The sequence below is a fragment of the Capra hircus genome, chromosome 8 (genome assembly GCF_001704415.2).
Source record: "Capra hircus breed San Clemente chromosome 8, ASM170441v1, whole genome shotgun sequence".
Lineage (NCBI taxonomy): Eukaryota > Metazoa > Chordata > Mammalia > Artiodactyla > Bovidae > Capra > Capra hircus.
The window spans coordinates 2,158,327-2,302,505 of NC_030815.1; positions in this window are offsets into that span (position 1 = coordinate 2,158,327).

Here is a 144,179-nt window from a genome sequence, read left to right on the forward strand (position 1 = left end):
GGAACAGGTCGAATACAGAGTCAGATTTGTTCCTCCCTGTTACAGGCTAAAAGGCCTTGGGTGAGGGGAGCAAAGAGGGTGTGGATGGTGAGGATGAGCCCAGGAATTAGGGTGAGCCCCCTGGGCACAGTTCTAGTCACTCTCTAAAGAGGGCTTAAGTGGTTTTTATCTTCTAAAAACCAGGAGACTGAAAAGCTACATTTCAGTATTAGACGGATAAGCTTTGTAAGAGGTTATCCTAAATTCCTACTGGTCTCCAGCAGAGAAAGATCCTTGAACAGAGCTGACAGAGTAAGATGCGTAATGACAGCACTGATAATCTCAAACTGTGCTGTTTTTATCTTCCTATTTCTGGTTTAGAGCCATGAAGTCATTATATTTAACCCACTGCTCGTGCTCAGAAATAATGCTGTAACATAACTTAGGTTATAGAAGATTTCTTAGTCTTTATACTCTTTTATGACTGAAACTTGTATTTTCCTCGTGACTGCTAATTCCATATATCCCAACTTGGTCACTGTGCTCACTATTTTATTAAACCTGAAATTACAGGGAGCAAATGGGAACCGCTGGGAACCCCATTTGTTTCCAGGAAGAGGAGAAGACCGAGTTGCCCCATCTGCTCACTGGTTTATGGAATAAGACAGGGACTCCTCGTCCTAACACTGTCTTGCTCCTCAGGTCGTGGTTAGAAGAGGCACAGGAGGGAGGTTCAGGAGGGAGGGTACTTATGTCCACGCATGGCTAGTTTATGTTGATGTAAGGCAGGAATCAAACCAATATTGTAAAGCAAATATCCATCAGTTAAAAATAAATGAATGAAAAGAAAATGCTGAATGGGTTTTTAGTGGCTGGGAACCCTCTCTACTAGCTGTTTAGGAGAGACCTAGCACCAGGTGCCCCCTCAGTACCCTGGATGGGACAGGACACCCAAATCAGCAGGTCCTTCATGACACAGGGTCTCCAAGACCACAGTACTGTGCCCTGAGGGGAAAGGACTTCTTTATGAACTGAAGCAAATGGGAGTCACACCAGCCCCAGAGGGACTGGTGCCCAGGCACTGCTTTAACCGGGCCTCAGAGTTCTGAGCACTGGCTTCCTTCCTAAATCTCACTCAAAAGTCTCAGTTGCTCCATTTCCCTCCAGTCTGTGAACCCCTGAGGCTTGTGGGTGAGGGTGCAGAAGGCACTGGGGAGACCCCTAACATTGGCTCAGGCCTTACGTCGTGGAACATCACTCCTGAATCCCTCCTGGTTTCTGGGCTCACTAGAGCTTCCTTCTCTGCTCACCAACACCTTGCTCCTGAGAAAGTAGGAAATGAAGCAACAGAGTGTTCAAATCCTGCCCTACAGACGCCATCCTTCCTCCTGGGGCCTTGTGTGTTCCCCTACTGCCCTTTGTGTTGGGTCTTGTATCCCGCCTTGAAAATAAAGGGGAGGGTTTGGGTCAGAGCCTCATCTCCCAGCCGGCCCCCACCCCCAAAGCCTTGGGTGTAGCAGCGTTGTTCCCAGACGCCCCTCTGCTCTCCCAGGCTCCTCTTGCAGGTGGGGCCATTGTTCCTGGTTGGGGGAGGGCAGCTTGTAGTCAGAGCAGGGGACTCTGCAGTGAGAATACATATTGGGATGGCTGAGTGCAGGGCTGAACTCTTTCTCAGAGTGAACTCTGCACTCTGTGCAGTGCCTGGGACCTGGGGCTACAGGGGGCAGGGGGCATTTTGGAGAACTCTGTCCAGGGGTTCTGGAAACAAGATGGTGCTCCAGCTGGACAGACACTGAAGCCTGGTGGAGAGCCTCCCCTGGTGGGAGCCAATTGTATGTGTGTCCCGTCATCCTGAATTCCGGCTCCCTTGTCTCCCAAATGTTCTCCCAGGCCTGGGGAGTCTGCCTGGAGATCTCAACACTGGGGCTGAATGGTATAGCCCCTCACTGGCAGGGTGAAAAGAAGAAGTTCCCTCACCTCCTCACCCTTCTACCTTCTGAGGGGAAGGAATTTGGCCCCCAGCCCCTACAGAGCTGGGTGGAGGGCATTATGCTGGGAATTTAACACCTCAAGCCTGCTGCATTCAGAGGCTAAACTCATGTATTTTGTATTGCCCATAAAACTTTAAGGCAAAAATGTATTGTGTTTCACTAACTTTGTGATAGTTACTTTTTCCTTCCATTTTAACATCTGTAAAATCAAAATATATCCTTCTCTCAACAACTTACAGTCTAAGAAATATTGTAGTCTAAAATTTCCTGGCAGAAGCTAAAGCAAATTTTCTTTGGAGTAACCCAACTTCATGGTAGTCTCAAAAGATTCCCACAGATAATTTTTTCTTTGTGTGTGTGTGGAAAATGAGTAGCTTGCTGTGAAGAGTTCTTAGGCAGAGAAGTAACAGAGCACACATCTGTGAAGCCAGAACAAAGACACAGATAGTGGGAACACATCCTGTAAATGAGGTTATTAGAACTAGAGAGATTATTAAAGAAGAAAATGTTGACATAACTGTTCAAAGAAATGAGACAAGATTGAAAACACCTTTAGAGAACAGGAATTCTAAAACATATCTAACAGGTTTGAGAAAGAACCAAATAGATAATCAGTAAATTCTTTGCATTTGTTTGGTTTAATGCTATAGTGTTTTCTGTTTTTCTTCTCATAATGTCAAAGTTAGTTCATTATTAGGGTTCTCCAGAATATCAGGAGAGAGAGAGAGAGAGAGAGAGAGAGAGAGAGAGACAGAGAGAGAGAGAGAGAGAGAGAGACAGAGAGAGAGAGACAGAGAGAGACAGAGACAGAGAGACAGAGACAGAGAGAGAGACAGAGAGAGAGTAAAGAGATGGAGAGATTTGTTGTAAGAAGTGGCTAATGTGATTGTGAAGTTGACCAAATTAAAAATCGCAGGGCAGACGAAACGAGGAGAAGAGCTAATGTTGCTACTCAGGTTCAAAGAGAGACCCACAGGCAGAATTTTATCTCCCTTGGGGGAAGTCAGTCTTTTTTCTCTTAAGGCCTTCAACTGATTGGATGAGGCCCACCCACATTATGAACGGTAACTTGCTCTACTCAAAGTCTGCTGGTGGTGTTGTTCAATCACTAAGTCATGTCCAACTCATTGCTACTTCATGGACTGCAGCACAGCAGGTTCCTCTGTCCTTCACTATCTTCCAGAGTTTGCTCAAACTCATGTCCTTTGAGTCGGTGATGCCATCCAATCATCTCATTCTTTGTCACTCCCTTCTCCTCTTGCCCTCAGTCTTTCCCAGCATCAGGGTCTTTTCCAATGAGCTGGCTCTTTGCATCAGGTGGCCAAAGAATTAATCTCACCTTAAAACTAACTTCACAGCAACATCCAGAATAGTGTCTGACCAATCATCAGGATACCATGGCCTTGCCAAGTTGTATAAAATCAACCATCACAACTGTATTTCTCACTCTGTATATTTCTGACTTTCTAAAATTATTCTTCAGGCTGAGGATGTTTTCCTTTAGAAGACTAACTTTCTTGAACATTTACTTTATGTTAATCTTAGTAACACAGTTCCTCTTCTTAGAAGACTATATTGTTTCTTATTCTTGTGTGGAGAAAGCACTTTAGATATTTTAGAGCTGTATCTGCCATCTTTCTAGATTCCACGTATATGCATTAATATATGGTATTTGTCTTTCTCTTTCTGACTTACTTCACTCTGTATAATAGACTCTAGGTTCATCTACCTCATTAGAACTGATTCAAAAGTGCACATTTTTTTTTGCTGAATAATATTCCATTGTATATACGTACTATGTGTGGCTTCTTTATCCATTCATCTGTTGATGGACATCTAGGTTGCTTCCATGTTCTATCTATTGTAAATAGTGCTGCAATGAACAATTGGGTACATGTGTCTTTTTCAGGTATGGTTTCTGGAGGGAATATGCCCAGTAGTGAGATTGCTGAGTTCCACAATAGTTTTATTCCTAGTTTTTTAAGAAATCTCCATACTGTTTTCTCTAGTAGCTGTATCAATTTGCATTTCCACCAACAGTGCAGGAGGGTTCCCTTTTCTCCACACTCTCTCCAGCATTTATTGTTTGCAGATATTTTTGATGATGGCCATTCTAATTGGTGTGAGGTAATACCTGATTGTAGTTTTGATTTGCGTATAGAAAAGGCAGAGGAACCAGAGATCACATTGCCAACATCTGCTGGATCATCGAAAAAGCAAGAGAGTTCCAGAAAAACATCTATTTCTGCTTTATTGACTATGCCAAAGCCTTTGACTGTGTGAATCACAATAAACTGTGGAAGATTCTGAGAGAGATGGGAATACCAGACCACCTGACCTGTCTCTTGAGAAATCTGTATGCAGGTCAGGAAGCAACAGTTAGAACTGGACATGGAACAACAGACTGGTTTCAAATAGGAAAAGGAGTACATCAAGGCTGTATACTGTCACTCTGCTTATTTAACATCTATGCAGAGTACATCATGAGAAATGCTGGGCTGGAAGAAGCACAAACTGGAATCAAGATTGCTGGGAGAAATATCAATAACCTCAGATATGCAGATGACACCATCCTTACGGCAGAAAGTGAAGAGGAACTAAAGAGCCTCTTGATGAAAGTGAAACAGGAGAGTGCAAAAGTTGGCTTAAAGTTCAACATTCAGAGAACAAAGATCATGGCATCCGGTCCCATCACTTCATGAGATATAGATGGGGAAACAGCGGAAACAGTGTCAGACTTTATTTTTGGGGGCTCCAGAATCACTGCAGATGTTGACCGCAGCCATGAAATTAAAAGACGCTTACTCCTTGGAAGAAAAGTTATGATCAACCTAGATAGCATATTCAAAAGCAGAGACATTACTTTGCTGACTAAGGTCCGTCTAGTCAAGGCTATGGTTTTCCCTGTAGTCATGTATGGATGAGAGAGTTGGACTGTGAAGAAGGCTGACCGCCGAAAAATTGATGATTTTGAACTATGGTGTTGGAGAAGACTCTTGAGAGTCCCTTGGACTGCAAGGACATCCAACCAGTCCATTCTGAAGGAGATCAGCCCTGGGATTTCTTTGGAAGGAATGATGCTAAAGCTGAAACTCCAGTACTTTGGCCACCTCATGTGAGGAGTTGACTCATTGGAAAAGACTTTGATGCTGGGAGGGATTGGGGGCAGAAGGAGAAGGGGACGACCAAGGATGAGATGGCTGGATGGCATCACTGACTCGATGGACGTGAATCTGAGTGAATTCCGGGAGTTGGTGATGGACAGGGAGGCCTGGCGTGCTGCAATTCATGGGGTCACAAAGAGTCGGACACGACTGAGCAACTGAACTGAACTGAACTGAATAATGAGCAATGTTGAGCTTTTTTTCATGTGTCTATTAGCCATCTGTATATCTTTGGAGCAATGTCTGTTTAGTTCTTCTGCCCACTTTTTGATTGGATTGTTTGTTTTTCTGCTATTGAGCTGCATGAGCTGCTTATATATTTTGGAGATTAATCCTTTGTCAGTTGTTTCATTTGTTATTGTTTTCTTCCATTCCAAGGGTTGTCTTTTCACCTTGCTTATAGTTTCCTTCATTGTGCAGAAGCTTTTAAGTCTCAATTGTTTATGTTTTTTCTCTAGTAGGTGGATCATAGAAGAACTTGCTGTAATTTATATCTAAAACTGTTCTACTCAAGTTTCTTCTAAAAATTTTATAGTTTCTGGTCTTACCATATCTTCTTTATCCAGTCATCTGTTGATGGACATTTAAATTATTTCCATGTCTTGGTTGCCAAGCATATTTTTATGTGTAGTTTTTCAGTTTCATGTTGACTCATTAGCCTAGGAATAGCCATCTTCTTTCTGAAGTGAGCACATTACACAGAAGGTGAAGTTATGTTTGGAGGATGGTTCTGGCCAGCACCATCAGTTAAAACATAAAACTAAGGAGGAATTAAATTTGGCTTCTGTGGGTGTCAGTTTACTTCATTTGAAACTTCAGCCATAGAGAATGTGTGCCTTTGTACAAGAATGTGAGTTAGTGACATATTAGTTGTTATGGAAAAATGATGCAAAATCACCCATCATATAGTTGGTGTTTCAATAGCAGCATTTTGTATATGAATTATGACGCTTCAACAAGATTGTTTTGACTTACTCATTTTCATTTCCTTGACTCTGTTTGTACTTGAAAATAGTACCCCAAATGGGAAATCCCTAAGACATTTTTTTGTCATCAAGGACATTTATACATGTTAAATGCCCAGAAAGAATTTTTGCAGAATGATGTATTTCTGCAGAGGCAAATTTCTTTCAGCAAACTTCTTCGAGTTGATGGGTATAGTTTGTTTTCATACCTTCCCTGTTAGGAACTCTGCCAGCATCTGATGCTAATGGCATGGGTCATTAGCATTTCTTGTCACTTTTTCTTCTTATGAACAGCTAGGTGAAAAATGGCAGTTTTCATCTTTGCATACTGCTAAGTCTCTGTGCTTTTTGTTTTTCTGACAAAGAGTAAATGGAACTTGTTTTTCTCTTAATTTGATAGCTTCTCCTTGTCAAAGTGTTATTCTTAGATAATTCCATAATTATGTGATAATTACAGGAGATATTTTTAAAAAATTATCTTATTTACTTTACTTGTTTTTGACTGTGCTGGGTCTTCACTGCTGTGCACAGACTTTTCTTTAGTTGTCGTGAGCGAGGGGTCCTCTCTTGTGTCTCACTAACTTCTTGCTGCACTGGCTCTCTTGTTGCAGAACACGGGCTCTAGGCACACAGGTTCAGTAGTTGCAGCACGTGGGCTCACTAGTGGTGGCTCAGTAGCCCTAGAACAAGTGGGTTTCAGTAGCTGCAGCTCACAGACTCTAAAGCGTGGGCTCAGTGGTTGTGGCACACGAACTCAGCTGAACCTTGGCACGTGGAATCTTCCCAGAAACCAGGGATTGAACCTGCGTCTTCTGCACTGACAGGTGGATTTTTATCCACTGCACCACCAGGGCGGAGAAGGCGATGGCAACCCATTCCAGTGTTCTTGCCTGGAAACTCCCATGGACGGAGGAGCCTGGAGGGCTGCCATCTGTGGGGTTGCACACAGTTGGACACGACTGAAGTGACTTAGCAGCAGCAGCACCACCACCACCAGGGAAGTCCTACAGCAGATGTTTCTCCCAAGGAGTTCTCAATTTTTTAACCCCCAGTCATGTCAGTCACCACAGCCACATAAAGGAAGGTGAAATGACCAGGGGTGAGGAGTGGTTGAGATGCATCTCATTAGTGCAAGGTGCTCCCCCTCAGAGGAGCGACGACACCACGGTGGAGCTAGACGCCCGCACTGCTGTGCACGTCGGGATGGAATGCACTGTTGCACTGCTCTCTTTGCGCTTGATGTCTCTCTGTTTCCAGCTCTATCCTGTGTTTTGCGTGGTGTTTAGAAGTGTCCGTGACCTCTCTCCAGGAAATCCACTTGGTTGTGAAGATCAGGTTTCTGGTCACTGACAAGTGTTCTCAGGGGACAGGGTGGTGGGGGGAGGCTGGGGAAAAAATTCCCCTCTTTGAGAACCCCTGCCCTAAGTCACTGTCATCAGTCCTGGTCTCACTCAAGCCTGGAGAGATAACACACCTCAGGGTGACAGTCCATATGGCATTGGACTGAGTTAAGGTGGTTCAGAAGTGTCTCTCCAGCCTGTGTTGGGCCGTCTGTTGTGCTAACAGACTTCTCCTGTGGTTTGGTTTCCTGGGAAGAGAAGCAGGGTTTGCTTACAATAGAAAACCAAGTCACAAGACTATCCTGTTTGGAGAGTCATTCTGCATTTGAGGGTCAGTTAAAGAGACAGTGGGAGAGGATACGGCAGACAAGCCATACAGGAGTGGATCCTGGAGCTAGGCCGACTGGCATAACCCAGATCTCCAATGCCAGGCTGAGTGACCTTAGCACTTTACTACAGTTTCCTATGCTACAAACTTCTGCAAAAGCCTAGGGGTGATGGTAATGTCCAATTAAGGAGTTGCTGTGAGAATTAAATGAGATGCTATGTAAGAGAGTGCTCAGGATGATAGTGGGTGTGTGGTTCAGTTCAGTTCAGTTCAGTCATTCAGTCATGTCTGACAGACTGCAGCATGCCAGACCTCCCTGTCCAACACCAACTCCCAGAGTTTACCCAAACTCATGTCCATTGAGTTGGTGATGCCATCCGACCATCTCATCATCTGTTGTCCCCTTCTCCTCCCACCTTCAATCTTTCCCAGCATCAGGGTGTTTTCAAATGAGTCAGCTCTTCGCATGAGGTGGCCAAAGTATTGGAGTTTCAGCTTCAACATCAGTCCTGCCAATGAATATTCAGGACTAATCTCCTTTAGGATGGACTGGTTGCATCTCCTTGCATCCCAAGAGACTCTCAAGAGTCTTCTTCAATGCCACAGTTCAAAAGCATCGATTCTTCAGTGCTCAGCTTTCTTCACAGTCCAACTCTCACATCCATACATGACCACTGGAAAAACCATAGCCTTGACTAGATGGACCTTTGTTGGCAAAGTAATGTCTCTGCTTTTTAATGTCTAGGTTGGTCATAGTTTTTCTTCCAAGGAGTAAGTGTCTTTTAATTTCATGGCTGCAATCACCATCTGCAGTGATTTTGGAGCCCCCCAAAATAAAGTCAGCCACTGTTTCCACTGTTTCCCATCTATTTGCCATGAAGTGATGGGATTGGATGCCATAATCTTAGTTTCTGAATGTTGAGCTTTAAGCCAACTTTTTCACTCTCCTTTTTCACTTTCATCAAGAGGCTCTTTGGTTCTTCTTCACTTTCTGCCATAAGGGTGGTGTCATCTGCATATCTGAGGCTATTGATATTTTTCCAGGCCATCTTAATTCCATGCTTGTGCTTCTTCCCACTGCATGATGTACTCTGCATTTAAGTTAAATAATCAGGATGACAATATAGAGCCTTGATGTACTCCTTTCCGAATTTGGAAACTGTCTGTGGAAACTGTGATTCTTAGAGCATAAAAAGGAGTTATTTAATGTTTCCTGATATAAAAAGTTTGGCTCATAAATAGATGTCAGTTCTATCCTCAAGTGTTGTTAGAGACTTGACTACACCTTTGGCTTCAGTGCTATGACCACCAACCCTAAACCCATCCTAGTCTAATCTCAGACATGAGGAATATTTTCTAGGCCCCTCTCCTTTTGTTAATGTGATGTCCAGCCAGGACATCTAAGGAATCCAGGCAGAGCAGACAGATCTGAGAGCTCAAAGAAGGGCCTGGTGATGCTGAGTGGGACCCAAACATGGAGAAACAGCAAGACTCAAGTAAATGACTTGTGTTCTCCAAGTCTGCCTAAGTTGCCTTTCCATACACAGAGAAATTTAGCCCTAACCTGATATGCCATCTAACTGCAGCAATATAATGTTTTGTGGTTTACATGAAAAAAGAAAAAACAGGTTTTTACTGTAATCTACTATTGTGAGCACAGATACCTGGGCTTAACAGAAATGGCTACTGGCCCTGGACTTCTGTTTGAACCCTAGATTCATACTGGGTTCCAATCCTTGCAGTCTTAAAGACTTACAGAAAGCCCAAGTTAAGCCTGATTTGATGCAAATATGTAGAAATAATATTTTAGAATATCAGTTCAGTTCAGTCACTAGGTTGTGCCTGACTCCTTGCAATCCCACAGACTACAGCATGCCAGGCCTCCCTGCCCATCACCAACTCCTGGAGCGTACTCAAACTCGTGTCCATCGCATCAGTGATACCATCCAACCATATCATTCTCTGTTGTCCCCTTCTCCTCCTGCCTTCAATCTTTCCCAGCATCAGGGCCTTTTCCAATGAGTCGAGTCTTTGCGTCAGGTGGCCAAAGTATTGGAGTTTCAGCTTCAGCATCAGTCCTGTCAATGAATATTCAGACTTATTTCCTTTAGGATGGACTGGTTGGATCTCCTTGAAGTCCAAGGGACTCTCAAGAGTCTTCTCCAACACCACAGTTCAAAAGCATTGATTCTTTGGCACTCAACTTTCTTTATAATCCAACTCTTACATCTATACTTGACCACTGGAGAAACCATAGCCTTGACCAGATGGAACTTTGTTGGCAAAGTAATGTCTCTGCTTTTTAATATGCTGTCTAGGTTGGTCATAGCTTTTCTTCCAAGGAGCATACCTCTTTTAATTTCATGGCTGCAATCACCATCTGCAGTGATTTTGGAGCCCCCAGAAAATAAAATCAGCCACTGTTTCCACTGTTTCCCCATCTATTTGCCTTGAAGTGATGGGATTGGATGCTATGATCTTAGTTTCTGAATGTTGAGTTTTAAGCTAAGTTTTTCACTCTCCTCTTTCACTTTCATCAAGAGGCTCTTTAGTTCCTCTTCACTTTCTGCCATAAGGGTGGTGTCATCTGCATTTCTGAAGTTATTGATATTTCTCCCAGCAATCTTGATTCTAGCTTGTGCATCATCTAGCCCGGCATTTTGCATGATGTACTCTGCATACAAGTTAACTAAGCAGGGTGACAATATACTCCTTTTCCTATTTGGAACCAGTCTGTTGTTCCATGTCCAATTCTAGCTGTTGCTTCTTGTCCTGCATACAGATTTCTCAGAAGGCAAGTCAGGTGGTCTGGTATTCCCATCTCATGAAGAATTTTCAAGTTTATTGTGATCCATACAGTCAAAGGCTTTGGCATAGTTAATAAAGCAAAGTGGATTTTTTCTGGAACTCTCTTGCTTTTTCAATGATCCAGCGGATGTTGGCAATTTGATCTCTGGTTCCTCTGGCTTTTATAAATCCAGCTTGAGCATCTGGAATTTTATGGTTCACATACTGTTGAAGCCTGGCTTATATAATTTTCAGCATTACTTTCCTAGTATGTGAGATGAGTGCAATTGTGCAGTATATATTTTATAAGATAATAAATATTTATAAAATATTTATTATTATTACTATTTTATAGCAAGTACGGAGAAGGCAATGGCACCCCACTCCAGTACTCTTGCCTGGAAAATCCCATGGATGGAGGAGCCTGGTGGGCTGCAGTCCATGGGGTCGCTGAGAGTTGGACATGACTGAGCAACTTCCCTTTCACTTTTCACTTTCATGCTTTGGAGAAGGAAATGGCAACCCACTCCAGTGTTCTTGCCTAGAGAATCCTGGGGACGGGAGAGCCTGGTGGGTTTCCATCTATGGGGTTGCACAGAGTCAGACACGACTGAAGCGACTTAGCAGCAGCATAGCAAGTAACTTCCATTTTGAAGTCTTGTTAATAGTAAATTTTAATTTCGTAGCTTGCAGTCACTATCTGCAGTGATTTTGAAGCCCAAGAAAATAAAATCTGAATACTTTCTCTATCTGATGTGAAGAACTGACTCACTGGAAAATACCCTGATTCTCAGAAAGATTGAAGGCAGGAAGAGAAGGGGGCAACAGAGGATGCATGGTTGGATGGCACCATCAACTCAATGGACATCAGTTTGTGTAAGCTCCGGGAGTTGGTAATGGACAGGGAAGCCTGGCATGCTGCAGTCCATGGGGTCACAAAGTCCTACACAACTTAGCAGCTGAACAACAATAGTGGATTATTTTAAAGTCTAAACAAATATAAATTGTGTACAATATTCCAGATCTGAGGGATATAAGTCGATGGAAGTCAGTTGTGGTGGACACTGCCTCCACAAAGACCTGTCAGGTCTGCGCCCTTATGGGGAGGATTACACAGGCGTGGGTTGGCTTTGTGTCCTTCTCTGCTGCCAGCAGTTGTCTTTTTGGAGGTGTCTGCTCGGTTGGCTCTTGCTTCAGTTACACCAATGAAACTACCTCAAAGTGGTCTCCCTATTTATAAAAACAACAGAAAAGAGTTGTTTCAGTGCAATAAACTCATATCAACAGGAAAATATTAGAGACAATTTAGCTTACTAAATAAATAGCTATATTCATATTTGCTATGAATTTTAGTTCACAAATTTAATTGGACAAATTAAAACCCAGCATGTATCTTTTTTTTTTTTCTTCAAACCTAAGTGTCCTAGCCCTCTACCCAGTCCCTCCACCCGTTCCTGCTACCTTCGAATTAGGGAGAAATTGTTTATGAGCCATTTTTGGCACATTCTCTCTTTTATAAGACTTCCAAGGCAGCACTAGTTGTAAAGAACCCACTTGCCAATGCAGGAGAAGTAAGAGACTAGGGTTTGATCCCTGGGTCAGGAAGATCCCCTGGAGGAGGAAATGGCAACCCGCTCCAGTGTTCTTGCCTGGGAAATCCTATGGACAGAGGCGCCGGGTGGACTACAGTCCATGGGATCACAAAGAGCTGGACATGACTGAGCACACACTCATACAAGCCATTGTGGGGTACATTCTCTCTCTTACACCAATTGTATATGATTCCAGGAGTTTGAGTTTGTTGGAAAATGGGAGAAAGTGTATAATTGTCACTACATCATGGCTGTCCACAAAAAATTACAGTGGCTTGTTTCACTAGAGTGATATCTGGCAGGCCACAGGGTCCCTGAATCTGGGCTCTGGTGTGTACAATCCAGCATCAGAGTTGGATCTTGTTCACTCCTCTGTGTCCTATATTTTTCTATTAGGACATTTGTCCTGAGAGAAGAATGTATTTTTTTAAAGACACTGCTAATCTTTTAACATCAAGCATGATATCATCAATTTTATGTTCATAGTTTAAATCTGTTTCAGTGACAGGAAAAATGGTAAAAAATAATATATGCCAATTACACTTTGCCTTATGAATGTTGACATAGCCATGGCTGTTGGTATCGAAGTTATGCTGATATCGAAGTTATGCGTGTGTGTATGTGCACCATGTCTGACTCTTTCACGGCTGACTCTTTGCAGCTCCATGAACTGTACTGTAGCCTGCTAGGCTCCTGTGTCCATGGGATTTCCCAGGCTAGAGTACTGCACTGGGTAGCCATTCCCTTCTCCAGGATGAGCATTGCTCAAACTTGAAGGAGTCATTTCAAGACCTGGCATTGTTTCTACCAGGCATTGGCTGTAAGGTCTGTGCTGCCCTGCAGGCGGTGGACCTCCTCTTCTTTGTAGAGTCCTTCTATGACCCCTCTTCTCCGTCTTGCCTCTTCTCTTTCTGAATGTGCATGGAGATATCCTGGAGCTGTATGGGCACATCCGGTTGTCACCACCTGCTTCTCTTCCTGGTGTCATTATGCAGAGACCTCTGTGGGCCTTCAGTGGTCCTGAGTGCATCCAGGCACCAGTGACACATGGTGCCTTCTGTGCTCGTCCTTCCTGACTGCTGAGAATTGAACTGGCAGGTGATGGTGGTTTAGAAGGCTTTCTGGGTATGTGTTTTTCAAATTTCTCTTGTCTTGCACCAAAGCTTTTGAAATGAAAGAAAAAAAAAAAACACCCACAAATTAAAGACTGTTTTCAGATATTATGAAAATAGAACCTGAGTTCTATCACTAGAACTTCTAAACTCTTATTTAATTGTTGATTCTTGCAGTGAGTGATGGGTGAGGAGGACTTCAAAGGGGAATAGTTTTGTTCTCATTATAGTCAATGCCTTGTTGCTAATTATTATACAGACTTTATCAACCATGTTTATAGCTTCACTTGTGTTCCCAATTTGCTGCCCAAGTTTGTTTTCCTTCTCTGTTGGCACTGAAAGTGTCACTCCTGCTGCCCACTACCAGATACGGCTCTGCTCCTCTTTGTACCAGGGGTAGGAGATTGTTAGAGATAGTTATGGCTTTTTGGCAGTCACAGAGAAGCTTCCAGGTGAAGTCATACCTGAAAAAGTCTACCACTTTGCAGAAGTCGTTTCTTTCAGATGCTTTCAGTGTCAGGCCCTCCAGCACCTTTGTGGCTACAGGACCCCAGGGTTTAATTGCCCAGTGGGTTCTCTGGATAAAACAGAAGGAAGAAAAGTCAGGTTTTGAGCTCCCATTTAACAAAGGAGATTTGAATGACAGATGAACAGATGCCCACATTTTCCTAAAATTTTTTTGATAGTATTTTAGTCTCTCTCCTCTGAACACATTTCCCCCTGCCCCCTCCCCCGACTTTTAAATCTCTCATACATTTTCCCAAGGGGACAGCCTTGTCTATTTCCTTCACTTAAAAGAGTATGAAAAAGTTGTTTTTGTTTGATCTCTTGTGTGCCTGCCTTGCCATAGATGATGAAACAGACTGCTGTTTAAATCTTAATTCACACCCCTTGCAGGGGAGTGGATGAACTCACTGAATTAAAGTTTAAGAGATGATATAATTAACATGCATCAAGCTGCTGCAAAATCAAGACGTTTCACTTGCAGTGGGCTCATCTCTGTATTAAAATAACTTCATTTAAACACATTTATTATCATTCTGCTGATAATTGTCAGTAATTAAAGCAGACACTTTATTCCCTACTATAGTATTACACTTATTATTGTTAATAATTTTCTTTTTAAATTTTATTGTTTAAAATTTATGGTTTATTTACAATGTTGTGTTAATTTCTGCTGTACAGCAAAGTGACTCAGTTATATGTATACATTTTCTTTTTATTTTTTTATTATCATTATGACTTTATTAAAATTGTTTAATGTTATTACTAAAATCTAATGAAAATGATATCTGAGATTTTTAAAGATTTTTTTTTGTAATAGGGACCACTTTTTAAAGTCTTTATTGAATTTGTTGCAATATTGCCTCTGTTTCATGTTTTGATTTTTTGGCTGTGAGGCATGTGGGATCCTAGCTCCTTCATATTCTTCTCCATTATGGTTTATCACAGGATATTGAATATAGTTCCTTGAGCTGTACAGTAGGCCATTGTTTATCCATCTGATATATAGTATTTTTCATCTGCTAATCCCAAACTCCCAATCTTCACCACCTCCCTTCCCACCTTCCCCACCCTTAGTAAGCACAAATCTGTTCTCTGTGTCTTATTATGCCTATTATTGTAAGTAATCACTGATATAATTTCTATCATAGGTTTATTGAATCAAACCTATTTGGGTCTTCCTGTTTTAAAATAAAAGATGAAAAAATATTATGCCAATCATGGTCCTCAAATGTATATATTTTAAGTAAAGTTTATTGAATCTGAAAATGTCCCTTCATAAGGATTCAATATCATATAACTATAGAAACAGAAATTTTATTTTTGCCTATTGAATCAATCCCTTCAGAGCCTGAAAGAACATCTTTAGTTGGTACATCTTTTTCCATTTCTACTAATCTTGCTTTTACCCTCTTTGTCTAAAAGAGAAGGAAATATCATTGATGGGACATACATAAAACCAGCATCATTTAAAAAAGAAAGCTAATATTTTGTAGTTTCCATTTGAACCATTGAATGATAATAAAAATCTTCTTTTAAAGGCAACTCTGAATAATTAAGCATCAGAGTCTTGGTAGTTTGAGTTTTCTTAAATGATTTGGTTAATTTGGATTTAGATTTAGCACAAATTAAGAATCCTCTCACTGAACACCACCTGATTGGCTGGACCCTTTCTACTGCTCTCCAGCAAATCATCTTTAGAATGAGGATTGAATTTTGTCAGAAAGGGAACTGGAACAGTTTGGATTGTAAACCCCTTTTGAGAACACTGGAGGTCAATTAAATATAGCACCACTTTGGACGCTGCACTAAGGATTGTTCATGTTGCATGTTGAAACTCCCATTTGTGTGTTCTTGACTCCTTTAGATACCTTGAATTTATCATGTAAGATCATATACTTCTTTATCTAAAATGGGGACATTTGATGAGATTGCTGAATTTTTGGATGTACTTTTGTCTCTGGTGTCATTTTTAATCAACAAGAATTTAAAATATTGGAAGTGGAATCAGCAGGAATTATGCTGCTCATGTTTCAGTCACACCTCTGTTTGGCATGTTTTTGATTTTGTCCAATGTGGGTCATCAGCAGCATGTATAACTGAGTCCGGTTGGCACTCACCGTGGCCCCAAGAAAATGCTTTGGCTGATGAGACTACATCATCATAGAAACTGCAGACTGTGATGTCTGCGTATAACTAGATAGTCTGTATGTAAGGATTTCTTCATATCTCCTGGTGTTATTGAATGTGAGGTCCTGCTTCTCACCACTTATAAAATCAATTACATACTCACAAATGTTGGTAGAAAGTACCTTTCATCAGAATGCTGGCAATCTGGGAAGAGGTCAGACTGAGCATCTGCTAAACCACCTCTGAGATTCTGCTCAGCCATGAAAGTTTTAAAGAGAAGGAGGGGAGTCATTTCAGTGAGTCACTCAGATGAGGAGGGGTGGTCAGTCATTGCCATCCCTCACTGCATGCAGGCTTGAGGATGGCTCAAAAGCTTCCTCTGGTTGTTATCTTGTTCACATATCTTGGTCCCATGTTTGTTTGTGTGTTTACTGAAGGGGAAAGCCTGGGGCACCTGGTTAAAAGTTAGTGACAATATAGCTCTGCTGAAGCGACAAGAGGGACTTCCTGCTGAGAACAGTTTCCTACAAAGAGCTGATTACAAATCCCCACTTGTCAGAACATTATTTTACTTCTATGGGATTAGAGGCAGAGGTCCACCTTCTGTAACTGCTTCATGCTGGCATAGGATGCCACATTCTCAGAGTAGAAGATGTCAGTGTGCATCTGTAGCATCTCTTAGCTGACATTTTTAGTTGTCCATTTACATGCATAGGCAGAGCAAGCTACAATTATTTTAATGTCCACAAAGATATAGATTAATAAGAGCAATAATGTTAGTTCCACTCTGTTGAGGCCAGTTCTTAGAATTGTGCTAACCCATAGATTCGTTGCTGCTCAAGATGAAGGCACTTATGTAGTGGCTGCAATATGGTGATCACACAGTTAGCCTTCTCCCTCTGGTGGCAGTTACAGTATCTGTGAACCGACTCAGGAATCTGCATCGGTCACTGAGTCTGTGACTCGGTTGTCCTAATCATTAACTGCTGGGTTTTGCACTTGCTCATTGTTTCATAATTTCTTGTTCTTTTATGGATGTCATTCATTTATTTTTATGATCTTGAATTTTTAAAGTCATTATCAACTTTTTCTCTTTTTAAATCTTTATATCCTTATTGTTGATTGCATTAGCTATTTCCTTAATATTAGATCTTCTGAACCTTCTTAGCAGTTTGTATGCAGCTTCACTTGAGAGAGTGTTTCTTGTTTCCTGACTCTTCCTCCTCCCTCCTCCCTGCTTTCTTGTCTGGAGGTTTATAGCTGCCCTCACCAGGTTCCTCCCTGAAGTCCTGAACTGAGGATCATGCCTTATACTTGCAGAGCATAATATTTTTTCATCTTTTATTTTAAAACAGGAAGACCCAAATAGGTTTGATTCAATAAACCTATGATAGAAATTATATCTTCTATCCCATGGAATATGCAAATACTAGCAAGGCAGTTGACAATTTAGATCCATTTAGATTTGTCTGATATCCTTTCTTTCTCCCCTTGTATATATGCAGTTTTGTATGATCCACTGACCTATAACAGTGTGGTACCATTTTTTTCCAGCTTCCTTTTCTCAGCAAAGTCTGAAAGTTCCAGTTGCTTCACATCATAGTTTATACTTGACATTGTCAGTCTTTTCAGTTTTATCCATTCTAGTGTGTAAATTGGTATCTCATGATGATTTTATGTTTCTCTGATAACTTAAGATACTCAAAGTTTAATATATTATTGACCTATGTTGTCTTTTGTGATATGTCGCCAGTCTTTTGTTCATCTGTTAAAAATTAGGTCATTTGTTTTTATTATTTTTGTGCTATAAGAATTCCTCATATATTATGAATTCATATTATTTGTCAGATATATATATTGCAAATGTCTTCTCCTATTCTATAGTTCGCATATTCATTTTATCTATAGTATACCTTGAATTTTTATTTTCTTTGAGGTTCAATTTGTCAAATTTTAATTTTATGGTTTTTACTTTAATATATAGGCTGAGAATGCAAATATATTATGTCCTAGAGGGAATATATACAAATTCATAATTATGCCTTCATGTATGGACAAGAGGGCTCATTATAGAGACATAATGTTCATCAAAATATTCTTTTAATATTTATAAATGGGACTTTTAAAAATAGATTTTAATCATGCAAATAGAGACCAAAAGAAAGCAGGAGTGGCAATACTCATATCCGATAAAATAGACTTTAAAACAAAGGCTATGAAAAGAGACAAAGAAGGCCACTACATAATGATCAAAGGATCAATCCAAGAAGAAGATATAACAATTATAAATATATATGCACCCAACATAGGAGCACTGCAATATGTAAGACAAATGCTAACAAGTATGAAAGGGGAAATTAATAAAAACACAGTAATAGTGGGAGACTTTAATACCCCACTCAAACCTATGGACAGATCAACTAAACAGAAAATTAACAAAGAAACGCAAACTTTAAATGATACAATAGACCAGTTAGTCCTAATTGATATCTATAGGACATTTCACCCCAAAACAATCAATTTCACCTTTTTCTCAAGTGCTCACGGAACCTTCTCCAGGATAGATCACATCCTGGGCCATAAGTCTAACCCTGATAAATTCAAAAAAATTGAAATCATTCCAAGCATCTTTTCTGACCATAATGCAGTAAGATTAGATCTCAATTACAGGAGAAAAACTATTAAAAATTCCAACATATGGAGGCTGAACAACACACTTCTGAATAACCAAAAAATCACAGAAGAAATCAAAAAAGAAATCAAAATATGCATAGAAACTAATGAAAATGAAAACACAACAACCCAACATCTGTGGACATTGTAAAAGCAGTGCTAAGAGGAAAGTTCATAGCAATACAGGCATACCTCAAGAAACAAGAAAAAAGTCAAATAAATAACCTAACTCTACAACTAAAGCAACTAGAAAAGGAAGAGTTGGAGAACCCCAGAGTTAGTAGAAGGAAAGAAATCTTAAAAATTAGGGCAGAAATAAATGCAAAAGAAACAAAAGAGACCATAGCAAAAATCAACAAAGCCAAAAGCTGGTTCTTTGAAAGGATAAATAAAATTGACAAACCATTAGCCAGACTCATCAAGAAACAAAGAGAAAAAAAAATCAAATCAATAAAATTAGAAATGAAAATGGAGAGATCACAACAGACAACACAGAAATACAAAGGTTCATAAGAGACTACTATCAGCAAGTATATGCCAATAAAATGGACAACGTGGAAGAAATGGACAAATTCTTAGAAAAGTACAACTTTCCAAAACCTAACCAGGAAGAAATAGAAAATCTTAACAGACTCATCACAAGCACGGAAATTTAAACTGTAATCAGAAATCTTCCATCAAACAAAAGCCCAGGTCCAGACAGCTTCACAGCTGAATTCTACCAAAAATTTAGAGAAGAGCTAACACCTATCCTACTCAAACTCTTCCAGAAAATTGCAGAGGAAGGTAAACTTCCAAACTCATTCTATGAGGCCACCATCACCCTAATACCAAAACCTGACAAAGATGCTACAAAAAAAGAAAACTACAGGCCAATATCACTGATGAACATAGATGCAAAAATCCTTGACAAAATTCTAGCAATCAGAATCCAACAACACATTAAAAAAGATCATACACCATGACCAAGTGGACTTTATCCCAGGGATGCAAGGATTCTTCAATATCCACAAATCAGTCAATGTAATTCACCACATTAACAAATTGAAAAATAAAAGCCATATGATTATCTCAATAGATGCAGAAAAGGCCTTTGACAAAATTCAACATCCATTTATGATAAAAACTCTCCAGAAAGCAGGAATAGAAGGAACATACCTCAACATAATAAAAGCTATATATGGCAAACCCACAGCAAACATTATCCTCAATGGTGAAAAACTGAAAGCATTTCCCCTAAAGTCAGGAACAAGACGAGGGTGCCCACTTTCACCGCTACTATTCAACATAGTTCTGGAAGTTTTGGCCACAGCAATCAGAGCAGAAAAAGATATGAAAGGAATCCAAATTGGAAAAGAAGAAGTAAAACTTTCACTGTTTGCAGATGACATGATCTCTACATGGAAAACCCTAAAGACTCCACCAGAAAATTACTAGAGCTAATCAATGAATACAGTAAAGTTGAAGGATATAAAATCAACACACAGAAATCCCTTGCATTCCTATACACTAATAATGAGAAAGTAGAAAAAGAAATTAAGGAAACAATTCCATTCACCATTGCAACGAAAAGAATAAAATACATAGGAATATATCTACCTAAAGAAACTAAAGACCTATATATAGAAAACTATAAAACACTGATGAAAGAAATCAAAGAGAACACTAATAGATGGAGAAATATACCATGTTCATGGATTGGAAGAATCAACAGTGAAAATGAGAATACTACCGAAAGCAATCTACAGATTCAATGCAATCCCTATCAAGCTACCAGCGGTATTTTTCACAGAACTAGAATAAATAATTTCACAATTTGTATGGAAATACAAAAAACCTCGAATAGCCAAAGCAATCTTGAGAAAGAAGAATGGAACTGGAGGAATCAACCTGCCTGACTTCAGGTTCTACTACAAAGCCACAGTCATCAAGACAGTATGGTACTGGCACAAAGACAGAAATATAGATCAGTGGAACAAATAGAAAGCTCAGAGGTAAATCCACACACATATGGACACCTCATCTTTGACAAGGGAGGCAAGAATATGCAATGGAGTAAAGACAACCTCTTTAACAAGTGGTGCTAGGAAAACTGGTCAACCACTTGTAAAGAATGAAACTAGATCACTTTCCAACACCACACACAAGAATAAACTCAAAATGGATTAAAGATCTCAATGTAAGACCAGAAACTATAAAACTCCTAGAGGAGAACATAGGCAAAACACTCTCTGACATAAATCACAAGAGGATCCTCTATGATCCACCTCCCAGAATTCTGGAAATAGAGCAAAAATAAACAAATGGGATCTAATTAAAATTAAAAGCTTCTGCACAACAAAGGAAACTATAAGCAAGGTGAAAAGACAGCCTTCTGAATGGGAGAAAATATTAGAATATGAAGCAACTGACAAAGAACTAATCTCAAAAATATACAAACAACTCATGCAGCTCAAGTCCAGAGGAATAAACGACCCAATCAAAAACTGGGCCAAAGAACTAAATAGACATTTCTCCAAAGAAGACATACAGATGGCTAACAAACACATGAAAAGATGCTCAACATCACTCATTATTAGAGAAATGCAAATCAAGACCACAATGTGGTACCACTTCACACCAGTCAGAACGGCTGCAATCCAAAAGTCTGCAAGCATTAAATGCTGGAGAGGGTGTGGAGAAAAGGGAACCCTCTTACACTGTTGGTGGGAATGCAAACTAGTACAGCCACTATGGAGAACAGTGTGGAGATTCCTTAAAAAACTGGAAATAGAACTGCCTTATGACCCAGCAATCCCACTGCTGGGCATACGCACCGAGGAAACCAGAATAGAAAGAGACACATGTACCCCAATGTTCATTGCAGCACTGTTTATAATAGCCAGGATATGGAAGCAACCTAGATGTCCATCAGCAGACAAATGGATAAGAAAGCTGTGGTACATATACACAAAGGAGTATTACTTAGCCATTAAAAAGAATATATTTGAATCAGTTCTAATGAGGTGGATGAAACTGGAGCTGATTATACAGAGTGAAGTAAGCCAGAAAGAAAAACACCAATACAGTATACTAACACATATATATGGAATTTAGAAAGATGGTAATGATAAGCCTGTATGCAAGACAGCAAAAGAGACACAGATGTGTAGAGCAGAATTTTGGACTCTGAGAGAGGGAGAGGGTGGGATGATTTAGGAGAATGGCATTGAAACATGTATACTATCTTGTAAGAAAAGAATCGCCAGTCTGTGTTTGATGCAGGATACAGGATGCTTGGGGCTGGTGCACAGGGATGATCCAGAGAGATGATATGGGGTGGGAGGTGGGAGGGGGTTCATGTTTGGGAACTCATGTACACCCGTGGTGGATTCATGTCAATGTATGGCAAAACCAATACAGTATTGCAAAGTAAAATAAAGTAAAAATAAAAATTAAAAAATAATAGATTTCAATAATGTATCTGTAGGATTAAATGGAGGGATTCTCATTTTTACCAGTGTACTTCAGGATGAGAAAAATCTGATATTATGCCTTGTTATTTTTACATATGCATATTTAGGCCATACAAATAATAATATATATGTTACCAATTCCATCATATTTCTGTTCTTTCCAAGTGTAAATTTAAAAGTTTTCTTTTTGCTTTAATGTTGTATACTTTTCTGCAAAACATAAGATTTGAGACATGAGCTTTTATACGTTAACTACTTACTACAGAGCTTGCAAGAATGTGCGCTGAGTGTTAGTATGGTTATTGGGAAGGAATTTAGAAAGAATTGAACATTTCATTAATTTAAAACATTTGACAGTACCACTTGTATCTTGTTTTGATCAAATATATTTTCTTTCCAATATGGTGAAAATGCAATGGGGTCATAATCAAATCTCCCTCTTTTTTCTTTTTGTTCTTTCCAAAGCTGTAAAACAGTTAAGGGGAAAGGAGTGCCAAAGCTGTTCTTAATACTTACTCCAAAACGGCCAATGGGACTGTTGTCAAGCAGTTTCAGAGCTGACCGTCATTTTTGCTCTGGAACCAATGAGAGGGTGTATCTTTCTATTCACTTGCTTTGCTTTTGTTTATTTTTTAGCAGCTTTATTGAGTTATTTATTTTCATACCATTCAGCTCACCAATTTGAATTATGTAATTCAGCATTTTTCAGTATACTCATGAGTTGTGTAACCATCATCAGGATCAGTTTTAGAGCATTTTCATCACCCTTACAAAGACCTGGAACTCACTAGAAGTCACTCTTGACTGCCTCCCTGTCCTCTCCCACTCCCCAGTCCTGGGCAATGGGTAATCGTTCCGTCTTTATGGTTTTTTTTTTGTTCTATTGTGGACATTTCATGTAAGCACAGCCACACAATAAGTAACTTTTGTGACTTGCTCCTTTCATTTAGAGTAATGCTTTCACAGATCATCTGTGTTGGAGCCTGTATCAAGTTCCTCACTCCTTTTTGTGGCTGAATACACTTCGTTATACAGCCATGCCACCTTTGGTTTCTCTGTTCACCAGATGACAGAGATTTGGGTTGCTTACACTGTTTGCCTATTGTGACTTACACTGCTCTGAACATTCATGTGTGGGTTTTTGGTGTGGGCATTTGTTTTCATTCCTCTAGGATATCCACTTAGGAATGGGAATTAAGGGTCTTATGGTTACTCTGTGTCACATTTTTGAGGAACTGCCAAACTATTTTTCTAAAGTGACTGAATTTGATTTATTTTAAAATTTACCATGGTCCACCTTCAAAAAGAGTGAATCAACTTGTGATAGGTACTGGAGTTGGCTCTGCCTTTCTGTACGTCTTTGAGATAACACATTTCTTCAGCTCATGCTTTATTTTTTCTGAAAAAATACATGATTAAGATAGTTGGAGATTTTGTCTCATCTTAGGGTTATATGCCAGAACTTGACATTGGTGACTTTTAAAAAATGGACTCTGTGGGAGAGGGCAAGGGTGGGATGATATCAGAGAATGGCATTGAAACATGTAAATTATCATATGTGAAACAAATCACCAGTCCAGGTTCAATGCATGATACAGGATGCTCGTGGCTGGTGCACTGGGATAACCCAGAGGGATGGGATAGGGAGGGAGGTGGGAAGGGGGGTTCAGGATGGGGAACACATGTACACCCATGGTGGATTCATGTCAGTGTATGGGAAAACCAACACAATATTGTAAAGTTAAAAAACAAACAAACAAACAAAAAACCCTGAGATTAAAAAATTTAAAAAAAAGGCAAAACTTAAAAAAAAAGGAAATATAGGTGATTTATAATGTTATATTAGTTTCAGGTATACAACATGGCAAATAATATTTTTATAGGTTGTACTTTATTTAAAGTTACTATGAAATATTGGTTGTTTTCCATGTGCTGTACATTGCATCCTTTTATCTTATTTAATTAAGGCCTAGTAGCCTGTACCTCTTACTCCGTTCCCTTTCTGTGCCCCTCCCCCACCCTTCATGTGTTACTGACTTGTGTCAAGGGGGTGCCCTAGTTACTGAGATCTTGCCCAAATTTCAATATCTTGTTCTGTTTCCCCCAGTAGTAAGAGTTTGCTTAGCCCAAGCAAGGATTTCAGGCTGAAGAAATGGTTTTTTGCCACAGACTCAGACTTCTGATTCCTCCTTGCAGATTTAATATGAATATTATTTGCTGACAAAGTGTGGGTTATCCAGGGATATATTTATGGCCTGACTTGCAGGTGCGCTATTTTGCTCTTCAAGGAGATGTATGAGACTGGGGGTTCTGGATAAGTCTTTTGAAGTCCTGAGATGAGACAGACTGAGGCCCTGCACAGAGCTTTCCCTGGGCTGCACCCTGGAATTCCAGGAGCTGTCCTCCCAGGATGACTGTGGGATGTCAAGAAAGATCATTGAAAGGATTCAAAGCCCTCCAGATGGGGCAGGGCAGCTGGTCTCTGCAGCACATATAACTGCTGCTCAGCCTCTCACCTCCACACAGATTTCATTTTTGTAGTGGGGGTGTGACAGACTCCTCTCACTGCCGTCATCCAGGAAGCAGGAGAAACCCAGTGACAGCTGTCGCAGACAGCTGGTGAGGGCCCCTGGGGCTGCTGCAGGCAGAAATGGCTGACGGGACAAGTAGCATCTGGGGGGTTGTTTTCTGGAAACTCTGTCCAGAGCTACTGCCCTTGGCATCTTCTCCTGGGATGAGCAAATTAAGTATCAGTTTGGAGAGGATTCATTTTTTGCTAGTATCTCCCAGACTCTGCCAACTGACATGAATTATTGAAGGGAAAATGTGCTGGGGGTACACTTCACAATTGCCAAGCTACCCCTGGGTTTTTATTATTTACTGAGATGAAAGAGTTAACAATTTCTTTCTAGGAAACATGGAAGGATACTGAGCCTCCCAGAGACACCTGTTTTATGAACCAGTTCTCAGATTTCTGGTGATGAATGCACTGCAGAAGGAGAAGAGCACATAAAGAATAAAATACCTGTGTCAAGGCTCCAGAACTTGTTTAAGTGGTTTCAGAAAAGATAAAATAAAATTCTGAGCTCACAGAATAGAAACTTCACACTTCAAGTATATGTGTTCTGCATTGATTGGTTTGTCTACCACATGACCATTTCCTCCAACTTTTTGTCCAGCTGTGCTGCGGTTAGAATGTTTCTTGTTTGTTTGTTTACAATGAGGACAAAGCACAATATTGCTTCCTGTTATAGTTATCAGGAGGGGCATTAGGATTTGGAGTTAGAGCTGAGTTAGAACTCTACTCTAGTACACAATAATTTTAAATGTGGGACAGAACACTTGATTTTCTCTGAACCACACGTTCTTCAGATGTTGAATGTGGAGAATACGTGTAATAGGAACATTTTCATCTGAGCATGTATTCTTATGGTCATGAGCTTTTGTTTTTCACTCAGATCCCCAGCTGAGAGGCCTATTTTTGTGTCCAATGTGGGTTTAGAGCTGTAGTTCCCAGCGTGGGGAGATTCTGCCCCCAGGGTAGAGCGGGTGAGGCCTGGAGACACCTTTGGTTCTGGGCTTGACCTGGGTATGCTGGACTGTGCTTGTGGCATCCAGGGGTATGGGCCAGGGAGACGGCTCCATGTCCTGCACAGGATGACTCCCCTCCCCTCAATACAGATGTGTCCGGCCCAGATGTCAGCTGTGTGAGCTAGAGGAGCCCTGCTTAGGGGAGGGGAAGGGACAGAGCTTCTACGGGGCCAATTCCTGCCTAAAGGGAGACTGTAGGGATGTCTGTGGCAAAATATCCCTCTTCTAAAGGGATGATGGTGAGGAACTGAGAACACGGCATTGTCTCAGTATTGGGTTTTAAGTATCTGAGCTACTTGACCAGATGAAAATTGTTAATATCTAAGAAGAATATATTGAAAATCTATCAAAAGGAATGTCTTGAAATGTGGTTTTGTTTTCATCAAAGAAATTGAGCCTTGTAGATACTGTTATGAGTGGGAAAAACAAAACAAGAACTTAGAAGCCACTCATGACTGGGTTCCATTGCCACTTTTAATATTTTTTTCGGTGTGACCTTGAGGGAGTGGCTAAACCTCTCTGAGCCTTCCATTTCTTCACTGTAAAGTATAAATAATATTCATCTTAGAAGATCGTAAATTTTGGATTTTATTAGGATAAATGAAGTGATAAAATGTCTAGTATATCGTATAAGATGAACCAGTGTCAATTTCTTCTTTCCAATGATGAAGTTTGGGAATTAGAGTTGGTGGATTTAAAGATGTTTTTCATAATAGGAAAAGTTTTATTTGGGGAAGAAAATTGGCAAAGGGTACCAGAACGAGCCAGAAAGATCCAGGGTGGGATGCACAATGCAGTGACCAGTCTGCCTGGAGATGAGTGTGACGTCACTAGCTGGACAAAAGTGAGGAAACACATTTCATGGAAGAGTAATAACGTGGCACAGACACTATCTGGGTGCCCCAGATGGGTCTGGACAGTGTGCTAGAGGCAGGGACACCTATGGGGGGAGATGGAGATGGCTCAAGCCTGGATGTTGTTATGGGTTTGCCTCAGGAGATAGGAGCGTGATAGCGACGATGAATAAAAATATGTTATGAGTAAAGGATTAACACACATGAATCTGAAGCATGAAGAGGGATTGGGAAGCTAGAGGAGTGAAACAAACAAACAAACAAACACAGATTTCAAGCATGGATGGTGATGTGCCGGGAGCCAGTGTGAGGAATTCCACCCGTGACAAGGTCATGAGGCAAGAGCTCTGATGGCAAGGCGAATCAGACCTCAGGTTTCCCCCCTGGAATTTCCTGAGCATCCACCCCCCCCAAAAATAAGAATCTGCCTGCTTTTCCACTTTTCTAATATTCTCTGGAAAAAGTCAACTCAGGGCTTTAGTCTTCTGCATTTGAAAGGGATGTTTCAGTTAACCCCCTCTGATTGCTCTCTAGCTTGCCTAACAGGTTCCCCAGACCTCTTACAGCCTGTGAATTGCTTACAGCCCCCCAACTGTGAGAGGAGCAAAGCTTGAAAGCATCTCAAAGATACAGAGCCTTTTCTAAAGAGTTAAAAATTATATTGGTAGAGGGTTTTCACTGTTGACTCAATGACTGCTGCCAGACCTCCATATTCTTTATCTTTTAGGCACCTGGAAGGATGTTACTCAGTGTAAGCAGGATGTAGAAAAAGATACATAGTAGTTTTGATGTTAGCAACACTAGACTTTTGGGTTAATTGCTTCTCTTTTGCTGTAAATCACTGTACTCCCTCTACTTGTTACAAGTTGCTGTATCTTTACTGTGTAAGAATGTAACTTTATTTAGTGCTTTCTGAGAGTGGCACCAGACCTTGGGAAGATCAACACAAATAAGTCTTCTGGTTGACAAACCCTTATCAGAAAAAAGGCTGTAAAATGTTAATTGGCCCTTTCGGCTGGAAGATGATGTAAATTACCTAAGACTTGTGTATACAATTAGGTATGCAGAGAGAAAAGCCTGGTTTTGATAAGAGTCTGGACTGCTAATGCTGCATAACTTTGTGTTACCCATTGATCTCCATGTCTTATCAAGAGTATAAAGGGCCTTCTGAATAATAGAGGCTGGAGCCAGTCGCTGGACTGGTTTCCCCTGTGTCTCTCTCTCTCCTTTTTTCCGTTTCCCTCCCTCTGCTCTTTACTTTAATTTCAGGCTGAATTTCCATCTGGGGCGCGGAGGCTCACCAAGTCTACTTACTTGTCCTGGCTGTTAAGACCCACGCGAAAGGGAGCCTAAGATATTCAAGCGAGCGCTGGTGGCCCACCGTAGATGGTGCAAATTCCTTGTCTGGAATTTTATTGGTCTACTGCGTAATCCAAGCTATTCAGCCCTCTTCCTCCACTTAATTCTCCTACTACACTATTTCTTCCTAATCTTATATTTCTTATATCAATCAATAAATGAGTTTTCCTCGCCAACTCCGTCCACCCTTTGAATTCCCTGGATCCACCGGGGCTGGACCCCGGGAGTGACGGGGAAACACCCTTTGTCTAGAGAATACAGAGGCTGTCTAGACTAAGTTTATTTTGAAAGAGGTGTTTTATATACTTTACTTGAATGGCTTGTTTCCGCTGATGGGTGGTGAGGTTTCTACAATTAAATTGCATCATGTGTATATGTGTAAGACCTAGAGGTGTTCCTTATGTGGCATGACCTTTGTTTTTTATCTATTTCCTACACTAATAGGTGAGGTCCTTGAAGAAGAGGGCTGTGTATTTCCAACCTGGTCCCCAGGAACATGGCAAGGTGCATTGTGTATGCACATGATCAAAGGTTAAATGAACTCGGGTGTGAACAGCACACTCTTAAGTTCAATGATGACTCTTCACTTTTACATGACAGAGCTCTAATATTCATGCTCAGTCTAATCTAACTGATATAACACCATTTTCCCTGGATGTCAGGAAACTTTTTAAAACCAGCTTCTGAGATTTCAAGGGAAAAGGTTTCCTTTATTTAATACTCCTGGACTCTGACCCTGTGTCTCCTCCCTGGAGGGAAGAAGTGGATTCTGGTGGGAAGTGCTCAGCTTCTCTCTTGTCACCTGCTTTTGGGTGACATCTGGTCCTTTGTAAATGAAACCACACAACTCAGACTGGGACTTGAATCCCCAGTCTTATAATTGAGATCACACATCTGGTCTCAGGACTTAAGAAAGCTCAAGTTCTTGATGTCTCATCACAGAAAGAATTCAGTGAGAGACAAAGTGATAGGTGAGAAGTGGGTTTATTTAGAGAGAAACATCTCTACAGACAGAGTGTGGAGCATCTCTGATGAGAGGCCCCCAAATATGGGGTGGTTAGTTTTTGTGGACTGAATAATTTCATAGGCTAGTGGGTAGGAGGATTATTCCAACCATTAAAGGGATGGGGCAGAGTTTTCCAGGAACCCAGGCTACTGCCTGCATTTTGATCTTTGATGATCAGTCTTGAAACTGTCTTGGTGCCTGTGGGTGTGTCATTTAGCTCATTTATTACAATTGAGCTTATCATGAGACTGAAGGAAGTCATATTTTCTGCCATCTTGGGCCTAGTTGGTTCTAATCAGTCTTTGTCATGTCCTGTTACTTCTTTTAAAGGTTGTGCCTTGCCCGCTTCCCTCCTGTTTCAGAAACACGCTCTTGCTTACTGTTCATGCTATGTAAGCCGGCCGTGGTTGTTCAGTGCTGCCTTGGCTGGCTGGGTCAATTTGTCTAATTTTGGCATGTGGAATTTGTAGGCCCTTTAGAATGGTAGTTCCAGGCACTTTAAAATTTAAATATGTTTACCTATTTTCTGTCTGCATATATTTCCTTTCTCTATGAACAATGATGCTCTCCTAGTCCATCTGTGGGTTTACATTTAAATGTTTGAAAATTTGTGAAATAATTCTAATTACTTTCTTTAAGAATGAGTAAAACCTTTTTTTTTAAAAATTAATTTTTAAGTTTTGGTTAGAGGCTAAGTACTTTGCAATTGTGGTGGTTTTTGCCATACATTGGCATGAATCAGCCACGGGTGTACATGTGTTCCATATCCTGAAACCCCCCCCACCTCCCTCCCCATCCCATACCTCTGGGTTGTCCCAGTGCATTGGCTTTGAGTGCCCTGTTTCATGCCTCGAACTTGGACTGGAGATCACATATGGTAATATACATGTTTCAATGCTGTTCTCTCAAATCAACCCACCCTCACCTTCTCCCACTGAGTCCAAAAGTTTGTTCTTTATATCTGTGTCTCTTTTGCTGTCTTGCATATAGGGTCATCGTTACCATCTTTCTAAATTCCATATACATGTGTTAATATACTGTATTGGTGTTTTTCTTTCTGACTTACTTCACTGTGTACAATAGGCTCCAGTTTCATCCACCTCATTAGAACTGATTCAAATGCATTCTTTTTAATAGCTGAGTAATATTCCATTGTGTATATGTACCACAGCTTTCTTATCCATTCATCTGCTGATGTACATATAGATTCCTTCCATGTACCAGCTATTGTAAATAGTGCTGCAATGAACACTGTGGTACATGTGTCTTTCAATTCTGGTTTCCTTAGTGTGTATGCCCATTAGTGGGTTTGTTGGGTCATATGGCAGATCTGTTTTAACTTTTTTAAGGAATCTCCACACTGTTGTCCATAATGACTGTACTAGTTTGCATCTCCACCAACAGTGTAAGAGGGTTCCCTTTTCTTCACACCCTCTCCAGCATTTATTGCTTGTAGACTTTTTGATAGCAGCCATTCTGACTAGCGTGAGATGGTACCTCACTGTGGTTTTGATTTGCATTTCTCTGATAATGAGTGATGTTGAGCACTTTTTCATGTGTTTGTAGCCATCTATATGTCTTCTTTGAAGAAACGTCTGTTTAGTTCTTTGGCCTATTTTTAACTGGGATGTTTATTTTTCTGGTATTGAGTTGCATGAGCTGTTTGTATATTTTTGAGATTAATCTTTTGTCAGTTGCTTCATTTCATTTGCTATTATTTTCTCCCACTCTGAAGGATCTTATAGTTTCCTTTGTTGTGCAAAAGCTTTTAAGTTTAATTAAGTCCCATTTGTTTATTTTTTAAAATATAAATTTATTTTAATTGGAGGTTAATTATTTTACAATATTGTATTGGTTTTGCCATACATCAACATGAATCTGCCACAGGTATACAGTACACCATTTGTTTATTTTTGCTTTTATTTCCATTACTCTGGGAGGTGGGTCATAGAGGATCTTGCTGTGACTTACATCAGAGAATGTTTTGCCTATGTTTTCCTCTAGGAGTTTTATAGTTTCTGGTCTTACATTTAGATCTTTAATCCATTTTGAGTTTATTTTTGTGTATGATGTTAGAAAGTGTTCTTGTTTCATTCTTTTACAGGTGGTTGACCAGTTTTCCCAGCACCACTTGTTAAAGAGATTGTCTTTTCTCCATTGTATATTTTTGCCTCCTTTGTCAAAGATAAAGTGTCCATAGGCACGTGGATTTATTTCTGAGATTTCTATTTTGTTCCATTGATCTACAAAACCTTTAAAAAAAGTAGTTAATTACATCTACATGGTAGCCTCATCAACTTTTTATTAAACTAATTTTTGATTTATCTCTAACTTTGCTGACATGTATTATATTTTTCTTTCATGTTGTAGAACAGCCTAATGTACTACAAACTATTATGTGATATAGAATGTGAGAGACCCCAAGTGAGCTGTCAGGTACAATTATTTACATCATTTTGTTATTAAGATTGGAAGCTTTCAAAAGTAATTTATTTGACAATTATATAGCCTAATGTTTTCTACCCTATAGGGAAATCAGAAAGCTTTCAGATTTCATCCTTTTCTCTGTCTTGTTCTATTTTCTTCCCTTCATTCTAATAAGCCTTCAGTGAGGTCCCCATTTTCTCTCTTTAATGGATGTGTATTCTTACTAGTTAATCATCCACAGTCAGCTGTAGGGAGATTGCTGCTTTAAGGTTAAATTCATCAGCTTGGTGGTTGTGGTATTTTGGTGATTTATGGATGTTTATGACTCAAGTATGGATACAAATGAGGGCTGTCACAGCACCATTGTTTTCCTTTCAGTTCGCTGTAGTGCTTGACCATCCATGAACCAAACCAAATGGACAAAATCTATAATTGCAAAAGCAGTCACACCTCTAGCAGGAAAGATCCCAAGATAGATTGCTGTTGGCAGCCTTAGGTAAACCAGCAAGCGGGATGGCATAGATGGCTTTGAATTCTGTTGGTTATAGAAATAGGAATCAGAGAGCTAGTCAGTCACTCTCGTTACACACGTTTCCATTGTTTGGAGGCATGGTACCAACTTGGTTTTTCTGGTTTACCTTTTCCAGACTTGGCAAAAGGGGCTGCTCGAGGGAAAGAGAGAGGGAACACAAGCATCTCTATGGGTTGGATGTTTGGCATTAGTTAATGTATGTGTGTGTGTTAGTTGCTCAGTCATGTCTGACTCTTTGTGATTTCATGGGCTGTAGCCCACCAGGCTCATCTGTCCATGCGATTCTCCAGGCAAGAATAGTGGAGTGGGTTGCCGTTTCCTTCTCCAATTAGTTAATGAGGTCAACATTATTGATGGTGTGTGGGTGATGGTGATGTGGCTTGAGAATATCCAGAAAAAGAAATGTTCCCAACTCAGTTGGTGAAACTGTCCCATGGTGACAAGGACATATAAACAGGCTGGAGGGGATATGAAAGAAATTGTCCTTGGCCCATGAAGTGTGTACTGTACAGGGAGCATTTAATGATGAAAATTATTGGATGCCATCAGCCTGTTACCTAATCTATTATTTCAGCCCTATTATTTGGGAGGAGATAAAAATGACTGCTTCTAGATGAAAGAAAAGATGAAAGACAGATGGTAGTGTAGAGTAAATTAAAATATTTTTATGAAAAAATCAAATAAGCACCATGTTTTAGAGGAATTAAATACACTCTTAACTGCCAGACTTCTGTCAATCATGTTAAAAATATATAGGAAATGTACATATTTAGAAGACCCACGGGTGATTATTTAAATAACAAAAGTGATTATAGAATTTCACTCTTTAGAAAAATGTTATATTGAAATTAATTATTTGTGTTATAGCCTTATTAATATTATACTAAATAGTTTGCATTTATTTCTAAAATAACATAATAAAATATTACAGCAATTTTAATTTGTTTTATGTAAGAGATGGCCTTCCTTTGGCTGGTCCACATACTTAACTGGTTTAATATATAAGAAAGTCTTCTGTAAATTGTGATATGCAATTAAGCTGTAACCCTTTCTAAAAAATAGAATGAGAATGCTTCAAAAGCTGTAGAAGGCTTCACATACTCTAAAGGTTATCTGGCATTAAAAAAGGACTTGAGAGATACCACCTCCCTACCCGCAAAATAGCAAAGTAGAATGCACTTTTCCAAAATATTGACTCTTACATGTGAATATATATCCAAGACTTTTAATGCTTAAGAGCTTAATAAAATGATTACAAAATTCTGTGATTTCAAATACACACATGACTTTTTATTTCCAAATTTGCCTTATTGATCATTTCCTTTGGATTTTCCTACTTTCTCCCCTTGTCTTTGGAGATTATACTTTTAAATATGTCCCTCCAAACTTTGCTCATGTCTGTAAAGTGTGGTAATTTTGTATGAACTCAGAGGCAATGAAAAACATTTGACTTAACTAATGTCTGTGCTGTAATAGGACAGGGATGTATCTGGAGGATTCACCAACACACTTCAGGGATGTAGGGGTCCTTGGATGACAAAGAATACTAATGCTCACAAGACATCTAGGCATGTGGGAGACTGTGTAGTAGGGTTCAGATAGCAGGAAGGGGATCGCTGGCCCCATGCAGTGTGGAGAACCTCATCTGTCTATACTCACTTCTGCAGGAAGCACAGACCCAGGAGTTGCAGGAAGGTCCGACCTGATGCTCAGGACTTTGTCCTACTGCCCTGGCCTCTCAGGGGAGCTTTGCCAGAAGGAACAACCTGATGACATCCCCAGAGATGGGAGTTGGTCTAGATGTTTGAGGAGTGAGTATGGTTTCCTAAACTCCACAAAAATGTGCTACCAGCTGAGTGGCTTAGACAACAGAAATGAACTCTCATAGTTCCAAGGCCAGAAGCCCGAAATCAAGGTGTCTACAGATTGGTTTCTTCTAAGGCTCTGAGACTTTTTTCCCCCATGTGTCCTGTTTTTCTTGTCTTTCAGCAGAATGCCTAATATAGAACATAATTGCAGTATTTGGCTGTGCCAGAGAGGGTAGTGCTTAAGTACACATGGGAGACGTGACTTAAAAAATAAATATTTAAACACCACTTGAGTCCTATGAACACCTGGACCCCAGGTCTGAGGGGTGGAATTGCCTTGCCTGAGGCCCACACATCTGTCACAGGCTCTCCTCTGGCTTCTGGGGCCTTGTTAGCAGTGTCTGGGGTTCCTTTTCTGGAGACGTATCACTCAGTCTTTGCCTGTATGTTCACATGTGGTGTTTGCCCCTGTGCGTGTTTTTGTCCAAATTTCCCCCTTTTATAAAGACATACTGGATTAGGGGCCCACCCTGTCCCCAGCCTGATGTCCCCTGCATTTTAACTCACCATGTTTGCAATGATCATATTTCCAAACAAGGTTGCCATCTGAGACCCCATGAGTTAGGACTTGAGCATATGTATTTTTGGAAACATGCTTCCATCTGTCACAGAATACCTGGAAGGCCAATGGTTCTGGAAACCACGAATGGGTGCAGTGTGGAGGGTGTAGGGGAAGATGTTGGAGAAATATCAGCCACTAGGTTGTCTAAGGCCTTATGAGTCAGTGTAACATCTAAAGTTTTTACTTTGAGGTGTATAGGATTTTGAATGGCAGGTTGATATGACTAGTCTCAAAAAGACGATCCCACCTGATGGGCTGAGAGTGGACTGTAGGTTGGCAGGGTTAAAGGAGGGAGGCTCAGCAGCTGTCATGGGTGCCCAAGGGAGAGATGCCAGGGCAGAGAACTGTGATGGTGACTCAGCCAAAGATGGTGGTCAGGTTGCTGGTAGGTGCTTGTCAAGGCAGATGGGGCATGACTTGCTGAGGAGCTGCAAGATGGGGACAAGAACCAGAGAGTCAGGTGAGATGCCCCTGTTTTGGTCTGAGAAATGGGAAGGAAGGAGAGAGTTGCCATGGAGTGAGGTATGTGGGTGTACCAGGTGCAGAAGGAGTCAGGGGTGGTCTAGGACTCCCGTGTTTACATGTTAATTCTCCTGGACCTCATGGATTCTATTTCTTTCTGTTTTTCCTCTTTTTTGTTGTTGATTTTATTTTTTTCCAGTTTTGTTTGAGGTTTGACAAATGAAAATTGCATATACTTGGGTGTGCGCTGTGATGGTTTGATCTAAATAAGTGTTGTGGGACAGCCACAATGAAACCAAGCTGATGGACACACCCACTTTTCACATTGTTTCTGTCTGTTCTTTTATGGTGTATATACTTCAGATCAGCTGTTTGTATGCAACTCACATGACACACTATTATCTGATACAGCTTGCTGTATCTCCAATACTGGCTCATCTGGCGCCACTGAACCTTGTGCCTTTTGAGCAACATCTCCCTATTTTTTCCAATCCTCTCTGCAGTATTTCCTTCCTTAACATTTAAGGACAAAAACCCCAGTCTTGACAGGTTCTTTCTCATCTTTAATTCATTTTTACATCATGCTTTTTTTTGCTTTACAAGATTTTGTTATAGTAGGCACCCCTTTGCAAGAAAGTGATGATTACTTACTACCTTTCACAAAAATATACCTGTTTGATCTTCCGGGTTTTTAAGTCTCTGCTTTTGTCCTCTTTCTTGTCATGGTCCAGCAATAAAAGGAAAACAATACAGGGTGATATCATGCATTGAACACACACAAAAAACTTCTGTAGCTGTCTTATTAATATGCTTAGAGGCTTCCCTCTTCCATCTACTTGAATAGTCTTCTTTACAAACAACACACACAAGATGACTCTGCAGGGGATAAAGATAGCCTTCTTTTAAAGTGATTATACCTCTTTGCAGAAAGTAATATTTAGAAACATTCACATTGATAAGATTTTTAATAAGTATATGGATGTTTTTGTGTAGACACTTGAAGCCAGAGTTATTTGTTACATTAAACATCTAACTTATCTTGCATTAATTAGTTTATTGTTCCTTCAATTGAAATTTGTTTTTGAGTTTATACATGTTTCAGAGATTGGAGGATGAACACAAAAGTTATTTTGAGTTGTTTATTTCCCTTGGGAAGCCCTTAAAATGCCTTGGAGACAAGGCATTTTTAAACAAGACTTTTAAAACAGAAAAAGAACACACTAACTTACTGATGAGGCTCCATGGGGCATTTGGGTATTTAAGGTTGCTTTATCATTGGTATTTCAGAGCTTCTGGTCTTTGCCTTTTCTCTCAGCCATAGGTTTTCTGTCTTTCAGTTCTGGTATCTTCATCTGTCTGAGTTCCATCTTTGCTCCGCCCTCCTAGTGGACAAGTGGTGACATCCAGCTAGGAGAGCCTGGAGCCAAATCAAGTGGAGGGAGTATGGGAAGAGTAAATAGCTGCAGTGCGTCATGGATGGAGTTCCGGACAGAGAGGCAGGACCAGTGAATCACATAGAATTACTCATAATTTGGGAGACAACGATGTACCTAATGAGAGGATATACATGGGCAGCAGACTGAGAGCAGGAGAAAGAGTCGGTAGGCTAGTTTCCACTGAATTACGAGCTAGTTTCCAGTGATGCCTGCTGCTGCTGCTAAGTCTCTTCAGTCGTGTCCGACTCTGTGTGTTCCCATAGACGGCAGCCCACCAGGCTCCCCTGTCCCTGGGATTCTCCAGGCAAGAACAGAGTGGGTTGCCATTTGCTTCTCCAATGCATGAAAGTGAAAAGTGAAAGGGAAGTCGCTCGTGTCTGACTCTTAGCTACCCCATGGACTGCAGAGGAACTCAAAAATACTGTTATCTGTATCCCTGAGGGGGAACCAAGAACCCAGCCCCAAGGCTACACTATTGTTTCCTGACTGCTCCTTCCTTATTTCTGCCTCTCCTCCCTTCCTTGATCAGAAAGTGTTTGAACCTACCCTTTGAGACAAAGGGAAGATCGAGGAGGCTGAATGAAGCCTATTTCCTGCCAACAAGAAAATGGGAGCCATGGAAAGGCATTTTTCGCCAGGAGGGTCCCTGTTGAGTTACAATATTTTAAAATCAAATAGCAAGATAAAAAGTTTTGCTGAACCATGTGTCAATTTAAATTCGATGACAGTCAATAGTGTAAATACTGCAAATTTTTCAAACCACAATTTAAGAATACTTCCCCCTCTCCTTTTTTTCCCAGATGGGACAAGTGGGTTTTTCATTGAGTTTTGAAGTGAATCAGGACTCAGGCAGAACTGGGTGTCAGGCTACAGCAAATTCTGTGTGAATTTTTCTGCCTCCAATGAGGTGATAATGTCTTCACTGTGTTTCATGGTTTTACATAAAGAAGAAGTGTAGGGTGAAATTTATTTTTATTAATAGATTTTTATCTTTGTTGAGATCATATTTTCTTTGAAAACTCCCCCATTTTATACCTTTTTCAGTAAGAAATGTTCTCAACCTGATCGTGCCCCTGAAGATGAATATAGTGGGGTTGTGGAGAATCAAGAGGATATCAGGGAAGATTCAGTAGAGCTTATCCAAAGATTTAAGGCATTTAAAAATATTCTGAAACTATGTTAAACATACATCTTGGATACTGATATTTGGGGGTGATTAAGTAAAGTAATGCTCAAAATTCTCCAAGCCAGGCTTCAGCAATACGTGAACCGTGAACTTCCATATGCTCAAACTGGTTTTAGAAAAGTCAGAGGAACCAGAGTTCAAATTGCCAACATCCACTGGATCATCGAAAAAGCAAGGGAGTTCCAGAAAAACACCTATTTCTGCTTTATTGACTGTGCCAAAGCCTTTGTGTGGATCACAATAAACTGTGGAAAATTCTAAAAGAGGTGGGAATACCAGACCACCTGACCTGCCTCTTGAGAAACCTATATGCAGAAAAGAAAGCAACAGTTAGAACTCGACATGGAGCAATAGACTGGTTCCAAATAGGAAAAGGAGTACATCAAGGCTGTATATTGTCACCCTGCTTATTTAACTTATATGCAGAGTGCATCATGAGAAATGCTGGGCTGGAAGAAGCACAAGCTCGAATCAAGATTGCTGGGAGAAATATCAATCACCTCAGATATGCAGATGACACCACCCTTATGGCAGAAAGTGAAGAGGAACTACAAAGCCTCTTGATGAAAGTGAAAGAGGAGAGTGAAAAAGTTGGCTTGAGGTTCAACATTCAGAAGACAAAGATCATGGCATCTGGTCTCATCACTTCATGGGAAATAGATGGGGAAACAGTGGAAACAGTGTCAGACTTTTTTTTTCTGGGCTCCAAAATCACTGCAGATGGTGATTGCAGCCATGAAATTAAAAGACAATTACTCCTTGGAAGAAAAGTTATAACCAACCTAAATAGCATATTAAAAAGAAGAAGCATTAATTTGCTAACTAAGGTCCATCTAGTCAAAGCTATGGTTTTTCCTGTGGTCATGTATGGATGTGAGAGTTGGACTGTGAAGAAAGCTGAGCACTGAAGAATTGATGCTTTTGAACTGTGGTGTTGGAGAAGACTCTTGAGAGTCCCTTGGACTGCAAGGAGATCCAACCAGTCCATTCTGAAGGAGATCAGCCCTGGGATTTCTTTGGAGGGAACCATGCTGAAGCTGAAACTCCAGTACTTTGGCCACCTCATGTGAAGAGTTGACTCATTGGAAAAGACTCTGATGCTGGGAGGGATTGGGGGCAGGAGGAGAAGGGGATGACAGAGGATGAGATGGCTTCGTGGCATCACTGACTCAATGGACGTGAGTCTGAGTGAACTCCAGGCGTTGCTGATGGACAGGGAGGCCTGGCATGCTGCAATTCATGGGGTTGCAGAGTCAGACATGACTGAGTGACTGAACTGAACTGAAGGCATTTAAAAATATTCCAAAACTGTGTGAAACATGCATCATAGATATTGATATTTGGGGATGACTGCATTGTCAGTAGACAAAGGTTGTGTCAAAGGATGAGGTTGTAGTCAGCAGACTTTAGCCTGAGCTACTCAGTGTAGAAATCCCACACATTGGTAGCTACAGGGGGCTTATACTTCGCAGTATCTTTGTGGGTTGACCATTTCCTAGTGGAGAATGCCTGAAATTAGCCCCCATTTTTTTTTGTCTTTTATAGATTTTCAACTCTTCTTCCTTCTGATATATTCTTATCTCTTCCCATTCCTAGGCTTTTGAGGACACATACTAGCTTTACTTATGTTTTAAAAATGAGAATTGTAACTTAATACATTTTCTAAAGTGACTATGTAAGTTAACAGTTCAGAAACTTCACATGATGGGCTAATAGCTTCCTGCTGACAAAGGACAGGGTTCCAATGGTGCAGCACTATCGCCTTAGCTGCCCAGCAGAGCCCCTTAACAAATGGAAACTTGCAGGGGCTTCCTGACGCAAGGGGAGAAGTGTAGATTCTCCCCCAGCCCCTGGAGGGCAGGCTGTCTGTCCTCAACATCTTGTCTAGAGGTGCCAGTGGTCTTCCAGTGTCTTTCTCTCTCTCAGCCTGTGCAGGCTGCTGTTATCAAACACCATCAATTGGGTGACAACGCTTGTTCTCATAGCTCTGGAGGCTGGAAGACTAAGATCAAGGTGCTGGTAGATTCAGAGTCTGGTGAAGCCAGCTTCCTGGTTCATAGAAGGCTGTCTTCTCACTGTGTCCTCACTTGGCAGTGGGGGCTGGGAGCACTTTGGGGTTTCTTTCACAAGGGCATGAATCCTATTTATGAGGCCTCCACCCTTTTGACCCTCACCTCCCAAAGACCCATCTCCAAATACCATCACATGTGAGGGTTAGGTTCCAACCTCTGATTTTATATATAAATAGTCTTCCTTCCAGAAAACAGTTCTTGTGAGTAGGGTTGGTATGAAACACAACATTTCCATGGGCACAGTGACTTTCAGGAATTTCTAACCAAACCAAGCTAACCTTTTAAGACTGCAGTGTGAAGGGTTCCAGAATGCTCTGGCTCCAGGTAGGGTTCTTTTGGAAGCTCCTCTTTCTGTCCTAAAGGAAATACCATATCTTTTTTCCTAACTAAGGCCCGAGTCTCAGTAGGGTGCACAAAACCAATCATGGGACTGGAGGAATCCTTTGGAGGGAGTGAGTTTTGCAACTCAAGTCTTTGTTTCCAGATTTTATAGCCACCACATGATATCATTTTCATATACAGAATCTTTAGTGTGAAGTGTGTGAAGTCGCTCAGTCGAGTCTGACTCTTTGCCACCCCATGGGCTGTAGCCTACCAGGCTTCTCTGTCCATGCGATTCTCCAGGCAAGAATACTGGAGTGGATTACCATTTCCTTCTCCAGGGGATCATTTAAAGTTGTATATCTATTTCTATGACAAATCTGTTTCAGTGATGCAGGCTCTGCTTTTAGCACAGAAGTTCTGCTGTGCTGTTCAAAGGAAATCAAGCCATGTTCTTGCCCAGCTGTCTGTGGCTGCAGAGCCCAGAGCGGCTATTGCTACTCCCTGTCTTGCTGATATGAGTGCTTGTCCCTCAAGAACAGCACCAGAGGGGCCCACGTATATAGCAATCAGCAGAGATTCTCACAGAAAGACAGAAAATATAAATACTAGTCATTTGTTTGCACTCATAAAGGAAAAGAGTTCCTTTCAAAGCTTACAAGGCCCTTTAGAAAGAAAGGGAAATCATGGAATACAGTGAAAGTGTTAGTCACTCAATCATGTCCAACTCTTTGCAATCCCATGGACTGTAGCCCACCAGGCTCCTTTGTCCATGGGACTCTCCAGGCAAGAATACTGGAGTGGGTTGCTGTTCTATTCTCCAGGGGATCTTCAAACCCAGGACTCCTGCATTGCAGGCAGATTCTTTACCACTTAGCCACCAGGGAAGCCCACAGACAGTAAAATATTTGTATTACATTCAGAAATTTTGACAGGAAGGCAATGGACACCTCACACATGAAATTTTTATTCTATTTCCATCATAAAACAGGTGGAAAGAAGTCTACTGTGTTTATCATTCCAGGAAAGTGGGTTTTGTTCCAAGTCCAACAAAATAGAATCTGTGGGGTCCAGTCTACTCAGTAGATTAATTTAGCTTTTCGATTGTATTTTCTGGTGAGAGCTTCTACGTGAGAAGATGTGAAATTCACTCAACAGTTGCCTCTTCCTTCTATTCTGACCATGGAGGGGAGGGGAGGGAGTCCCAGGCCCTCTTGAGGGTGGTGGACGTAGACTCAGGGCCACTCCATCCCCATACCACAGTGGTCCTGGACATATGGAGGGTTTTGTTTGCTTGTTTGTTTGTTTCTGCCAAAGTTCCATGAGCGCTTGGGAAGTGCAGGAGATGCAGAAAATAAGACTGCCTGTCATCAGGGAGCTCTTAGGCAAGTGCTGAGATGATGCTCTGTTCCCAGCACCAAGCAGTGCTCTGATACTCAGCAGACATGGACTGAGTGTCTTACAAATGGGATTCGGTTCTAGCACCATCCATGAGGAACAGCCTCAGGTCTGCAGGGTAAGGGGGCTCAGGCCCATGCGACTGCCCCCCTTTCAGATGCCACTCACAAGTCCAGGCTGTCACCTGTGCTTTTGACCCCCTAGGGACAAATTGGAGATTTCCATGACCCCTTCCTGGGGTTTGATTAATTTGGTCCATTTTCATAGCAGAGAAACATTTACTTACATTATAATTTTTTTATTCTTTTTAATTTTATTTTAACCTTATTGAAGTATAGTTGATTTACGATTTTCTGTTAATTTATGCTGTACAAAAACATGATTCAGTTATACTTAAATATTCTTTTTCACATTTTTTCCCATTATGGTTTATCACAGGATACTGGATGTAGTTCCCTGTGCTATACAGTAGGACTTTGTTTATTTATTCTCTATGTAATAGTTTGAATCTGCTAACCCCAAACTCCTAATCCATCCTCCCCCAACCCCCACCCTCCTTGGCCACCACAAGTCTGTTCTCTGTATCTATGAGTCTGTTTCTGTTTCATAGATAAATTCACTTTGCTGTATTTTAGATTTCACATAAAAGTGATATCATATGGTACTTTAAATTGTGGAAAAATCAATAATTTTAAGTATATCAGGGAAATTATTGCTTAAATTTTCATCTAAATCTATGATAAAATAGATCACATAATATGTGAGAAAATACTCAGATTGAAAAATCTGCAATAGTAATAAATGACTTTTTCTGTATTTTAACTCTACTTTTAGTTATCAGGAGCAGAGTAACATAATAACCTATCAACAAAGTGTGTTGGTTTCCAGCATCCCTTTGTGTACCTTGCTGCCTTCACACACATGCACACACACATTGCTGATGATAATAGGGAGATGGTCATTCACAGGTGGGTTCTTACCTGCCTGAGAGGAGCAGTCACATAGAGGAGGGTGTGAGGATGGTCTGGGTGGACTGTTCTCAGTGACTGATAAGGCCCATCTAGGCATCCCCATTTTCACTGTCAGAGGCGGGTAAGAGTTCCTATCTTGAAAGCTGAAGCTTGCCTAGGTGACCTGGAACATAGCCAGGACTTCTGTTTCCTGCCAGCTCCCATGGAGCAGAGCACTGTGTGCTGATGGTTTGGACTGGGTGCGTCCTTGTTGTTGGGACTCATCCGCACTTCATAGTAACTTGAGCAGCATGTCTGACCTCTGCTCCCTATGTACCACTGGCACCCCGCCCCCAGCTACCTCCAGATGTGGCAAAATCACCTCTGGTTGCACACCACTGTTCTAGAGGGTACAACACACTTTACTATCAATACAGATTGTCTGGGACTGTGATGAAGAGAAGGGGTGCGTCCAGGGTTCTGCACATGTGACAGGTGACCCAAGGAGGGTGTGACCCAACAGTGTGATGAAGGGTGAGGGCAAAGTTGAAGGCACAGCAATGTGATAAAGGGTGAGGGCAAAGATGAAGGCACAACAGTGTGATGAGGGGTGTGGGCAAAGTTGAAGATACACTGATGTGTTAAAGGGTGTGGGCAAAATTGAAGGCACAACAGTGTGATGAAGGGTGTGGGCAAAGATGAAGACACAATAGTGCCATGAAGGATGCGTGCAAAGTAGAAGACACAACAGTGTGATGAGGTGTGTAGGCAAAGATGAAGGCGCAACAGTGTGATGAGGTGTGTAGGCAAAGTTGAAGGCACAACAGAGTGATGAAGGGTGAGGGCAAAGTTGAACATGGCAGATGAGTGAATTCTGGAGGATGGGCTGTTAGAACTTTCACTTAAATTTTCTTTTTGAATTAAACCTAAGTAAGTGCCTTTGAAATCCAACACCTTGCTCTTGAAAACTGCTCCTGAATCTATTCTGATAGCTTTCTATTTTATTCATCTCTCTTTATATATCCTATTTCCCAAGCACTTGATCACATTGATACTTATCTTTGGATGGTCTCCAGAGTCAGCATGTCTGGATAAAGTCTCAGGATGCTAAGAAAGGAAAGAAAAGGTTGAGGAAAAAAGAGGTCATCAGAGAAATTCCTGAGCTAAAGTAAGATATCAAGATATTTTGCTAATAAGTGCAATAAAAATGTGAGGAATTTGGAAGGAACAAGGATAAGACACTGACAGAGGGACCTTCTTATATCTCCTCTTGAATTTTAACAAGATGCAGTAGTGTGACATCATGACTCACAAGTTTTGAGAGTTAGTAAAGAAATAATCTATGAAATAGTATATAATTAACATGAGCCAGTGTAGTAAGTTAGGAAAAAAAATCAGTGTACTGGCATAGTTAAATTACTAATCTGATTTTTCTCTTAAGCAGAGTTTTCTTTAGGTTTTGGAGTGAAAGAATTTTATGATTCTTTCATTCTCAGGGAAATGCGGTTTCATGAAGGTGTGTGTTCTCTGCCCCCTGAAACTTGATTCAGCTGTTCTAACATGTTTCTACTCTTTGCAGTGGTGCCATTTTTATTAAACTTCTGTTATTTTCTTTTTAAAAAACATTTTACTGGAGTATAGATGATTAACAATGTTGTGTTAATTGTAGGTATACAGCAAAGTGATTCAGTTATACATGTACTCTGAATATACATATATTCAGTTATACATCTATGTATATATGCATATACATATATTCATTCTTTTTCATATTCTTTTCCTATGTAGGTCATTACAAAATATTGAGAGAGTTCTCTGTGATATATAGTAGGTCCCTGTTGATCATCTATTTTATCTATAGCAGTCTGTGTATGTTAACAGTTTGGGTAGTTTCCAGGTCTGGGTAAGAACATCTCAGTGTCATTGTGTTATCTGATTATCATATTTATCTTTTCCCTCTAAATTAGGATTTGTGCCTGTAATGAATTCAGCAACTTGTACTGCAAAATGTTTGCCCTCTAATGAGTTCTCAGATGACATGAAACCCTCATCTTCTGGGTCAGATAAAAATTGGTATGTCTCCACTAGGGAGCTAGTATAATAACAAGGTTCAATCTGTGGTGCCATCAAGGTAACTGGTCAAGTCCCAGAAGCGAGTATTGAGATGAGACTGGGCTTCTGCTGCTGCTGCCTCCTTCCAGCCAACACATGAGCAAATGGTCTGGGTCTTTTATTATCCGCTGTGTGCTGTTACCTGTCTCATCCAAGAGCAGTTTTATGGACTGGGGACTGGACCTGTCAAGCATTTCATTTGTCATAACTTATCTAAGCTTTCAGTTCCTGAAACTCTGCTCTGCTGGCCGAACAGGTACCCTTACACATCCCTTCAGCAGCTCCTCAGTGACTAAGGATTCTAGAAATGCAACATGGAGGGTTTCTTGCTTTCCTCTCCTTTTATTTTGTCCTGCTTTATTTTATTTATTTTTTTTAAGCAGAGGTCAACTGAAGTCATTTGCCTATCAGATATGTCTTCAACCATTTGTCATACAGCCTGTCTATTATTTTTCCTTGACTTTATTAAGAAAACGTTTGCTGTGAAGGTATTTTCTGGAAGTGATACTGAGGAAATGTGCGGTTAGTCAGCTGGTCCAGTTCTAAGGTTCATTACCTCAGCACCCCCATCATCCAATAATGGGCGTCCCAGAGTCACTGCTCCAGAAATGAACTCAGTGCTGCCTGCCTACTGCATTCATGGAGAACCGGTGTAAATTCAAGCCATGAGGGACTGTTCAAAATAGTATTCTTGTTTACCTGCCATTTGTATAATCCACAGCTTTTATAAATGCTCCATGCACTGAGTTGTTATGCATCCTATATCCATTACTCACCAAAATGTTTTTAGGAAAAGCTTAACTGTAAAACAGAACAGCTCACTTCACAGAGAGATCGGCTGACATTTTAGTGACTTGTCGTAAACAGTGCAGGGGACTAAGTAAACTGGGTTTAATGACAAGTTTTACAGGGCAGTTTGTTCCTCCTCCTTCATGGGCTCTGTGTCCTTTTCCCGAGGGACAGGGATTTTGGGAAATCTCCCTCTATTTTATATTCTTCTGAACCTTTGAATCTCTAACTAGAAGCAGAGGAGCCAAGATGGAATAAAAAAAAAATTTAAAGAAGAGAGAGAGAACGCTTTAGCCAAGTGAAAGGAACTGACAGTATCTAGAAGACAGGTTTTCTCTGGGTGGCGTGGGCTGGGGGGATTAGAATCAGAATGTTAGGGATGAGGGGAGTGATGAGCCAGTGGAAAAGGGAGTCTAGATCCACCCACAGCCCTGTGCTCACAGTAAATGGCTCCCCATCCTCACTGTTGCTCAGCCCAAAGCCTGTGGTCTCCCTCATCACCCTCTCCTTCACCGTCTCCCATCCCCACACTCCACCCCATCTCCCAGCTATATCACTGGCTGTTTCCAACCGATCAACTTTCATCGTCTATCCTATACCCTAGCCCTAACCACCAGCTCCTTTCACCTTTTTTTTTTTTTTCCTTGAACCATCAGAAACCACCTCCCAACTAGGCTCATTGATGCTACTGTGGTCCCCACAGATCATCCTCTGCAGGGCCGCTAGAGGGATCCTTGGGAAGCTAAGTTTTCAGTCACTCCCCCGCCAAAATAATAAATGGCTCAATTTACCTGGAATAAGAATCTCAAGTCAGTAAACATCAGGATTTATTCTATCACCTTATATGGGCATATACTGTATAAATTATATATATATATAATACACACACACACTGTCATGCATGTTATATACAGAATGTCTCATGAGTCCACTATTCATGGGACATCTGATTGTCTAGACATTTTCTATTTCCCAGACATTGCGTGGGAATGAGATCTTATTAAAATATCTTATTATACTTATGAACAGAAATGTTAAAATGCTTCTTGTAGCATAAGGAGAGACTTTCTTCCTGTCTTCTGATCTTGGCTTGTAAGTGCTTATTCATCTGGTCATTTGAATATTCATTTGAATTTGGAGAAAGCTGGCTACGTGGCAAGAATTTTGCTGGAAGTTGGAATAAAAAAGATAATCCTGGATGGCAAGGAATCTGGTGTTCAGTGTGGGCATAGCTACAAATAGCAAGTTCTTAGATTTCTATTCAGTCTTTTATTTTGATTCTTATTATGACATAGGATGACAAAAATAATAGTAGTTGTCACAGTGTCAGTTAACATATATTCATGGCTTTTTCATCTCTGGCATTGTATGAAGATCTTTATGTGCTCTGTATCATTGCATATTCATAGTCACCCACGAACTTATTATTATTGCCATTTTATATGTGGGGAACTGAGTTTTGACATGTGTGGCCAAAATGGCGTAGCTACAAGGTGCCAGAGAGCAATTTGTAGCACAGATTTTTGATAATCTGAAGCTTGACTGTAAACCATCACATAATGGCAAGTGAGAATTAGGAAGATGGGAAAAGAAATGATAACTTTTTACATCTGTACTTCTTATAATATTGCCACAATAGTATCTAAAATCACAATGGCCATACAAAATAAAATAGGATGTTTCTTTAAGAAAAAAACACACATTGAGATTATCTCAGGGAAGTTTTGCCTTGAGAAAGTTGAATCTCCTGTCAGTACATGTGAAAAACTTCACACTGTTCATCATAACCAAGAACTGCGCACATCCAACAACAGGGCATCATTTGGCTTGCTAGTAAGGTAGAAATGCTTGTAAGTAAGGTAGAAATACCTTGCTAATAAGGTAGAAAAACCTCTCGGGTTTTATCTTGTGGATTTCTCTTTAGCAAGCAGTAAATAAAGCAGCAAAATAGGAAGCTCTGTTGTAAGACTTTCATAAAGGTAGCTTTTGTGGGATGAGGTAGCAATATCCTTAACGTAAGTTACATTTCATGCCAAATTTAGCAGGAAAATCACCACTCCAACCATCTTGTTTAGTTGTGTGATAACAGGTGAGCCTCGTGCATGGGATGGAGAAGTACATAGTGCTCTTTCTTTGAGGAGCACTGGCTGCTGTCTATGGAAAGAATGCAGGAGGGTCTTTGAGAATTTACAACTGGGTTCATGAACCTTAACATTAGTAACCTTTGGGGTTGGATAATTCTTTGTTTCTTTTTGGACATATCCTGTGCATTGTCTATCACTACTTCTGGCCTCTGCCAACTAGATGTCCCTTCCCGTCCATCCACCCCAACCAGGTGACAGCCATATGTGTCTCCACATAGTGAGATCTGCTGATTTACAACTGATTTGTAGACCTGTTGCAGAAAAAGTCATAAATTTATTGCAAGCACATTTCCCATGGCCTCGTTTTCTGAAATTCGCTTTAAATGTCCTGAAGCAAAGTGCTCAAAGGCAACTGAATTGCACAAGCAAGAACAATGTGTTATTTGCATGACATTTTTATGATGAGACAGGAGACATCCACCATAAATAGGCTCAATGGCTCACAGGGAGAAAAATGAATTGGCTATTTTGCCATAAATTTACCTGTAAATGCATGGGACTTAAGCAAGGATTTGTTTTAGTCAATAGATTTACCCACAAATACCATTATCAGGTGTATATCTTATATTAATTTACATATCAGTACACCAGAACCTTGTTAATCTGACACCATTACATTTAAAACAATATGTAAATCAAAGTAATTATTGTTTCTCAGGTGACCCAATGTCAAATTATAATCTTGTAAAAGTACTAAGTAATCATAGGGCTGGGTGATGTCAATATCATAGCAGCATGGGATGCTCCTGCCCAACACACCAGGATGCCATAGAATTCCATAAGTGTGCATCTAAAGGTGGGTGGGCTGGACTCACAGAGAAGGTGGAGCCAGGGGGCATCAGAGGCTGTGCCCGTGGTTCTGGACCCTCTGCTGCAGCAGCTGAGCCCCCAGCTCCAGAGAACCTGGTAACATCAGGGGAGGGCATGCAAATGGCTCAGTCTCCTAGCCACAGTGGTGCCCATGGCCATAGGGCATTGGATAGCAGTGGTAGGAGGGTCCTGCAACTCAATACCTCCAGTTTCAAAGGTGCCAGCAACTCTGGCCTCCACCCCACTCACAGTGGCAACACCTGCAGACCTGACAACCTGAGTCACATAAGAGAGAATCCTGTGACCTGGTTCCCTACTCCATTCTTCTACCATGGTGACAGGAAAGAAGGCCCCAGGTGAACACTAGAGCAGCAAGGCCCCAGTGACCCTGGCAGCACAAGCAGTGACAATAAGGACGCCAGTGACACCACTGACAAAAGGGGAGGAGGGTGGAAATGTGCAGACTCTCAAATAACAACCAGCAGCAGCTCAGTTAAGGCAAGACAAAACCGTGTGCTATAGCATCACTACCAGAACACAAAAGAAAGGCCTCTAATGATCAGAATCAAGTTTTTAAAAAAGTTTTACCTGAAGAAGGAAGGTGTTCACTACTTTGAATGTAGCGAAGGAACAAAGTTTATCAAGCACCATGAAGAACCATGGCAACTGAGTATCACAAAAAAAAAAAAAAAAGGCAGTTCTCCAGAAAGCAAGCTCAAAGTCATGGAAATGGTGGTATAAATGGTAGATGATTCAAAATAGCTGTCATGAAGATGTCATAGTTATCAGTGGGCTACAAGAAAACTCAGAAAGACAGTTCCATGAGTTCAGGAACAGAATTAAGAAATAGAAGGAATACTTTACTGAAAAAATTGGTTCTTTTTTAGAGTTTAAAGTGAAAGTACTTGAGCTGAAATCAACAGAGGTGAAGAATGAGTTAGGATTTAAAACAGAATAGATCATATGAAGAGAGAGTTAGTGAGCTTGAAGATAGAGATCTAGAAATGATAGAAGAGAAGAGAGGGGATTAGAATCCAAAGTCAGTGAAAAAATCCTGCAACAGCTATTCTGTTCCATAGGAAGGGCAACATTGGGGCATTGGGTATCTCAGAGAGATAAGGGAGGGAAAAGGGGGGCATTTAGAGACATTTAAAGAAACAATAGCTGAGAACTTCCCAAACCTGGAAAAGGAACTGGGCATGCACATCCTTAAAGCTAAGAGAAATTCTAATTAACTCAGTGCAAAAGTGAGTAGAATAGCCAATTCTAATTGACTCAGTGTTCTTCAGGACAAAACTGTCAAAGGTCAATGACAAAATATTTTAAAGGCGGCTAGGGAAAAAAGAATGGTAACTTCCAAATAAACTTCCATTAGGCTATCAGCAGCTCTCTCAGAAACTCTGTAGGCCAGGAGAGAGTGGAATGACATCCTCGAAATATTGAAATATAAAAACTGTTGGCCAAGAATACTCTTAAGACATTCTACAAATAAACTGAAGAAGACACAAAGAAATGGAAGGTTACTCTGTATCCATGGATTGGATGAATTAACACTGTTAAAAAGTCCATGATGCATACAACAGCCCCACAGATCAATGCAAATCCCTATCAAAATCCCAACAATATTTTTCACTGAATTAGAGCAAAAAATTCTAGCATTTATATCAAACCACAGAAGACTCTGAATAACCACAGCAACCTTTGGAAAAAAGAACAAAACTATGGAGTGTATCACACTCTGTGATTTCAAACTAGATTACAAAGCTGTAATAATAAAAACTATATGATATTAAAAGCAAAAGAGATACATAGATCAATGGAACAGAGTTAAGAGCTCAGAAGTAAACTCATGCATATATAGACAATTAATTTATGATAAAGAAGCAAGTAACACCATGGACAGAAAATAGTCTCATCAATAAGTGGTGTCAGGAAAACTGAACACTACATACAAAGAATGAAACAAGACCACAGTCTCACACCATACAGAAAAACAAATCAAAGTGGATTAAAGACTTGAAACAATAAAATTCTAGAAGGAAACATAGACACTACACTCTTTGACATCAGTTTTAGCACTACTTTTCTGAATGTGTCTCCACAAAGGACACAAAAGCAAAAATAAAAAATGGAACTACATCAAGTAAAAAAGCTTCTGCACAGCAAAGGAAGCAAAATTTTTGAAAAGACAACTTACCAAGTGAGAGAAGATTTTATTTCAAATCATAGTTCTGATAAGGGATTAATATAATATATAAAACTCCTTTATCTCAACAGCAACAAAAAAACCCCAAACAACCTGATTAAAATATGTGGAGAAGAGCTAAATTGATTTTTTTTTCCAAAGAGAGTATATGGATAGCCACAGATATGTGAAAAGATATTCAAAGTTACTAATTGTTAGGAAAATGCATATAAAAGCCACAATGAGACATCATCTCATGGCCATTAGAATTAGTAAAAAAGGCAAAAAAAAAAAAAAAAGTGTTGCAGAGGATGTAGACATTGTAGAAATAAATGTCCTGTCCTATTGGTGGGGAAAAAAGTTGGTACATCCACTATGAAAAACATTATAGATATTTTTCAAATAGTTAAGAATAGAACTACTGTATGACCCAGATATTTCACTTCTGGGTGTTTATCTGAATATATGAAAATGCTAACTTGAAAAGACTTATGCACTTCTATGTTCATTGCAGTGTTAATTCACAATAAACAAGATATGGAACCAACCTAAGTATCCATCAATGGATGAATGGAAAAAGAAAATGTGGTGTGTGTATATACACACACAATGGCATACTACTCATAAAAAGAAAAATCTCACCATTTTTGACAGGGTAGGTGGACCTTGAGTGTATTATACTAAATGAAATGTGAGATGAATATAGACAAATACCATGTGACTTCACTCGTGTGTGGAATATAAAACCAATCCAAACAATAAATGAACAGACCAAACCAAAACAAACCAAAACAAACAGAGAACAGAGTAATAGTTACCAGAAGGGAAGTGGGGTAGGGGTATGGGGAGTAAAGGGGGTCAAGTGCGTGGTGATAGATGAAACTAAAGGTCTAGTGAGCACACTGCAGTGTACACAGAGGTCTGAATGTATGCTGTACATGTAAAAATTGTGTACTGTTGCAAACCCATAAAATAAATAAATTAAATGAGCAATTGCAAATTGAAATGCTTTTATCATGTTTATATATTAATTTTATAAGCTATAGTGTTATTTATTAGAATTTTACATTAGTCCATTTTTGGGTTTTAATGTCAGAGTCATTTCAGATGCCACTGAGATTTAGCATATGATGCGCATTTCATTTTTTAAAATTTAAATTTATTTATTTTAATTGGAGGCTAATTACTTTACAATATAGTATTGGTTTTGCCACACATCAACATGAACCTGCCACAGGTGTACACGTGTTCCCCATCCTGAACACCCCTCCCACCTCCCTCCCCGTACCATCCCTCCAGGTCATCCCAGTGCACCAGCCCCAAGGATCCTGTATGGAATCTGGATTGGCAATTCGTTTCTTATATGATATTATACATGTTTTCATGACATTCCCCCAAATCATCCCACCCTCTTCCTCTCCCACAGAGTCCAAAAGACTGTTCTATACATCTGTGTCTCTTTTGCTGTCTTGCATACAGGGTTATTGTTACCATCTTTCTAAATTCCATATATATGCATTAGTATACTGTATTGGTGTTTTTCTTTCTGGCTTACTTCACTCTGTATAATCGGCTCCAGTTTCATCCACCTCATTAGAACTGATTCAAATGTATTCTTTTTAATGGCTGAGTAATACTCTGTTGTGTATATGTATCACAGCTCTCTTATCCGTTCATTGGCTGATGGACATCTAGGTTGCTTCCATGTCCTGGCTGTTATAAACAGTGCTGTGATGAACATTTGGGTACACGTGTCTCTTTCAATTCTGGTTTCCTTGGCATGTATGCCCAGCAGTGGGATTACTTGGTCATAAGGCAGTTCTATTTCCAGTTTTTTAAGGAATCTCCACACTGTTCTCCATAGTGACTGTACTAGTTTGCATTCCCACCAACAGTGCAAGAGGGTTCCCTTTTCTCCACACCCTCTCCAGCATTTATTGCTTGTAGACTTTTGGATCACAGCCATTCTGACTGGTGTGAAATGGTACCTCATTGTGGTCTTGATTTGCATTTCTCTGATAATGAGCGATGTTGAGCATCTTTTCATGTGTTTGTTAGCCATCTGTATGTCTTCTTTGGAGAAATGTCTGTTTAGTTCTTCGGCCCGTTTTTTGATTGGGTCGTTTATTTTTCTGGAATTGAGCTGCATAAGTTGCTTGCATATTTTTGAGATTAGTTGAAGCTTATAAGTTGAAGCTTTTAAGTTTAATCAAATCCCATTTGTTTATTTTTGCTTTTATTTCCAATATTCTGGGAGGTGGGTCATAGAGGATCCTGCTGTGATTTATGTTGGAGAGTGTTTTGCCTATGTTCTCCTCTAAGAGTTTTATAGTTTCTGGAAACAATTCCATTCACCATTGCAATGAAAAGAATAAAATACTTAGGAATATATCTATCTGAAGAAACTAAAGACTATATAGAAAACTGTAAAACACTGGTGAAAGAAATCAAAGAGGACACTAATAGATGGAGAAATATACCATGTTAATGGATCAGAAGAATCAATACAGTGAAAATGAGCATATTACCCAAAGCAATCTACAGATTCAATGCAATCCCTATCAAGTTACCAACGGTATTTTTCACAGAGCTTGAACAATTATTTTCACAATTTGTATGGAAATACAAAAAACCTCAAATAGCCAAAGCAATCTTGAGAAAGAAGAAATGGAGGAATCAACCTGCCTGACTTCAGGTTCTACTACAAAGCTACAGTCATCAAGACAGTATGGTACTGGCACAAAGACAGAAATATAGATCAATGGAACAAAATAGAAAGCCCAGAGATAGATCCATGCACCTATGGATACCTTATCTTTGACAAAGGAGGCAAGAATATACAATGGAGAAAGGACAATCCCTTTAATAAGTGGTGCTGGGAAAACTGGTCAACCACTTGTAAAAGAATGAAACTAGAACACTTTCTAACACCATACACAAAAGCAAACTCAAAATGGATTAAATATCTAAACGTAAGACCAGAAACTATAAAACCCTTAGAAGAGAATATAGGCAAAACACTCTCCAACATAAATTACAGCAGGATCCTCTATGATGTGTATTTCAAATGCTTTATTTGCTATTTTGCCTCCTGAGAAGCTGTTGCATTTCAGATGGTGGTTTTTGATTAGTCTGGGTTGGGGAAGCTGACTATGCTTTCTGAAATTCTTGAGCATCTAATCATACTAGAAAGTCTTAAAAGTGTGGAACAAATATAGGAATTCTGGGAAAACAGCGTATGAGTATAGGTGGAGCACAACGAGTTTTTAGGTCAGTGAAACTTATGTGCAATACTGTAATGGTGTAAATGTGTTACCATAGATTTTATTCAAATCCATAGAATGTGCAGTGTTGAGCAAACAATGTAAATCGTGAGCTTTGGAAGATGAAGATGTGTCATTGTAGGTTCAGCAACTGTTTTACAACTGGATCTTTCTGTTGGCGATGTAGATACTGGGGGAAGCAATGCATTTGTGACAGCAGGGTGTGTATGTATGACGGAAGTCTCTGTAACTTCTGCTGATTCTGCTGTTAACCTAATATATCTGATCTAAGATATAAAGACTAGGGAGTTCGGTGGCAATGTAATGGTTAAGACTCCATGCTGTCACTGCCAAGGGCCCAGGTTCAATCCTTGGTCAAGGAACTAAGATCCCACAAGCCGAATGGACAGCTCTCCCCCACCAAAAATAAAAATGAGTCTATTAAAAAGTATACAGTTCTTTGATTTCAGATGGTATACATAGTGATTTTAATATGGCATCGGTGTCTCATCTTGGTTTATTATCACTGTAACCCTTAAAGACCTGTCTGGTAATCTCTCTGATTTCTAATCTTTACTATAGATAATGTAGACATTGAAGACTATATTTAATGAAACTGTGATCCTGAGGTCATATGTGCACTCTTTCCAGACAACACTGACCTTGTTAATGAAGACTTCTTCAATTACATAATTTATAAATGAGATATTTTTGGTGCTGAGGACTCAAACCATTTTAATCTGTCTTTCAAATCTCAGAATTAAATTTGTGTAGTAGGTAACTTGAATCCTTATTCTTTTCAGTCTAATTTTTTGATTCAAATACAGGCAAAAGGTGAATTTTTTCAGATTTCAAAATTCTTACCAGAGATTGTCAGGGAGTTGATTCATTTTTTACAGTATCCCACCTAATTTGGTCAATCCTATTGGCTATGGCTATTCTTAATGGCCATGGAAATAACTGTGGAGGTTGTAACGACCTGTCTTTATTGACTGTTTTGATCTTCAGAAGTCACTAAAATAAGCTCACAAAACTTCTGAAAAATTCTGTTCAGCCTGTGATATATTTTTGAAAAAGTATGATGAATCTTAAATTTTCAACTTAATTTTAGTTCTGCCACTGAAATCTAAGTACTTGTAAATAGATTTTTATATTCTTTAATCTATTATTCTCAGGGTTTTAGGAACTGCTTTCACGGATGTTTGAAATAGTTACTGTCACAGTGATGAGGTTATTGATGATAGTGACCCTTTGCTGAAAGCTTCTATAACATTTTATTCTTAACAGAACCTCCTTCTTCAAAATTGGATTCATCATTGACTTCCCCTCAAGGTAACTGTTTTTCAAGTCCCTTTTGTCTAGCATGAAATTAGTTTAAAACCTCTGAAACCTTAAGTCTGTTTATCGTTTTTGCGATGGGCTCTCCTTCATTACCTATACCCAATGTCACAGAGTCCTGCCAGCTTCACATTCAAGTGCCTCTCAAATAATTAAAACAGTAAGAATAATGTTTTCCCATAGGCCATATTCTAATTCGGGCACTCCTTCTAGCGCCTTTTAATTAATCTCCCTACTTGCATTCTTTGCCCAATTAGACTAATACTACATACAGTACACAGATTTCTCTAAATATCTGTGTTCATGTTATTCCTATGCTTCTAAAACCTTCAGTCATTCCCTGTCATACACAAGATAAAATCTAAATCCTTTAGTCTAAACTTCAAATAATCTGTCATAATCTGTCCTAGCTACTTTTTCACAAACATTTCCCAAAATATTGAACAGAACTGATTCCTCATTCTTACTGTGTGAAAATTTTAACTATGCATAAAACACATCATGCTGTCTACTCTCAAAACAATTGACTTCCCCTCTATGATCCTAGAAACTTCTTTTTCTTGTGAAAAATTAGAAAATATTATTGATCTCTTAACTATTTTGTGTTAATAAATTTGTTAAGCATTGCTATGTAGTGAGGCTGTAAAAATTTCAAAAGTACTTTGATATATGATTTTTCAAGGGTTTTTTTTTTTTCAAGTGATGTATAGCTGATTTACAATGTTATGTTAGCTTCAGGTATACAGAAAATATATATATATATATATATATATATATATATATATATATATATACATATATTCTTTTTCAGATTCTTTTCCCTTAAAAGGGAAAGTCACTCAGTTGTGTCCGACTCTGTGACACTACGGACTATACAGTTCCAGACCAGAATACTGGAGTGGGTAGCCATTCCTTCCTCCAGGGGATCTTCCTAACCCAAGGATCAAATCCAGGTCTTCCACATTGCAGGACGATTCTTTACCAGCTGAGCCACCAGGGAAGCCCAAGAATATTGGAGTGGGTAGCCTATCCTTTCTCCAGTGTGTCTTCCCGACCTGGGAATCGAGCCAGGGTCTCCTGCGTTGCAGGCAGATTCTTTACAAGCTGAGCTACTAGGGAAGCCCCTTTGCCTTATAGGTTATTATAAAACATTGAGTCTAGTTCCCTGTGCTCTACCATAGGACCATGTTGATTACCTATTTTATATACTGTAGTGTGTATATGTTAATCCCAAACATCTAGTTTATCCCTCTGCACCCATTCCCCTTTGGTAACTATAAATTTGCTTTCTATGTCTGTGGATCTGTTTCTCTTTTTGTAAATAAGTTCATTTGTATAATTTTTTTAGATTCCACATGTAAGTAATGTTATTTGGTATTTGTCTTTGTCTGGATTACTTAGTGTGATTATCCTTAGTGTAGTGGGGGTAGTAGGGGAAAATAGAATTGAGCGTTCAATGGTCTCCTTCAGTCTGTAAATTTTCAGTAGTTGTAAACATAACCGTCTAATATGTACTTATGTATAACATCTGTTCCTTTTCATTTGCTTGTTTTTTCTTTTAAATTATATTAAGCTCCTGAGAGGACAGGTGCTGTCTTCTAAGTGTGTGAATATGTGGTTTTGTATTTCTTCATAATGTTGAATTAGGTACTTGAGAAAGTGTGTTGCATGAGCTTGTAGAGTTGGGAAGGAGGTGTTTTTTCTTGCCTAATAGCTTAAGCAGATGACAAATCTTTGCTTCTCACAAACAGGCCTTGGAGCATGGCTGGTAACTACAAATGCCCCTGGAAACCAGGCAGTAAGACAAGAGGGTGGGCTTGTAGGTTGGAGAATAAAATTGGGAGGAGGTTGCTTTTTCTGAAGGGTCAGCTGCTGGTCAACAGGACCTGTTGTTGCCACAGTCAAGCCTAGCAGTGCCTGATCTACCTTTTTGAGAGGAGATGGAGATTTGAGTTTTTATGTGAAATAGCCAATTCCCTCCCCCCTCTGGAATTTAACAGGCCATATTTTGCACCAATATAAGTTGCATTTGTCCTGGAGGCCACTGGTTTGCAATATTGGTCCTAGAGAGATGTTCACTGTTCACAATGATGTGATTATAGTAGAATTCTCTCATCTGACATAATCAAGGCAGGTAGCTGCTCAGTTAGTTAGAAAAGGCAGTTAAAGCAGCAAATCATAGACAAATGACTGACCTGTATTATGAAAGCCATAGGATAATACACCATGGTACTTGTGCCAAACATTTTATGTTAACTTAGAACATAAATTCATCAATCTTTTCAAGTGGGCATAAGGCTTTTCTCTGGGTATCACCTTACTGATTGTATTATTAAACTTCTTTTCCTGTCCTCCATTTCTAGGTTCCATTTCCTTCAAGCAGAGGGAGGAATATTAATACTAGCCTGGCAGGCTGAGGGCAGAATCCTTCTAAATTTCTATGATGTTCTTCCAACTTTTACATTGTCTTTTATCCAAATGCTTCTGCTAAGTCCTTCAGTCGTGTTCGACTCTGTGCGACCCCATAGACGGCAGCCCACTAGGCTCCTCTGTCTCTGGGATTCTCCAGGCAAGAATACTGGAGTGGGTTGCCATTTCCTTCTCCAATGCATGAAAGTGAAAAGCAAAAGTAGAGTCGCTTAGTTGTGCCCGACTCTTGGCGACCCTATGGACTGCAGCCTACCAGGCTCCTCTGTCCCTGGGATTTTCCAGGCAAGAGTACTGGAGTGGGGTGCCATTGCCTTCTCTGTTTCCCCAAATAAGGCTGCTTTATTATTAGAGAAAGATCTTCATGACCCAGATAATCATGATGGTGTGATCACTCACTTAGAACCAGACATCCTGGAATGCAAAGTCAAATGGGCTTTAGGAAGCATCACTACGGACAAAACTATTGGAGGTGATAGAATTTCAGTTGAGCTATTTCAAATCCTAAAATATGGTGCTGTGAAAGTGCTGCACTCAATATGTTAGCAAATTTGGAAAACTAAGCAGTGGCCACAGGACTGGAAAAGATCAGTTTTCATTCCAATTCCAAAGAAAGGCAAAGCCAAAGAATGCTCAAACTACTACACAATTGCACTCATCTCAAACGTTAGCAAAATAATGCTCAAAATTCTCCAAGCCAAGCTTCAACAGTACATGAATGATGAACTTCCAGATATTTCAACTGGATTTAGAAAAGGTGGAGGAACCAGAGATCAAATTGCCAACATTCACTGGATCACCAAAAAAGCAAGAAAGTTCCAGAAAAAGATCTGCTGTTTTATTGACTACACCAAAGCCTTTGACTGTGTGGATCACAATAAATTGTGGAAAATTCTGAAAGAGATGAGCATACCAGACCACGTGACCTGCCTCTTGAGAAACCTGTATGCAGGTTAGGAGGCAACAATTAGAACTGGACATGGAACAACAGACTGGTTCCAAATAGGAAAAGTAGTATGTCAAGGCTGTATATTGTCACCCTGCTTATTTAACTTATATGCAGAGTACTTCATGAGAAATGCTGGGCTGGATAAAGCACAAGCTGGAATCAAGATTGTCAGGAGAAATATCAATAACCTCAGATATACAGATGACACTACCCTTATAATAGAAAGTGAAGAGGAACTAAAAAGCCTTTTGATGAATGTGAAAGAGGAGAGTGAAAAAGTTGGCTTAAAACTCAGCATTCAGAAAACGAAGATCATGGCATCTGGTCCCATCACTTCATGGCAAATAGATGGGGAAACAGTGGAAACAGCATCAGACTTTATTTTTCTGGTCTCCAAAATCACTGCAGATGGTGACTACAGCCATGAAATTAAAAGATGCTTGCTCCTTGGAAGGAAAGTTATAACCAACCTAGACAGCATATTAAAAAGCAGAAACATTACTTTGCCAACAAAGGTCCATCTACACAAAACTATGGGTTTTCCTGTGGTCATGTATGGATGTGAGAGTTGGACTATAAAGAAAGCTGAGCACCAAAGAATTGATGCTTTTGAACTGTGGTTTTGGAGAAGACTCTTGAGAGTCTCTTGGACAGCAAGGAAATCCAACCAATCCATCCTAAAGGAAATCAGTCCTGGGTGTTCATTGGAAGGACTGATGCTGAAGCTGAAACTCCAATACTTTGGCCACCTGATGTGAAGAAATGACTAATTTGAAAATACCCTCATGCTGGGAAAGATTGAAGGCAGGAGGAGAAGGGGACGACAGAGGATGAGATGGTTGGATGGCATCACTGACTCAATGGACGTGAGTTTGGGTAAACTCCAGGTGTTGGTGATGGACAGGGAGGCCTGGTGTTCCGCAGTCCATGGGGTCACAAAGAATCGGACACAACTGAGCGCCTGAACTGAACTGAACTGACTGATTATTAGTGACTTTATCGGAAGCATTTAAATTAGTTTTCTTAGAAGAAATTCTCTTTTCACATGCCTAGTTCATCAGTTTACACAGTATTTAGTTTATACAATTACAATGTGAAACAAGTCGAGAATGAACACGTTTGGGAACCAGTGAAATGAACTCCTGGAAACCATGCAGTTGAACACATGGCAGCAGGAGGAAACAGGAGAATAAGGATGAGCCTTCCGGTTATGTGATTCAGCAGGTTGTCCATGGAGATCGGTGAGTTTCCGGAGAAGAAGTGAATAAATCCAGTCACTTGATTACAGGAAGGTCTAAGTGAGCAACATGGTGTACATAGTGTTACAATTGATTGTGCTGGTCCCTACTGAAAAGCCCTTAGGCTGGCACAGCATCAGTGCCACCCATGAATCCAAGTGATGCTCCAGAGGTGGGTTACAAGGGCTTTGATACGCTTTTGGTGACACTCATGGGGGCAGGGGGTGTTGGTGTTAATTCTCAACTGGTGGCAATATATTTGCTTCTAAGGAGGTTGTCTTGAGTAGGAATCATTTTTCTACTATTATAACCAAAAGTAGGGTCCAGTGCTTGCCACTCAAAAGCCAGTAAAGAGGTGAGGTTGGTGGAAAGGAAATTTTGCTTTATAATGGATGCTAGTATTTGGGATGGGAGATGGTCTCCTATTTAAAGGATAGCTCCACTTTCCACAACCCCCACTGCCAACAATCATTCAGTTCAGTTTAGTTGATCAGTCATATCTGACTCTTTGCGACCCCATGACCACAGCACACCAGGCCTCCCTGTCCATCACCAACTTCCGGAGTTCACTCAGACTCACGTCCATCAAGTCAGTGATGCCATCCTCAGTCGTCCCCTTCTCCTCCTGCCCCCAATTCCTCCCAGTATCAGAGTCTTTTCCAATGAGTCAACTCTTTGCGTGAGGTGGCCAAAGTACTGGAGTTTCAGCTTCCGCATCATTCCCTCCAAAGAAATCCCAGGGTTGATCTCTTTCAGAATGGACTGGTTGGATCTCCTTGCAGTCCAAGGGACTCTCAAGAGTCTTCTCCAACACCACAGTTCAAAAGCATCCATTCTTCGGTGCTCAGCTTTCTTCACAGTCCAACTCTCACATCCAAACATAACTACTGGAAAAACCATAGCCTTGACTAGACAGACCTTCGTTTGCAAAGTAATGTCTCTGCTTTTCAATAGGCTTTCTGGTTGGTCATAACTTTTCTTCCAAGGAGTAAGTATCTTTTAATTTCATGGCTGCAATCACCATCTGCAGTGATTTTGGAGCCCAGAAAAATAAAGTCTGACACTGTTTCCATTGTTTTCCCATCTATTTCCCATGAAGTGATGGGACCGGATGCCATGATCTTCGTTTTCTGAATGTTGAGCTTTAAGCCAACTTTTTCACTCTCCACTTTCACTTTCATCAAGAGGCTTTTTCGTTCCTCTTCACTTTCTGCCATAAGGGTGGTATCATCTGCATATCTGAGGTTATTGATATTTCTCCTGGAAATCTTAATTCCAGCTTGTGCTTCTTCCAGTCCAGCGTTTCTCGTGATGTGCTCTGCATATAAGTTAAATAAGCAGGGTGACAATATACAGCCTTGATGTACTCCTTTCCCTATTTGCAACCAGTCTGTTGTTCCATGTCCAGTTCTAACTGTTGCTTCCTGACTAACATATAGGTTTCTCAAGAGGCAGGTCAGGTGGTCTGGTATTCCCATCTCTTTCAGAATTTTCCACAGTTTATTGTGATCCACACAGTCAAAGGCTTTGGCATAGTCAATAAAGCAGAAATAGATGTTTTTTCTGGAACTCTCTTGCTTTTTCCATGATCCAGCAGATGCTGGCAATTTGATCTCTGGTTCCTCTGTCTTTTCTAAAACCAGCTTGAACATCTGGAAGTTCATGGTTCACGTATTGCTGAAGCCTGGATTAGAGAATTTTGAGCATTACTTTACTAGTGTGTGAGATGAGTGCAACAATCATTAGGGTAGAGTTTTACAGGCCGAGGGAGGGGGCTACATGTAGAAACAGCACAGTCAACCTGACACTCATCTTGAAATCCGTCATCAGTGGATTGTATGTGTTATTTGCTCAGTCATGACTGACTCTGTAGGATCCTGTGCAGTAGCCCACCCGGCTTCTCTGTCTATAGCATTCTCCAGGCAAGAATACTGGAGTGAGTTGCCATTCCCTTCTCCAGAGGATCTTCCTGACCCAGGGACTGAACCCAGGTCTCCTGCATTACAGGCAGATTCTTTCCATCTGAGCCACCAGGAAAGCCCCAGCAGTGGATTGACCAGCATCAAATTGATTGTTTTAAGTAAAGTTAATCCTCAATTCCAGGGTCGGTTTGCTTCCATTTCCTGGAGGCCAGTTCTTGGAATTGTGACAGCTTATGTCATGGCTACATTCTGGTCATCATGTAGTTAACTTCTTCCACCTGGTGGGGGTTTCAGTATCTATAAGACAGCTCACAGGATATGGCTCAGAATATTCTATAGCTCTTGAGGAAGAACTAAAGATCCTCAACTATGCTTAATGACTAAACTATTATTGTTTGGTTTCCTTTGATAGTTTTCCTTTGTTTCTGCACTTTCTCCCTTCTTTGATTAAACTTATTCTTTGACTAAAGTTCTTCCACAGTCATGTGGCTAAGACATGTGGCGAAGGACCATAGGGTCCTGCTCCACTTCACTATGAGAATGAGAATATTTTAGTGCAACTTTGGTTTTTACAAGTGTAATGAACCATGCTTTGGAAAGAGTATGTAAATGTATTATAAGAGCAAGAGGGAGAATGTTCCAAAGTTTAAGTTGCTTCTCTTGGACAAAATATTCTGTTTTATCACCCAGAATTTTTATCCCATTTTTTTCCCCAGTTCTTCCAAAGAGCAATTATTTACGAGTACACACAAAAGATGGTTCACACTCAGATTAGGACTTAGATTTTCTTTGTCCTTGTAAAGCAGTTTGCGTTCCTTGAAGGAATCTAAAATTATACTGTGCACTTCTTCCTTTTTATGCTCATTATTTTTAACCTATTGTGGATGATTGTTTTGTACATAATGCTCTGCATACATTAAATCCTAGAGGGATTGTTTAGGCTTATAGACATTATGTGCATTTACTTTTAAATAAAGGATACTTTTGAATTGCAGAATTGCAAAAACCTTAACATTTAGCTAAAAGACTAATTTTTTAAAATTCTTGTGACAAACTGACTTTTGCCACAGGTTTAATAGTTTCTGATAGCCATGATGGATGGTTAGAGTAGACATTTTAACACTTACCAGCAAACATTTACAAAGCATCTATTAAGTGAGATGTCTTTCCTCAAGGAGATCCAGTGTTTCTCCAAATGATTTGCAAACTCATTTTGAAGTTTGTTCAGGCTTGAGTTTCCTGGAATCCATTCCAGACCCTCAGAGTTGAATCTTTAACTGTGAATTCTGGGATCTGCATGTTTATCAAAACTCAATGGTTTTGAGAACCAGTATTCATGGAATTTTCCATCTATAGAGAAAATAGAAATTTTCTCCTTCCAGGAGTAGGTCCAAAGCGGTGGCTAAAATCTGGCAAGAGGGCAAGTAGCCTTTCATAAGATGAGAATTCTCTTGGAAGTTTTGCTGCCTTGGCTTTTCTGCTTGTTGAACTTTGGAAGTTTGTAGCAGTCATACTGAGAAATGGCTTATAATCAAATAGAATATACCCAGAGTAAAACTAAGCAGGAGGTGGTGACGTGTGTTTAGAAACAAAAGAGATTCAACCCAGAGTGTTTGTTACCCAAGCCCTGAAGAAGCCAGGAAGCAGGCAGGCTCCCTTAGGGCAAGAACCCAATAAAACAGTCCAGAGTTGAGTGTTTCTCTGATACATCTCTTAGGGGCATGGAAGATCCTAGACCCACAGACATTGACTACAGCCTGTAAGAAATTCAGAAATCTGCAAATGAATCCTATTTGTGACTGACTGGCAACCTAGGGGCTGAGAGTGCCACACAGCCTGTCTTGAATCTCAAGATCTGATAGCTCAGCGGCCATCCCCACACTGGGGGACATTTAGAAGCTGAGTTTTATTGACAATTCATCGTAAGGAGTTTGTGGGCTGTATAAAAGCCATCAATGAAACAACAGTGTAAAGGAATCTTTATGTTTTGTTTATCATATTTTGCTTCAAAAGGAGACTCATGCTCTTTTTTGTCACAGAGAACCATTCTGGAATTGATTAGAGTCCATTAAAACCTTTCAGAGATCTGATATTTAACTTAAGAATGACTCATTAGTTATTTGTTCAATATTTGTGTGATAGGCAAACCTGTGACTCTGAAAGTTTTATTTGCTCTGAATACCATGAAGTGCTCAAAGACAATATTCTAATTTCTACCAATGTTCACAATACTCTTTTTAGTGAGTCATGCTTTGCTTCATTTCACCTTTTGAAAATGTCATGTGCAGCCTTTTAAAATTAAAGACCAAATGGCTGATAGGAACCTCACACAGCACAGCAGAGGTGAAGGGGTACAGTGTCTTCTGGCTGCCAAGAGAGGCTATGTGGAGTCATACCATAGGTCTTGGAGAGAAGAAAAGGGTGGGTGCTGTTTTCTTGAAATGCTGCCGCAGCAAATACTCTCAAAGGAAAAAGAAAACAGTAGTTTTACCTTTGGAATTGGAAGGAAGCAAGATGTTTACTGCATATGGTTTTACACTTTTGGTTTTCTAACCATACAAATATATTGTCTATTTTAAAAATTAAATATTTTTAAATATTTAGAGCAAGTGTCCCAGTGATACTCTATAACTTTGATATTTCAAGTGAAAGTGAAAGTCACTCAGTTGTGTTTGACTCTTTTCGACCCAGGCCAGAATTATTCAGGCCAGAATACTGGAGTAGTTAGCCTTTTCCCTTCTCCAGGTGATCTGCCCAACCCAGGGACTGAACCCAGGTCTCCTGCATTGCAGGTGTATTCATTACCATCTGAGCCACAAAGGAAGCCCAAGAATACTGGAGTGGGTAGCTTATCTCTTCTCCAGCAGATCTTCCTGACCCAGGAATCGAACCGGGGTCTCCTGCGCTGCAGGCAGATTCTTTACCAACTGAGCTATTAACAAACATTTAAATGCATAGAAGGAAAAAAGGAGAGAATCTATCAAAATGTTAAAGAGTGATTTTTATTACTTGATGTTGAGATTATGAGTAATAATTTATTTTCTTCTGAACTACTTCTTGGTATTTTCCAAATTTTCAGCAAATACACATGTATATATTGTTGTTGTTTAGGCACTAAGTCATGTCTGACTCTTTGTGACCCCATGCGCTGTAGCCCGCCAGCCTCCCCTGGTCCATGGAATTTTCCAGGCAAGAAATTGGAGTGGGTTGCCATCTCCGACTCCAGGGGATCTTCCCAACCCAGGGATCAAACCTAGGTCTCCTACATTGCAGGCAGTCTTTACCATATGAGTCACCAGGGAAGCCAGGTGGCTTAGTTTGTGTGTGTGTGTTTGTGTGTGTATATATATATATACACACACACACACACAACTGGCCCTACTGTCAGCTGTCAGGATTGTTCTTCTCCTCCCCATGGACTGCAGCCTTGTTTTGGGACTCCTGGCCACTTCTCCATCTTACCCTTCTCCCCCATTTAACTGCACAGACAATGATGCATTATATGTTTCATATTTTTGAGACATGGTATCTCAGGTTTTCCCAAGGCTGGATGAGTAGAATCTATATCCTTATATCGTCTGGTCCAGGGATTTTAATTTTCAGGAATTTGTTGATTCTTCAAGGTACTGACTTCTAAATTAACTTAATTTGGTCCTAAATTTGAGCACAGAGCTAAAATTAGGACCAAATTAAGATTAACTCAGGCCAAAGAAATCAATAACCTGAAGAACTAACAAATTCCTGATCATATTTATGTGTCAGGAAATAATATTTTAGTTATGTGCTTGACTCATTTGAAAATTTTGAAGATGTGAAGACTTTGAAAATACACTTTGGTACATCTGTAGTCTAGAAATTTCCCTTAGCTCAGATTATTCTACTTTTCCTTACTCAGTTAAATTTTTTTCCTATTCTTTAGTTGATGTACTTACTTGCATTAAAACAGCCTTAAAATATAGAATTTTCCTTTTGATAATATAAAGTTGCTTCTGGTTTAATATGAATTAAGTGCCAGTAAACTTAAAGCAAGAAGCTGATATTAGTATTCCTTGAGCATATGTGATATCATAGAGACTCAGGGGTCTTAATCCTTTAAGAAGGAGATTTCTTAAGAGAAAATGCATACTGGTTCTATTGTCTAGTCTCAACCCTTATGTAACCAACAGATTTTTGGTTGCTAAGGATTTACTGTACAGCACAGTGAAATATAGTCATTTTATAATAGCTTTAAATGGAGTATAATCTATTAAAAATGTTGAATCACTATGTTGTATACCTGGAATTAATATAATACGGTAAATCAACTATGCTTCAATTATAAAATAAAAATTGCATTTGTACCTGAAATTGATTGCCCATATTTTCAATAGGTGATAGTCCAGAATTTTAAAGGCATGTTTTATTTACTAAATGGTGACTTTGGATATTAGTTTTAGTTTTTATGTCCCCTCCCTAAAATATAAAAAACATGTACAAATAGTTATTGTAGCAATGAAAAAAAATAGTGGTAAGCTTATTTTTTTTCGAGCTGGAAATCTGTCCAGGAAAGCTTTAATATATTTGAAAGTTCTTTGCTTTCTATATTATCACTTTACCACAAATGCCATAGAGTCCAAAGAAAATTAATACCGATGGTATACTTTCACAATGGTGTGTACTTAAAAGTTTGGCATTGGTAGTTCCCTGGTTTCCTAGTGGTTAGTGTCCCAGGCTTCCACTGCCATGCCTGATTGGGAAACTGAGACCCCACAGGAGTATAGCTAACATCATAATGTCATAGTTAACGGTGAGAAATTAGACACTTTCCCCAAAGATCAGGAACAAGACAAAGATTTCCCCTCTTACCAATCCTACTCAAGGTCTTAGCAATGCAGTAACACAAGAAAAGAAAAGGAGCAGACTTGGAAGGGAGAAATACAATTGTGTTTGTTTGCAGATGACATGATATGTCTATTACTTAGTTGTAAACCTAACAACATATGTGGAGTCTACAGGTGGAAAATTACTCTGATGAACAAAATCAAGGAATACCTAAATAAAAGAAGAGTCATTTCCATGTTCATGGATTGGAAGATTCAGTACTGTCAAGTTTATATGGAGAGGTCAAACACCCCAAATAATCAAAACACATGACAGAAAGAAGAATAAAGTTGTTGGAGTGACATTACCTGACTTGAAGACTTATTATGAAGCTATAATCATCAAGGCTGCATGGTGTTTGTGAACAGACAGACACAAAGATCAAAGGGACAAAACAGAGGGCCCAGAAGTGGACCCAAACACACAGTCATTTAAACAGTGAAGCAAAGGCAGTTCTGTGGACAAAAGACAGTCTTTCAACAAAGCGTGGTGGAGCAATCAGGTTTTTAATGCAAGACAAAAGTCTAGACCCAGACTTTATTTTACTGAAGTCAACTTAAAATGGATCATAAATCTGAGTGTAAAATGAAAAATTATAAAACTTCTGGAAGAAAACATAGGAGAAAATTTAGATAGCCTGTGATTGGTGGTGAGTTCATAGATATAACACCAGAAGCACAATCCATGGAAGAAAATGGCTAAACTGAACTGCGGCAAAATTAAAAACTTTCCTCATAAAAAAGGATACTATTAAGAGAATGAAAAGATAAGCTGCAGTCTGGGAGAATTTATTTGCAAAACACATGCTTGATAAAGAAATAATCTAAAATATTCAAAGAACTCTTAAAGCCTAACAATAAGAAAACCTACAACCCAATGAATACATAGGGAAGAGGTTCAAAGCCACTTCAGCATAATGTATATAGATGGCAAGTAATCATATGAAAAAACTCTCAAAATCATTTGTTATGGAATTGCATATTGAAATACCATTATGTACTCATTAGAATAGCTCTGATCCAAAAGACTGACAGTACTCAAGGAATACAAGGATGTGGAGCAACAGGAACTCTCATTTGCTGCTGGTGGGGATGCATACTGGTACAGACACTTCAGAAGACAGTTGGCAGTTTCCCAAAAGGCAGTCTTTTCATTATTGTTGTTGTTCAGTCATCCTGTTGTGTCTGACTCTTTGCGACCCAATGGACTACAGCACCCCAGGCCTCCCTGTCTCTCACCATCTCCCAAAGTTTGCCCAGGTTCACATCCATTGCATCGGTGATGCTGTCCAGCTATCTCATCCTCTGACACTCTCTTCTCCTTCTGCTCCCTGTATCAAGGACTTTCCCAATGATATTTGAATCAGATAACCAAAATACTGGAATTTCAACTTCAGCATCAGTCCTTCCAGTGAGTATCTAGACTTGATTTCCCTTAAGATTGACTAGTCTGATCTCCTTGCTGTCCAAGGGACTCTCAGGAGTCTTCTCCAGCACCATGGTTGGAAGGCGTTAGCCTTATCATATGATCAAGCAGTTAGGCTTCTGGATACTTACCTGACTGAATTGAAAACTTGTGTAACACAAAAATGTGCATACAGATTTTTAGAGCAGCTTTATTCATAATTGACAGAAATTGGATGCATCTATTGTCCTTTAGCAGGTGAACTGATCAACCGTGGTCCAGTGGAAAGTTATCAGCAATAAAAAAAAATGAGCTATTAAGATCTAACAAGACATGGAGGATCCATAAATGCATATTGCCAAGTGGAAGAGATTAGTCTGAAAAGGTCCCTACTGTGAGATTCCAACTGCATCACTAAGTCGTGTCCAACTCCTGTGACCCCCATGGACTGTAGCCCACCAGACTCCTCTGTCCATGGGATTCTCCAGGCAAGAATACTGGAGTGGGTTGCCGTTTCCTCCTTAAGGGGATCTCTCTGACCCAGTGAGCACACCTGTGTCTCCTGCATTGCAGGTGAATTCTTTACTGTCTGAGCCACCAGGGAAGCAGTCTGATTTTATTACCTTCTGGAAAAGGAAAAGCTATAGAAACAACAAAAACAAAATAAATCAGTGGTAGCCAAGGGTTCAGAGGAGGGGGAGAGGGATGAATAGGTAAAAAGCAGGGGATTTTAAGGTACTGAGACTTCTATATGATATGCAGTGGTGATGACATGTTATTATGTGTTTGTCAAAAAGGCACAAGAGGAGGACTGAACCCTAATGTAAACTGAGAGCTTTAGATAATGTATTGACTTATCAATTGTAACAAATATACTAATGCAAGAGGTTAATAATAGGAGAAACTGTGGGGTGGTGGACAGGGAGTATGTGGGGACTTTGTGTACTTTATATACAATTTTTCTATAAAACAAAAACTATTCTAAAAGAAAAAGACTTCATGTAGCTGTTATCAAGCTTCAGTGTTTTTCACTATTTCCCAAATATTTTTACCCACAGACCTGTGCTAGACAGAAGTTGAGAGGGACTTTTAGCACTGGGGTGAGTTGTTGGAAAAATGCCAGAGGGCATCTGGGGAGAGGTTGACCCAAAAGATGTTTGCAGTGTCATCCTCTGTGAGGAGGCCATCAGTGTGAGCAGATTGGTGCCCATGAAGGTTAGACTCCTCCCCTCCCACAGAGCCCTGGGAGACAGGAAATATCTTCACAATCACATTTCAAAGAGATGGCTTCCAAGTTCCAGAGAAAGATGCTCCTAGGTTGCAAAACTAGCAAGAGGGTTTTAAAAAGATTTACACCTCAGAAGAATAGAAAAATAATTTATAACACAAGTGTTCTAAAGTCAGTGTTACAAGAGAAGGGAGGTCAGGAGCCTAGAGTTTGAAAGAAGCCTTTCTGAAGTTTAGTTCAGCTGAGGGAAAGGCTTAAGGCTGTCTTGATCACTTTCATCTCTTGCTCCTCTTATTCTTAGAAAAATTCCTCTTGTGATTTCTAAGGAACTCAGGTCCTGTTTGTGAATATCATTCTTTCACTGGCTAGCTTCTCACCCTGATTTATGGGTGACTTTTTTTAAAAAAAATTAGAAAACATTTCCACATCAAGACACGGAATGCAGATAAGTAAAAGCATGGATTGGAGAAGACCTTAGTTGCAGTTCAGTCTCTAAGTTATGCCTGACTCTTTGTGATCCCATGGACTGCAGCATGCCAGGGTTCCCTGTCCCTCATTATCTCCTAGAGTTTGCCCAAGTTCATGTCCACTGAATCAGTGATGCTATCCAACCATCTCATCCTTGCCGCTCTCTTCTTTTGTCTTCAGTTTCCCAGCATCAGGATCTTTTCCAGTGAGTTGGATGTTTGCATCTGGTGGCCTAAGTATTGGAGTTTCAGCTTTAGCATCAGTCTTTCCAATGAATATTAAAAAGTTAATATCCTTTAGGATTCACTGGTTTGATAAGACCTATTATGTTCTTAGCTTCCCTGGTGGCCCAGACAGTAAAGAGTCTGCCTGCCATGTGGGAGACTTGGGTTTGATCCCTGGGTTGGGAAGATCCCCTGGAGAGGGAAATGCCAATTCCTTGTGGAATACTGAAATTCTCCAGTATTCTGGCCTGGAGAATCCAATGGACAGAGGAGCCTGGCTGGTACAGTCCATGGGGTTGCACAGAGTCCAGACATGACTGAGTGACTAACACACACATTGGGTTCTTAAGTGAAAATGAAGTTGCTCAGTCATGTCCGACTCTTTGTGATCCCATAGACTGTAGCCCGCTGGGCTCCTCTGTCCATGGGGATTCTCCAGGCAAGAATACTAGAGTAGGTTGCCATTTCCTTCTACACACTGGGTTCTTAATAAATGTTAAAAATATTATGTAGCCTCAAACTCCTAATATGTAATTTATTTTAAAAATTCTTACTGTGCTGCACCCAGTCATAGATGTGGCATGTGGAATCTAATTCCTTGACCAGTGATTGAACCTGGGCCTCCTGCACTGGGAGCACAGAGTCTTAGTCATTGGACCACCAGGCAAGTCCTCCCTGTGATCTAATAAGAAACAAAAATTTAAAGTTAATCCATAAAATTCATAAGAAATTAGCAAAGTGTTCTGATTTTTCCAGTGATTTCTGTTTCAATGCTGTTTCTAAACTATTAAATTTCAAATTATTATAAAAAATTCACGTTGGCCCCTCTGATTAGTGGACACTTCAGGCCTTGCTGCCTGTGGTGTCTACACTGGAAACAGTGGACTGTGGTCTATGTGGGGCCAGCGACCTGGCTGCCTGTGGGTGTCTAACTGAGAAACAGTGTCTATGGTCTATGTGGGGACAATGACCGGCCGCCTGTGGGTGTCTACACTGAGAAACAGTGGGCTTGCTCTATGTGGGGACAATGACCTGGCAGCCTGTGGTGTATGTGAGGCCAGTAACCTGGCTGCCTGTGGGTGTCTAACTGAAAAACAGTATCTGTGGTCTACGTGGGGCCAGTGACCTGGCTGCCTATGGGTGTCTACCCTGAGAAACAGTGTCTGTGGTCTATGTGGGGACAACAATGGGCTGCCTGTGGGTGTCTACACTGAGCAAGAGTGGTCTGTGGTCTATGTGGGGCCAGTGACCTGGCTGCCGGTGGTGTCTACACTGAGAACAGTGACTGTGGTCTATGTGGGGACCATGACCTGGCTACCTGTGGGTGTCTACACTGGAATCAGTGGCCTTTGGTCTATATGGGGCAGTGACCTGGGTGCTTGTGGGTGTTTACAAGGAGAAACAGTGTCTGTGGTCTATGTGGGGACAAAGACCTTGCTGCCTGTGGTGTCTAAACTGAAAAACAGTGTCTATGGTCTATTTGGGGCAGTGACCTGGCTGCCTGTGGGTGTCTACACTGAGAAGTGTCTATGGTCTATGTGGGGACAATGACCTGGCTGCCTGTGGTGTCTACACTGGGAAACATGGTCTGTGGTCTATGTGGGTCAGTTAACTTGTTGCCTGTAGTGTCTATACTGAGAAACAGTGGCCTGTGGTCTATGTGGGACAGTGACCTGGCTGCCTTAGGCAGCTACTTATTCGGGTGACACGAATCAGTCACATTAAACCCTGTGTTTTATTTCCAGCCATTTGTACCAAAACTGTTTGCACAACGTTACCTTTTCTTTCCTTATAAGAAACTTAGAGTCATGAATGTATTTTCCCCTACTTTCTTTCTTGGGCTGCATACATTATCTTTCAAATGTGCTTTTAATCATCTCGTCTATAACATCCCCAGCAATCAGAACAGATTTGTAATTTGTGAGCCATGTGCAAAGACGAGATATCTTGCTTCACTGAGAAAATAGACATTTTTGTGAAATATTGGCCATTTATCTGTCAAAGTGGGCCATTATACATTGAACTACAGTAAGAAGTCACTGTGTACCTTCAATTCTTGTCATTTATGCTTTAATGAAGTTTTTTAAATCTGTTATAAGGCCGATCCAAATTCTGCTCTATTTGAAATTCACTTTTGACAAAATGAGGTATATAGAAATGTTAGTCAAGAGAATACAATTGAAGAATAAAATTAGAATGCAGAGTCAGGTGAAATGCACTTTTTTAAAATTAAAAAAAACTATCAGTCATCAAGAAAACAATGAGGGAGAAGAGAATAGAAAATAGTGTGGTTATCTGTTTCTCTCCACTGCCTCTGCTTCATAAACTGGGTGTTTTCTAAGGCCATAAGCCATGAGGCTGTCCTAGTGTCTGCCTTTCGGATTCATTATTCTGTGTGGAACATTCAAATATTATGTTGAAATAGGCATATAATCAATTGTCAAAAGACTTGTTTTTTAATTCTTGCTCTATCATCTGCAGCACATAAATCATATGACCCTGGATGAATTATTAAATCTTTCTGAGCCCTAATTTCTTCATTTGAAAAATGACAATAAAAAATATTTTCTATGTTACAAAGTTGTAACAAGCAGCAAATAATTTCATGTACATAAAAAAAATCATGGTGTAAACTTAAAAGCACCATGAAAGATTATTATTTATGCTTCAATGCATGCATTGTACATGGTCTGTGTAATCTGTATTTTCGGAAACTAACCCTCCATCATGTTGACATTTACTAATTTTAAATCATGCTGCAAATGAGTGATTCAGATTGGAACACCTGCTATCATCATTTTTAAAGAAAATGACTATCATTTGATTTACGAGAACATTTTATCTTAATAAGTTCAGTTCAGCACTTATTAGCATGTATTAGCCTGAAATTCCCTTAACAGAATATCATATCTAAGTCTTTTCTCAGATATCAGAGAGTAACCATATTATTCTTGAACACTATACTTGGTGGGAAATGCTGGCCTCGATAATTCCCATTATTTTCTCAGGAGTACTTTAAAAACTGTGAGTTTTGAAAATAAATAAAGGAAAAGATCACAGTGTAGCTTAAGAGGATGAAAACCTTTGGACATCATATTTCTGTATTGTGTTCTCTATTATGTACATAGTTTAATTGCATTCTATATCTGTTTAGAACAAGGAAAGTCTCTGTTTGGGGAAGACACCTGAATACGTGTGAGAGCTGGGTTGAAGGTGCACACAAATTGGAAAAGGGAAGAGAAGATAAGCTGCAGAATGGAAGAACCACATACAGCCATTTGGATCAGAAAGGAAGATTTATGAAGTTCTAGTCTTCAAAAACTGTATTGTGACTTGCTATTTACCAAGACTTTATGGTTTCTATCTCTGAAAATATGATTGTGTTAAATTAACACAGGGTTAATTTTTAAACCTCCCTGAAGAAGACCATCCAGCAGTTCATTTTATAGCAAAATGAGTATCATTGCTCCCACAAGCACTGGCATTGGACTACGTTGAGACATCCTGAACTGTGTATTTTGAAGCTGTTTGCTTTCTAAAATGGAAGCCTCAGAAATTCTGAATGCCTTCTAAAGTTGGTATTGGAATCATGCTATAGTTTGCAAGTTCTTTTGTTTTTTCAAAATAGGTTCTGCTAAAGAGTAGTTCTCAAAAGCTCTGCTGTACAAAAAGTTCAACAAAACCAGAGTCATTTTGGGTCCTTAAAACACTATCCTTTGCAGGGCTTGACACTCTGGAAGATTTTCTTTCTTAGCATCATTAAGCATTCTGAATAGCAGTATCCCTCAGAGGACGGAACCAGCTTCAAATCAGTGGCCCTTTAAGTGGTATCGATAGACTAATACTTCAAACTTTGTTCCATTTTGTCAAGAATACCCATGAATCTTTCTGTGCATAGAGTCATGGAGTCAATACATTTAGCAGCCTGAGGGCAGGGAGGGTAGGCTGTGTGTGGGACATCGTTGCTACTCCAGGACATATTGACATTCTACAAATAGTCTAGGCATGGAGAAGGAACCTTGAGCAATCAGGTTTCTACTCAACTTTTAAGGACATCCTGAAATATAGTGCTTTAGGAGTACATGCAGTTCAAGGATAAATAGAGGAGTAATTTGCCATTTGTACCAAATTAAATCAGACTTTCAGTTCAATCAAAACAGCTTGCAGCTGGATTCAATAATCTGATTTCCTGACACTCAGAGAAAAATTGAAGGTCTCCAAAAGACCCCTGCTGATCTTCCACATGAAATATAGTTTGCTGGCAATTTTACTCAACTTCTTAATGCCTTCACTATTTTCTTTTTTGCCTTCACTTTTAATAAGCTAAAAAATGCAAATAAAGCATAAGGTTACCCAGAGATAGCTCTCAGGTAGTCTTTTATTCCAGCTAAGTGAAACACACAGCACAGTGCCTCTAAAGGATCGTACCCTTGTTCTTCCTCAAAGCAGCTATTTTGTTAAATGTGCCATTAAATGAATCTTTGTATTAGTGTCCTGGGAGTACTGTTTTGACACTGGTTATGTGTTAAAACATAATAAAAGTCTTCAGAGAAGAAACACTAGAATTCGGTATGAATAACTTGATATTTTCTTGAGACAGTAATGAGACAAGTAAAGATAAATCCTCAAGTATCTATTAACTGTTCATTATTCAAGCTAACAAGGAGCCGAACTTACAGATGAATCTAGTCCTGCGTATTTAGTGCAATTCCTAAGAATGTGTATTTATTGAGTTTTGAGTATGTAAATTGGTAAATGTAGATCTTTCAGGATGTTGAATGGGCTTTTTCTGTTGCCCCGGAACTGAAAATTGCTGACAAAAGAACAAGGAGCCTTCTTGCATTTGAAGGCTGAAACTCCCTCTAGGGCTTATGATGAGGTCTCAGAACTGACCCTGATCCATTGTCACAAGTCTATCCCCCTCTTTTTCTAAAAAATGTATTTATTTTTTCCTTGGCTATGCTGGGTCTTTGTTATTGCTCTGGCCTCTCTACTGTCAGAGAGTGGGGGCTACTCTCCGGCTGCAGTGCATGGGTTTCTCAATGTGGTGGCTTCTTTTGTTGTAGAGCATGAGCTCTAATGCACAGGCTCAGTAGTTGTGGCTCATGGGCTTATTTGCTCTGCAGCATGTGGAATCTCCTGGAGCAGGGATCCAACCCATGTCTCCTGCATTGGCAGGTGGATTCTTTACCCCTGAGCCACCAGGGAAGCCCTGAAAGTGAAACTGTTAGTCACTCAGTTGTATCCGACTCTTTGCAGCCCTGTGGACTGTAGCCTGCCAGGATCCTCCGTCCATGGGATTCTCCAGGCGAGAGTACTGGAGTGGTATGTCATTCCCTTCTCCAGGGGATTTTCCCAACCCAGGGGCTGAACCCAGGTCTCCTGCATTGCAGGCGGATCCTTTACTGTCTGAGCCACTAGGAAGTCCCCTATCCTCTTCTTAATAAGTACACAGCTTAGGGGAGAGGCAGAGGTCAAAAGAAGGACATTGTTCAGATGATGAGTCCTTAGCATCAGGGGTGCCGGGGTTTTTCCTCCTTTCTCTTCAAGGCAGAAAAAGTGCTCATTCTCTTCCCAGTTTGCATCCTGACAGTTATCAGGCAGTTCACTGAGACAGGGCAACCGAGGAGAGGTTGATGAAGGGACCATGTACCAGGTGTGACTGAAGTTGAGCGAAGCCAGCAAGGCATAGGAGAGCGTACTGACCATGATAGAAGGGGAGGCTTGAACCAGCACAAACCCAAAGATGCAGGGAGAGGTCGTGGAACCCAGATCTGGAGATGGAGAGGCAGGCAGCTGGTTGGACAGATGGGCTTCTGAAGAACTTAGTCACTGATAATTTCCAGCCCTGCAAGGAAAGAATCTAGGAAGTAAATATCTCAGTATCTTTCTGCAGACTCTTGTCTCCCACCAGCACCTCTCTTTGCCCAATCTGAGCAGAAGCCAGTGAGCAAAAGAGCCCAGTTGAAATTTCATGTAGAAGTCAGCCTCCTGGGCACCCAGAAGAGACAAGAAGCTGGGTGTGGATCTGGAGGATCAAGCAGGTTACCCAGCACCTCATGATAGGGCACTCCAAGAGTCAGTCATGGAGCATGGAGGGTCTTGGAGAGAGCATTAGGATTTAACTCTGTGGCTAGAATCTTAGTTCTGGTGCTGGGGGAAGAGTATGAAGAAGATGCTCCCAGCTTTTGCCCCACTCTAAATCCGGTGGACTCAGCCCAGGGTGATGGTGGGGAGGGGGAAGGGAAGACCTCAGTCAGGTGTGATGTTGATACAACATTGTGGTGAAGCTGCATCAAGTTGAATTGGGGTTTTTACCACCTGAAAGTGAATGGGAAAGGTTTGTTTAGGATGCTATTGAGGGGTTAAGGGAAGGTGGTTTGTTAGAGCACAGTCTAGTCAGTGACTGTAGAATAGCAAAGACCTTACATGTTTGTGCTTCATGGAGATAAGACTCTTCAGTAAGCTGGTTACACTGGGAAGTCTGGGAACAATAGCACAAGTGTACAATTTATATGACAAGTGACAAATTATATAAGTAACAATTGATGGGTTTCTGATCTCATGTGGTGACACTCCAAAGGTGTAGACTGCCCATTCTTGTTTCTGATTTGTTAGCTGAAAACCTACGACCAACATGCTTTGAGTAAAATCCCATCATGTAAATTTAATTTTTAAATTAAGAATGCTGCCACTTTTCTTAAGAATTACTGAGTCAAATTACCCTTGAGTAGAGAAATTTGTATTAAAATGTATAGCTTCTGATCTTGACTATCTAATTTAAATATTCCTATTTTCCTATGTACTTTCTCATTATAACATATATTATTTCTTAATTTTAATTTTGGGCTCCCCAGGTGGCACTAGTGGTAAAAAACCCACCTGCCAATGCAGGAGACACAAAAGGTGCAGGTTCAATCTCTGGGTCAGGAAGATCCTCTGGAGTAGGATCTTGCCACTCCAGTATTCTTGCCTGGAGAATTCCATGGACAGAGGAGCCTGGTAGGCTATAGTCCATTGGATCGAAAGAGTCAGATATGACTGAAGTGACTTAGCATGCATAATTTTAATTATATTTTTTATAGTGCAGGGCCTTAATATTTGTTTTTCCCCTACATTATATTATTTTTAAGCAACAACAAACTGGTGACCATCCGAGAGTTTGAGGGATGAGGTAAGAGGCCCGTATCCTGCTTTAGAGCTTGCTAGCACTCCTAAAGGCCTCTCCCTAGTACCAGGGAAAGTGGTTGATGCTGGCTGGGGTTACTCCTAGGATGTGGTGGTCAGTCAATTTACTCATTGACTCCTTTCCTTCCATACCTTGCAAAGGCTGGAATTACTGCCCTTCATGTTTAAGCAGGGCCATGAAACCAGTTTGGGTCAGCAAGTTGTCATTTGAGGTGGTATTTCTAATTTTTAGAACAAAGCACCTACTTTGAGAGTTTGGAGTTGTTACTGCCACGTACATTAGCCTGAGGTACTGGGTGGAGGCCGTGGGGGTGGAGTGGGGTGGCTGCCCAGGTGCTGAGTGTCAAGAAACTGAGGTCTCCATTTCAGAGGTCTGTATACACAGGCCTCTGGCATGCAGGTGTCTGAAAAGGCCACCTGATCCCCTCAGCCTGGTTGGGAGCTGTCCCTGTGAAGGGACTTGCAGTGGGATAATAGTTTGACACTTCTGGAGAAAATGTAGTCATGGAATGTTCTATTGGTCCTCTTGGGCTGCCAGAAACCTGTGAGATATATAAAACATCTTTTGGTTAAAGAGTAGAGCCTTTTATACCATGTTCTGACTCTTAAATAGAGAAGAATCGTTTGACTCAGCTTCCTTCCTGGTAGGATTCTGTCAATTCCGTTTTCTTGAACTTTTCTTCATTTCTCTTCAGTATGGAAATGGAGGAGGAGCCGTCTGGTTTCAGGATTGCTGACACCAGGGCTGTCAGTTCTCTGACTGATGGTCCCCAGAAGAGACTCTGAGCAGACACCGCTGCTTTCCCTTCTCTAGATCCCCGGTGACAACCAGGCCAGGACAGAAGCTCAGAGACTGTGATGGACACCTGCAAAGCTCAATAAACACAGGAAACAATTTTGGAAAAAAAAATTTAATTAATTCTTTTGTAAAACTAGTAAGACTTAACAGGCTATTCTGTGTGTCTTGAGCTACTCACAACAATCAGGCCACAGCCTGTTACTAGGTCTTCACAAATTATTTTTTATTTTTATTATTCCAATTATGACAGAGACAAATTCTTCTTTAAAACATAGCTCAGTATCATGTTAACTTCCTTATGACCACATCTCTGGTCTGAGACATCTGTTGGCCTTTTTCCAGGTGATGGCATGAGGAGTTGAGTATGAAAGGTGAAATTTAACATGGATCTTTCTTACACAGACCCTTCCTGGATAATGTTCCTGGCCCTCAGTGTTCCCAGTTCATCTGCCCCTTTGTTCAGTTTTCTTGAGATCACTTCAGTTCAGTTGCTCAGTCGCATCCAACTCTTTGTGACCCTATGGACTGCAGCACGCCAGGCCTCCCTGACCATCACCAACTCCCAGAGCTTACTCAAACTCATGTCCATTGAGTCAGTGATGCCATCCAACCATCTCATCCTCTGTTGTCGCCTTTTCCTCCCACCTTCAATCTTTCCTTGCATCAGGGTCTTTTCAAATGAGTCAGTTCTTCACATCAGGTGGTCAAAGTACTGGAGTTTCAGCTTCAGCATCAGTTAGTCCAATGAACATTCGACTAAATGTTCAGGACTGATTTCCTTTAGGATTGACTGGTTGGATCTCCTTGCAATCTAAGAGACTCTCAAGAATCTTCTCCAACACCACAGATCAAAAGCATCAATTCTTCGGTGATCAACTTTCTTTATGGCCCAACTCTGACATCCATACATGACTACTGGAAAAACCATATCTTTGAATAGATGGATCTTTATTGGCAAAGTAACATCTCTGCTTTTTAATATCTTGTCTAGGTTGGTCATAACTTTTCTTCCAAGGAGCAAGTGCCTTTTAATTTCATGACTGCAGTCACCATCTGAAGTGCTTTTGGAGTCCAAGAAAATCAAGTCTGTCATTGTTTCCATTATTTCCCCATATGCTTGCCATGAAGTGATGGGACTGGATGCCATGATCTTAGTTTTCTGAATGTTGAGCTTTAAGCCAACTTTTTCACTCTCCTCTATTACTTTCATTAAGAGGCTCTTTAGTTCTTTTTCACTTTCTACCATAAGGATGGTGTCATCTGCATATCTTAGGTTCTTGATATTTCTTCCAGCAATCTTGATTCCAGCATGTGGTTCATCCAGCCTAGTATTTCCTGTGATGTACCCTGCATATCAGTTAAATAAGCAGGGTGACAGTATACAGCCCTGCTGTACTCTTTTCCCAATTTGGAACCAGTCTGTTGTTCCCTGTCCTGTTCTAACTGTTGCTTCTTGACCTGCACACAGACTTCTCAGGAGGCAGGTCAGGTGGTCCGGTATACCCTATCTTTTAGAATTTTCCACAGTTTGTTGTGATCCACAGTCAAAGGCTTTGGCGTAGTCAATAAAGCAGAAGTAGACGTTTTTCTGGAACTTCCCTGCTTTTTCGATGATTCAGTGAATGTTGGCAATTTGTTCTCTGGCTCCTCTGCCTTTTCTAAATCCAGCTTGAACATCTGGAATTTCATGGTTCATGTACTGTTGAAGACTGGCTTGGAGAATTTTGAGCATTACTTTGCTGCTCTGTGGAGATATCTGGATACATAAATAGAAAGTCATCGTTCCTCTAGAGAAGGAAAAGGCAGAGATGAGTATGATATTTTGGCTTAAATAAGAATTTAAATCAAACATGTTGATGTTTGGCAGAAAACAACAAACTCTGTAAAGCAGTTATCCTTCAAATAAAAAATAAGTAAATAAAAAAAATTCTTTGCTATCCTATAGGTTCTTGAAAAAAATTATGTTTACTTACAGTAAAATCAAAATAAAACTTACTTTGCTCAAAACAAAACAACAAAAAAAAGAATTTAGTGTTTTCTGACTCTTGTTTGGTTGTTCCTTGAATTTTCCTTCTTTCTTTGGCTGGGACTCTTCAAAAGTCTACCCGACCTTGGAGCCTCTGCCTCAGAGTGGACTTGGGGTTCCCTTTAAACCATCCTTTTATGGGGGTACCTTAGGGAAGAAAGGGATACACAGTTATTCACACAGTTCTAATTCAGTTTCATGTGCTGATTCCAGTACCTCATCTTTCAGTTGTAACTGACTTTAAATTTCAGTTTGACCCTGAATTTCACATTCTTCTGTCCCGTTGTGTCCCGGCATCTGATCTCATCATTTCATTATCTTTCTGCTTTGCCCTGTTTCAGCCTGCTTGCCTCCGAGCCAGAAGTCCCAGTCTCTGCTTATGTGTAAATAAACATGAAGGCAAACCCCAAAGCCTTGCCTGGCTCCCTTTTCCTAATCTCTGTTAGCTGTCTTATTTCTTTTGCTTGTGCCAGTGTGTTCCCCTGTGACATCTGTCCCTAGTGGAAGTTGCTCCTCAGACTTAACTAACTTTCGAGCTGTGACCCTAAATGCACAGTTTCTGTATTGACTAATTTCCCAGGCTTGTTCTTTCTTGGTCCGCTTGCAGCCCTGGTTTTAGTGCTAATACCACAGAAGTTCTGGGATTGTCAGTGGGAAAGGCCAGCTCAGACGAAAACGCACTTCTCACTTCAAAAACAGTTAGGATGTTTTCTCTCAAGGAAAAAATCTACAAAAAGAGAAAGAAAGGCTTCTGACCCTTTCTCCCTTGTTCCAAGTTCACTTTTTCCAGTTTAGAATGTCGTTACCTCAGCACTGCTAGGAAACATCAAAGCATACATGATAGAAATGAGATTTGTCGTGCTGTAAGGAATAGGAATATCTGTATTTAAAAATCGTCCTTTTAACATAAATTTTGCTATGTGTGAAAGGGATATCTTTTAAGCATGGATTTGCAGTAAGCCAAATGTCTCTGGAGGGTGGTGGATTTCACAGAATATTACATTGAGTTTCTTTTTGTCTCAGATTGGCTTAAATTCACAAAAAAATGTGGATCTCAATGTCATGCTTATGTTGAGCAAAAATCAACAAAGAGCACTTATACAGGAATTTCACTGTGATCCTGTTCAGTTTCTTCAAACCTGCCCTGTGAGCCAGATTTCCTCCTGTCCTCTTGAGTCAGGCTTGAGGTTACTCATGGCTTTTCAAACCCACAACTTTTTTTTTTTTTTTGGCAGGACTGGATTTTTTTTTTTTTGCTTTGCATGGGTTTTCTTTAGATATGGCGAGTGGGGTCTTCTCTTCATTGTGGTGCATGGGTTTCTTATTGAGGTGGCTTCTTCTGTTGTGGGGCATAGGTTCTAGGTATATGAGCTTCAGTAGTTGCAGCAGGCTGCTGGGTAGTTGGGGCACGCAGACTTAGTTGCTCTGTGGCATGTAAAATCTTCCTGGACTAGGGGTCAAACCTGTGACTCCAGCATTGGCGGCGGATTCTTATCTGTTGCGCCACCAGGGAAGTCCTCGAGCCCATAACTTTTAAAGTTATCTGGATATGTGATGTTTATCTGGCTGCCCTCTTGGGACACTGAATTGCCTCTTACTGTCAAGAGTCACCATCAGGATACCCTTCAAAATATCTCTAACATGCTCACCTCCCATAGTGTCTGCTTGACCCCAGGAAGCTCATGTATTTGCCCTACAGTGGTGTTCTCTTGACATCGCCATCATGGGGAGATGGGCCTTTCATTGTATTTATCTTCATTCTTTTCGGGCTGAGGAATCTCCTGTCTTACCATTCCCTCACCTTGAGGTGACATGCACTAAACTCCTGATGGGCCTTGTCTGCTGGCTCGTTCATGGGCAGGTCTCACTTTAGTTGTGTTTCTCAGTACACGGGAAGAGCACATCCCAGTGTTTCCTGCAGCAGACTGAAGCTTTTGGGCTCTATTCTGGCCTTGGGAAGCTGACTGAAGTGACTCAGACTCTGGTGAGCCTGTTGCCTAGAAGCTTCCTCTGCCTCTTTTCTCTCTTCTCTCACGGTGGTGACCCAAGTCCCAGGAGGAGGAGACCTAACTCTTGGAGGCTATGGAGGAGGAGAACCTCCACCAATGTACACTTGCTTTGTTGTTGTTGTTGTTTACTCACTAAAATGTTGGGTTTGTCTCTTTTAGCAGCAAGCTGAAGGAAGTGAACTCATTTTTTCTTTTCATTATGGTTTGTCCCAGGATATTGAACATTGTTCCCTGTGCTCTGCAGTAGGACCTTGTTGTTTATCCACCCTATATCTGCTAGTTTGCATCTGCTAACCCCAAACTCCCAGTTCGTCTCTCCTCTCTGCACGAGTCTCTTCTCTGTGTCTGTGAGCCTGTTTCTGTTCCATAGATAAGTTCAGCTGTGTCATATTTTAGATTCTGCATAAATAAATGATATCCTATGTTATTTCTCAGAAAGTAGATTTCTTTAACCTCAGTTCTCATACTTTGGGGGCTGATTTGGGTGAAAGGCTGCAGATTGCATTTTTGAAGACCTCCTCTGAGAGCGGTGTGCAGCCCGCCCAGCTCCTCCCTCCCAGGTGCAGACGTAGTGCCGCGGTGGCTGTGTTCGCATCCTGCTGTGGCCCCGTTCATCCTGCCTCACGTCCTCCATGTCAGCTCTGATATCACAGTGATTTTTAACATCCTCTGTAAATATTATTATTTATACAATGCCTTTCTTCTCTCCTTTCTTCCCTCAGCTCCTATCTCCCTCTTTAATTTTCTTTATTTTTTTTCCTACTTTTTCTATTTTCTTTCTCTTTTACCATTTGGCTTTTCACATGCAACACCCTCTGTCTGGAGCTTTATTTCTGCTCTCACCTTGTCACACCCGGTTCAGTCTTCAGGACTGAGGTTGGGGTTGGTTTTTCTGAGGAGCCTCCTCTGTCCCCCATGGGTCATGTCTGCATGACTCTCACCTGCCTCCCTGCAGCTCTTCTGCTGCACAGCTGTCTGCTGCGTCTGTCTCCCCTCTGCGAGAATTCAGGCTCCTCGGGAAGGAATTTCTGCCTTCTCCATGACACTGCTAGAACTTACTATACGACTGGGACAGAGAGGTGCCGAAAATATTTGTTTAGAATGAAATGTGATGTCTAGAATCCACCAGGTTGCCATCTTTAACTTCAGTATGGAGTTCACTGGAGCCGTGGACTCCAAGATTTGTGTTCATTGAGAGTCCCTTGGACTGCAAGGAGATCCAACCAGGCCATTCTAAAGGAGATCAGCCCTGGGATTTCTTTGGAAAAAGGAATGATGCTAAAGGTGACACTCCAGTACTTTGGCCACATCATGCGAAGAGTTGACTCATTGGAAAAGTCCCTGATGCTGGGAGGGATCGGGGGCAGGAGGAGAAGGGGCTGACAGAGGATGAGATGGCTGGATGGCATCACCGACTCGATGGATGTGAGTTTGAGTGAACTCCGGGAGTTGGTGATGGACAGGGAGGCCTGACGTGCTGCGATTCATGGGGTCGCAAAGAGTCGGACACAGCTGAGCGACTAAACTGAAATGAATTGAACTGAACTTGTAGGAGAATTTCAAAAAGTTTCATGTGCTCTCATACATTTTGATGGTGATGTCTAAAAGTTCTAATTATATTTTAAAATAGTTTTAAAGAATGTAATATGCTGTTGCTGGGAATGCAAACTAGTACAGCCACTATGGAGAACAGTGTGGTGATTCCTTAAAAAACTGGAAATTGAACTGCCTTATGACTCAGCAATCCCACTGCTGGGCATACACACTGAGAAAACCAGAAGTGAAAGAGACACGTGTACGCCAATGTTCATCGCAGCACTGTTTATAATAGCCAGGACATGGAAGCAACCTAAATGTCCATCAGCAGACAAATGGATAAGAAAGCCATAGTACATATACACAATGGAGTATTACTCAGCCATTAAAAAGAATACATTTGAATCTATTCTAATGAGGTGGATGAAACTGGATCCGATTATACAGAGTGAAGTAAGCCAGAAAGAAAAACACCAATACAGTATACTAACACATATATATGGAATTTAGAAAGATGGTAATGAAAACCCTGTATGTGAGACAGCAAAAGAGACACAGATGTATAGAACAGACTTTTGGACTCTGTGGGAGAGGGAGAGGGTGGGATGATTTGGGAGAATGGCATTGAAACATGTATACTATCATGTAAGAAACGAACGCCAGTCTAGGTTCAATACACGATACAGGATGCTTGGGGCTGGTGCATGGGGATGATCCAGAGAGATGATATGGGGAGAGAGGTGGGAGGGGGGTTCAGGATTGGGAACTCATGTACACACATGGCATATTCATGTCAATGTATGGCAAAACCAATACAGTATTGTAAAGTAAAATAAAAATAAATAATGAAAAAAATAAAGAATGCAATTTACAGTACAAGTGAATATTGACATTTTCAAGTGAAACCACTATATCATCCTTTAAATGTATTAGTGGAATATAAATATCATGGTGATTTGATGACCCATCATGATTTTAAAAATACATGAATAAGCTCATTTTTAAAGTCAAAATTTTACCTTGTTCCTTTCTCTCCTTCCAATTATATTTCATTCGTTTTTGCTTAAAAATTTCTTTACTATATTACATTGTTTTGATTAAATGTGATATTGATATCCCTATATTGATTTAAAAGAAATATGAAAATCAATAGAAATAGTATAATATATAATATATATTATAATATATAATATAAAATTATAAAATATAATTATATATATAATTATAATATAAAACATATTGTATATATTATAATTATATAATAATAGAAAATAAAAATATGTATCATTAACATATATATTTAATTATCTTAAATTATTATATTAAATATATATTGTATATAAAATATAATATATATTTCATAATATATAATACTACATAATTACACAATATATTATATTCTGTAATATATAATACATGATATATAATAATATATAAACATAATATATAATATTACATATAAATGTAATATATATATGCATATATATACATATATGTGTATATATATACGGACATATATTTGTATACATATATACATGTGTACATATATCAGTTCAGTTCAGTTGCTCAGTTGTGTCCAACTCTTTGCGACCCCATGAATCAAAGCATGCCAGGCCTCCCTGTCCATCACCACCTCCCAGAGTTCACTCAGACTCATGTCCATCGAGTCAGTGATGCCATCCAGCCATCTCATCCTGGGTCATCCCTTTCTCCTCCTGCCCCCAATCTCTCCCAGCATCAGAGTCTTTTCCAAAGAATCAACTCTTCGCATGAGGTGGCCAAAGTACTGGAGCTTCAGCTTTAGCATCATTCCTTCCAAGGAAATCCCAGGGCTGATCTCCTTCAGAATGGACTGACTGGATCTCCTTGCAGTCCAGGGGACTCTCAAGAGTCTTCTCCAACACCACAGTTCAAAAGCATCAGTTCCTCCGCGCTCAGCCTTCTTCACAGTCCGACTCTCACATCCATACATGACTACTGGAAAAACCATAGCCTTGACTAGACGGAGGTTAGTCAGCAAAGTAATGTCTCTGCTTTTGAATATACTATCTAGGTTGGTCATAACTTTTCTTCCAAGGAGTAAGCGTCTTTTAATTTCATGGCTGCAATCACCATCTGCAGTGATTTTGGAGCCCAAAAAATAAAGTCTGACACTGTTTCCACTGTTTCCCCATCTATTTCCCATGGAGTGATGGGACTGGATGCCATAATCTTCATTTTCTTATATTAGATTATATATATATATATATACACTCACACACATACATATGATCTTGGCAGGCTACACCAGTGACTCAGTGGTAAGGATTTCCCCTGCAGTGCAGGGGACTCAGGAGATGTGGATTCAATCCCTGGGTCAGGAAGATCCCCTGGAGGAGAGCAAGGCAACCCACTCCAATATTCTTGCCTGGAGAATCCCATGGCCAGAGGAGCCTGGCAGGCTACAGATCATGGGATTACAGAGTCAGACATGACTGAAATGACTTAGCACACACATATATATGGTATATATTTATATGTGTGTAAATATTTATGTACACACAGAATTTAATTCACATATGTGTGCAGTATATATATATTCTATTTATCTTGTACATATATAGTACATATGTTTTTAATTTTTCAGTGTTTTATTTATAATTATTACACTCTAGATATTAAATGCACTCTTAATTTTCTCTCTGTTTTTAAGTACAATGTGTATTTTTCAAGATATATTGATTGTGTATAAGTGATAGATTTAATTCATTTAGAGACGCCAGTTTTGACTTGGTATATCTTTAAAAGACTGAGTATAATGGTTGGATGGCATCATTGACTCAATGGACATGAGTTTGAGCAAGCTCTGGGAGTTGGTGATGGACAGGGAAGCCTGGCATGCTGCAGTCCATGGGGTCGCAAAGAGTCAGACATGACTGAGTGACTGAACTGAACTGATACATGCACATAATCATTGGTGCTACAGACTTAGGTCATTTACTTCATGGAAAATATTTACTGTATACACCAAAGCCATATTCCGTTGTTAAAAAAGATCTACCAAATCAGACCCGATTTCTGTCAGAAAAGGTTTAACTTTATTTTTTAACTCAAGGAGAGACGTGTTAACACGTTTTCTCTGAGGCAGAAATCTCCCTTCTGAGGCAGGTTGTGTGGTCATGGGCTGTTGTCTGGGTGACGCCATGATGCAGCGTACTCCTCCCAGTTCAGTGTTTCTCGTTACTGTCCTCTACCCTTTGCTCCCACTGGAAGTCCCTCAGGAATGGTGTGCTCTTTGAGAATTACCAAGAGGTGGAGGAGGTGAGGCTATGAAGTGAAAATTGCCATCACTCCCTTATGTATCCAAACTCAAAACATCACCACACAAACCAACACACCAAGTTTCTAAGGCAGCTCTGCCCTTAACAGAAATACATGGGAGTACAAAGACGTTACGCGTTTTCTTTTTGTTACTTCTCTGAATTTTCTAAATTTTCAAAAATGATTGTTGTACATTTATTATGAGGAAGCCAGAAATCAAAGAGAATGACTTTCAACCTTTAAATATGACACGTTAATATTAGAATAAAAACTGAGTTATTTGGCACTTTACCAATCAGAAATCTCTAAAAACATCTATTATTGACATCTTCAGGCTGAAATTCTCAGTTTTCTGTCTAGTTACAGTACAGAATCCCCTAAGGTTAGAGCAGATCAATGCCAATGTTGATTTTCAGTGTGGTTAATGTGGGTGTGCTAAATACTCTTTATAAATGAACTTCCAATTAAAATGGATGATTCAAGTTTTCCCAGAACCACTTACTGAAGAGACTGTCTTTTTGCCATCGTATATTTCTGCCTCCATTGTCATAGATTAGGTGACCAAAGGTGTGTCGGTTTATCTCTGGACTTTCTATCTTCTTCCATTGGTCTATAGTTCTGTTTTTGTGCAAATACTATACTGTTTTGATTACTGCACTGCTGATGGTAATATAAATTGTTACTCCACTATGGAGAATAGTAGGGAGGTTCCTTAAAAAACTAAAAATAAAACTACCCTATGGTCCAACAATCCTACTTCTGGGCATACATTTGAGAAAACCATAATTTGGAAAGATACATGCACCTCAGTGTTCAGTGCAGCACCATTTATGACAGCCATGACATGGAAGAGATCTAAATGTCCATCAACAGAGGAAATGATAAAGAAGATACAGTACATGTATACAGTGGAGTATTACTCAGCCATAAAAAAGAGTGAAATAATGCCATTTGCAGCAATATAGATGGACCTGCATATTGTCGTAGTGTGGGAAGTAAGTCAGGCAAAGACACATATCACATGATATCCCTTATATATAGAATATGAAAAGGGGTACAAAAGAGTCAGATTTAGAAAAGAAACCTATAGTTATCAGGGGGTTGAGGTGGGGTGGGATTAATTGGGAGACTGGGACTGACATATACATGCTACTGTATGTAAAACAGATAACTTATAAGGATTTGCTGTACGGCACAGGGAACTCCACTCAATATTCTGCAATGACCTATATGGGAAAGAAAGCTAAAAGAGAGTGGATATGTGTACAACTGTTTTGGGTTTCCCAGGTAGTGCTAGTGGTAAAGAATCTGCCTGCAATGCAGGAGACCCAGCCAATCCCTGAGTCAGGAAGATTCCCCTGGAGGAGGGAATGGTAACCCACTCCAGTATTCTTGCCTAGAGAAGCCCATGGACAAAGGAGCCAGGTGGGCTACAGGCCATAGGTCACAGAGAGTCTGGCATGACTAAAATCATTTAAATGAAGTGAAGTGAAAGTCGCTCAGTCATGTCTGACACTTTGCAACCCCATGGAATGTAGCCTGGCAGGCTCCACTGTCCATGGAATTCTCCAGGCAAGAATACTGGAGTGTGTAGCTTTTCCATTCTCCAGGGGATCTTCCCAACCCAGGGGTCAAATGGCTTAGCATGCACGCAAAACTGTTCTACTTTACTGTACACCTGAACATAGTAGAACATTGTAAATGAACTATATTCCAATAAAATTTTTAAAAAGATAAGATGACCACAGAACTTCAGACTTCAATCATGTATTCTCTGGAGGATGGAAATGATTGATAGATGCACAGTGGCAGAGGGGAAAAAAAATGTATCAAACAAGAAAATATTAGAACCAGCAGGAGATAACACTTATGAAAATATATACAGAAAACTTAGAAAGGATAAAATTACTAATCAGTCTTCAGTAAACTCAGCAGGCAATAAGTTGCAGAGCTGCTAATGAATTATTAAACTGAAACATAGCCCTGGATTAAGATAAAAAGGAGCTCAAAAATGGAATCTTCCAAATGATATGAAGCAAATGTGACAATCAGCAACTTTGAAAATGTGAGGATGTAAAAGGGGGTTCTATTTGCTTCACATGTTTTTCTATCAATTACGCATTTTTCAAGTAAACCTAAAGAGGTTCCTAATTAAGCTCCGTGTGCAGCTGCCAGAAGACTTTTTTCTTTATTTAGTACCAAGCTCAGAGCCTGTGATAAAAATCCATGATTACAAATATCAGTGAAAGAGCAAATGAATTAAAGATGTGCCCAAGACTGTGAGCACCATTCAGGGAGCTCCTGAGTGGAGTTGTCTACAACACTGCAAACAACTGGAGTAGGAATTTTCCAAGAACTCCTTCTTCTCCTCCCTTTATTTCCACATAGACATGCATCTATTGGCACATGATGTTATTGTAAATGGGAAATTACTGGAGCACCAAGAAGGCTTATTACCCACTAAAGAAGGAGAGAATAAACCACCTGGAATGGAGAGGTTGTGAGAAGCCATGCGTCAACTCAAAATCTCAGGGCTGATTTTGGGAGATCGCACTCTTGAGACTCAGACTTTGTAAAGAGAGAAAAATTGGAATTTCTCCCTGAATAGATCAAGAGCCATTGTGCTGGAATCAAGCTAAAGAGCTCTCCTTTACTTTCTGGGTAAGAAAGAGTGACCCTCAGGAAGGTGCATCCTCTGACAGGATGAAAGCAGGACAGACAGAAGAAAGACAGGAGGTCAGGGGAACCTACAGAGAAAGCTGGGGTGGGGGCAGAAGGTTGGTTTTGGAAATGCTTGGCTAAATTGTGGTTGGTAAAACATGCTGATAAGTTGAGGAACAATCTGGGAACATCTGGATTGGTGGCCCTCTGCTCACTTATTCTACTTTTGGTCATATGTCACCAGGAGAGGACTCGAGAGTCCCTTGGACAGCAAGGAGCTCAAACCAGACAATCCTAAAGGAAATCAATCCTGAATACTCATTGGAAGGACTGATACTAAAGCTGAAGCTCCAATACTTTGGCCACCTGATGTGAAGGGTCGACTCATTGGAAAGGACCCTGATATTTTGAAAGACTGAGGGTAGGAGAAGAAGGGGGAGACAGAGGATGAGATGATTGAATGGGATCACCGACTCAATGGACATGAGTTTGAGCAAGCTCTGGGAGGTGGTGAAGGACAGGGAAACTTGGTGTGCTGTAGTCCCTAGGGTTGCAAGGAGTTGGACATGACTGAGTGACTGAACAACACCAGCAGACAAAGGGGCAGAATCAGAGGTTGTAGAAGGCACACAGATCAAAGATTGTAGCTGATTTTCCACAGCCTAAGGATGTATGCAAGTGAGAATTGGACTATGAAGAAAGCTGAGTGCCGAAGAATTGATGCTTTTGAACTGTGGTGTTGGAGAAGACTCGTGAGAGTCCCTTGGACTGCAAGGAGATCCAACCAATCCATTCTGAAGGAGATCAGCCCTGGGATTTCTTTGGAAGAAATGATGCTAAAGTTGAAACTCTAGTACTTTGGCCACCTCATGCGAAGAGATGACTCATTGGAAAAGACTCTGATGCTGGGAGGTATTGGGGGACGGAGGATGAGATGGCTGGATGGCATCACCAACTCGATGGACGTGAATTTGAGTGAACTCCAGGAGTTGGTGATCGACAGGGGGGCCTGGTGTGCTGCGATTCAGGGGGTCACAAAGACTCGAACACGACTGAGCGACTGAACTGAACTGAACTGAACTGAACTGAAGGAGAATGGCAGGAAATCCAGGAAGACTCTCGGCAGCAGCCGTGATCAGAGTCCTGGTGAACAGGCAGAGGCCTGGGGTCAGGCTCAGGAGAACATAGAGGTGAAATGGCTGAGGTCACCCTCAACCAGGAGCAGTGGTTGGTGTGTAGACACCTGCAGATAGGGGAGAGGACTTGCTGGGCCCCAGAGAACACAGAGGCTGGTGTCCAGAGAGCACGGTAATGAGGCATCTTGGCCAGAGACAGCAGCGACCAGAAGTGGCACAGAGAAGAGGGCCTTTGGCCACACATGTGAAGATGCCCGCTTGTTTAGGGGGATCAGATGACATTTTTTGGAAAGTAATGTGGGAGTGAGGAAGGAGCCATGGGTGACTGAGCATTGACCCTGAAGAGACTTTGGAGTCTCTTTGAAGTTCCTTTGAAAAAGGCTGACTTGTTTTCAATAGGCAAGACCCAGTGGGCACTCTGTGTCCCTCTGCGAGAGCCTCCACCGCAGCATAGTGAGCTTGGTTACAGAACACAGAGAACTGGGTTTTGGTTTCATTTAACCAAGAATGGAAACTCCTTCTCTTATGTAAAATTCCAGAGGTGTGTGAACAAGGCTGCTCTATGAAGCCATGTTGTGTTATTTCTATGATGTCACATTTTCCTCCTGGTTCAAGGTGGTAGCTGCTTATTCTTTCTCTTTTATTATTTAACACTGACCTACATGCCATTGGAGAAGGCAATGGCAACCCACTCCAGTACTCTTGCCTGGAAAATCCCATGGATGGAGGAGCCTGGAAGGCTGCAGTCCATGGGGTTGCTGAGGGTCGGACATGACTCAGCGACTTCACTTTCAATTTTCACTTTCATGCATTGGAAAAGGAAATGGCAACCCACTCCAGTGTTCTTGCCTAGAGAATCCCAGGGATGCGGGAGCCTGGTGGGCTGCCGTCTATGGGGTTGCACAGAGTTGGACATGACTGAAGTGACTTAGCATAGCATACATGCCCACATGGTTTAACTAAGTAATTTTCAGAGATTCCCATCACTTCTGGTTTGTCCGTGGCATTGAGATTAAATGTCACTGCTATTTGTCTCTATGACAGTCCTGTTGTTTTATTTTGTTTATTGTTCCCTTAAGATAAAAATTGATCCCTGTGTTGGGAAGATCCTCTGGAGAATGGAATGACTACCCACTCCAGTATTCTTGCCTGTAACGCACATGTAAATGTCATTTGAATAATGGATGACAATAGGATATGATGGTCTCTGTTTCTAACTTATCATCATGGGTGATCAATTTTAGCTCTTGGTTATCTCTCAATCCAGCCACTTCTCTCCATCTTTCCCTTCTAATTCAAATCACCACCTGTCTGAACAGGACTATGGAAGAGCTCCTTACCAGAGCTTCCTGACTCACGTCTGCCTCTTCTGCACCCTGTTCTTCACAGGCCAACCTCTTCCTCTGGCCCTGTCTCCCATTGCTCCTCAGGACATGTCACAGGAGAGAAGTTACTGGACATAGTACTGCTGTGTACTGCTACCTGGGGCATGGGCAGGGAACCCCCCACTGCCGCTATTCTTAATGGAGAAAGCCTCTGGGAACTATCAAAATTTTCCTTTGATGCTAACATCTGTATATATGGGCTCACAAGTGTTCAAGACATGACAAAAACTGCTGGAGCTTATTTCTGGGACTGGTCCCACATTGGCTGAATGAGGTTAAATTAGTCTTTGGAGGGGTCTGTTGACTCTTTCCTGAAGCTTCAAAGACCATGTCTAGATCACTAAGCCTCTTCTTGGTAGCTTCCCAGGGGTACACCTCCCTTTGTTGTCAGAGAAGTGACTTTTGTAGGTGATAGACCCAAGAGAGAGAGAGAAGGAGGTCCCTTAGCTGCTGGTGTGAAAAGCTGCTGAAGTCTGCCTTGAGGCAAGGAGATGGGGTGAGTGTGGGGGTCCACATAGACTGCTGAGCAAAAATCTTGCAGGGGAATGATGGAGTCCTTAGTCCAGTCATATTTCTCTCCCCCCTCCCTTGGCTTACTCTCAAATAGAATTGGAAGGCCAAGAGTTTAGAAATCAGGATTTTAATTCAAAATCTGTGGCAAAAGAATCTTTCTATGGACTATTCATAAAATTTTCTTTTCTGAAAGGAATAATAGTTATAATTAATAATCCTTCCTGATTTACTTCTAGGGGAACCCTGGGACCTTTAGGAATATAGGTCTGTTTCATTGTGGCAATATCATCTTTGACACAGCTATCAAAGGAATATACATAGAATGTATGCTACTGGAAAATGCAATGTAAAGTTCTATGTTGAAAGAGACTAGACTTCTGCTGTCTCACTGTAATTTGAGCATCACTGTATCATGATTCAATTGCCCTTTCTTTTCCTGTATTACCTGCTTCCCATCTAGCTCCCATCCCTTTATGTTGGCAACATATACTCAAACAGGTGTAAGGGTAATAATTTTTACATATGAGCCATTGCATTAATTTTTTTGCATCCATTATTATGGCCTAAATGAATTGTGAATGATTAAAGGTCACAAGATTGAATTTATTTGTTGTTGGGAAATTTGAACCTATTATCCAGTCCTAGGTGAGTTTGTGCAACTTGCTAACCTTTGTTCTATTTTCATTTTATATGAAATTATTTTCTGGGCAAGGATAATGATTTATCTCTCCTTTTAATTAGGAAGTATATAAATTCATGAGAGAGTTGTGCTAAAACATGTTTTTCTTCTACGTGAGAAATAACACTTTTTGAAAATATTTTATTGTGGAGAATTAGGTATGTTTTACATGTAGGGTCAAAACCAGTAAACTGGTTTTAAAGAGAAATAGAGACCACAGGACTGTAAATGTGGAATTGATGTAAATGTGCCTGAATAATACCTCTTTGAATAGTAATTATGGGTGTCTAGACACATATATCCAGAGAAGGCAATGGCAACCCACTCCAGTACTCTTGCCTGGAAAATCCCATGGACAAAGGAGCCTGGTAGGCTGCAGTCCATGGGGTCGCTAGGAGTCAGACACAACTGAGCAACTTCACTTTCACTTTTCACTTTTATGCATTGGAGAAGGAAATGGCAACCCACTCCAGTGTTCTTGCCTGGAGAATCCCAGGGACGAGGGAGCCTGGTGGGCTGCCGTCTATGGGATCGCACAGAGTCGGACACGACTGAAGCGACTTAGCAGCAGCAGCAGCAGCAGACACATATATAAATATATGTCCTTGTTCTTACCTGTTATGTTTTTGTACTGCACTTGTTACTAAAGTCCTCAAGCCTACTTCTGTCACTCCCTTGAGTCACTTTGGGTCAAGTGTGTTTACTATCCCAGAAAATTTACTGGGACATCAGCTATGTGAAGACATGAGTTGTCTTCATAAGCCATTCCACCCAAGGCTATAGAAATATCCCAGTGAGTTTCCAACTAAATTCTCAGGAAAGCTGTCTAATAGGTCTTTCTGCAATGATAGGAAAGTTCTACATCTGTCCAGTATCCAAAATGAGAACTAGCACTTGAAATATGGCTAGTTTAAGGATCTGAATTTTTTATTTTATTTAAGTTTGAGTTTAAGTAACCATATATAGTTGGTGATTTCTGTACTGAATGGTCTGGCTCTCGAAGCGGTCTTTCTCCCCCATTTTATTGAGAAATAATTGACATACCTCACTGTATAAATTTAAGGCATATAGCATGATGGTTTGATTTATACATATTGTGCAATGACAGTTCAGTTAATATCCACCACTTCATATAGATACAATAAAAGACACAAAAAAGAAGAAAATATCCTTGTGATTAGAACTCTTAGGATTAACTCTCTTAAGTACTTTTCTGTATATCATATAGCCGTTTCCACTATAATAAGCCTGCTGTACACTATATTCTTTGTGCTGATTTATGTTATATGTAGAGGTTTATACCTTTTGACTGCCTTCCTCCAGTTCTTGCTCCCACCACTCTCCAACTCTGACAACTACAAGCCTGATCTCTTTGTCTATGAAGTGTTTTGTTTTGTTCTGTTCTGTTTTTAAGATCCCATGTATAAGTAAGATCATACAGTATTTGTCTCTTTTCATCTGACATAATACTCTCAAGGTTTGTCCACTTTTGATACTTTTGTTTCATTACTTGCCTGATTACTCTAGTTAGAACTTCCAGGATTATATTGAGTAGGAATGTTGAGAGTGAACATCCTTGTCTTGTTCCTGATATTAGAGGAGACGTTTTCAATCTTTCACCATTGAGTGTGATGTTCTGGGATTGTCATACATCACCTTTATTATGATGAGATGTGTTCTTTCTATCCCTAATTTGTTAAGAGTTTTCATCATGATGAATGTTGAATTTTGTCAAATGCTTTTTCTGTATATTGAGATGATCATAGATTCATTTCTCTCATTTAGTAATGTGATGTATCATATTCATTGATTTATGTTGAACCATCTTTGCATCCCAGTGATAAATCCCACTTGATGATGATGAATAATCCTTTTAGAGTACTGCTATATTTGTTTTGCTAGTGTTTTATTAAGAATCTTTGCACCTATAATCAGAGATATTGGCCTGTAACATTCTTTTCTAGTAGTTTCCTTTTCTGACTTTGGTATTAAGGATAATGCTGGCCTTTTAAAATGAGTTTGGAATAATTTATTTTGTTTTCAATTTATTTAAAGAGTTTGGAAAGGCTCAGTGTTAATTCTTCTTTAAACGTTTGCTAAAATTCGCCAGAAGAGCCTACGCTTTTCTTTGTTGGGAGGTGTTTTGTCTTTGTCTTTGCTTTTCTGTTCTTGTTTGTTTTTTTAACTTCTTCAGCCTTCTTTCCAGTAATTGTTCTATTCAGATTTCCTATTTCTTCTTGTTTCAGGCTTGGTAAATTGTATTTTTGTAAGAATTTTTCTGCTACTTCTAGCTTGTCTAGTTTGTTAGTATATATTATTCATCGTAGCCCCCATGATCTTGTGAATTTCTGTGTAAGAGTTGTAATGTATCCTTTCTTTTTTTAAAATTTATAATTTTGTTGGTTTTGTCATTTCTCTTTTTCCCTCGATTAGTTAAAGGTTTGTCAATTTTATTATTTTAAAGAGTGAACTCTTAGTTTAATCTTTTCCATTATTTTTTAATGAAATCACTTTTTAGGTATAATCTTTTTTTTTGTTATGCTGGGTCTTAGCAGTGTCATGTGGGATCATTAATTTGCATTGTGGCATGGGAGATCTTTACCTATGACATGCAGCTTTCTATTATTCTCATGTTCTCTATTTTATTTACTTCTGCTCTAATTTTTATTCCCTTTTTCTCCTGATTTGGGTTCAGTTTTTCTTCTTTTTATAGCTCCTTAAGGCATAGAGCTAGATTATTTATCTGGGATCTTTCTTGCTTTTTAATGTAGACATTTATTTCCCTCTTAAAAACTACTTTTCCTGCATCCCATAAGTTCTGGTATATTGTGTTTTCATTTTAACTTGTCTAGAGAAACTTTAAAATTTCCCCTTTAACTTCTTTGATTCATTGGTTGTTCAGGAGAGTGTTAATTTCCATATGTTCATGAATTTTCCAGTATTCCTTTTGTTATTGATTTCTAGTTTCATGCCATTGTTGTCAGAAAAGTTACTAGGTATTATTTCAATCTTCTTGAATTTTTAAAAGTTATAGTCAATTTATAGTTATTATGAAATATTGGCTATATTCTTCATGTTGTATTATATATCCTTGTAGCTTATTTTAAGCCTAATAGTTTGAACCTCTTATTTCTATACCCCTATCATGCCCCTTTCCCTCTCCCTCTCTCCCCTGGATACTGCTAGTTTGTTTTCTATTTCTATGAGTCTGCTTCTTTTTAAAATCATATTCACTAATTTGTGTTATTTTTTAGATTCCATATATATGTGATATCATACAGTATTTGTTTTTCTCTATTTGACTTTTTCCACTAGCATCATATCCTCCAAATCCATCATGTTTATGCAAATGTCAAAATTTTATTCTTTTTTTATGACTAATATTCTATTGTATACATATTCCACTTTTTGCTTATCCATTTATCTGTTGGTGGATACTTAGGTTGTTTCTATGTCTTTGCATTTGTAAATAATATTGCAATTGACATTGGGGTGCTGATATTTTATTGAGCTTATCTGAGTCTGAGCTTTTGGTTTTTTTTGGATATATCTCCGAGAGTAGAATTGCTGGGTTGTATGATAAGTCTATTTGTAGGTTTTTGTTTTTTGATAAATCTCCATACTGTTTTCCATAGTGGTTGCACTCATTTTCATTCCCATCAGCAGTGTGTGAAGGTTTCCTTTTCTCCACATCCTTTCCAGTGTATGTGACTTGTGGTCTTTTTATGATAGCCATTCTGACAGGTATGAGGTGATATCACATTTGGTTTTGCATTTCCCTGTTTATTAACAATGTTCAGCATCTTTTCATGTGCCTGTTGACCATCTGCATTTCCTCTTTGGAAAAATGTCTATTCAGTTCTTCTAATAATTTTTTCATTGATTTTTTTTTGTGTGTGTTGAGTTGTAGGAGCTGTTTGTATATGTTAGATATTAAACCCTTATCAGTCATACCATTTGGAAATATTTTCTCTGATTCAGTAGGAGACACAAATCTTTGTCAGTGATTTTCTTTGTTTTGCCAAAGGTTTTATGTTTAATTAGGTACCATTTGTTTATTTTTTCTCTTATTTCCTTTGCTTTAGGAGACGGATCAAAAAAATGTTGCTATGACTTATGTCAAAGAATGTTCTGCCTACTATGTTTTTATCTGGAAGTTTTATAGTACCTGGCTTTACACTTAGGTCTTTAATCCATTTTGGGTTTATTTTTGTGTATGGTGTGAGAATGTCCTAATACCATTCTTTTATGTGTAGCTGTCCAGTTTTCCCAGCACCACTTATTGAATAGACTGTCTGTCATTCTTCTTTGTCATAGGTTAATTGACCACAAGTGAGTGGGTTTATTTCTGGGCTTTTTATCCTGTTCCACTGATCTGTATGTCTGTTTTTATGCCAGTACCATCCTATTTTCATTACTGTAGCTTTATAGTGTAGTATGAAGTCAGGGAGCCTGATTCCTCCAGTTCTGTTTTTCTTTTCTAGACTTTTTTTTTTTTGACTATTTGGGGTCTTTTGTGTTTCCATACAACATTTAAAATTATTTGCACTAGTTCTATGAAAAATCCATTGCTTTTTGATAAGTGTTGCAGTGAATCTATAGATTGACTTGGGTAATACAGTCATTTTACTACCCAAAGCAACCTACAGATTCAACGCAATCCTTACCAAGCTATCAGTGGTATTTTTCACAGAGCTAGAACAAATAATTTCACAATTCATATGGAAATACAAAAAACCTTGAATAGCCAAAGCAATCTTGAGAAAGAAGAATGAAACTGGAGGAATCAACCCGCCTGACTTCAGGCTATACTACAAAGCCACAGGCATCAAGACAATATGGTACTGGCACAAAGACAGAAATATAGATCAATGGAACAAAATAGAAAGCCTAGAGATAAATCCACACACCTATGAACACCTTATCTTTGACAAAGGAGGCAAGAATATACAATGGATTAAAGACAGTCTCTTTAAAAAGTAGTGCTGGGAAAACTGGTCAACCACTTGTAAAAGAATGAAACTAGAACACTTTCTAACACCATACACAGAAATAAACTCAAAACGGATTAAAGATCTAAACGTAAGACCAGAAACTATAAAACTCCTAGAGGAGAATATAGGCAAAACACTCTCCGACATAAATCACAGCAGGATCCTTATGACCCACCTCCCAGAATACTGGAAATAAAAGCAAAAATAAACAAATGGGATCTAATTAAAATTAAAAGCTTCTGCACAACAAAGGAAACTATAAGCAAGGTGAAAAGACAGCCTTCAGAATGGGAGAAAATAATAGCAAATGAGGCACCTGACAAACAACTAATCTCAAAAATATACAAGCAACTCATGCAGCTCAATTCCAGAAAAATAAACGACCCAATCAAAAAAATGGGCCAAAGAACTAAACAGACATTTCTCCAAAGAAGACATACAGATGGCTAACAAACACATGAAAATATGCTCAACATCAATCATTATCAGAGAAATGCAAATCAAGACCACAATGAGGTACCATTTCACACCAGTCAGAATGGCTGTGATCCAAAAGTCTGCAAGCAATACATGCTGGAGAGGGTGTGGAGAAAAGGGAACCCTCTTGCACTGTTGGTGGGAATGCAAACTAGTACAGCCACTATGGAGAACAGTGTGAAGATTCCTTAAAAAACTGGAAATAGAACTGCCTTATGACCCAGCAATCCCACTGCTAGGCATACACATCGAGGAAGCCAGAATTGAAAGAGACACGTGTACCCCAATGTTCATCGCAGCACTGTTTATAATAGCCAGAACATGGAAGCAACCTAGATGTCCATCAGCAGATGAATGGATAATAAAGCTGCGGTCCATATACACAATGGAATATTACTCAGCTATTAAAAACTGATTCAATGCATTTGAATCAGTTCTAATGAGGTGGATGAAACTGGAGCCGATTATACAGAGGGAAGTAAGCCAGAAAGAAAAACACCAATACAGTATACTAATGCATATATACGGAATTTAGAAAGATGGTAACGATAACCCTGTATGTGAGACAGCAAAAGAGACACAGATGCAGAGAACAGACTTTTGGACTCTGTGGGAGAGGGAGAAGGTGGGATGATCTGGGAGAATGGCATTGAAACATGTATAATATCATGTAAGAAGTGAATCACCAGTCTAGGTTCGATATAGGATACAGGATGCTTGGGGCTTGTGCACTGGGATAACCCAGAGAGATGGTATGGGGAGGAAGGTAGGAGGAGGGTTCAAGATTGGGAACTCATGTACACCCATGGCAGATTCATGTTGATGTATGGCAAAACCAATACAGTATTGTAAAGTAAAATAAAGTTAAAAAAATTAAAGAAGATTAATTCTTCTAGTCTAAGAGTACAATTTTATCTTTCCATCTGTTTGTACTGTCTTCAATTTCTTTCATCAGTGTCTAATAGTTTTCCAAGTAGAGGTAATTTACCTCCTTAGGTAGATTTATTCCTAGTTATTTGAATTATGTAAATTTTAAAATGAAAATAATCTTGATTTTAAAAAAAATATAATTTACACTTTAACCTACTTTAAACTTAAAGGTAAAGCTTTCTCAACTGGAATACTTTTCTGATTTGTAAGAATAAATTTCTATCCAGTTAACCTTTAATAAATGTAAAGTTTCCTAGGAAGGGTCTTTTTGTGAGTTGAGCAGATTGGAAACCAAGATACATAGGGGTAGGCTACTTGTATATCTAACTTTTTCATGACTGCTGATTTCTGATATTTTTTCCACTTGAAAATCTAAATTTCTTTTCACTTTAAAAGTTCACGGCTCAGCAGGAACACTAAACCTATTTAAACTAAAATTATGTATGAAACATGACATTCAAAAGTTATACAGAGTAGGGTCTGACTTAAGGTAACACTTTAAACTTGGTCCAAACAAGGAGGAAAGAGGAAGGAAACTTTAAAATTATTTGTTTAAATATTGATAGTTTTTATGGCTGGGTGGAAGGAAAGGAGGAGTTTAATCTATCTTCTGTTTATGCCTGAAATTATTTATCTTTTTATCTCTACAAATTCCTCCATTGAATGAGAGATTTATGTGAGAAAGAAGAGGCAAGAAAAAAGACTTAAAAGAATGAAATTCATTAACCTTTTTCTCCTGAGTAAAATTTTCCAGTAATTTCTGCTCGGATTCTTATTCTCTAGTCAATAGTACACACTATTTAAGGCTTTTAATGTAAATGTGGTGTTGGAGAAGACTCTTGAGAGTCCCTTGGACTGCAAGGAGATCCAACCAGTCCATTCTGAAGGAGATCAACCCTGGGATTTCTTTGGAAGGAATGATGCTAAAGCTGAGACTCCAGTACTTTGGCCACCTCATGCGAAGAGTTAACTCATTGGAAAAGACTCTGATGCTGGGAGGAACTGGGGGCAGGAGAAGGGGACGATGGAGGATGAAATGGCTGGATGGCATCACTGACTTGATGGACGTGAGTCTGAGTGAACTCCGGGAGGTGGTGATGGACAGGGAGGCCTGGTGTGCTGCAATTCATGGGGTCGCGGGGAGCCAGACACGACTGAGTGGCTGAACTGAACTGAACTGAACTGAATGTAAATGTTTGATACTTTAGAAAGTCTGGATATATTACTTAATTATACCATTGTTTTTACTGAATTGTCCTCTGGTATTAATTTCTTTTCTGATGTTAGCAAATTTATATTTATGTTCACAACAATTTAAGATACAAACTTGTCTAAGGCAAGTATATTCATTCTACTATTTCCTCTCCAAATGAAAGAGTGCTTGATTATGTCTTGGTAGCTAAATAGGCAAGAATTTAAAACACTAAGGTCTCCCATTGTTGCAAATTCAATGAAATACATTGAAAATAAATTTTCCTCTTGAAAATACATTTGCTCTGAGGCATTCAAGGCTTTTCGCTAATAGTGTGTGTGCTCAGTTGCTCAGTCTTGTCCAATTCTTTGTTACCTAATGGACTGTAGTCTTCCAGGCTTCTTTGTCCATAGGATTTCCCAGGCAAGAATACTAGAAAGGGTTGCCATTTCCTCCTCCAGGGGATCTTCCAGACTTGGGGATCGAACCCACATCTCTTGTGACTCCTGCCTTGGCAGGTAGATTCTTTAGCAAATAGTAATAAACCCAATTTTAATTAAACATAAGTTGATTCATATTAAAAAAGGAAAAAGGCACACATATTTGATGGAGAGTTTTCCTGTCTCCATTGATTTGACCAGACAGAAGATGTGTTACATTTTCTTTCCTATAAATTTCAATACCTTTTAAAAAAAAATTAAGTTTGTTTATTTTAGTTGGAGGCTAATTACTTTACAATATTGTATTGGTTTTGCCATACATCAACATGAATCTGCCACAGGTGTACACATGTTCCCCATGGGGATTTAGAACCTCACTTAGTGTCTGAGGATTTGGCAGTGGTGAAATTTGTCATGTCAATTCTCTGTTTAAACCTAAATGACAGCAGAAGTTTGCTGGGAGCTCATATTAAATTCTGCATTTAGTCTATTTGTACAATTGTCAGAGGCTCTTTAATTTCTTTAAATTTTCTTAGTCTGTCACAAAAGTGAAGCAGATAATAGAAAACAGTCAACACAGAAAAGATCTTGTGGCTTTTTCTGACATTTTAGGGAAGAGAAAATATAAAGGGAAAATAGATATATAATGTCATTCCCACTTTACAGTGAAAAGTTATCTCCACATATTTTATTGACCAATCTTATTCCCTTAAAACAATGCTCTCATGCCAAGAAATTCTGTTAATAGTGGAGGTTAGAGGTTACATCAAAGATATAGTTGTTGTGAGTTGTTGTTGTAGTTGTTGTAGTCAACTCTGAGACAAATGTCCTTGGAAATATACCACAGATGATGAAATTCTGTTTCGTGAAATATAGAGCAGGGTATGGTTAAATTTAGTCTTTTCAGATCTTTTTTGAGCTTGATAAATCAGCAAATCAAGTTCTTATTTAGTGTCAAAGTTTTTATCAAGAAATCAAGTGTCTGTCACACACAACCTGCATGAGTGAAGTACCTTTCCATCTAGGGAAACTGTTTCCTCTTTGGGGAAGAGTTTTTGCCTTCCTTGGAGAAATGGAGACCAACATAGACACACAAATGTATGCTTTTATATTTTGACTAATTTTATTTTTTAAATAACATTATGGAATTTTGACATACTAAAAGTCAGAAAAGCAAAATGGAAAAAGAATCCCCACATACATTCCACGCAGCAATAATGAAAATATTAACAAAAGATTGAAGATACTTTTATCACCTTCTCTGATTTTATCTGCCTTCCTTCTCTATTCCTATTTTAGATTCCAGTGTCTTTAGACTATTTTTACATATGTATGAAGAGCTCCAATTAAACCTCCATAATTGAAACCTTTCTCTTTGTTGTACATGCTTCTTTTATGTTGGTCTACTTGTTGTTTTTACTGGAGTGTTGTATCATGCTGGTTATATAAAATGTTTAGAAGACAAAGAAAAATATATGTTTTACGATAACTCTAATATTCTTCAGCTTTAATCTATCTTTTGTTGTAATTAATTCATTCTGCTGCTTAAATTCCATTGACTTTTTCTCTGTTTGGACCAGTTTTCTCATATTTGTATCATTAGTTTTTGTACAATTCTTTTTTTTTTTTTCCTTTTATGGATCTTCTAGTTTACTTACATTTTAACAAAGGAACTCTTGACCTCTGTCAGGTGGCCATTTTCAGTCAACTGCTGTTATTTTGCATTCTTTGTTCCCCATAAGACCTCTCTCTCTGGCTCCTCCTTCTCTTTATTCCAAGGTGGACAGAATATTCTCAGTGACTTCTGTGCTGGACACATTCTTCCCATTTCTTCTTCCTTGCTTCACTTCTTCAAGATCTTAAAAAAATTTCCTAAATAAAGGTGTGTCTTTGTTATGTTGTTATGCATGTATCATTATGTATGTTTTGTCTGCTATCTATCTGCTTGTTATGGATTCATATCTTTCATCCTTAACTCTCTTCTTTCCCTTTTTCTTTGCATCTTTCTTTCTTCCCTATATTTTAATGGTAGTTTAGGAGGAAGGGATAAAAGCATATGTTCATTTGCAATCTTGGTACAGGAAACTTAAAATTTTGGAGGAAAAATTTTAGACTTACAACAAATTTGTAAAAATTCCCAAATGCCCTTTACTTAGATTCCCCAAATGTTTGCATTTTGCCACATTAATATTACTTTTTTCCCTGAGGTTTTGAAAGTTGCAGACAGTTCAGTTCAGTTCAGTCACTCAGTTGTGTCTGATTCTTTGTGACCCTATGGACTGCAGCATGCCAGGTGTCCCTGTCCATCACCAACTCTTGGAGCTTACTCAAACTCATGTCCATCAAGTTGGTGATGCCATCCAACCTCTGTCATCCCCTTCTCCTCCTGCCTTTAATCTTTCCCAGCATCAGGGTCTTTTCTAATGAGTCAGTTCTTCACATCAAGTGGCCAATATATTGGAGTTTCAGCTTCAGCATCAGTCCTTCCAATGAATATTCAAGACTGATGGACTGATTTCCTTTAGGATGGACTGGTTGGATCTCTTTGCAGTCCAAGGGACTCTCAAGAGTCTTCTCCAACACCACAGTTCCAAAGCATCCATTCTTCGGCACTCAGCTCTATTTATAGTCCAACCCTCACATCCATAGGTGACTACTGGAAAAACCATAGCTTTGACTAGATGGACCTTTGTTGGCAAAATAACGTCTCTGCTTTTTAATATGATGTCTAAGTTGGCCATAAGTTTTCTTCCAAAGATCAAGCATCTTTTAATTTTGTGGCCACGATCACCATCTGCAGAGATTTTGGAGCCCAAAAAAATAAAGTCTGTCACTGTTTCTATTGTTTCCCCATCTATTTGCCATGAAATGAATTTCAATATTTCAGTATTCAGTCTATAAGTTTCAATACTTCAGTCTATAAGTAGTTAACATTTTCAGCTGTCTATCCCTTGCCTTCTATACAGAAGAAAACTTTTTTTTTTTTAAGTTCATGAGCACACCTTACATTCCTGCCTCAACTTTACTTTGGAACACTTATTAGTTTTTACAATCTTTCATAACTAAAACATATTTTTAATACTAGAGGTCAGTTACTGGTAAAATGTTCCTCAGTTTGGGCTTGTCAAATGTTTCCTTATGGTTAGATTCAGATGATGCAGTTTTCATAGCAGTATATCAGCAGTATAGCTGAGATCTGTCTAAGCACCTGTCACGGTGTGTATGATGTCATCTGCCCCATTACTGGTGACACTAACTTCAGTCCCATGGTTAAGATGGTGTTGAGGTCTCTAAACTTACAAGGCCTTTTACAGAAGGGATAGTGAATAGAAATGACAAAATCAGGGAAGCAGTGCCACTGTGGTATTAATACTATGGGGAGGGGAAGCTGTGGGTTAAAGGTCTGGAAATGAGTCAGAAGAGCAGATAAAAACTTGCTAACAATCTTCCCCAAACACAGGGTCAGGTGGAAGTTGATGGACCTTTCAAGGAAACTCAGGATGCTGGGCATGTGCACTCATAGAAGTCTGGGCCTCAGGGATGAACATTGGAGAGTTCGGTGGGATGCTGTGGCATCTGTGAATTAGTTGTCTTTTGTCATAGACAAGTTATGGTAGGGAGCTTGGGGCTGCTATTGCTCAGCAGAATGGGAACTATGTGGGTAAATACTAAACATTTTTTCTCAGTCTAAAATTTCATTTAAATATAATTGACAATGATTCCATTTGTAATTGTATTAAAATATGAAATTTCTAAAGATAAATTGAACAAATTATGTCAAGATGCATATACAGACAACTACAATCATTGCTAAAATAAAGACCTAATCAGGTAGGTATATACCATACTGATAAATTGAGAAACTCAATAGTGCTGATTGAGTTTCAATTTTCTCGATTATCCCCAAATTAATGTATGGTTGAATGAAGTCCAAATTAAAATGCCAGCAGAACATTTTTTGTAAAAATTGATAAAAAATTTTAAAAGATTATACAAAAAGAACACAGAATAACCAAAATAACTTTGAGAAAGTAGTTATAGGATTCAACTACCAAATTTCAAATTTTTTTTTCTTAAGGCTATTTAATCAAAACATAATAGGTTTTCCATAAGTACAAACATATTGATTATTGGAACAGAATGAAAATTCCCAAACTGAGCCTATACATATATGGCCAACTGTTTTCCGGCAAAATTTTCTTAGTGTTTTAGAAAAGGTTCAGGCAAGTCAATGAGTAAAGGGTAGCTTCCCCCACCCCCAGCTAAAGGTGCCTGAAACAATTGAAAATCTATATGCAACAATATGAACTGTAAGGTTTATTTCACATAATACATAAAAGTTAACTCAAAATGGATCAAAGTCCTAAACATGACAGCTAAGACTACACAATTTCTAAAAGAGAACATAGCAGAAAAACTTAGTGAACTTGCAACAAGTAAAAATTTCTAAGTGAAATATAAGAAACATGATATTTGAAAAATGATATATTCATTTAAACAAAATAGGACAAATAATTCTATAATACATTATATTTTGTGCCTGAGAAATCAGATTGCTCTGTGAATCTTTCATCTAGTTTTAGAAAGAAAAACATAAATCAATTCTGTAAATTTTCTATTATTCACTGTTTAAACACTATATTATTTATAGTTATGAATATTCTACATTGAAGATTAGTTTCTGAACATTACCATTTTTGAGAAATATTGCAAAGTATCTTTCAGATATGTTATTGCTTATGTAATTGGGAGGGTGGGATCCAAGAGTCCACTTACCTCTTCAAGTTTATTTTCCCTCAGCATACAGTAGAGGGCATGGTGTATAGTCTCAACAAGTTTGTTGCACAATTGAGTTAATAACTTAAAAAGATTGTTTATCTGAAGAAGTCTTCCTAATTTATTCAGTCAAATAAATGAGAACTGAATATATGCTACTTAATTGAATAATACACAGGGGAGTCCACTTTTTTTTAAATTAGTTGATTGATTTTAATTGGAGGATAATTACTTTACAATATTGTGGTGATTTTTTTTTTTTTTGCCATACATCAAAATGAGTCAGCAATAGGTGCATATGTGTTCCCCATCCTGAAATCCTCTCCCACCTCCCTCCCCACCCCATCCCTCTGGCTGTTCCAGAGCAGGGCATTCAAAGCCAGTACTCAAACTTACATTGAACTTGCACTTGTCATCTATTTTACATATTGTAATATACATGTCTCAATACTATTCTCTTAGATCATCCCACCCTCACCTTTCCCCATATAGTCCAAAAGTCTGTTCTTCTGTGTCTCCTTTGCTGCCCTACATATAGGATCATCATCACCATCTTTTTACATTCCATATATATGTATCAATATACTGTATTGGTATTTCTCTTTCTGACTTACTTCATTCTGTATAATAGACTCCAGATTCATCTACCTCATTAAAACTGACTCAAATGCATTCCTTTTTATAGCTGAAGAATATTCCATTGTGTGTATGTACCACAAATTTCTTATCTATTCATCTGCTGATGGACATCTAGGTTGCTTCCATGTCCTAGCTATTGTAAACAGTGCTGCAATGAACGTTGGGTTACACGTGTCTCTTTCAATTCTGCTTCCTTCATGTGTATGCCCAGCAGTGAGTTTTCTGGGTCTTATGGCAGTTCTATTTCTAGTTTTTAAAGGAATCTCCACACTGTTCTCCATAGTGGCTATACTAGTTTGCATTCCCACCAACAGTGTAAGAGGGTTTCCTTTTCTCCACACCCTCTCCAGCATTTATTGTTTGTAAACTTTTTGATAGTGGCCATTCTGATCAGTGTGAGATAATACTTCATTGTGATTTTGATTTGCATTTTTCTCTAATAATGAGTGATGTTGAGCATCTTTTCATGTGTTTGTTAGCCATCTGTATGTCTTCTTTGGAGCAATGTCTGTTTAGTTGTTTGGCCCACTTTTTGATTACGTTGTTTGTTTTTCTGATATTGAGCTGCATGAGCTGCTTGTATATTTTGGAGATTAATTCTTTGTCAGTTGTTTAATTTGCTATTATTTTCTCCCATTCTGAAGGGTGCCTTTTCACCTTGCATATAGTTTCCTTCATTGTGCAAAAACTTTTAAGTTTAATTGGGTCCTACTTGTTCATTTTTGTTTTTATTTCCATTACTCTGGGAGCTGGGTCATAGAGGATCTTGCTTGATTTATGTCAGAGAGTGTTTTGTCTATGCTTTCTTCTAGGAGTTTTATAGTTTCTAATCTTACATTTAGATCTTTATCCCTTTGGAGTTTATTTTTGTGTATGGTTTAAGAAAGTGTTCTATTTCATTCTTTTACAGGTGGTTGACCAGTTTTCCCAGCACAACTTGTTAAAGAGATTGTCTTTCCTTCATTGTATATTTTTGCCTCCTTTGTCAAAGATAAGGTGTCCATAGATGTATGGATTTATCTCTGGGCTTTCTATTTTGTTACTTTGTTATTTTGTTTCTATTTTTGTTATTTCTGTCTTTGTGCCAGAACCATACTGTTGACTATTGCTTTATAGTGTAGTCTGAAGTCAGGAAGTTTGATTCCTTCAGTTCCATTCTTGTTTCTCAAGATTGCTTTGGCTCTTTGAGGTTTTTTTATGTTTCCATACAAATTGTGAAATTATTTGTTCTAGTTCTGTGAAAAATACCATTGGTAGCTTGATAGGGATTGTGTTGAATCTATAGATTGCTTTGAGTAATATGCTCATTTTCACTATATTGATTCTTCCAATCCATGAACACTGTATATTTCTCCATTTGTGTCATCTTTGAAGATTTTCCTCAGTGTTTTATAGTTTTCTATATATAGATCTTTTGTTTCTTTAAGTAAATTTATTCCTAAGCATTTTATTCTTTTCATTTCAATGGTGAATGGGATTGTTTCCTTAATTTCTCTCTCTGTTTTTTCATTGTTAGTGTATAGGAATGCAAAGGATTTCTGTGTATTAATTTTATATCCTGCAACTTTACTATATTAATTGATTAGCTCTAGTAATTTTCTAGCGATGTCTTTAGGGTTTTCTATGTAGAGGATCATGTCATCTGCAAACAGTGAGTTTTATCTTCTTTTCCAACCTTCATTCCTTTTTTTTCTTTTTCTTCTCTGATTGCTGTGGTTAGGACTTCCAAAACTATGTTGAATAGTGAGATTTGAGTGGCCATCCTTGTCTTGTTCCTGGTTTTAGAGGAAATGCTTTCAATTTTTCACCATTGAGGATAATGTTTGCTATGGGTCTGTCATACAAGGCTTTTATTATGTTGAGGTATGTTCCTTCTATGCCTGCTTTCTGGAGAGTTTTTATCATGAATGGGTGTTGAATTTTGTCAAAGATTTTCTCTGCATCTATTGAGATTTCATATGGTTTTTATTTTTCAATTTGTTAAATGGTGTATCACATTGATTTGCAAATAATGAGGGATCCTTGCAAAAAACCAGGATTTTTGTCTGGTTTTGGTGTCAGGGTGATGGTGACCTCATAGAATGCATTTGGTCTGTCTTCCTCTGCAATTTTCTGGAAGAGTTTGAGTAGGATAGGTGTCATCTCTTCTCTAAATTTTTGGTAGAACTCACCTGTGAAGTCATCTGCCCGGGCTTTTGTTTGTTGGAAGATTTTTGAGTACAGTTTTGATTTCCGTGTTTGTGATTGGTATGTTCAGATTTTCTATTTCTTCCTGGTTAACTTTTGAAAGGTTATATGTTTCTAAGAATTTGTCCATTTCTTCCAAGTTGTCCATTTTATTGGCTCATAGTGGTATCTTATGGACTTTTGTATTTCTGTGTTGTCTGTTGTGATTTCTCCATTTTCATTTCTAATTTTATTGATTTGAATCTTCTCCCCTTTTTCTTTCTTAATGAGTCTTGCTAACAGTTTGTCTATTTTATTTATCTTCTCAAAAAACCAGCTTTTAGTTTTGTTGATCTTTGCTATCATCTCCTTTGTTTCTGTTTCAGTTATTTCTGCTCTGATTTTTATGATTTCTTTCCTTCTACTAACTTTGGGATTTTTTTTTTCTTTTTCTAGTTGTTTTATGTGTAAAGCTAGGTTGCCTATTTGACGCTTCTCTTGTTTCTTGAGGTAGGCCTGTGTAGCTATGAACCTCCCTCTTACTGAAAATACTGCTTTTACTGAATCCCATAGGTTTTGGGTTGTTGTGTTTTCATCATCATTTGTTTCTATGCATATTTCAATTTCCTTTTTGATTTCTTCTGTGATTTTTTGGTTATTCAGAAGTGTGTTGTTTAGCCTCCATATGTTTGTGGTTTTTATAGTTTTTTTCCCCCTTGTAGTTAATATCTAATCTTACTACATTGTGATCAGAAAAAAATGTTTGAAATGATTTCAATTTTTAAAAATTTACCAAGGCTAGATTTGTGGCCCAGGATGTGATCTGTCCTGGGAAGTCCACTTTAAAAAATGTATGTTTGCAGTCAGATAGTAAGAAAAATTATTCTTCTGTTTTGTTTATAAAAGATACTTGTTCTCCTTTGTCTCTCCACAGTAGACATATGTGTGTTGAAAACACTTTAAATCATTGACTGTAGATGATTTATATTTTTCACTAGATTTGAAGAGAATATTAAATATGAAATAATTAGGATATAACCCTATTTAGAAGATAAAAGATGTGAATTTCATAAAGGATTGTGTTTAAATCTATGTTGAATGATTTCCTGAGATTTTAACAACAGAACAAATTGATACAAAGATAGTGCTTGTCCTTTAAGAATTATAAATAGCATATGTTTTCATACTATTTTCAATTTTTCACATTTGGCATTTACTTTTGTCTGACATTTGAAAGATTGGAGCACGAGATAAACTTCAGCCTTCTTAATATTTTAGAAAAGGTCAATTCATCTTATTTGATATGTGTAAACGACATATTTCACTTTTAACAATGGGTCTTTGAAATCAACTACTCAGTGGTAAATAACAAACCTGTTTTGGAAAACACAACACCATAGGAGTTTATAAGACTCTCATTTCCCTTTGAATTAACAAAATAAGGAGTAGACAACATCTATGGGCCTGTCAAGTCTCCCTTTTGTTTTGAGGTGTTAGGCTCAGTTTAAGTGGAGAATATGCAAAAGATCAGATTAATTCCTCATAATCTAGCAAAAAGGCAGAGAAGCTCACTTAATTATAATTGAATGTGTCAAGACAGAATGAGTCTAGCCAGATAGACACTTGTGATGCAAAGGACAGCATCACCAAGTTCTAGAGCCAACACATAAGTGACAATTAATGTAGGGCTATAAATTTCTTTCAGATGTGGCAGGCTTTATGGAAATGGAATTACAGGCAAAGTAAAACAAAGTGAAATTTAAACCATTAGTCACTTGCTATTAATCAGTGATTTCCCATCTGATTTAGGATAAAATCCGAAGTTCTCCCCATGTCTTCTGAGGCAGGTGTGATCTGACCCCTGGTTGTGGGTCTAGTTTCACCTTCCTCTATCTCCCTGCACTGGGCTCTGCCCACGTCGGCCCCCTCGTTATTTCTCAGATGTGCTGAATGCCTCCCTAAGACAGGCATTTGCGTGCTCCTCCTGCCTAGAATAATCCTCACCCAGATGTGCACATCACTTCCATCTTCAACTTGTTCTTCTTACTCAGAAGTCACCTGCTCAGAATGCCTGAGAACCTCCCCATACACAATAGCAACCCTCCCTTGCATGTTCCATGTGCCTTTGTGCACAGCACTGGTCCTAACTGATATGTATTTGTTTATATATCTGTTTATGACTGACTTTCCCACTAGAATCTAAGTTCCTAAGAACAAGAACTTTTTCTACTTTATTAATAATATCTCCCCAGCACTTAAAACAGTGTCTGAATTTTAGGAGAAATGTCGTATGTACAGAATTCAGTAATTATATACCAAACTGGTCTTTTCTTCTCATGGTTAGTCACTTGGAACTTAGACACAGCTCCTCAACAGAAAATAAGCTAGAAAGACTCAGGTGTATCTCCCAGGCCTTTGTCCCAGGTACTGGGTCTGAATTCAGTACTTCCACTGGGTGGGTATTTCGTAGCCACCTTAGGTATACACAGTTCTCAGTCTCATTAACTTCAGCATTGTGCAGAATTACCAACATCTTCTGCTTTATAGTGGCATAATTCCTGGTAACATATTGCACTTAATTCTCATACAAAGTATTCTTCATTGTCTCACTGTCAAATCTTCCTATACATTTAAGCCAAAAGAAGAAGCTCTCAAATACTAATTAAAATACAAATTGATATGTATTCATAAACATGTGACAGATGAGAATGCTCAAGCCAAGAAACTAACTTAAGTCAGTTAAGGACGAAAAAAAAAGAAAAAGAAAAATTGGTGGGGGGGGGGCAGGAATAAGCACCCTAAGAAAACTGTCCAATTAAGGACAAATTGAAAATGAATAATGTGCATATCAACTCTTTAGAATCTGCACAGTGCTGAAAAAAAGTCAAAGTGCATGCAGATTACTGTGCTAACAGAACTGACCATTTAAAGCTGACTACAAATGTTCAATATTTTCTAATGTCAACAAACTGTATCAAATTATGCAAAATAACACCCCATTAAAACTCAGTTAACTGCTTGAATCAGTGGCAGTAATTTCTCCTCTATTTTTATCTGAAATAATTTTCAGTGAGTTTAAAATCCACAACAAGCTTCAGAGTGAGGTCGGCAAAAACGATTTGTCCTTATGGTTAAAGTGATGGGGGTGTCATCAAGAGAGATTGTTTGTTTTGTGAAAGTCACTGTCATGTCTGACTCTTTGCCACCCCCACGGGCTACACAGTCTGCGGAATTCTCCAGGCCAGAATACTAGAGCGGGTGGCCTTTCCCTTCTCCAGGGGATCTTCCCAACCCAGGAATTAAACCCAGGTCTCCCTCATTGCAGGTGGACTATTTATCAGCTGAACAAGGGGGTAAGTAACTCACCTGTGTTAGACCACTCTTTGAATGAGTCCTAATATTAAGCCTCCGAACTGGACACCTGCTTAGATCACAACTTAGAAGTATCTCCTGCCCTTACAGATGGGGTACAATGATTACAGTCAGGTCAGATAGAAACTTGATGTGGAATCAGTTCAGTTCAGTCACTCAGTAGTCTCCGACTTTTTGCAACCCTATAGACTACAGCACCTTAGGCCTCCCTGTCCATCACCAACTCCTGGAGTTCACTCAAACTCACGTCCATCGAGTCGGTGATGCCATCCAAATATCTCATTCTCTGTCATCCCCTTCTCCTTCTGCCTTCAGTCTTTCCCATCATCAGGATCTTTTCCAATGAGTCAGGTCTTTGCATTCAGTGGCCAAAGTGTTGGAGCTTCAACTCTCACATCCATACATGTTTAGTTCAGTTCAGTTGAGTTCACTTCAGTTCAGTCTCTCAATCATGTCTGACTCTTTGCGACCTCATGAATTTCAGTGTGCCAGGCCTCCCTGTCCATCACCAACTCCCAGAGTTCACTCAGACTCACGTCCATCAAGTCGGTGATGCCATCTAGCCATCTCATCCTCTGCCATCCCCTTCTCCTTCTGCCCCCAATTTCTCCAAGCATCAGAATCTTTTCCAATGAGTCAACTCTTTGCAAGAGGCGGCCAAAGTACTGGAATTTCAGCTTTAGCATCATTTCTTCCAAAGAACACCCAGGGCTTATCTCCTTTAGAATGGACTGGTTGGATCTCCTTTTAGTCCAAGGGACTTTCAAGAGTCTTCTCCAACACCACGGTTCCAAAACATCAATTCTTTGGTGCTCAGCCTTCTTCACAGTCCAACTCTCACATCCATACATGACCACTGGAAAAACCATAGCCTTGACTAGACCGACCTTTGTTGGAAAAGTAATGTCTCTGCTTTTCAATATGCTATCTAGGTTGGTCATAACTTTCCTTCCAAGGAGTAAGCATCTTTTAATTTCATGGCTGCAATCACCATCTGCAGTGATTTTGGAGCCCCCCAAAATAAATTCTGACACCGTTTCCACTGTTTCCCCATCTATTTGCCATGAAGTGATGGGACCAGATGCCATGATCTTCGCTTTCTGAATGTTGAGCTTTAAGCCAACTTTTTCACTCTCCTCTTTCACTTTCATCAAGAGGCTCTTTAATTCCTTTTTACTTTCTGCCATAAGGGTGGTGTCATCTGCATATCTGAGGTTATTGATATTTCTTCCAGCAATCTTGATTCCAGCTTGTGCTTCTTCCAGTCCAGCATTTCTCATGATGTACTCTGCATAGAAGTTAAATAAGCAGGGTGACAATATACAGCCTTGACGTACTCCTTTTCCTATTTGGAACCAGTCTGTTGTTCCATGTCCAGTTCTAACTGTTGCTTCCTGACCTGCATACAGATTTCTCAAGAGGCAGGTCACGTGGTCTGGTATTCCCATCTCTTGAAGAATTTTCCACAGTTTTTTTGTGATCCACACAGTCAAAGGCTTTGGCATAGTCAATAAAGCAGAAATAGATGTTTTTCTGGAACTCTCTTGCTTTTTCCATGATCCAGCGGATGTTGGCAATTTGATCTCTGGTTCCTCTGCCTTTTCTGAAACCAGCTTGAACATCTGGAATTTCATGGTTCGTGTACTGCTGAAGCCTGGCTTGGGGAATTTTGAGCATTACTTTATTTGTATGTGAGATGAGTGCAATTGTGTGGTAGTTTGAGCATTCTTGGGGCTTCCCTGGTGGCTCAGAGGTTAAAGCATCTGCCTGGAATGCTGGAGACTCGGGTTTGATCCCTAGGTCAGAAGATCTCCTGGAGAAGGAAATGGCAACCCACTCCAGTATTCTTGCCTGGAGAATCCCATGGAGGGAGGAGCCTGGTAGGCTACAGTCCATGGGGTCGCAAAGAGTTGGACACAACTGAGAGATTCACTTCACTTTGAGCATTCTTTGGCATTGCCATGACTACTGGAAAAATCGTAGCTTTGACTAGATGGACCTTTGTTGGCAAAGTAATGTCTCTGATTTTTAATATGCTTTCTAGGTTGGTCATAGTTTTTCTTACAAGGAGCAAGCATCTGTTAATTTCATGGCTGCAGTCACTATCTGCAGTGTCTTGGGAGCCAAAGAAAATAAAATAAAATCTGTCACTGTTTCCATTGTTTCCCCATCTACCTGCCTTGAAGTGATGGGACCAGACATCATGGTCTTAGTTTTCTGAATGTTGAGTTTTAAGCCAACTTTTTCACTCTCCTCTTTCACTTTCATAAAGAGGCTCTTTAGTTCTTCTTTATTTCTGTCTTAAGAGTGGTGTCATTGCATAACTGAGATTATTGATATTTCTCCCAGCAAATTTGATTCCAGCTTGTTCATCATCTAGCCTGGCACTTCTCATGATGTACTTGGCATATAAATTATACAAGCAGGGAGACAAAATACAATCTTGACATACTCCTTTCCCGATTTGGAACCAGTTTGTTTCATGTCCAGTTCTAACTGTTGTTTCTTTACCTCCATACAGATTTCTCAGGAGGCAGATCAGGTGGTCTGGTATTCCCATCTCTTTCAGAATTTTCCACAGTTTCTTGTGATCCACACAGTCAAAGGCTTTGGCATAGTTAATGAAGCAGAAGTAGAAGTTTTTCTGGAACTCTCTTGCTTTTGTAATGATCCAGCAGATGTTGGCTATTTGATCTCTGGTTCCTCTGCCTTTTCTATATCCAGCTTGAACATCTGGTAGTTCATGGTTCATGTACTGTTGAAGCCTGGCTTAGAGAATTTTGAGCATTACTTTACTAGCATGTGAGATGAGTGCAATTGTGCAGTAGTTTGAACATTCTTTGGCATTGCCTTTCTTTGGGATTGAAATGAAAACTGACCTTTTACAGTCCTGTGGCCACTGCTGAGTTTTCCAAATTTGCTGGAATATTGAGTGCAGCACTTTCAAGCATTATCTTTTAGGATTTGAAATAGTTCAACTGGAATTCCATCACCTCCACTAGCTTTGTTTGTAGTGATGCTTCCTAAAGCCCACTTGACTTCACATTCCAGGATGTCTGGCTCTAGGTGAGTGATCACATCATCGTGGTTATCTAGGCCATGAAGATCTTTTTCTGTATAGTTCTCCTGTGTATGCTTGCCACCTCTTGTTAGTATCTTCTGCTTCTGTTAGGTCCATACCATTTCTGTCCTTTATTGTGTCCATCTCTGCGTGAAACATTCTGTTGGCATCTCTAATTTTCTTGATGAGAGCTTTGGTCTTTCCCATTCTATTGTTTTCCTCTGTTTGTTTGCATTCATCACTGAGGAAGACTTTCTTATCTCCCCATACTTTTCTTTGGAACTGTGCATTCCGATTTGTATATCTTTCCTTTTCTCCTCTGTCTATTGCTTCTCTTCTTTTCTCCGCTATTTGTAAGGCCCCCTCAGGCAACCATTTTGCCTTCTTGCATTCATTTTTCTTGGGGAAGGTCTTGATCCTTGCCTCCTGTACAATGTCTTGAACCTCTGTCCATAGATCTTCAGGCACTCTATCAGATCTACTCCCTAGAATCTATTTACCACTTCCACTGTATAATCATAAGGGATTTTATTTAGGTCATACCTGAATGGTCTAGTGGTTTTCCCTACTTTATTCAACTTAAGTCTGGATTTGGCAATAATTAGTTAATGATCTGAGCCACAGTCAGCTCTTAGTCTTGTTTTTATTGACTGCATAGAGCTTATGCATCTTTGGCTGCAAATAATATAATCAATCTGATTTTTAATTTAATTTAATTTTTAAATATAAATTTATTTATTTTAATTGGAGGCTACTTTACAATATTGTATTGGTCTTGCCATACATCAACAAAAATCCGCCACGGGTATACACATGTTCCCCATCCTGAAACCCGCCCCCCCCCACCAACTTCTCTCTCCATGCCATCCCTCTGGGTCATCCCAGTGCACCAGCCCCAAGCATCCTGTATCCTGCATCGAACCTAGACTGGTGATTCATTTCTTATATGACATTACACATGATTCAATGCCATTCTCCCAAATCATCCCACCCTTGCCCTCTTTCTCCCAAATCATCCCACCCTTGCCCTCTCCCACAGAGTCCACAAGACTGTTCTATACATCTGTGTGTCTTTTGCTGTCTTGCATACAGGGTTATCATTACCATCTTTCTAAATTCCATATATATGCATTTGTATACTGTATTGGTGTTTTTCTTTCTGGCTTACTTCACTCTGTATAATCGGCGCCAGTTTTATCCACCTCATTAGAACTGATTCAAATGTATTCTTTTTAATGGCTGAGTAATACTCCATTGTGTATATGTACCACAGCTTTCTTATTCATTCATCTGCTGATGGAAATCGAGGTTGCTTCCATGTCCTGGCTATTATAAACAGTGCTGTGATGAACACTGGGGTACATGTGTCTCTGTCAATTCTGGTTTCCTCAGTGTTTATGCCCAGCAGTGGGATTACTTGGTCATAAGGCAGTTCTATTTCCAGTTTTTTAAGGAATCTCCATACTGTTCTCCATAGTGGCTGTACTAGTTTGCATTCCCACCAACAGTGCAAGAGGGTTACCTTTTCTCCACACCCTCTCCAGCATTTATTGCTTGTAGACTTTTGGATCACAGCCATTCTGACTGGTGTGAAGTGGTACCTCATTGTGGTTTTGATTTGCATTTCTCTAATAATGATTGATGTTGAGCATCTTTTCATGTGTTTGTTAGCCATCTGTATGTCTTCTTTGGAAAAATGTCTGTTTAGCTCTTTGGCCCATTTTTTGATTGGGTCGTTTAATCAATCTGATTTTGGTGTTGACCATCTGGTGATGTCCATGTATAGACATTTCTCTTGTGTTGTTGGAAGAGGGTGTTTGCTATGACCAGTGAGTTTTCTTGGCCAAACTCTGTTAGCCTTTGCCCTGCTTTGTTTTGTACTCCAAGGCCAAATTTGCCTGTTACTCCAGGTATCTCTTGTCTTCCTAATTTTGCATTCCAGTCCCTTATGATGAAAAGGATAACTTTTTTGGGGTGTTAGTTATAAAAGGTCTTGTAGGTTTTCATAGAACTGTTCAACTTCACCTTCTTCAGCTTTACTTTTGGGGGCATTCAGTTCAGTTCAGTTCATTCGGCCAGTCATGTCCAACTCTTTGCGACCCCATGAAACACAGAACACCAGGCCTCCCTATCCATCACCAACTCCCAGAGTCTACCCAAAGCCATGTCCATTGTGTTGGTGATGCCATCCAACCATCTCATCCTCTGTCGTCCCCTTCTCCTCCTGCCCTCAACCTTTCCCAGCATCAGGGTCTTTTCAAATGAGTCAGCTCTCTGTATCAAGTGGCCAAAGTATTGGAGTTTCAGCTTCAACATCAGTCCCTCCAATGAAAACCCATGACTAATCTCCTTTAGGATGGACTGGTTGGATCTCCTTGCAGTCCAAGGGACTCTCAAGAGTCTTCTCCAACACCAGAGTTTAAAAGCATCAATTCTTCTGCGCTCAGCTTTCTTTATAATCCAACTCTCACGTCCATACAAGACTACTGGAAAAACCATAGCCTTGGCTAGAGAGATCTTTGTTGGCAAAGCTCTGCTTTGTAATATGCTGTCTAGGTTGGTCATTCTTTTAACTTTCCTTCCAAGGAGCAAGTGCCTTTTAATTTCATGGCTGCAATCACCATCTGCAGTGATTTTGGAGGACAGAAAAATAAAGTCTGACACTGTTTCCACTGTTTCCCCATCTATTTGCCATGAACTGATGGGACTGAATGCCATGATCTTAGTTTTCTGAATGGTGAGCTTTAAGCCAACTTTTTCACTCTCTTCTTTCACTTTCATCAAGAGGCTTTTTAGTTCTTCTTCACTTTCTGCCATAAGGGTGGTGTCATCTGCATATCTGAGGTTATTGAGATTTCTCCCAGTAATCTTGATTCCAGCTTGTGCTTCCTCCAGCCCAGCATTTCTCATGATGTACTCTGCACATAAGTTAAACAAGCAGGGTAACAATATACAGCCTTGATGTACTTCTTTTCCTATTTGCAACCAGTCTGTTGTTCCATGTCCAGTTCTAACTGTTGCTTCCTGACCTGTATACAGGTTTCTCAAGAGGCAGGTCAGGTGGTCTGGTATTCCCATCTCTTTCAGAATTTTCCACAGTTTATTGTGAGCCACACAGTCAAAGGCTTTGGCAGAAACAAAGAAGAAATAGATATTTTTCTGGAACTCTCTTGCTTTTCCTATGATCCAGTGGATGTTGGCAATTTGATCTCTGGTTCTTCTGCCTTTTCTAAAACCAGCTTGAACATCTAGAAGTTCATGGTTCACGTATTGCTGAAGCCTGGCTTGGAGAATTTTGAGCATTGCTTTCCTAGAGTATGAGATGAGTTCAATTGTGAGGTAGTTTGAGCATTCTTTGTGATTGGAACGAAAACCGACATTTTCCAGTCTTGTGGCCACTGCTGAGTTTTCCAAATTTGCTGGCACTTTCACAGCATCATATTTTAGGATTTGAAACAGCTCAACTGGCATTCCATAACCTCCACTAGCTTTGTTGTAGTGATGTTTCCTAAGGCCCTCCTGACTTCGCATTCCAGGATGTCAGGCTCTAGGTGAGTGTGCGTGATCACACTTTCATGATTATCTGGGTCATGAAGACCTTTTTTGTACAGTTCTGTGTACTCTCACCACCTTTTCTTAATGTCTTCTGCTTCTTTTAGGTCCATACCATTTCTGTCCTTTATTGAGCCCATCTTTGCATGAAATATTCCCTTGGTATCTCTAGTCTTTCCCATTCTATTGTTTTCCTCTATTTGCATTGATTGCTGTTGTTGGGGCATATGTTGGGGCATAGACTTCAATTATTGTGATATTGAATGGTTTGCCTTGGAAATGAACAGAGATCATTCTGTCGTTTTTGAGCTTGCACCCAAGTACTGCATTTAGGACTCTTGTTAACTATTAATGCTACTCCATTTCTTCTAAGGGATTCTTGTCCACAGTAGTAGATATAATGGTCACCTGAATTAAATTTGCCCATTTCAGTCTATTTTAGTTCACTGATTTCTAAAATGTCGATGTTCACCCTTGCCGTCTCCTTTTGACCACTTCTAACTTACCTTGATTCATGGACCTAACATTGTAGGTTCCTATGTGGTGTTTCTCTTCATAGCATTGGAGTTTACTTCCATCATCAGTCACATCCACAGCTGGACATTGTTTTCACTTTGGCTCCATCTCTTCATTCTTTCTGGAGTTATTTCTCCACTCTTCTCCAGTAGCATATTGGGCACCTACTGACCAATACTGGGCACCTACTGCGGAGTTCATCTTTCAGTGTCATATCTTTTTGCCTTTTCATACTGCTCATGGGGTTCTCAAGGCAGGAATACTGAAGTGGTTTGCCATTCTCTTCTCCAGTGGACCACTTTTTGTCAGAACTCTCCACCATGATCCGTCTGTCTTGGGTGGCCCTACATGGCATGGTTCATAATTTCGTTGAGTTAGACAAGGCTGTGGTCCCTGTGATCAGTTTGATTAGTTTTCTGTGACTGGTTTTCATTCAGTCTACTCTCTGTGGGATAAGGATAAGAGGCTTATAGAAACTTCCTGATGGGAGTGAATGTCTGTGGGAGTGGAAACTGGGTCTTGTTCTGATGGGAGGGGCTGTGCTCAGTAAATCTTTAACCCAATTTTCTATTGATGGGTGGGGCTGTGTTCTCTCCCTGTTTTCTGACCTGAGACCAAACTATGGTGGAAGTGATGAAGATAATGGTGATCTCCTCAAAAGCTCTCATGCACACACTGCCATACTCAGTGCCCCTGACCCTGCTTCAGGCAACTGGTGACCCAGGCCTCCAGTGGAGACTCCTGGACTCTCATAGGCAAGTCTGGGTCAGTCTCTTGTGTTGTCACTGCTCCTTTCTCCTGGGTCCTTGTGTGCACAAACTTTTGTTTGAGCCCTCTGGTCTTCTCTGATGGGTATGGAGTTTGATTGTAAACGTGATTTTGCCTCTCCTACTGTCTTGCTGGGACTTCTCCTTTGCCCTTGCATGTGGGGTATCTTTTTTTGGTGGGATCCAACATTCTCCTGTCAATGGTTGTTCAGCAGCGAGTTGTAATTTTGAAGTTCTCATAGGAGAAGATGAGCGCACGTCCTTCACTCCGCCATCTGGAAACTAAAAATTATTGATGAATTTTGTGGTGTCTAAAGGAACAAACTAGGTTTTTTCACTGTGATAAAAACTGAGAATTCACAAGAGTTTTGATTGTCAGTGTGCTGGCTTATGGCATGTGTTGGCACCTCCGTGGCAATACAGAGTAAAGAGTATGATCAATAGGGAGGCAAGCCTGTGATCCAATGAACAGATCCTCTCTCTGTCAGGTGTAGCTGGGGTCCCCATTGGTTAGGAAAACATGTTCTTCTGAAGCTTAGTTTTTGTGGATTTTTTTCCCTGGAAGAGAATGTGGAAGGCTCCTGAAAATGATATACTTTCAAGTAAAGAGAGCTAAGTATTTCCAAAGTAGTAATAGTTCCAGTTTTCTAAAATAAACCAATAATATATGAGAGCTCCCTCTAACAACTTAGGCTTATGGTCCCCTGTTTTCAAAAATAAAAAGGAAACTAAAGGATGACTGGTTTTCATTAAAAGAGAGATCATTTCAATGCTTTTCATGTGTCTCTTTTTAAAATCAATTTTATTGAGATATACTTCCATACAATAAAATATATATATATGTGCATATATATATACATATATATGTATATATATATGTATATACACACACTCACATGCTTTTTTTCAGATTCTTTTCCCATAGAGGTTGGTGTAGAATATTGAGTAGAGTTACCTGTGCTATACAGTCTTTGTTGATTATCTATTCTATATATTATAGTGTGTATATGTTAATCCCAAACTTTTAATTTATCCCTTTCCCCCACATTTTCTCTTTGGTAGCCAGAAGTTATAGTTTTCTCCACATATTTGCCCAGGAGTGGCACTGCAGGATCATATGGTTTTTAGCTTTGTAAGGAATCTGTATACTATTCTCCATAGTGGTGCACCAATTTACATTCCCACCAACAGTGTACTAGAAGGGTGCCCTTTTCTTCACACCTGTTCAACATTTATTGCTTGTAGCATTTTGATGATGCCATTCTCACTGCTATGAAATCAATAAGTCTTTATTTTGGGCATTCTGTCGATTAGTGAGTTTTTAGTTATGTCATAGACTCTGTGATTTTACTTTGAATTTCCCTAGCAACTAATGATGTTGAAAATCTTAGCATGTGCTTGACATTTTGATTATCTTTTTTGGTGAAAAGCCTTAAAATATTTTTATCTTTTAAACATTCATTTGTTTTTCTTCTTACTGTTGAGTAGTTAAAGTTACTCACATTCTCTGAATATGAACCCTTTTCTCAGATATGTATCTTTCTAATATTTTCCTTGTTTGTGGATTGCCTTTCTGTTTTTTTAAGAGTATATTTTGAAAAGAGTCTCTTATTTTGACCAAGTTTAATTTAGCAATTATTTATTTCATACTTTGTGCTTCTTGTATCTTTTATGAGAGGAAATAACCCCAGATTCCAAAAGTTTTCTCCTAGAATTTAGAGCTTTAACTCTTTCATTTAGATTAACGATGAATTTCAAATCAGTTTTTGTAATACAATGAAGTAAATATAAAAAATTTCTACATCTAGATACCAAGAATTTCCAGGACCAGTTGTTTAAATTTTATCATTCCCCACTGAATTTCTTTGGCCCCTTTGTCAGAAACCAGTTGATTACATACATGAATGTTTATGAGCACTATATTATAGGTACTGGCAAACTTATTCTGTAAAGGGATAAAAGCTAAAAATTGAGACTTTCCAAGCCATTCATTCTCTGTTACAGCTACTAAACTCTGCCACTGTAGCATTAAAGCAGCCATAGATAACATGCAAATAAACAGCCATTGCTGGGTTCCATTAAAACTCATTTATAAAATAAGCAGGAGACGAGAGTCAGCCCATGGGGCATGCTTAGCTGATCCCTGTGTTGTATTTCATTGATCTCTAGCCAATACAACAATACATTAATTATTATAACTTTATTATATATCTTGAAATGTTGTTAAAAATTTTTTTTTAGCTCTCTCAACCTTGCTAAATCTATTTGTTACATCAGCCTTTTTTGGATAGATTATTTAAGATTTCTGTATAAGTGATCATATCATTTGCAAATAATAGAGTTTTATATTTTCCATTTTCTAGCTTAAAGTTTCTTTTACTCCCTTATCCCAGTGGTTTGAACCTCTAGTAAGGTGTTGAAGTAGCAAGAACTTGCCTTATTTACAATCTTATGGGTAAAGATCCATAAGATCTTTAATTTTATTTTTATAGGTTTTTATTGATGCTATCGATAGAATGACTGTTTTCAGGTCAAGGAAGTTCCCTTCATTTCCTAGTTAAAAGAGAGTTATTAAAAGTTAGTTCTGCATTTTGTCAGGTGCTTTCTATCTTAGGATCTATCAAGATAGTAAAATTAATTTTCCTTTTAGACTATTAATAGGGAGAATTATAATTATTTATTCAAATTTATAGGATACCCTTTGGCAATGGAAGAGTTTTGTCAACATTTGTGTGATTTCTTGTAAATATTAGTCATTCTAGTATATGTGTGTGTGTGTTGTACATTTTATCTGTGGTATCTCACTGTGGTAATTTGCATGTTTCTGATTTTCCAGAGGATACTGGCTCTTCTTATATGTTCCTTTTTGAGGTGACTATCAAGTCTTTGACCACTTTAAAAAACTTGGGTTGTCTTTTTACTGCTGTTGTAGGAGCTATTTAAATATTTTGGACATTGGTCCTCTGTTGAAAATATTTGTTACAAACACATTCTCCCAGTTTATGGCTTTTCTATTAAATTTTTTTTCCTGGTGTTTTCAAACTTTATGCCTTTAATTTTGTTAAAGGTTCCTATGTTAGCTGGTTTTCCTTTTAGTGATAGTGCTTTTGGGTCTTCCCTAAGGAAATCTTGTTACTTCAAGTTTATAACGATTTTCTCTATTTTTTCTATGCTATCTAGTTTTAGCTTTTATATTTTGGTCTATGATTGATCACAGATTTTTGTCCATGGTTGAGCCTGAGATTCACTTACCTCCTTATATACCTCCAATTGGTCTGGTACCATTTACTGAAGACTCCTTTTTGCATTTACTTCTTTTTGCCAAAATTATTTGACTGTTTATTCATGATACTATTTGCTTTTCTATTCCATTGACCTATTTAGCCTTTTATCAACAACACTGTTTAGATTATTGTAACATCGTAGGAAATCTTCGATTTGATGAAATCAGATAAGCGGCCTTCTAACTGTCATTTTTCAAGATTGTTTTGTCTATACCAGATCTTTTTCTTTTCATACCTTTTAGAATCAGCTTGTTAATTCTTGCAAAAAGGCTTATTTAGATTTTAATTGGGATTGAACTAGATCCAAGATTTGGAGAGGGTTTATATTTTATTTTAATTGACTCAATCTATGTCCATGTTTCTTCCACGTTTTACAATTTCATTTACTTCATCACAAAGTCTTATAATTTTGGTATGATATCCACATCTTTTATTATATTTATCCCCAAGTAGTTTATATTTTTGTGTTCAATTGTAAATTTAAAAATATACATTGCATATTGCTTGTGCAATGGGAATACAATTAATTTTTATTTATTGCCTTTGTATCCTATACCAATGGTGATTGACATTTCTAGGTTTTTTTTAAATTGAATCCCTAGTATTTTCTACATACATAATTATATTATTTGCAAGTGAATAGTTTTACTTTTTATGTATAGTATTTCTTTTTCTGAATGTATCATGTGGTCTACATTCTCTATTACAATAATTAATAGAAATAGAAGTAGTGATGGCTGAAATCTTAGCCTTGGTCACAATTGTAAGAGGAAACCATTCAATATTTTATTATTAAGTATGTTGTTAGACACCACTGGACAGTAAAACTGGTTCATCCTAGATGCAGGATATGTGGATAAGTTGTAGAACATCTAAATACAATAACAATACTGAATTAAAATTAATTGGCTTTTAAGTTCTTATTATGTGACAGACCTTAGACAATGCCAGTGTTACAGGTTGAACTGATTTTCCCCCTTCATATGCAGAGGCCCTAAACCCAAGTAAGTCAGAATGTGACTGTTGGGAGATGGGGCCTTAAAAGTGGTGATTAAGTTAAAATTGAGTTTTTAGAGTGGACTCTGATCTTGTGTGACTGATGTTCTTATAAAAACAGGAAATTTGAACACACAGAGAGATGCCAGGAGTGTGAGTGCTCAGGCAGACCATGCAAGGGTCACTGACAAGCCAAGAAAAAGTGGCCTCAGAAGGAGCTAGACCTCCAGCACCATGACCTTGACTCCTAGACTCCAGAACTGTGAGAAAATGAATTTCTGTTGTTTACACTGTCTGATTTGTGTTATTTTGTTACAGTAGCCTCAGAAGACTAATATAGTTAGCAATAGTTCTCTTTCTAGAAAAACACACACAAACAAACATTTGTTGGCCTAATTTCTAAAAAATTTCTGCAGTTAAACACATTTTTGATTGCTTATATTTTAACATTACATTCTACACAGGATTCGGAGAACTGGTTATAGGGTTGGATCCCTAGGTAGAGAAGGTTATCTGGAGAAGGAAATGATAACACTCTCAAGTATTCTTGCCTGAACAGTCCCATGGACAAAGGAGCCTGGCGGGCTACAGTCTATGGTGTCGCAAAGAGTCAATACAACTTAGTAACTAAATAGCAGCAGTCATAGGGTAGGCCCCTAACAAACCACAGTAAGCTACATGCATTTCAGTAATAAGTTTCAGTGGTTTGGGAGAGTTTCAGCTCACTCTAACTCTAAGTAACATTTCTAAATTGATATTAGAGCTGATTACTATTTCTAAACCTTGTGAGGATATATATTTCTAGATTTAAATAGTACATTCAGAATAAACAATGACTTTACATTTATTGTAAAGTCAAAGAAAATGTCACTTTAATGCCCTCATTTTACATGATCCCATATTTTCTTCAATGCAACCATTTTCTAAACATTGGAAAAAATTTATTAATTGTCTGCAATCTTACCTCTTTAGCAGAAAATCCTGCAGGATTTAGGAATATTAAACAGTGAAAATATTTTCTAGATACAGTAAAGTAATTACAAAGTAGCTCCTGCATGAACATCACACAAACCTTCTTTGTAATTGTTTAAATGACAATAATTATTCATTAATATTGTTAATATGCACACATTTTTATTTTCCTCTATTTTAAAAAGATTTTTATTCATTAAGGGATCTAGACTGATAGTTTTATTTGCCTTTTTTTTTAACTATAAATAAACTTGTGACTTTTTTCTGGACTTCATTGTTATTGTTGATATTTCAACTATTATTTCTATATCTGTGTCATGATATATAAAAATATAACATACTTTTGTTCTCTGATTGATTTTTAAAAATTTCTCATTATCTCTGGATGTCATCTGTTTGACTGTGATGGGCCTAACTGTGATTTATTTGTTCTGCCTAATGTTGCATTGAATTTTGGTATGCAGTTTGTTGTATTTCACCAATTTGGAAAAATCTTGGCCATTGTTTTTTAAATACTTTTGTCCACTAATGTTCATAGAAATTTTATTTTCTCTATTTGTTTTTAAAATTTTTTGTTTTCATTTTTTTTCTTTTATATTTTTATTTTTACTTTATTTTACTTTACAATACAGTATTGGTTTTGCCATACATTGACATGAATCCACCACGGGTGTACATGCATTCCCAAACATGAACACCCCTCCCACCTCCCTCCCCATAACATCTCTCTGGGTCATCCCCATGCACCAGCCCCAAGCATGCTATATCCTGCATTGGACATAGACTGGCAATTTGAGTCTTACATGATAGTATACATGTTTCAATGTCATTCACCCAAATCATCCCACCCTCTCCCTCTCCCTCTGAGTCCAAAAGTCTGCTATACACATCTGTGTCTTTTTTCCTGTCTTGCATACGGGTCATCATCACCATCTTTCTAAATTCCATATATATGTGTTAGTATACTGTATTGGTGTTTTTCTTTCTGGCTTACTTCACTCTGTATAATCGGCTCCAGTTTCATCCACCTCATTAGAATGGATTCATATGTATTCTTTTTAATGGCTGAGTAATACTCCATTGTGTATATGTACCACGGCTTTCTGATCCATTCATCTGCTGATGGACATCTAGGTTGCTTCCATGTCCTGGCTATTATAAACAGTGCTGCGATGAACACTGGGGTACATGTGTCTCTTTCAATTCTGGTTTCCTCGGTGTGTATGCCCAGCAGTGGGATTGCTGGGTCATAAGGCAGTTCTATTTCCAGTTTTTTAAGGAATCTCCACACTGTTCTCCATAGTGGCTGTACTAGTTTGCATTCCCACCAACAGTGTAGGAGGGTTCCCTTTTCTCCACACCCTCTCCAGCATGTATCGCTTGCAGATTTTTGGATCGCAGCCATTCTGACTGGTGTGAAGTGGTACCTCATTGTGGTTTTGATTTGCATTTCTCTAATAATGAGTGATGTTGAGCATCTTTTCATGTGTTTGTTAGCCATCTGTATGTCTTCTTTGGAGAAATGTCTATCTCAATGGTGAAAATTGAAAGCATTTCCCCTAAAGTCAGGAACAAGACGAGGGTGCCCACTTTCACTGCTACTATTCAACATAGTTCTGGAAGTTTTGGCCAGAGCAATCAGAGCAGAAAAAGAAATAAAAGGAATCCAAATTGGAAAAGAAGAAGTAAAACTCTCACTGTTTGCAGATGACATGATCCTCTACATAGAAAACCCTAAAGACTCCACCAGAAAATTACTAGAGCTCATCAATGAATATAGTAAAGTTGCAGGATATAAAATCAACACACAGAAATCCCTTGCATTCCTATACACTAATAATGAGAAAGTAGAAAAAGAAATTAAGGAAACAATTCCATTCACCATTGCAATGAAAAGAATAAAATATTTAGGAATATATCTACCTAAAGAAACTAAAGACCTATATACAGAAAACTATAAAACACTGATGAAAGAAATAAAAGAGGACACCAATAGATGGAGAAATATACCATGTTCATGGATCAGAAGAATCAATATAGTGAAAATGAGTATGCTACCCAAAGCAATTTACAAATTCAATACAATCCCTATCAAGCTACCAGTGATATTTTTCACAGATTTCAAGATTTGTATGGAAATACAAAAAACCTCGAATAGTCAAAGCAATCTTGAGAAAGAAGAATGGAACTGGAGGAATCAACTTGCCTGACTTCAGGCTCTACTACAAAGACACAGTCATCAAGACAGTATGGTACTGGCACAAAGACAGAAATATAGATGAATGGAACAAAACAGAAAGCCCGAGATAAATCCACACACATATGGACACCTTATCTTTGACAAAGGAGGCAAGAATATACAATGGAGTAAAGACAATCTTTTAACAAGTGGTGCTGGGAAAACTGGTCAGCCACTTGTAAAAGAATGAAACTAGATCACTTGTTAACACCACACACAAAAATAAACTCAAAATGGATTAAAGATCTAAATGTAAGACCAGAAACTATAAAACTCCTAGAGCAGAACATAGGCAAAACACTCTCAGACATAAATCACAGCAGGATCCTCTATGATCCACCTCCCAGAATTCTGGAAATAAAAGCAAAAATAAACAAATGGGATCTAATTAAAATTAAAAGCTTCTGCACAACAAAGGAAAATATAAACAAGGTGAAAAGACAGCCTTCTGAATTGGAGAAAATAATAGCAAATGAAGCAACTGACAAACAACTAATCTCAAAAATATACAAGCAACTCCTGCAGCTCAATTCTAGAAAAATAAATGACCCAATCAAAAAATGGGCCAAAGAACTAAATAGACATTTGTCCAAAGAAGACATACGGGTGGCTGACAAACACATGAAAAGATGCTAAACATTTTTTTAAAATTAAAGAATGGTTGATTGACAGTGTTGTGTTATTTTCCAGTGTACAAACACGCTAATATTAATAGAAACTTTATTTTTTTAAATTACTTTATTATTTATCAAAGTATACTTGATTTACAATGTTGTATGTTTCTCAGAAAAATTTTGGCCTTATTTTTAGTCTCTTCTCTTTTTGACTCCAATTATACCCTTGGTAGTTGGTTTCATACTATTCTATAAGCATTTTATATTTTTCTCTATTTTTTCCTATTTGTTTCTTGTACTACACCTTGAATAATTTCTATTCACCCAAGTATATGTTAACAGAATCTTGGGGGGATGATAAGCCAGACTGCTAATAAGCCGAACCGTGAACTTCCAGATGTTCAAGCTGGTTTTAGAAAAGGCAGAGGAACCAGAGATCAAATTGCCAACATCCACTGGATCATTGAAAAAGCAAGGGAGTCCCAGAAAAACATCTATTTCTGTTTTATTGACTATGCCAACGCCTTAGACTGTGTGGATCACAGTAAACTGTGGCAAATTCTGAAAGAGATGGGAATACCAGACCACCTGACCTGCCTCTTGAGAAACCTATATGCAGGTCAGGAAGCAACAGTTAGAACTGGACATGGAACAACAGACTGGTTCCAAATAGGAAAAGGAGTACATCAAGGCTGTACATTGTCACCCTGCTTATTTAACTTCTATGCAGAGTACATCATGAGAAACGCTGGGCTGGAAGAAGCACAAGCTGGAATCAAGATTGGCAAAATCTCAATAACCTCAGATATGCAGATGACACCACCCTTATGGCAGAAAGTGAAGAGGAACTAAAGAATCTCTTGATGAAAGTGAAAAAGGAGAGTGAAAAAGTTGGCTTAAACCTCAACATTCAGAAAACAAAGATCATGGCATCTGGTCTCATCAGTTCATGGGAAATAGATGGGGAAACAGTGGAAACAGTGTCAGACTTTATTTATTTGGGCTCCAAAATCAGTGCAGATGGTGACTGCAGCCATGAAGTTAAAAGACCCTTACTCCTTGGAAGAAAAGTTATGACCAACCTAGATAGCATATTGAAAATCAGAGACATTACTTTTCCAACAAAGGTCCTTCTAGTCAAGGCTATGGTTTTTCCAGTAGTCATGTATGGATGTGAGAGTTGGACTGTGAAGAAAGCTGAGCACCAAAGAATTGATGGTTTTGAACTGTGGTGTTGGAGAAGACTCTTGAGAGTCCCTTGGACTGCAAGGAGATCCAACCAGTCTATTTTAAAGGAGACGAGCCCTGGATCTTCTTTGGAAGAAATGATGCTAATGCTGAAAGTCCAGTACTTTGGCCACCTCATTGAAAGAGTTGACTCTTTGGAAAAGACTCTGATTCTGGGAGGGATTAGGGGAAGGAGAAGAAGGGGATGACAGAGGATGAGATGGCTGGATGGCATCACCGACTGGATGGACGTGAGTCTGAGTGAACTCCAGAAGTCAGTGATGGACAGGGAGGCCTAGCGTGCTGCGATCCATGGAGTCACAAAGAGTCGGACACGACTGAGCAACTCTACTGAAATGAACTGAAGTGAAGAATCCCTCATCTCTGACATTATGTTTTCATTTTTTGGCATTTCCATTTTGCTCTTTTATATAGTTTTCAGTTGTTTGCTGAAATTCTCCATCTATTCATGCCTGTTGCTCACATTTGCAATAGATTGTTTAGCACATTTATCATTATAATTATGAACACTCTGGATCTGGTTCTGTAATTCACCTTTTCTCCTGTTGATTGGTCATATTTTCTTTGCATAACTAATTTTTTTCTTCTATAGAAAGAATTATGCATTAGAGATCAGTAGTGTTAGTTGTTCAGTTATGTCCATCTCTTTCTGATCCCATGGGCTCTAGCTCCTCTGTCCGTGGGATTATCTCGGCAAGAATATTGAAGTGGGTTGCCCTTCACTTCTCCAGAAGTTCTTCCTGACCCAGGGATTGAATCCAGGTCTCCTGCATTGCAGATGGATTCTTTACCCTCCCAGCCAGAGACTGAAGTAAATAAGATGTGTGCTCAGAAGTAGACTTGCCTCTTTTGTCAGAGTGCCAGTGTCAGGAGTTAACCACATTTGTAATTAAGACTGGTCTGAATTTTCTGATTTTTCTCTATTGGCTTCAACTATTATGAAGGCAGGATGAAGGCCTTTCTGCAGCATTTGGAATCAGAAGGCCTGAAGACTCCTCAGTCTTAGAACTCTAACCTGGATCTTGCACAAATGTGTCCTGCCTCCCTGCCAGCCTTGTGTATCCTCTGCCTGGTACACACTCGGGGTGCTTGGAGATTTTCTTGCATAGTTTTCCTGTCCTCACTCTTTAATAAATATAAGTGAGTTTAGCAAACTCATGTTTCTATGCTTTCTTAGTTCTTCAGTGGATTTGAGATACGAATTTGTAGTTTCTCACCTTTTCCTGTTGTTTGGGTAGTGAAAATTTTCTCTTGTGACTTTCTGTTTTAAACAGAAATGGGAGTCCCAATGTGATTTTTGGTGAAAATAACTATTTGATTTTAAAGTGATTCATTTATTAAACTTTTTGTTAGAGTATTATTTATGTTTTTGTGTTAAATTTGAGAAATCTTTAACTGTTCAAGGATGCAAAAATACTCCTCCTCTTTTCTTCTAAGAACTTTATTGTTTCCTGATAAAAACTTTAATAAAATTTGAATTCTACTTGGGAGTGGAGGAGAAATATATCAGCTTGAGGGATGAATATTTTGCATCCCATTGAGCATGGAGCCCTCCCCTTCTTCTTCTTCTTCTTCTTCTTTTTTTTTTTTTTTTCTTTTGTTGCTTTCTGATCCCATGGGCTCTAGTTCCTCATTGGTCTAATTGGTTTGAGAACAGGGACAGATAATACTCATGCTTTTAGTTTGTTCCTTTTAATCAGTGTTTCTTTTATTGCTAAATATTTCTAGATTATAGTAGTTCTGTAACATCATTGGAATTACATGAATTCATCTGAATTAATCTTAAGATTTTTACAGTACTATTCTAATTTTTAGTGACATAAAATAAATTTAAAGCAGATTATTTAATCATAATATAAATGTGCTCAGAGAGAAATAGATTATAATTTAAAAATGTTATACACAGATCAAGAGATTTTATTGATTTTCTCCCTCTAGTCAGTAAAATTCCAATTGTATGGTCCAGTCTTGATTCATATGAAGCAGACCATCTATTTTTCATGTTATTTGCCAGATCTAGTTATTAGAAGAAAAGTAGATCATTAGGCTATATAGAATAAAAGTATTGTTTAGTTTATTGGCTAATTTAAAGCTACATTTATAGGATACTAAAGTTTTAGAGGGAAGATCTGTGTAGTAATTTATATTACCTATTTTAGCATTTGAAAGATATAATCTTTATAAGTGACATACATGATTTGTGCTGCATCAAAGTGATTGATTTAAATTTTCTTTTCTGTAAATACATCCAATGGAGTGAAGGAAAAATTGTAAAAAGGCTTAAATTTTTATTATCATAAAATAATTCTAAAGTATTTAAAAGCAGTTTGTTTTCTTTGCTCTTTCATACTTATAAGCAATTATAATCCAGTATTTTATAGCTGGAGTCACATAATCTTATTTTATAGAAAACATTCTGTTACAAAGACAGGGAATATAGGTTTTTGTAGTAATATGTTAAACGTATAATTTTTATAGAAAAAATAAATGATTTTCTCTTTCAGAGATATGAATATCTCTTATGGGAGTGTGTTAGAATTCCATCATCCAGATAGTTTATCAGTGAGAAATAGTATTTTCTCTTTCAACTAATATTTGTTTAATCCACCATTTGTACTAAACTCTCCCAGAGATATAGAGGCACATGACAAGATATAATATTGTTGGGAAAAAAGCATAAAGTTTTATGACAAATTAAAAACCTTGAATCCAGCTATTGAAAGTGAAAGTGAAAGTCACTCAGTTGTGTTCAACTCTTTGCAACCCTGTGGACTAGAGAGTCCATGGAATTCTCCAGGCCAGAATACTGGAGTGAGTAGCCTTTTCCTTCTCCAGTGGATCCTCCCAACCCAGGAATCAAACCAGGTCTTCTGCATTACAGGTGGATTCTTTACCAGCAAAGTTACAATAGAAGCCCAAGAATACTGGAGTGGGTACCCATCTTCTCAGCCCAGGAATTGAACCAGGGTCTCCTGGATTGTAGGTGGATTTTTTAAAATATAAATTTATTTATTTTAATTGAAGGCTAATTACTTTACAATATTGTATTGGTCTTGCCATACATCAACATGAACCAACTGAGCTATCAGGGAATCCAGCTATTAGTGCTTTCAAAATTCTAAGGGGTTGAGCCATTTGAAATTGGAAAGTAAGTTAACCACTAATTTTCTAATTATTTTCTAAAAGAAGTTTGTAGCAGCTGAGTAGTCTGAGATGGTTTAACGGTGAGATAATAGCAGGTAGCTGTCAAAACTGGTTCTCAAGGATCCCTACTTCCTGGTATTCACTCCCCTCACTTCGGAGTGGGTGGAGCTGCTGTTGCTGCTGCTGCTAAATCCCTTCAGTTGTGTCCAACTCTGTGCGACCCCAGAGACAGCAGCCCACAAGGCTCCCTTGTCCCTGGGCTTCTCCAGGCAAGAACACTGGAGTGGGATGCCATTTCACTCTCCAGTGCATGAAAATGAAAAGTGAAAGTGAAGTCACTCAGTCGTGTCCGACTCTTAGCGACTCCATGGACTGCAGCCCGCCAGGCTCGTCTGTCCATGGGATTTCCCAGGCAAGAGTACTGGAGTGGGTAGCCATTGCCTTCTCCTAGCTACTTCTAACTAAGCTCTAAGACAGAGGATTGGAAATTAGAAGTTGTACTAGCTTAATTTGACTACAAAAGACTGTGACTTTGGTCTTGCTGGCTTTCTCTATTTCTTCTCAGCTTGTATACTTTGATTAAAAAAATAAAAACAGACCAAAATCCCCCCCAAACTTGCCATGTTGGAGATGCTCATGGAGCCAGAGAACTAAGTGGCATCTGCAAATAGACTGAAGAAGCAAAGCCTCTGAGATCAACAGCCTGGAAGGAACCATGTCCTGGGACCAGCTCCGAGGTGCCAGAGCACAGCCGTCTCTCTCTTCTAGCCTTGAGAGGAGACTGCGGTTCCAGCATCAGCTTACCACAGCCGGTGGGAAGGTGGAGCACAGAGAGCAGGGAAGCCACATCCAAAGTCTGGAGTTGCAGAAATTGAGAGAGAGTGCATGCTCTCTCTTGCCACCAGGCTTGGGGTACTAGTTCATGGTGAAGCCATCAGTGGATCAGGGGTCTAGAAGAATGGATTTGTTGGGAATGAATAAGCTAAGGAAGACATTTTGAATCAAGAAACAGCATAAACAAAGTCAAGAAGCTAAACGTAATCACTAGGCTAAAGCTGAGATCATGGCATCCGGTCCCATAGCTTCAAGGGAAATAGATGGGGAAACAATGGAAACAGTGACAGACTTTATTTTCTTGGGCTCCAAATCACTGCAGATGGTGATTGCAGCCATGAAATTAAAAGACACTTCCTCCTTGGGAGAAAAGCTATGAGCAAGCTAGACAGCATATTAAAAAGCAGAGTCATTACTTCGCCGACAAAAGTCTGTCTAGTCAAAGCTATGGTTTTCCAGTAGTCATGTATGGATGTGAGAGTTGGACTATAAAGAAAACTGTGCGCCAAAAATTGATGCTTTTGAACTGTGGTGTTGGAGAAGACTCTTGAGAGTCCCTTGGACTGCAAGGGGATCCAACCAGTCCATCCTAAAGGAAATCAGTCCTGAATAGTCATTAGAAGGACTGATGCTGAAGCTGAAGTCCAATAATTTGGCTGCCTGATGTGAAGAGCCAACTGATTGGAAAAGACCATGATGCTGAGAAAGACTGAAGGTGGGAAGAGAAGGGGATGACAGAGGATGAGATGGTTGGATGGCATCACCGACTCAATGAACACGAGTTTGAGTAAACTCCAGGAGTTGGTGATGGACAGGGAGGCCTGGTGTGCTGTGGTCCAAGGGGTCGCAGAGTCAGACACAACTGAGTGACTGAACTAAACTGACCTGAACTGAATATGGTGTGTTAAGTGTTTTATGAGCATTATCTCGTTTCCTCATCACAATAGCTCTGAAGAAAGATATTTATTTTAATTATAGTTGAGTGAAATGGGGTTCAGTTTCCTTACATTTCATCTGGAAAGACTGTAAGCATATTGCCTTTTCTATTAAAAACAGTGAAATAACTGTCTAGTCAAGTGTTATATAGACATGTGTGAATTATGTGGATACAGCTTCATGATCAAGTAAACATTTCTTTTATCGAGTAGCTGCTCAAATATTTATGCTCTAGTAATTAGGGCACAACATTTTTAAGATTTTTAATCTGAAACTTCATTAGGTTGGACCTAACAGAATTTAAGCAATTCCTTACTCTAATTTTCCAAGATGTTTTTTCTCCTTCTATGTATTTAACTGTAGGGATCAGTCATGGTTTTAAGAGAGAAAATATGCAGGAGACAGTCATTGATTGGTTGTATGCATGTGTTAATCACTCAGTCGTATCCGACTCTGCAACCTATAGACTGAAGTCCCCCAGGCTCCTCTGTCCATGTGATTCTCCAGGCAACAACACTGGAGTGGGTTGCAATTTCCTTCTCCAGGGGATCTTCCCAACCCAGGGATCAAATCCCGGTCTCCTGCATTAGAAGTAGATTCTTTACCATCTGAGCCACCTTTATCAATGGGTTTTCATCTTTCATTAGATCATAGTGATTCACTGACTATTAAACAAAATAATTGTATTTTAAAATTTAATGGAAAACAAATGTTAAAAAAATATATATATATATAAGAGAGGACCTTACTATCATATCTTCTCGACCATCTTAAAAATTCCAAATCACTGTGACAACCAGTTCAGGCTTTGAATTGTGAGAGAATTGCAATAAGGAAGTTTTCTTTGTGTAATCTAAGTGCAGAGCTTCAGATGAGGGGAGTGGAGCTCCTCTAAGTCATACTGTAAACACTGGGGGATTAACTCAAATACAGCACAATGAAAACAATCATGATTGCTCTTAATAAGAAACTGTGAGTTTCAAGTTGATAATAAAGCTACTTGAATTATCACAAGAGGTATGTAGAGAGGAAATTTTTAAAAAAATCAAATGTCAACAGGGGCATATTCTGCAAAATTTCTGAAACAAATCCTTATGCTCTTCTTTTTGTCAATTCACACATATAACAGTACTTGATTAAAGATAGTTGGTCAGCATTTCAGAGATGTAAAAGGCCTGTCTAGCTACTGTATAAGCTAGTTAGAGTATCTTATTGATTTTAAGCAAGTGGTAGGGACATTAAAAGGAAATGGATTATTTATCATAGAGGATTTAGAAGGTACTCTTTTAAGACTGTGAAAATACTCAGCAATATTTTATCATTTTACTACAAGGTATTGCAAATATGATTTTCTTGTTGGTGTAATAGAGATAGGCTTGGGTGCTTTCAAGGAAGTTATATGAAAAACAGAACAATAAGCTTTCAAAGCAGACTATTGACAATTTATCCCACCCTCTCTATCATGCATAACTCATTTCTCAATTGTCTCTCATTACTTTTTTATTCATTTCATTAGTAAGGGAGGTGAAATTGAAGAGATGTATTTAAACGTTTAAATATGACCTAAAATCATGGGATTTGGGTAAATGTTTCAATGTTAAAAGAAATGGTGGAGAGATCCCAACTGTGCTCTGCCATATGAAAAAAAAAAAAAAATTTGTGTGGGGGTGCTTTCTAGGTGGCGCTAGTGGTAAAGAACCTGCGTGCCAGTGTAGGAGACATAAGAGATGAGGGTTCGATGCCTCTGTCAGGAAGATCCCCTGGAAGAGGGCATGGCAACCCACTCTAGTATTCTTGCCTGGGAAACCCCATGGACAGAGGAGCCTGACGGGCTACAGTCCATGGGGTCGCAAAGGGCCCCCCTCCTTCTCCTGGGCCGATTCCGAAGGTCCCACAGGGGCCACATTGTTTCCCCTCACTGCCTCCACTCCCCTCCCTCCCTTCTTTGTAAAACTCCAGCACTGGGCTTCTTGTCACCAAACTTCATCCTTCGTTATCCCTAACTGTGGCTGCCATCTACCGTAATTATGATCATGGACTGTGACGTTACTAATTCCCAGTCCCTCCATGGCCTACATTTCATTCATCCCAGGGTAACCTTCCCCTCATAAGCTTGGAAGTAACTCAGGCAGTTAATCTGACACCGATAATCCTTTGGCCCCACAGAAACCTCCAATCCATTGTTTCTACAGCTTTTTGTTGCCTTTTAACTATTTAATGCCCTCTCTTCTTACTGAGCATAAGTTCCAGTCTTTCTAATCAACTCCTTGCACTCGCCCATATACTCAGTGTTTCATTGTACCCTGTCTGCTTCACACTGGCACTTGTGGTGGTGGGCAGGGAAAGCACAGAGCCATCTTGGGTATGTCCAGGTGAGTTCTGGTGGACACTTAGTGCTGCCTGAGTACCGTGGTCTGTCTTCCTAGCTCATATGCTTGTCTTCCTCCTAGACAAATATTTCATTCTTTTTCCTCTGTCCTCAAACTCCTGACATCTCCTTCACCATATTTATCTTGAAAGTGAAAGCCACCCAGTCGTGTCAGATTCTTTGCGACCCCATGGACTAAACAGTCCATGGAATTCTCTAAACTAGAATACTGGAGTGGGTAGCCTATCCCTTCTCCAGGGGAGCTTTCTGACTCAGGAATTGGACTGGGGTCTCCTGTGTTGCAGGTGGATTCTTTACCAACTGAGCCATCAGGGAAGCTCTATATCTTAGCTGATTATTTCGTCCCCTGTTTCATTGAGCAAATTAAAGCAATGAGAAAAGAATGTCCACAAATTGCCACTTTCACATCCATCACCTAATAGTGTCTGCACCACACACCATGCCTTCACACCCATGATTAAATGCATGGTTCCTCTTCCACCCAGGGCTGCTTTTAAACTGTGTCTTTTATCCCCATTTTTCACTTGCTTCCTTTCGTTGTCAGCAGTGCTGGTCCTCTCTGAAATTGCAGACTGCCTCGCCATCCTGATACCTGGCTTCCCCACGTCCTCTGTATACTCCCATAGTCCTTGTCATCTAATATACTCTATTATTGATGCATTTATTATAATTAGTTTTATTGCCTGTCCCCCTGCTAGAAAGCGGGCCCCCTTGAGGGCAGGGCTCTTTATGGTTAGTCACTGCTGCGTCCCAGATGTCTAGATCTGTGTCTGCATACAGGAGATACTCAATCTTTTTCCATCAAATCAATAAATTATTGTTCAGAAGGATGTACGTCATTTAGGACAGAGATTGTAACACAGAAATGTATTTGGCCCTTTGCTGATTTTTCAAAAAGAAGATCTTTCCTACCTTGCCATACATATTTTTATCTAGTTTGGAAAATTAGTAAAAATTAGTTTTCTTATGTATTCACTTGATATGTAAAAGCATACAAGTGTGACACTTGCACGGATTATCTGTGCTAGGGTAAACTCTGGGGCCCCCCAGGGGCCCCCCAGAACTGACGACCTGCCAGCACCTACATCATTCAGTGCTATGCCCCCACCGCCTCCACTTTCTCGTTTAGAAGACTTGGCCTTGAAGGCACATACGTTCTCCAATAAATAAAAGCTGTGTAGTGACAACTGCATTATTTGATTAGCAGTGCCTGCTATAAGGTATTTTTAACATGCAAAAGGAATTACTGATATGCTCCAGTTTCAATATTAAAATGAAATTTAACTGTGTGTACTGATTTAACCATAAATTTAGGATAGTTACACTGCCATGGTGCTGTATTTGCATATCACTTTCTTCACTCACAGATATGTAAACATTTCACAAACAGTTAATTTGAAAAAGAAGGTCCTTACAGTGTTGCATATAACCTAAGAAATCAGAACTTTAATGATACACAATTATCACCTTTAAAAACTATTCCTTTAAGTCTATCATTTTGTTAACTTACATCAATTAAAAATATAACCCTCCATAGTAAATTTATTTCACCAAGGTTTTTTTTTTTTTTGAAATACTATTAATACTTTCTGATGATGCAGCAAAAATCTAAAGGGTCCCTGGAGTCACTCACGAGCCTTAATTGATTTGTGTGTCAGGCAAGCTAAATTCAGACACCATTCATCATGGCCCAAGTACTTGTCTTTAGGGGCCAAAGTGTGTAATAGGAAATGTCCCTCCAGCTCTGTCACATTTTCAGGAAGTCTTCATCCAAGGTCACATCACCAGGAGAAGAAGGGACCAAAGTAACGTGTGCTCTCTCAGAGCCCCATCCCCCCTTTCCCCCTCACCACAGAGCTCAGAGACCCCCACACCCACAGCCCCTCCCCTCCTGGGAACTGATCTGAAGCCATGTCTTCACTTTGGTCCTTTTTCTCCCCCGTCCGTCACCTCTGTTTCCTCCCTGTTCATCTCCTTGCCAGAAAGAATCCAACTGAAGGACGAGAGCGTAGTGGTAAAATATTCATTTCTTTCTCGAACAAAGGCAAGCAATATATTCACAAGGTCAGAGTTTTGAATTTTTTCTCCTAAAGGACTTCAATTCCAAAGTTCCTTGAAGTATCTGCAAAGGAAGAGCCTCAGTGGGAAAGTTTTACTGTTTTTGAAACTTCACACTCATTTTTCTCCTAAAGCAGCTTTGTTAAACCAAGTTTGCCATTTTACTCAGACTCGTCACCCTATGGGTAGTGAGAAGAGATTAAGTTAGACTTAATTAGCTGCTGGAAGTGACTACATATTCCGTTAATAAAAGGCTTCCTACTTGACAAAATGGGGTTTGAAATTTGTGAGATAAGTGTATTATGGTGCTTTTAACTATCTGTGCCTTAGTGTCGTACCAAATTTTTAATGCTTTTATTTCTAGATAACAAAGAGAAATATGTAAAAATACTAGGCATCTACCTATGTTGGTATAATTTGAAAGGGCTTCCCTGATGAGGGAGATGATAAAATATCTGCCTGCAGTGCAAGAGACCTGGGTTGGATCCCTGGGTCGGGAAGATCCCCTGAAGAAGGGCATGGCAACCCACTCCTGTATTCTTGCCTGGAGAATCCCCATGGATAGAGGAGCCTGGCAGGTCGCAAAGACTGACTGAGCATACACACAAATACATATTAGCAATAGTTTAGCTTATATGTGCTGCTGATTAAAACAAACAAAAAAAAGACTAGCCCTAGGAAATAAAGCAGAGTACAACTAATTTTCTACAGGTAAACTAATAGTGGAATCAGAAAATGTGTCTCGATGGGACTCTGGAGAAAGGGTGGCCTGGTAACAGTGGCAGCATGATGGCCTCTGATGCTCTTGAGGAGAAAGCACTCAAAGTGGACTGGCAAGGAGGCAGACTGCCCACTGGGCAGTTGTTCAATGTAGCTGTTTCAATGTGCACTTGATAGTTATTATTATTGCTGATTTTGGCAAGATAACTTCTTGAGCACTTGTTAGGAGGAAGGAAAGATGGAAGTAAGGAACTCAAACTCAAAGGACAGTGTTAGTGGACAGAGCAAAACGTAGGGGAAACCAGGCAGAGTCAGGAGCCAGATCCTGTAAATCGAGTAAAGTGAAATCTGACAGCAGACAGTCCCCGGTGGGGCACTCTCAGGGCAGGGGAGAGGCTGTGGCCTGTGGCCCTGTGGGTTCTGCTTGCTGGCCCCCCAGAGTGCCCCCTGAGGCAGCGCCAAGGAACCCAAGGATCTGAGATTCAGTTAAAGATCACTGGGCAATCTCTAGAGATTATCCTAACTGAAGTAAGTCAGACAGAGAAAGACAAGTATCATATGAAATCGCTTATATGTGGAAGGTAAAAAATTATACTAAGTGAACTAAGTCAGAGAAAGATAAATATCATATGAAATTGCTTACATGAAGAATCTTTAAAAATGACACAAATGACTTATTTACAAAACTGAAATAGACTCACAGACATAGAAAACCAACATATGGTACCAAACGAGAAAGAAAACAAAGGAGAAATTAGGAGTTTGGGATTAAAATATACACACTACTAAAATAAGACTTCCTATGTGTCTCAGATGGTAAAGAACCTGCCCACAGTGCAGAAGACTTGGCTTTGACCCCTGGGTTGGGAAGGAATGGGCTCCAGATCCCCTGGAGAAGGAAATGACAACCTGCTCCAGTATTCTTGCCTAGAGAATCCCAAGGGCAGAGGAGACTGATGGACTACAGTCCATGGGTTGCAAAGAGTCAGGCAATACTGAGCAATGAACCCACGCACATATATAAAACAGACTACCAAACAAAGACTATATAGCACAGGGAACTACAGTCGCTATCTTGTAATAACATAATGGAAAAGAACCTGAAAAGAAAATATATGAATCACTTTGCTCTACTCTTGAAACTAACACAACATTATCAATCCAGTATGAATGAATGAATGTGAGAGGTGGGAGGGGCCATATCTGTAACAAGAGGAGAAATCATACCACAGACTGTGCCTCTGACCTTGGTGGGAAGCAGAGAGAAGACAGGAGACAGGGAGTGTCCAGGTGGTATTGATAGCTCTCATCCTGGCGGTTCTGGTTGTCAGAGACCTTGGTCTGCACTCCCACACTCTCTCCTCTTTAGCTTCCTAGCCAAACCCATCTCCTTCTCCCTAGGATCATACATTTCCACCACATGCAATGGAAATTTTTGAGATTAATTCACAGTTTAGCCATCATTGCACTATTTCAATAACATATGCAAACTGACTCATAAATAATTTACTCATAAATAATTCTAACTCTATCCTCTGTATTCAGTCCCTCAATACCCTTCCAGGTACTGAAGAGATTTCTTAAAATAACCAAGTGATTCTCTTACCATGAGCAATGCAGAGACAAATGAAAACAAAGCTTCTTATCTTAGATTCCCTTATTTCTTCACAGGGCAGTAAAACATTTCAGGTTATTTGAAGTAATTGAGATGTAGTACTTCTGAAGTTTACTTCTGAAGGATGGGAATTAGAAAATCTAAAACACTGTTCTTGCATACAGTTAATAGACTAGTAGCCCTGTGATTTTTCTGGACTCTTAGTGGACAATGTGGTCAATTGTTTGAACTTTTCTTAGCAAACTGAGATACTGTGTTCAATCTGTTCTAAAATAATGAAATCAATTATCTGGGTTGTTGAGCAGGTGTTAGCCTGGATTCTCTAAAAATAAATCATGTCACAGTAATCTGAATTTTTTGATGAAGTAACTAAGTTAATTTATGAAAAGGCATAATTTATCTTGATTTTAGCCATGCCTTTGATAAAGCATCTCTTCAAAAGCATGTGAATAAGTCCCAACCTACTGGCATTAGCAGAGGATTGCTATTATAAAATAGATGACTAGCTGGCAAACCAGAGGAAGTAATAATACGTGGACAATAATTCTTCAGGGCAGAGTTGACAAGCGGGTTTCCCATGGGCTCCGAGTTCAGGAAGATGTTAAACAAGATTTATGTGGCTCATTCTGCAGTCAGTTCTTGGTGCGCCAGTGGAATAATCTGCTGACGACTCACGGCTAGTAGGTTGGGGTTTGGAGGAAGAAGGGCAATGAGGATGGGCGCACACATAGGTCCTCAAGCAAGATAAGAAGCTGAATGTGGATTTTCAGGCTCCAGACTAATGGGACAGAAGGAACAGGGAGAGGCAGGGGGCCCACTCAAGTGTAGGTAGTTTGGGATGTCACTGATCTTGAACAGCATGTGTGATACAGCTGAGAAGCTGCTGGCTGGGGCTGTTACTGTTTCGAGCACTCCCTAGTCTGTGCACAATTTTGGGCTTCTAATCTCATCAAGTATTTGCCAGAAAACTCTGACCTCCTCTCATTTAAGCCTCTGATCAAAGACCAGCCGCCCTCAGTCTGTTTTGAGATGCACGCAGATATCTTTATCCTCCAGGGTCACACACAATATGAAGAAGCCAACAATTCTAAGGAATCAAGCCCCTGAGCAGCACCCTCAGCACCCTTCCTTGGGGGTTGCTCTCCTTGGTGTTTCCCTTGCATGCTTCCCAGGAGCTTCCGTGAATAGGTCACTGCTAGCAGAGCTCCTCAGTGGGGGCCCTTCTGTAAAAAGGACCCTGCCTGTCTTCTCCAAGTCTCCATGTCTTCATGTCTCTATGGATTCCACAGGTCAACAAGATGACAAAGATGGGCCCTTTATCATCCTAGACCCATCCTCTGGTGGTTACAAACTTCAGTATCAATCTTTCTCTAGGTGAAGGTGAAGGTGAAAGTCGCTCAGTTGTGTCTGACTCTGTGACCCCGTGGACTGAGTCCATGGAATTCTCCAGGCCAGAATACTGGAGTGGGTAGAATTTCCCTTCTCCAGGGGATCTTCCCAACCCAGGGATCAAACCCAGGTATCCCACATTGCAGGTGGATTCTTTACCAGCTGAGCCACTCTAAAGGTAACTCAGAGTAGCATCACAGCTTCACTCTAGTTTCTGTTTTATGCAAAATGTCACAGATGTTTGAAAGAACTCAACTTGTACATGAGTCTTGATCACCTTGTTACTTGGAATGCAGTCTTCAGATCAGCTGCACTGGCAACATTGGGGCTAGAAATGCAGAATCTTGGTCCTGTCCTTTGCCATTGAAATAGAAGATGCACTTGCCATGATTTCCAGGTAAATCCTATTGCTCATTAAGGTTTGGAAAGTGCTGATCTAGACATAGACTTGTAGAGAAAACTGAACCTTGGCGGAACATGGTTAGAAACTGACAGAGCCTGTTTGATTTCAATGATATCTTTTTTCCTCTACATCAAGATGCAAAGAGTTGTGTAAAGGAGAAATATAGGGTACTTTAGATGACTATGTTCTCTGGTGCCTGAGTCTTAGAAATGGCACCGTTAAGTGGCGTATCTAATAGTAGAAGAAAGTAGTTGTAGCTCAGGACATACCCATGGTAAGAGAGGCAAGGCTGGACTCAGAGTCCAAGTCTAGGGGATGTTTTGAACAACTGCCATAACATGGCAGCGGGCAGGGGCACACACGGGGGATTCGGTCCTGCCTGTTAACAGAAATGAGGTTACTAGTCCCTGGGATTCCAGCAAGCCACAACCTCCCCCACCCCTCCCCACACCACCACCCCTGACCAGTCAGATCCCATCTCTGTCATGACTGTACCACAGCATGGAGATTTGGAACCATAAAGACTTATAAAAATGTATTTCTTAGTGAACTTTGTTCTGAATCAAGGGGAATCACACATCTGCTTTAAACATCCCAGAAGCAATGCTTTATTTGGTTCTAAATACTGAGTGTAATCAAGGAGTTTAAAATTGGTGAATGATACTGAAAATGACTGTACAATTTATTCAAAAAGCAGAATGACTATTTTTGTGAGGGAAGATTCAAAATGAACACATTTGTGTCTGAAAAATATGTTTAAAACAGTCTGAGGAGATCTGATTGCATCTAAAAATTTTAGAGAGATAGTAAATAAATGACTGCATGTAAAGAGGAAGGAATTTGCATCCCAAAAGCCTGAACTGAGGGACAGAGAGAATTTTAACTCTTTAATTGTGTAACTGGGATGAAATTGGGGTAATGGGTGGTGTTAGCTCAAAAATGTAAACACATCAAATGGAAAAACCCTTGAGAAGTGATCTAAGTCCATATACAAATTGCCCAAGGAGATATCAATGTGGTAATTGTGTTGTTGTTCAGTTGCCCACTCATGTGTGACTCTTTTCAACCCCATGGACTGCAGCACACCAGGCCTTCCTGCCCCTCACTATCTCCTGGACTTTTCCCAAGTTCATGTGCATTGCACTGGTGATGGTGTTCAGGCATCTTATCCTCTGCCACTCTCTTGTCCTTCTGCCCTCAAATCTTTCCCAGCATCAAGGACTTTTCCAATGAGTCATCTGTTCATACCAGATGAATGAAATACTGGAGCTTCAGCTTAAGCATCAGTCCTTCCAGTGGAAATTCAGGGTTGATCTCCCTTAAGATTGACTGGTTTGATCTCCTTGCTGTCTAGGGGATTTTCAGGAGTCTTCTTCAGCAGTGGTAATTGTATTGCTGGGTATTTCAAATTGTTTCAACTTTCCTCTTAATTCATCTGTATTCGTCTTTACCCAGCTTTCTATTTTTTTTTTTTTTTTGGTTTCCGCATAATCTATTTTTTATCCCCCTGTTAAAATCTCTGGTCTTCAGTGTGTATTAAAACTCTCACCTCCTCTCACCTTGTGTGATGGATTAATACACACCTGTGGCATGTATGAATCTAGGTTCTCTTTGCCTAGGTTCAGACTTTCTCTATGCCTCCTGTTTAGATCAGAATAACAAAGCCCAGCTACTGAGTAGGCAAACCTAGAAAATGCAGAAGGTTCCTTAAAGAGGGGTGAGAATGGCCTGGGATGAAAAAAGAAAAATTGTACTTTTGGATCCTGAGAAAAACACGAAGGAAAGTTTTTTGAATTTTTAAAAATTCCCAAATTTGGAA